The sequence below is a fragment of the Cheilinus undulatus genome, linkage group 8 (genome assembly GCF_018320785.1).
Source record: "Cheilinus undulatus linkage group 8, ASM1832078v1, whole genome shotgun sequence".
Classification (NCBI taxonomy): domain Eukaryota; kingdom Metazoa; phylum Chordata; class Actinopteri; order Labriformes; family Labridae; genus Cheilinus; species Cheilinus undulatus.
This window is the reverse complement of record NC_054872.1, coordinates 54,164,960-54,309,138: the sequence shown is the minus strand read 5'-3', so window position 1 is coordinate 54,309,138 and position 144,179 is coordinate 54,164,960. Positions and strand designations below refer to the sequence as shown.

Here is a 144,179-nt window from a genome sequence, read left to right as displayed (position 1 = left end):
TTCTGCTGCCTCAGGAAGAAACAATCACATCTCCACCTCCAGCCTCCATCACTCCTCCCTCCATTATCCCGTCTGCAGCTTGCCGTTCATCGAATTAGCCCCCCTCCCTCCCCACGTTGTCAGAGCTCGGCTGTGGTATCAGTAATGTACTCCAGAGGAGGAAGTTACGGATCTGATCCAGTAAAAATATCCTCCACCACTGCAGATCCAGTTACAGGATGTAGAGACGGAGAAGAGAAGGTTAGAGCTGTGGAGGTTAAATCTTAGTACAAGAATCATTATCTCTACGCTGAATGAACCCTGCTGAGAAGAGAAATGCCGTTCTAAAGTACATGGATTTGAATACAACCTGTTCAATTTGAATACTTGTCTATTTAGTGTATTTCACAAAAAACATCTGATTATGACTTCAGACAGCAGAGAACGTGACACAAAGAGGCACCAAAATGTTTGGTAGGCACAGAGATGTGTTTCATACTGTTTACAACGGCTCTGCAACAAATGTTGAGGCCAAACCCACCAGGTAAGAAGCCTCGAAATGTGAAAAAAGTCTGTAAATCAGCTGATCCTCCAGGAGAACAGGAAATAACATCTGCAACATCAGCCATGGTGGACCGATGTTGGATGGTGGAGTGATGTTGGATGGTGGAGTGATGTTGGATGGTGGAGTGATGTTGGACGGTGGAGTGATGTTGGACGGTGGAGTGATGTTGGATGGTGGAGTTAATGCGGATGGTGGAGTGATGTTGGATGGTGGAGTGATGTTGGATGATGGAGTGATGTTGGATGGTGGAGTGATGTTGGATGATGGAGTGATGTTGGATGGTGGAGTGATGTTGGATGGTGGAGTGATGTTGGACGGTGGAGTGATGTTGGACGTGGAGTGATGTTGGATGGTGGAGTTAATGCGGATGGTGGAGTGATGTTGGATGGTGGAGTGATGTTGGATGATGGAGTGATGTTGGATGGTGGAGTGATGTTGGATGATGGAGTGATGTTGGATGGTGGAGTGATGTTGGATGATGGAGTGATGTTGGATGGTGGAGTGATGTTGGATGCTGGAGTTATGTTGGATGGTGGACTGATGTTGGATGCTGGAGTTATGTTGGATGCTGGAGTGATGTTGGATGCTGGAGTGATGTTGGATGGTGGAGTGATGTTGGATGCTGGAGTGATGTTGGATGGTGGAGTGATGTTGGATGATGGAGTGATGTTGGACGGTGGAGTGATGTTGGATGATAGAGTGATGTTGGATGGTGGACTGATGTTGGATGATGGAGTTATGTTGGATGTAGGACTGATGTTGGATGATGGAGTGATGTAAGATGGTGGAGTGATGTTGGATACTGGAGTTATGTTGGACGGTGGAGTGATGTTGGACGGTTTAGTGATGTTGGACGGTGGAGTGATGTTGGACGGTGGAGTGATGTTGGACGGTGGAGTGATGTTGGACGGTGGAGTGATGTTGGACCGTGGAGTAATGGATGGTGGAGTGATGTTGGATGATGGAGTGATGTTGGATGGTGGAGTGATGTTGGATGATGGAGTGATGTTGGATGGTGGAGTGATGTTGGATGATGGAGTGATGTTGGATGGTGGAGTGATGTTGGATGATAGAGTAATGTTGGATGCTGGAGTTATGTTGGATGGGGGACTGATGTTGGATGCTGGAGTTATGTTGGATGCTGGAGTTATGTTGGATGCTGGAGTGATGTTGGATGGTGGAGTGATGTTGGATGCTGGAGTGATGTTGGATGGTGGAGTGATGTTGGATGATGGAGTGATGTTGGATGGTGGAGTGATGTTGGATGATGGAGTGATGTTGGATGGTGGACTGATGTTGGATGATGGAGTTATGTTGGATGTAGGACTGATGTTGGATGATGGAGTGATGTAAGATGGTGGAGTGATGTTGGATACTGGAGTTATGTTGGACGGTGGAGTGATGTTGGACGGTTTAGTGATGTTGGATGGTGGAGTGATGTTGGATGGTGGAGTGATGTTGGATGATGGAGTGATGTTGGATGGTGGAGTGATGTTGGATGATAGAGTGATGTTGGATGTTGGACTGATGTTGGATGCTGGAGTTATGTTGGATGCTGGAGTTATGTTGGATGGTGGAGTTATGTTGGATGGTGGAGTGATGTTGGATGGTGGAGTGATGTTGGATGGTGGAGTGATGTTGGATGATGGAGTGATGTTGGATGGTGGAGTGATGTTGGACGATGGAGTTATGTTGGACGGTGGAGTGATGTTGGACGGTGGAGTGATGTTGGACGATGGAGTTATGTTGGATGGTGGACTGATGTTGGATGGTGGACTGATGTTGGATGATGGAGTTATGTTCAACGGTGGAGTGATGTTGGATGATGGAGTTATGTTCAACGGTGGAGTGATGTTGGACGGTGGAGTGATGTTGGATGGTGGAGTGATGTTGGATGATGGAATGATGTTGGATGGTGGAGTGATGTTGGATGATAGAGTGATGTTGGATGGTGGACTGATGTTGGATGATGGAGTTATGTTGGATGGTGGACTGATGTTGGATGATGGAGTGATGTTGGATGGTGGAGTGATGTTGGATGGTGGAGTGATGTTGGATGGTGGAGTGATGTTGGATGCTGGAGTGATGTTGGATGATGGAGTGATGTTGGATGCTGGAGTGATGTTGGATGCTGGAGTGATGTTGGATGGTGGAGTGATGTTAGATGGTGGAGTGATGTTGGATGGTGGAGTGATGTTGGATGGTGGAGTGATGTTGGATGGTGGAGTTATGTTGGATGGTGGAGTGATGTCGGATGGTGGAGTGATGTCGGATGGTGGAGTGATGTCGGATGGTGGAGTGATGTTGGATGATAGAGTGATGTTGGATGATGGAGTGATGTTGGATGGTGGAGTGATGTTGGATGGTGGAGTGATGTTGGATGCTGGAGTGATGTTGGATGGTGGAGTGATGTTGGATGATAGAGTGATGTTGGATGATGGAGTGATGTTGGATGATGGAGTTATGTTGGATGGATGACTGATGTTGGATGGTGGACTAGCTGAGTCTAAAGAGCTGCACTGATGGTGGTTCCAGTCTTGAATCACTGACCTCCATGGTAAACAGCTGTGATAATCAAATGTTTGTTTTTGTGGTCCACATCTCTGGAGCTCTAAACCACCGACAGCTCAGAGACCTTTTAAAGAGTTGGAGATGGAGAGTAGAGTGGAACAAGCGCTAGAACATTCCCACCTTCCTGACGACATTTAAAATGAAAGAGAGGAACCACGATGAACTTCACTTTATGGTGTATATCAAAATAAGAATTTAAAATTCAATTTTAAGATAAGATTTTCATGTGAAAGATTGGACTAAGACTCACCAAAACTAGATCTGTGACCACTTAATCTGACTTAAAGTAGTTTAGTTTTCATCAAAATGACTAAAGTTTTTATGGACTAAAACTAGGACTGAACCAAACTGGACTGAACCAAACCAGACTGAACCAAACTGGACTGGACCAAACCAGTCTGAGCCAAACTGGACTGAATCGAACTGGACTGGATCCAACCAGACTGAACCAAACTGGGCTGAACCAAACCAGACTGAATCAAACTGGACTGAACCAAACTGGACTGGACCAAACCAGTCTGAGCCAAACTGGACTGAACCAAACTGGACTGATCCAAACCAGACTGGACCAAACTGGAGTGATCCGAATTGCACTGGACCAAATCATACTGAACCAAACCAGACTGAACCAAACTGGACTGAACCGAACCAGACTGAACCAAACTGGACAGAACCGAACTGGACTGAACCAAACTGGACTGAACCAAACCGGACTGAACCAAACCAGACTGAACCAAACTGGACTGAACCAAACTGGACTGAACCAAACCAGACTGGACCAAACTGGACGGATCCAAACCAGACTGGACCAAACTGGAGTGATCCGAATTGCACTGGACCAAACCATACTGAACCAAACCAGACTGAACCAAACTGGACTGAACCGAACCAGACTGAACCAAACTGGACAGAACCGAACTGGTCTGAACCAAACTGGACTGAACCAAACTGGACTGAACCAAACCAGACTGAATCAAACTGGACTGAACCAAACTGGACTGAACCAAACCAGACTGAACCGAACTGGACTGAACCGAACTGGACTGAACCAAACCAGTCTGAGCCAAACTGGACTGAACCAAACTGGACTGATCCAAACCAGACTGAACCAAACTGGACTGGACCAAACTGGAGTGATCCGAATTGCACTGGACCAAACCAGACTGAACCAAACCGGACTGAACCAAACTGGACTGAACCGAACTGGACTGGATCCAACCAGACTGAACCAAACTGGGCTGAACCAAACCAGACTGAATCAAACTGGACTGAACCAAACTGGACTGGACCAAACCAGTCTGAGCCAAACTGGACTGAACCAAACCGGACTGGACCAAACTGGACTGATCCAAACCAGACTGGACCAAACTGGACTGAACCGAACCAGACTGAACCAAACTGGACTGAACCGAACTGGACTGAACCAAACTGGACTGAACCGAACTGGACTGAACCAAACTGGACTGAACCAAACTGGACTGAACCAAACCAGACTGAATCAAACTGGACTGAACCAAACTGGACTGAACCGAACCAGACTGAACCAAACTGGACAGAACCGAACTGGACTGAACCAAACCAGACTGAACCAAACTGGACAGAACCGAACTGGACTTAACCAAACTGGACTGAACCAAACCAGACTGAACCAAACTGGACAGAACCGAACTGGACTTAACCAAACTGGACTGAACCAAACCAGACTGGACCAAACTGGACTGATCCAAACCAGACTGGACCAAACTGGAGTGATCCGAATTGCACTGGACCAAACCATACTGAACCAAACCAGACTGAACCAAACTGGACTGAACCGAACCAGACTGAACCAAACTGGACAGAACCGAACTGGTCTGAACCAAACTGGACTGAACCAAACTGGACTGAACCAAACTGGACTGAATCAAACTGGACTGAACCAAACTGGACTGAACCAAACCAGACTGAACCGAACTGGACTGAACCGAACTGGACTGAACCAAACCAGTCTGAGCCAAACTGGACTGAACCAAACTGGACTGATCCAAACCAGACTGAACCAAACTGGACTGGACCAAACTGGAGTGATCCGAATTGCACTGGACCAAACCAGACTGAACCAAACCGGACTGAACCAAACTGGACTGAACTGAACTGGACTGGATCCAACCAGACTGAACCAAACTGGGCTGAACCAAACCAGACTGAATCAAACTGGACTGAACCAAACTGGACTGGACCAAACCAGTCTGAGCCAAACTGGACTGAACCAAACTGGACTGGACCAAACTGGACTGATCCAAACCAGACTGGACCAAACTGGAGTGATCCGAATTGCACTGGACCAAACTATACTGAACCAAACCAGACTTAACCAAACTGGACTGAACCGAACCAGACTGAACCAAACTGGACTGAACCGAACTGGACTGAACCAAACTGGACTGAACCAAACTGGACTGAACCAAACCAGACTGAATCAAACTGGACTGAACCAAACTGGACTGAACCGAACCAGACTGAACCAAACTGGACAGAACCGAACTGGACTGAACCAAACCAGACTGAACCAAACTGGACTTAACCGAACTGGACTGAACCAAACCAGACTGAACCAAACCAGACTGAACCAAACCAGACTGAACCAAACTGGACAGAACCGAACTGGACTTAACCAAACTGGACTGAACCAAACTGGACTGGACCAAACCAGTCTGAGCCAAACTGGACTGAACCAAACTGGACTCGACCAAACCAGTCTGAGCCAAACTGGACTGAACCAAACTGGACTGGACTAACCTGGACTGAACCAAACTGAGCTGAACCAAACTGGACTGGACCAAACCAGACTGGACCAAACTGGGCTGAACCAAACCAGACTAAACCAAACCAGACTGGACCAAACCAGACTTGACCAAGCCGGGCTGAGTCAAACTGGACTGGTCCAAACCAGACCTGGTTGTTGTATTTTCACACTTTGAAGGTTGGGCATACACAGAAACCACTAGAACGTGGAGGTTTGGTCGAGTTTCCCTCTGCATAATCCTGACTTGCCCCCCAGGAGGAGGATGGAAGGTCATCTAGCGTGTGTCCTCACAGTTCGGCTGAATCGTGGAGTTTTTTAGGGGGTCTGGGTGCTGGGACACTGGAGTCCAGAAAGGCTGTTCTGCTGTAGCAGCAGTAAGAGCTGCAGACATGCTGCAGTCATAATGATGACTTTTACAGGAAGTGAGATTCCTTTTGCTCTGAAGTTCCTGTCCAGTCTTTGCTAGCCTGTGAGGAGGCCTGCTGGAGTGATTCTTGGCTGTGATTGGAGGAGTGAACTCAGCAGGTGGATGCTGGGAGGCCTGCTTGCAGCGTTTCACGGAGCTTCAGCAGCTTTCAGCGGCTCAGTCAAGCGGTAGATGAATCCTCGCAGCAGCTGAGGCTGGCTACACACTGACATCCAACAGCAGATTAAAGAGCTGCTCATGAAAATCACATCACACGGATCCCGTGCAGCTGCAGCTCTACAACAGAGTAAATAATTCATGTCATTCAGACGCTCCGCTCGCCGTCAGCGCTGGTTTCTGGGTAACGATGCCTGTTACTGCTCAGCAGCAGAACAAACAAAATGTTTGTGTAGAAACAACAACAGCAATCAGAATCCTGCTCTCTGAGGGGAGAGAGAGAGGAGAGGCTGTTCACGGGTTTATGGGGGATGAGAGCGGCGTTTAGCCACAAGGATCACACCAACAAAGGGTTCACGCTGTCACCATCTGACCCAAATCACCAAAAAACTTCACCTTCATTCACGTATCATTACATGGGGAGATGCGGGAAGAAAGAAGAAGGAAAAATCAAAAAGAGAGAAATGCAGAAAGGGAGAAACACTGAGACAATCCTGAACACTCAGGTTCTTAATCCGTGTCAAACTTATGAACTGGGGGTGCTGGTTCAGGTTGGAAGAAGCCCACAAACATGGACGTCCTGACACGCAAGCCTATGGAAGGTTCCAGCCTTGCCCTTGAAGATGAGGTTGTCCTTTAAAGCCTATGGAAGGTTCCTGCCTTGCCCTTGAAGACGAGGTTGTCCTTTAAAGCCTATGGAAGGTTCCAGCCTTGCCCTTGAAGACGAGGTTGTCCTTTCAAGCCTATGGAAGGTTCCAGCCTTGCCCTCGAAGATGATGTTGCCCCTTAAAGCCTATGGAAGGTTCCAGCCCTGCCCTTAAAAATGAGGTTGTCCTTTAGAGCCTATCGAAAGTTCCAGCCTTGCTCTTGAAGATGAGGTTGTCCTTTAAAGCTTATGGAAGGTTCCAGCCCTGCCCTTGAAGACGAGGTTGTCCTTTAAAGCCTATGGAAGGTTCCTGCCTTGCCCTTAAAGATGAGGTTGTCCTTTAAAGCCTTTGGAAAGTTCAAGCCTTACCCTTGAAGATGAGGTTGTCCTTTAAAGCCTATGGAAGGTTCCAGCCTTGCCCTTGAAGATGAGGTTGTCCTTTAAAGCCTATGGAAGGTTCCAGCCTTGCCCTTGAAGATGAGGTTGTCATTTAAAGCCTATGGAAGGTTCCAGCCTTGCCCTTGAAGACGAGGTTGTCCTTTAAAGCCTATGGAAGGTTCCAGCCTTGCCCTTGAAGACGAGGTTGTCCTTTAAAGCCTATGGAAGGTTCCAGCCCTGCCCTTAAAGATGAGGTTGTCCTTTAGAGCCTATAGAAGGTTCCAGCCTTACCCTTGAAGATTAGGTTGTCCTTTAAAGCCTATGGAAAGTTCCAGCCTTGCCCTTGAAGACGAGGTTGTCCTTTAAAGCCTATGGAAGGTTCCAGCCCTGCCCTTGAAGATGAGGTTGTCCTTTAAAGCCTATGAAAGGTTCCAGCCCTGCCCTTGAAGATGAGGTTGTCCTTTAAAGGATGATACATCCCTGGAGGTAGAGGATGGAATGTTCCATTAAAATTAAAAGTTGATATTATCTTCAAAAACAGACTATGGAATATATTGTGAGCTTTAAAAGATTAAAATATCTTCAGAGGCAGAGGTTTTCCCCATGACGACTGTAGACCTGAGACCATCATATAAATGAGACCTGGTCCCTGGCTGCTGCCGCTACAACACAAATTTACGGGGTAAAGATACAGCGGAGAGGACTTTAGACTCTGACTTTAAAGTTCATCTTCTTCCTTATCTCTACACAGCAGCTTCATTTCCAGTCAAAAAAGCCAACACTTGAAACTTCATTTAAGAGGCATGACTGGGGTTACCAGTGTCAGGGTGTTAATCTGAGTCAAGATCTGCAGGTTCATCTCTCCTTCATATTTTTATCTGGCTGTCACACACCAGTTTTTACATATCCTCGTCCTCCTGAGAGGTTTATTACTGAAATTCATCTCTTAAATTTTCTACTCAAACTCAGAAAACCAGTCAGACTCCAAGAGAACATGGACTACTCATCCAGGAGGTCCCAGAAGAACCCAGAACAACACCTACAGACCTGCAGGTCTCACTGACTCAGTTAAGGTCAGAGTTCATGATACAAGAAAGAGACTGGGCAACAATGGCATCATGGGAGAGTTCCAAGGCCAAAACCACTGCTGACATCATCGTCAAAGAAAGAGGACGGAATGTTTTATAAGCACTGATGACATCATCATCAAAGAAAGAGGATGGAATGTTTTATAAGCATTGATGACATCATCGTCAAAGAAAGAGGATGGAATGTTTTGTAAGCATTGATGACATCATCGTCAAAGAAAGAGGACGGAATGTTTTATAAGCACTGATGACATCATCGTCAAAGAAAGAGGATGGAATGTTTTATAAGCATTGATGACATCATCGTCAAAGAAAGAGGACGAAATGTTTTATAAGCATTGATGACATCATCGTCAAAGAAAGAGGACAAAATGTTTTATAAGCACTGATGACATCATCATCAAAGAAAGAGGATGGAATGTTTTATAAGCATTGATGACATCATTGTCAAGGAAAGAGGACAGAATGTTTTATAAGCACTGATGACATCATCGTCAAAGAAAGAGGACGGAATGTTTTATAAGCATTGATGACATCATCGTCAAGGAAAGAGGACAGAATGTTTTATAAGCATTGATGACATCATCATCAAGGAAAGAGGATGGAATGTTTTATAAGCATTGATGACATCATCATCAAGGAAAGAGGATGGAATGTTTTATAAGCATTGATGACATCATCGTCAAGGAAAGAGGATGGAATGTTTTATAAGCACTGATGACATCATCATCAAAGAAAGAGGATGGAATGTTTTATAAGCATTGATGACATCATCGTCAAAGAAAGAGGATGGAATGTTTTATAAGCACTGATGACATCATCATCAAAGAAAGAGGATGGAATGTTTTATAAGCATTGATGACATCATCGTCAAAGAAAGAGGATGGAATGTTTTGTAAGCATTGATGACATCATCGTCAAAGAAAGAGGACGGAATGTTTTATAAGCACTGATGACATCATCATCAAAGAAAGAGGATGGAATGTTTTATAAGCATTGATGACATCATCGTCAAAGAAAGAGGATGGAATGTTTTGTAAGCATTGATGACATCATCGTCAAAGAAAGAGGACGGAATGTTTTATAAGCACTGATGACATCATCGTCAAAGAAAGAGGATGGAATGTTTTATAAGCATTGATGACATCATCGTCAAAGAAAGAGGACGAAATGTTTTATAAGCATTGATGACATCATCGTCAAAGAAAGAGGACAAAATGTTTTATAAGCACTGATGACATCATCATCAAAGAAAGAGGATGGAATGTTTTATAAGCATTGATGACATCATTGTCAAGGAAAGAGGACAGAATGTTTTATAAGCACTGATGACATCATCGTCAAAGAAAGAGGACGGAATGTTTTATAAGCATTGATGACATCATCGTCAAGGAAAGAGGACAGAATGTTTTATAAGCATTGATGACATCATCATCAAGGAAAGAGGATGGAATGTTTTATAAGCATTGATGACATCATCATCAAGGAAAGAGGATGGAATGTTTTATAAGCATTGATGACATCATCGTCAAGGAAAGAGGATGGAATATTTTATAAGCTGTGATGACATCATCGTCAAGGAAAGAGGATGGAATGTTTTATAAGCACTGACGACATCATCATCAAAGAAAGAGGCCGGAATGTTTTATAAGCACTGACGACATCATCATCAAAGAAAGAGGACAGAATGTTTTATAAGCATTGATGACATCACCGTCAAGGAAAGAGGATGGAATGTTTTATAAGCATTGATGACCTCATCGTCAAAGAAAGAGGACGGAATGTTTTATAAGCATTGATGACCTCATCGTCAAGGAAAGAGGACGGAATGTTTTATAAGCATTGATGACATCACCGTCAAGGAAAGAGGATGGAATGTTTTATAAGCATTGATGACCTCATCGTCAAAGAAAGAGGATGGAATGTTTTATAAGCATTGATGACCTCATCGTCAAAGAAAGAGGATGGAATGTTTTATAAGCATTGATGACCTCATCGTCAAAGAAAGAGGATGGAATGTTTTATAAGCATTGATGACCTCATCGTCAAAGAAAGAGGATGGAATGTTTTATAAGCACTGATGACATCATCTTGAAAGGAAGAGGATGGAATGTTTCAGCGGTTGTCGCCTCATTGTTTAAAGAACCTTTTAACCAGGTGCAACTCTTCATATACACACTGTTCTAACACTCAAAGCTCTCTGCCATCCTCAGTCAAGAACAAAAGAAAACAGTTTAACTGCCTCATCCATACTCTGAAATGTTGTCGTGGTAGATGTACAGTGTTTAACAAATGTATTAGACCACCTGTCATCTCTGTCTCAGAGACCATTCAGCATCACAAAGTGCTTTAATGCAGACTCTTTCATTTTCAGTCAGCTCTCCATGTTTTACCATTTTGAACAGGAATGAGGAATTTCAAACTGAATTCACCCAAATCTGAGCCGGCTCACTGGGCTTCTCTGAGAAGTCAGAAATGAATCAAGCATAACATTCAACCACTAAAACTCATTTTTCTGTTCAGGAAGGACAGTAAATAACTATAATCTGACATATTAATCAATAAATATTAATATGCTTTACTATTTTTTCAGGGTTTTTTTGTAAGTCAGTAGATTTGAAAATTCATGGATAACAATAATAATTCTATTTTAGCATTAAAAACATCATTTGGGTTAAAGAGCTTCTACATATTGGTGTATTAACCATTGCAGAAACATCAAAATGATGTTGGTAATTACCAATGCTGTTAATTTAGGGCAGCTGTGGCAGAAACCTGACTGTGGTTAGGGTTAGGGTGGGCTAATACATTTGTTAAGCACTGGATATATATATATATCAACACACACATATAAATACAAATATATATATAAATATCTCAATATATCCCCCTGGTCATAGTATTGCAATATATTGATATCGGCACCACTGTGTCGGGATACGTATCGTATCGCCAGATTCTTGCCAATACACACCCCTAGTAACCTCTGGTCTAATCTCTTTATTGTCAAGTGTAGTGATGGTTCTGATGGGAACTGCAGCATTCAGCTCCATTTAGAGCTGGAAAGTTCTGACTTTCCTCGGTTCCTTGAGCACTTCCAAGAATAACAGTTAGGAATGATTGGGAACAGGAGAACGTTAGTACTTTCCAGCTCTAAATGGAGCTGAGTACTGCAGTTATCAGAGTCCCATCCCTACAGAGGACAATCAGCCAAAGTTTGTCCTTATAGAGGACACTAAAGAGGGTTCTTGATCAGATGTTGTCTATTCTGAGGCTGGGCTGTCCATCTTTGTCCACTTACAGAGCTCTCAGATAAAATCAGAGGGCATTTTAGAGACCATCTGTCAGACTTCATCCTCTCAGGTGGCACCAAATCAGACACGTTGTTGTCTTCATCTATAGCTGCATATAAGAGCGCACTTTTGCAATGGATTTCTAGCATAAGGGGACCAAGGAGGGAGGGGTCATCACCCCCTAAATTCCACTGGCACTAATAGACCTCTGTTTATTTCTGACAGTAAATATAGCTCTGTAGTTTACAGCCAGACTAAGGCCCTCTGCTGATATTACTGGTGTAAATCAGAGAGTGTTCCTGCAGAAGAACGAAGCTCCTAAACGTGGCATTATGTCCTCATAAAGTGACCTGAAAAGCAAATGATTATTGGTGGTGTTTGTTCACGTTATGACCTCCTGACACGTCAAGCATCATGGGAATTTGACCAGGAGCACAAACATCATCCAGCCTCTACAAAACATTACAAAACTAGAAAAGTGCTTGGAGAGCGCAGACCTCCACCACCAGCCCTATCTCCCAATAGTACAGAACCCTTTAAAAAAATTCCTGGATCCAGACGGTGATCCAGATCACTCCCATAATCTAATCAGTTCTTCCTTATGCCATTTCTGACTATCAGATCAGAATATCAGATGTTTGTCAACGTTGTCAGATGTTTGTCAACGTTGTCAGATGTTTGTCAACTCCGTCAGATGTTTGTCAACTCCGTCAGATGTTTGTCAACTCCGTCAGATGTTTGTCAACTCTGCCAGATGTTTGTCAACTCCGCCAGATGTTTGTCAACTCCGTCAGATGTTTGTCAACTCCGTCAGATGTTTGTCAACTCTGCCAGATGTTTGTCAACTCCGCCAGATGTTTGTCAACTCCGTCAGATGTTTGTCAACTCCGTCAGATGTTTGTCAACTCCGTCAGATGTTTGTCAACTCCGTCAGATGTTTGTCAACGTTGTCAGATGTTTGTCAACGTTGTCAGATGTTTGTCAACTCCGTCAGATGTTTGTCAACTCCGTCAGATGTTTGTCAACTCCGCCAGATGTTTGTCAACTCTGCCAGATGTTTGTCAACTCTGCCAGATGTTTGTCAACTCTGCCAGATTTTTGTCAACTCTGCCAGATTTTTGTCAACTCTGTCAGATTTTTGTCAACTCTGTCAGATTTTTGTCAACTCTGCCAGATGTTTGTCAACTCTGCCAGATGTTTGTCAACTCCGTCAGATGTTTGTCAACTCCGTCAGATTTTTGTCAACTCTGTCAGATTTTTGTCAACTCTGTCAGATTTTTGTCAACTCTGTCAGATTTTTGTCAACTCTGTCAGATTTTTGTCAACTCTGTCAGATGTTTGTTAACTCCGTCAGATATTTGTCAACTTGCTCCACTTTACACCAATTTTCCCAAATTTTAACCCATTTTCATTACTTTTTTCCAACCAGTTTTGGCAAATTTTTGCCACTCAAAACCCATTTTTGTCAAATTTTAAACCCTTTGACCACTGTCTTTCAGCCGTTTCTCATCACTTCTCAATTCTCATCACTCTCAGCCTATTGCTGGCTCTGTTGCCTCATTATTGTCATTTTTAACCTCTCTTTACCTATTTTATGCCCTTTTAACCAATTTTACTATTTGATATGACTGCTTTTGCCACTTTAACCCTTTTTTGCCATTTTTTGATGATTTTTTGCCATTTTTTACACTTCTAACCCATTTCTGCTTCTATTAAAATCCAATTTCACTACCTCATCTCCTATTTTTTGTTTGCCATCATTAACCCATTTTAATTATGTTTTTTAAAAAAAAGGGGATTTATATTTTTAAGAGGTCTACTCACTACATAAATGAATAGAAAAGGTATTTGTTTCTTTGAAAAGAGTAATTAGTGGGGATGCTGAGCATCCACACTATTGATATTCACATCGGCCATTTTCTTTTTTATTATTATTCCTCCACGCCGGCTATCTCCTCCTTCATTTTTTGTCGTATCGTCACGTTTAAACTTCAAAAAATTCAGTTTCTTCATCATCCGACTGCTATGACTTTTCTCATTCCTAACTTTTATATTTTTTTAAATATAGCTATTCTATGCTATTTTCAGCTATTTCTATGCTTTTTCAGCTACTTTTAGGCCAAAATCAACTATTTTTATGCTATTCTAAGACTACTTTCAGCTATTTTTATGCTATTTTTCAGCTATTTTTATGCTACTTTCAGCTATTTTTATGTTATTTTCAGCTATTTTAAGGCTACTTCCAGTGTTTTTTAGGCTATTTTCAGCTATTTTTGGGCTACTTTGAGCTATTTTTAGGCTATTTTGAGCTATTTTAAGAATGCTTTCAGCTATTTCTAGGCTATTTTTAGCTTTTTTAGGCTACTTTCAGTTATTTTTATCCTTTTTTGAGCTATTGAATGCCATTTTCAGCCACTTTTATGCCATTTTGTGCTATTTTTATGCTATTTTATGCTATTTTTGTGCTTTTGGGTATTTTCTGCAGTTCTTCCACAGTTCAGCTCTCAGCATCCACACATAATTTCAGCTGAAATTGCAATTTTGACCTAGTTATGATTCAGGTTGAATTAAAAAAATACAGATTCCACAGCTTAGCTTTGCTATGGACCATGATTTTGCTGACCCCCAGTTTGGTTGGGCCACAGAAAGCTCTCCCCTCTACCCTCCTTATGGGCGGCCCTGTCTGCACTGCACATGTGCATGGCTGTGTTCAGCCATCTTCAGGTACAGTGGGGGTCCCCGGTCCTTGGCCCTTTATTTTGGGGGTTGCAGGCTGAAATGTTGAGAAGCACTGCTCTAGAATCAGTGACATTTATGTGACATGCTCTCTCCTGATGTGAACTAAAGCTGACTTTAGAATTTGAAGGTAAAACTTCCCTTTCTAATGTTAAGTGGAGATTCTTTTGCTCAGTGAGACTTTAAAGAGCCAAGCGTTGATCTCAGTATAACAGCAGCAGGTAAAGGTTCAAACAGAAGCAGTGAGAGTGAAGGATGAAGGATGGAGGTTCTCCACGGCTCTGTTCAGCCTGCAGCTCAACACAAGTCCATCTAACCAGACACCAACAATCCAGGGACTAGAGGCAACGAGTCAAATATCTGCTGACTAGAAATCACTGACAGCAACAGAACAATGCTTCTTCTTATGAGCAGCAAACTCACCAACATTCAACCAGTCAGAATAATAGTCAAGGTAAAATTCATCATCATTCATAAAGCTGCACATCAGTCAGAGGAACACCCAGCCTGACAAGTTCAACAACCTATGATGGGATGGATGAAGCCGAAAACAAAGATCTGAATTGGCAGGAAAGCAAATCAAACAGAGGTGAAATAATCCTACATAGTCAGAAATAATCCCACAGTCAGAAATAATCCCACAGTCAGAAATAATCCCACAGTCAGAAATAATCCTACAGTCAGAAATAATCCTACATAGTCAGAAATAATCCCACAGTCAGAAATAATCCTACATAGTCAGAAATAATCCCACAGTCAGAAATAATCCTACATAGTCAGAAATAATCCCACAGTCAGAAATAATCCTACATAGTCAGAAATAATCCCACAGTCAGAAATAATCCCACAGTCAGAAATAATCCCACAGTCAGAAATAATCCTACAGTCAGAAATAATCCTACAGTCAGAAATAATCCTACATAGTCAGAAATAATCCCACAGTCAGAAATAATCCTACATAGTCAGAAATAATCCCACAGTCAGAAATAATCCTACATAGTCAGAAATAATCCCACAGTCAGAAATAATCCTACATAGTCAGAAATAATCCCACAGTCAGAAATAATCCTACATAGTCAGAAATAATCCCACAGTCAGAAATAATCCCACAGTCAGAAATAATCCTACAGTCAGAAATAATCCTACATAGTCAGAAATAACCCCACAGTCAGAAATAATCCTACAGTCAGAAATAATCCTACAGTCAGAAATAATCCTACATAGTCAGAAATAATCCCACAGTCAGAAATAATCCCACAGTCAGAAATAATCCTACAGTCAGAAATAATCCTACAGTCAGAAATAATCCTACATAGTCAGAAATAACCCCACAGTCAGAAATAATCCTACAGTCAGAAATAATCCTACAGTCAGAAATAATCCTACATAGTCAGAAATAACCCCACAGTCAGAAATAATCCCACAGTCAGAAATAATCCTACATAGTCAGAAATAATCCCACAGTCAGAAATAATCCCACAGTCAGAAATAATCCCACAGTCAGAAATAATTCCTCTGAAGTTCTTTTACCTGCTCACAGGTTCATGAAGAAGACCAGCGCTCTGAAAATCATCTGAAAGTTTCCAGTTTCAACTCAGATGCTCTGACCCGAGATCAGCTCCACTCAGCTTCATCGTCACAGCCATCATCATCATCATCCTTCTGTGGCTGCTGGAGAGACTCTACAGCTTCCAGCCGCTCCTCACACGCCTTTATAAGGAGGGGGAAGCCTTCACAGCAGGAGGAGGAGGAGGAGGAGAGAGCAGCAGAGAGGAGCGGACTGTGGCTCCTCCTGCAGGCTGAAGAGAGGAAGGACATCCAGGAGTGCCTGCAGCAGAAAGGTGGTGACATAATGACGATAATCTCACTAAAACCATGAAATATAATGATAATCCCACTGCCAAAGGGCTATAATAATGATAATCTCACTGCCAAAGGGCTATAATAATGATAATCTCAATGCCAAAGGGCTATAATAATGATAATCTCAATGCCAAAGGGCTATAATAATGATAATCTCACTGTCAAAGGGCTATAATAATGATAATCTCACTGCCAAAGGGCTATAATAATGATAATCTCACTGCCAAAGGGCTATAATAATGATAATCCCAATGCCAAAGGGCTATAATAATGATAATCTCACTGCCAAAGGGCTATAATAATGATAATCTCACTGCCAAAGGGCTATAATAATGATAATCCCACTGCCAAAGGGCTATAATAATGATAATCCCACTGCCAAAGGGCTATAATAATGATAATTCCACTGCCAAAGGGCTATAATAATGATAATCTCAATGCCAAAGGGCTATAATAATGATAATCTCACTGTCAAAGGGCTATAATAATGATAATCTCACTGCCAAAGGGCTATAATAATGATAATTCCACTGCCAAAGGGCTATAATAATGATAATCTCAATGCCAAAGGGCTATAATAATGATAATCTCACTGTCAAAGGGCTATAATAATGATAATCTCACTGTCAAAGGGCTATAATAATGATAATCCCACTGCCAAAGGGCTATAATAATGATAATCTCAATGCCAAAGGGCTATAATAATGATAATCTCAATGCCAAAGGGCTATAATAATCTCAATGCCAAAAGACTACAATAATGATAATCTCACTGCCAAAAGGCTATAATAATGATAATCTCACTGCCAAAAGGCTATAATAATGATAATCCCACTGTCAAAGGGCTATAATAATGATAATCTCACTGTCAAAGGGCTATAATAATGATAATCTCACTGTCAAAGGGCTATAATAATGATAATCTCACTGTCAAAGGGCTATAATAATGATAATCTCACTGTCAAAGGGCTACAATAATGATAATCTCACTGTCAAAGGGCTATCATAATGATAATCTCACTGTCAAAGGGCTATAATAATGATAATCTCACTGTCAAAGGGCTATAATAATGATAATCCCACTGCCAAAGGGCTATAATAATGATAATCCCACTGCCAAAGGGCTATAATAATGATAATCTCACTGCCAAAAGGCTATAATAATGATAATCCCACTGCCAAAGGGCTATAATAATAGCACAGAACAGACTCGTTCGTGAATGGCTGACATGAAAGAATCCTTTTGTAGAGCAGACTCGTTCATGAACGGCTCATCATTAAAGAGTCATTAAGTAGACCAGACTTGTTCATGAACAGCTCATCATTAAAGAGTCATTAAGTAGACCAGACTCATTCATGAACGGCTCATCATGAAAGAGTCGTTTAGTAGACCAGACTCGTTCATGAACGGCTCATCATGAAAGAGTCGTTTAGTAGACCAGACTCGTTCATGAACGGCTCATCATGAAAGAGTCATTAAGTAGACCAGACTCGTTCATGAACGGCTCATCATTAAAGAGTCATTAAGTAGACCAGACTTGTTCATGAACGGCTCATCATTAAAGAGTCATTAAGTAGACCAGACTTGTTCATGAACAGCTCATCATTAAAGAGTCATTAAGTAGACCAGACTTGTTCATGAACGGCTCATCATTAAAGAGTCATTAAGTAGACCAGACTTGTTCATGAACGGCTCATCATTAAAGAGTTGTTAAGTAGACCAGACTTGTTCATGAATGGCTGACATGAAAGAGTCATTTAATAGACCAGACTCGTTCATGAACGGCTCATCATTAAAGAGTCATTAAGTAGACCAGACTTGTTCATGAACAGCTCATCATTAAAGAGTCGTTAAGTAGACCAGACTTGTTCATGAACGGCTCATCATTAAAGAGTCATTAAGTAGACCAGACTTGTTCATGAACGGCTCATCATTAAAGAGTCATTAAGTAGACCAGACTTGTTCATGAACGGCTCATCATTAAAGAGTCATTAAGTAGACCAGACTTGTTCATGAACGGCTCATCATTAAAGAGTCATTAAGTAGACCAGACTTGTTCATGAACAGCTCATCATGAAAGAGTCGTTTAGTAGACCAGACTCGTTCATGAACGGCTCATCATTAAAGAGTCATTTTCTGTGTTTATTTTGCTGATAGAACATCTGTCAGGTATAGCAAAAACCTCAAAAGGAAGGACCCAAATGCAGAAAAACTCAAAAATTGTTCAATTAAACAGACAAAAGAACTTACTTCATGTAAATGAAGGGACACCAAAACTCAAAGTCCACAAAGCAAAGGAAATGCACTGGAGTCATGAGGAAAAACCTGAGGGGTAACACCAAGGAAGACGTGACAGTCTGACCAAGGACAGGGAGAAACACAGAACCTAAATCCACAGGGAGTGATTGCACAACCAGAGACAGGTGTGACTAACGAGCCCAGGTGAAACTAGTGAGGGTAATCAGAGAGGAGGGAAACTGAGGCAGGAAGAAAGCTGGAATCACACACCAGGGAAGGCAACTACAAAACAGGAAACATTGAACACTTCACAAGACTTTTCAGGTTGGAACTCTGTTTTACTGCAGGGCATTGCAGTGTGGAGACCACCCTGTGACAAAACAACCCTAGAGGACATATCTGAGGGAACCTACTGGTACAGGCACCAGGGTTTTGGTAGAGTCCCTTTAGAAGTTGAGTCTGGTTCCTTTTTGCCCTTTTTGGACCCCTGGTGTTCAGCATGGACGATTCAGGAGTGGTTACAATGTAGTCCGAGACCACTTTCAAGACTATTCCCAGGCCGTGGGATGTAGAGCTGGGATCGGGCCTCATTTTGGTCTCTGCCTGGGGCCCCGGGTTATTTAAACCACCCATGATCCTCTGCTCCCTCCACTGGCTCCCTGATGGTTTATGAAACCATTTTAAAGTTAAAATCCTGACTCTTTAGGAGCCGTCTCACATCCTGGCATTTACGTCATGTTGCTCTTTAAACTGTAGGCTAAAGAGTTATTTTGCTGCTCCTTCAGTCAATGATGTGAATAATATCATCAAAAAGATTATACCAGGAGTACATCAATGTAACACACAATAAAACATGCTGAGAGAGAGAGAGAGAGAGAGAGAGAGAGACAGAGAGAGAGACAGAGAGAGAGACGGAGTCAAGACAATTGACTTTAAAGACAACCAAACCGGAAGTACTTTTCAGAATAAAAGCCCATGAGGTCCAGGCATTTAGCTTTTCTATGGAGTAGTTCTGACATGACTTCTGGATTGTTTTCTAATGTTTAAAAATTGATAGTTTAAACTTTCATAGAAAAATATTTTTTAAAATGTGACATCATCATTAAAGGAGAAAATGTTTGATAAGCTTTGATGACATCATCATTAAAGGATGGAATGTTTCATTAGCTTTGATAACATCATCATTAAAGGATGGAATGTTTCATTAGCTTTGATAACATCATCATTAAAGGATGGAATGTTTCATTAGCTTTGATAACATCATCATTAAAGGATGGAATGTTTCATTAGCTTTGATAACATCATCATTAAAGGAGAAAATGTTTGATAAGCTTTGATGACATCATCATTAAAGGATGGAATGTTTCATTAGCTTTGATGACATCATCATTAAAGGATGGAATGTTTCATTAGCTTTGATAACATCATCATTAAAGGAGAAAATGTTTGATAAGCTTTGATGACATCATCATTAAAGGATGGAATGTTTCATTAGCTTTGATAACATCATCATTAAAGGATGGAATGTTTCATTAGCTTTGATAACATCATCATTAAAGGATGGAATGTTTCATTAGCTTTGATAACATCATCATTAAAGGATGGAATGTTTCATTAGCTTTGATAACATCATCATTAAAGGAGAAAATGTTTGATAAGCTTTGATGACATCATCATTAAAGGATGGAATGTTTCATTAGCTTTGATGACATCATCATTAAAGGATGGAATGTTTCATTAGCTTTGATAACATCATCATTAAAGGATGGAATGTTTCATTAGCTTTGATGACATCATCATTAAAGGATGGAATGTTTCATTAGCTTTGATAACATCATCATTAAAGGAGAAAATGTTTGATAAGCTTTGATGACATCATCATTAAAGGATGGAATGTTTCATTAGCTTTGATAACATCATCATTAAAGGATGGAATGTTTCATTAGCTTTGATAACATCATCATTAAAGGATGGAATGTTTCATTAGCTTTGATAACATCATCATTAAAGGATGGAATGTTTCATTAGCTTTGATAACATCATCATTAAAGGATGGAATGTTTCATTAGCTTTGATAACATCATCATTAAAGGATGGAATGTTTCATTAGCTTTGATAACATCATCATTAAAGGAGAAAATGTTTGATAAGCTTTGATGACATCATCATTAAAGGATGGAATGTTTCATTAGCTTTGATGACATCATCATTAAAGGATGGAATGTTTCATTAGCTTTGATGACATCATCATTAAAGGATGGAATGTTGCATTAGCTTTGATGACATCATCATTAAAGGATGGAATGTTTCATTAGCTTTGATGACATCATCATTAAAGGATGGAATGTTTCATTAGCTTTGATGACATCATCATTAAAGGATGGAATGTTTCATTAGCTTTGATGACATCATCATTAAAGGATGGAATGTTGCATTAGCTTTGATGACATCATCATTAAAGGATGGAATGTTGCATTAGCTTTGATGACATCATCATTAAAGGATGGAATGTTGCATTAGCTTTGATGACATCATCATTAAAGGATGGAATGTTGCATTAGCTTTGATGACATCATCATTAAAGGATGGAATGTTTCATTAGCTTTGATGACATCATCATTAAAGGATGGAATGTTGCATTAGCTTTGATGACATCATCATTAAAGGATGGAATGTTTCATTAGCTTTGATAACATCATCATTAAAGGATGGAATGTTGCATTAGCTTTGATGACATCATCATTAAAGGATGGAATGTTGCATTAGCTTTGATGACATCATCTTCAAACGACAGAATTAAAAAAAAAAACTTAATTTAATTTAAAAAAATTAATTTTCTTCTGTAAATTAATTAGTTTTTAAACTAAAAAATTAATATATTCAATTTTTAAATGTGTTGATATTCAATTGTGATTTTTAAAATGTATCTATATCCTTTTAAACTAATGATTTTTTTTAAATCTTGAATTTTTTAAATCATGACTCTGTTAATTTTTTTAACTTGAAAATGTATGATATCTTTTGTGAAGTAAATCTAAATTTAAAGATTATGCGTTATAATTTTCAAATTTTCAGATCCTTTCATTATTTTATAGAGGGCCCTAGGACAACTTCGTAGAAGAACTTGATGTGACACAATAAATAAAATAAAAACCATCTCTAATGCCGTTCAAAAGAAAAGCACAAAAAAAAGCTTTTATTTTGACGTGCCAAACCAGAAGTAGTTTCTCTTCCGTCTAACTTGACCAAAATAAGAGCCCTGAAGTAAATGCGGAAGTTATAAGTCAGTCTCTTAGCGGAAACAGAGCAGACGGATTGTTGAAGTTCGCAGCTGAAAACTTGATTTATCTGAGAATCTGAAGGAAACTGGAAGGTGAGTTTGATTTATGAAATCTTCACGTCTTATTTTACCGGAAACTTTACCCCCTTTTAGCGGGAACTTTGTCCGATTTTAGGCCACCGTATAGAGCCGATGACGAACCGAGCGTCAACGTTAGTCACCGAAGTCCGTTTAAAATCCAGTAAATTTAGACTTTTACCCTCCTATCTGAAAAACATTGAACTCTAACACCAATAAACACACTTATTCTCAACAGAAACCATCTGTCCTATAAATCGGCACTAATATCAGTCAGATAGAGGCTGGTTTAGGTGACTCCTGTCCGCCTGTAGTCTTGATCATCCTGGTTTTCCCCTCGGGGTCTGTCCTGTAACTGAGCTGCGTGTGAAGGCGTTCAGAGGTCTGATTGACTTTACTAAAACGGTATGGATGGTTAAACACCTGCCTGATAGAGTAAACTCACCTGAGCTGAGAGAACAGCTGCTGTAATTCTCTCTCACATTTCCATGTGAGAGGTAAACGCATAAATCTTTAAATCTGTGAACTTCACACGAAGTTTGGCTGGTAGAAATAAACTCCGTTAGTCCATTCTTAGTAGATCTGCTGATTTTCCGTCACTTTAATTTTCATTATGAATCATTCTTAACGTATTTGCACACCTACACGCTACCTGCGCATGCGTGCTTTCACTTTCAATTCAGGATGTTATCTGCAACCCTCAAATGAACTTGGAATGTTCCAGATAACAGGGAGAGAGCTATTCCTCCTCTGTTCAGCTCCACATCAGTCACATCTGTACGTTAAAGCAACTTCACAGAAAACTACTGAAGATCTTTAGTGGCTGTATCACTTTTTTATTTAACCAGGATTTATTTATTTATTATGTTAGTCTTATACGACAACTATAAACAGGAATCATTTGTTTCAGTGTCTCCCTGCCGCTGTGGATGCATGGGTGGATGCATGGATGGATGGATGCATGGATGGACTGATGGATGGATGGGTGGATGCATGGATGGATGGATGCATGCATGGATGGATGGATGGATGCATGGATGGATGGATGCATGGATGGATGGATGGATGGGTGGATGCATGGATGTATGGATGGATGGATGCATGGATGGATGGATGCATGGGTGGATGCATGGATGTATGGATGGATGGACGCATGGATGGATGGATGGATGCATGGATGGATGGATGGATGGATGCATGGATGGATGCATGGATGGATGGATACATGGATGGATGGATGCATGGATGGATGGATGGACGCATGGGTGGATGGATGGATGCATGGATGGGTGGATGCATGGATGGATGGATGGATGCATGGATGGATGCAGGGATGGATGGATGGATGCAGGGATGGATGGATGGATGGAGGAATGGATGCAGGGATGGATGCAGGGATGGATGGATGGATGGATGGATGCAGGGATGGATGGATGTATGGATGGATGCAGGGATGGCTGGATGCATGGATGATGGATGCATGGATGGATGCAGAGATGATGGATGGATGATGGATGGATGGATGGATGCATGGATGGATGCAGGGATGATGGATGGATGCATGCATGGATGGATGCAGGGATGGATGGATGGATGGATGGGTGATGAATGGATTGATGGATGGATGGATGGATGATGAATGGATGGATGATGATGAATGGATGGATGGATGATGAATGGATGGATGGATGGATGGATGGATGGATGGATGATGAATGGATGGATGGATGGATGATGAATGGATGGATGGATGGATGGTGGATGATGAATGGATGGATGGATGGATGATGAATGGATGGATGGATGGATGATGAATGGATGGACGGATGGATGAATGGATGGATGGATGATGATGAATGGATGGATGGATGATGAATGAATGGATGGATGGATGATGAATGGATGGATGGATGGATGGATGGATGGATGAGGGATGATGGATGGATGGATGGATGATGGATGGATGATGGATGGATGGATGGATGGATGGATGATGAATGGATGGATGGATGGATGGATGAGGGATGATGGATGGATGGACGGATGATGGATGGATGATGAATGGATGGATGGATGGATGGATGGATGATGAATGGATGGATGGATGGATGGATGGATGGATGATCAATGGATGGATGGATGGATGGATGGATGATGAATGGATGGATGGATGGATGGATGGATGGATGATGAATGGATGGATGATCAATGGATGGATGGATGGATGATGAATGGATGGATGGATGGATGGATGATGATTGGATGGATGGATGGATGGATGATGAATGGATGGATGGATGGATGACCCAGCCACAGTCATCAACATGTGTTTCTCTCTCTGCAGCTCCATCATGGCGACCTCTACGGTTTACGCTCCCACCACGGTCTCAGACCCTAAATCCTCGTGTTTCACGGTTCCCTCAGACCTGCTGGAAATGCCCCGCTTTATCATCAAAGTCTTACAAGTGGTGAGTTCAAGGACCCTCAGACTTTTCACTCTTCATAGAGCTCTGTGATGTCATCACAAGATTTCATTGTAAGGGTTAACCTACAGAGGGACAGGTGAAGCAGGAGGTGTTTTCATACTTCAGCTCACTAATGGAAGAATACTGATTTAAACATCAACGACAACAAAGGCTCAGGAAAACGCCTGGTTATGCAGGACCTGGTTTTACTTTTTCAATAATGGTTTAGCTGATTAACACTACTACTGAGTCTGACAGATTCAGTGAAGTCATAAAATCTTCTCACTGGAGCAAAGACAGACATGGACATGGACTTTATCAGCTGTAAATATCAGTCTATATCAGCTGTAAAATCCAGTCTATATCAGCTGTAAATATCAGTCTATATCAGCTGTAAATATCAGTCTATATCAGCTGTAAATATCAGTCTATATCAGCTGTAAAATCCAGTCTACATCAGCTGTAAATATCAGTCTATATCAGCTGTAAATATCAGTCTATATCAGCTGTAAAATCCAGTCTATATCAGCTGTAAATATCAGTCTATATCAGCTGTAAATACCAGTCTATATCAGCTGTAAATACCAGTCTATATCAGCTGTAAATATCAGTCTATATAAGCTGAAAATACCAGTCTATATCAGCTGTAAATATCAGTCTATATCAGCTGTAAAATCCAGTCTATATCAGCTGTAAATATCAGTCTATATCAGCTGTAAAATCCAGTCTATATCAGCTGTAAATATCAGTCTATATCAGCTGTAAATACCAGTCTATATCAGCTGTAAATACCAGTCTATATCAGCTGTAAATATCAGTCTATATCAGCTGTAAAATCCAGTCTACATCAGCTGTAAATATCAGTCTATATCAGCTGTAAATATCAGTCTATATCAGCTGTAAAATCCAGTCTATATCAGCTGTAAATATCAGTCTATATCAGCTGTAAATATCAGTCTATATCAGCTGTAAATATCAGTCTGTATCAGCTGTAAATATCAGTCTATATCAGCTGTAAAATCCAGTCTATATCAGCTGTAAATATCAGTCTATATCAGCTGTAAATATCAGTCTGTATCAGCTGTAAATATCAGTCTATATCAGCTGTAAATATCAGTCTGTATCAGCTGTAAATATCAGTCTATATCAGCTGTAAAATCCAGTCTATATCAGCTGTAAATATCAGTCTATATCAGCTGTAAATATCAGTCTGTATCAGCTGTAAATATCAGTCTATATCAGCTGTAAAATCCAGTCTATATCAGCTGTAAATATCAGTCTATATCAGCTGTAAATATCAGTCTGTATCAGCTGTAAATATCAGTCTATATCAGCTGTAAATACCAGTCTATATCAGCTGTAAATACCAGTCTATATCAGCTGTAAATATCAGTCTATATAAGCTGAAAATACCAGTCTATATCAGCTGTAAATATCAGTCTATATCAGCTGTAAAATCCAGTCTATATCAGCTGTAAATACCAGTCTATATCAGCTGTAAATACCAGTCTATATCAGCTGTAAATACCAGTCTATATCAGCTGTAAAATCCAGTCTATATCAGCTGTAAATATCAGTCTATATCAGCTGTAAATATCAGTCTATATCAGCTGTAAAATCCAGTCTACATCAGCTGTAAATATCAGTCTATATCAGCTGTAAATACCAGTCTATATCAGCTGTAAATACCAGTCTATATCAGCTGTAAATACCAGTCTATATCAGCTGTAAATACCAGTCTATATCAGCTGTAAAATCCAGTCTATATCAGCTGTAAATATCAGTCTATATCAGCTGTAAAATCCAGTCTACATCAGCTGTAAATATCAGTCTATATCAGCTGTAAATACCAGTCTATATCAGCTGTAAATACCAGTCTATATCAGCTGTAAATACCAGTCTATATCAGCTGTAAATACCAGTCTATATCAGCTGTAAAATCCAGTCTACATCAGCTGTAAATATCAGTCTATATCAGCTGTAAATACCAGTCTATATCAGCTGTAAATACCAGTCTATATCAGCTGTAAATACCAGTCTATATCAGTCTATATCAGCTGTAAATACCAGTCTATATCAGCTGTAAATACCAGTCTATATCAGCTGTAAATACCAGTCTATATCAGCTGTAAATACCAGTCTATATCAGTCTATATCAGCTGTAAATACCAGTCTATATCAGTCTATATCAGCTGTAAATACCAGTCTATATCAGCTGTAAATACCAGTCTATATCAGCTGTAAATACCAGTCTATATCAGCTGTAAATACCAGTCTATATCAGCTGTAAATACCAGTCTATATCAGCTGTAAATACCAGTCTATATCAGCTGTAAATACCAGTCTATATCAGTCTATATCAGCTGTAAATACCAGCCTATATCAGCCACTGAGACCCTCTTTGGTCTCCAACACTGTATGAATTTTGACGGTGGCATCAGAGCTGTAGCAGTTTGACTCTTTAAGTCTTAGAGAGGATCAGCAGCTTTTATTTGGAGTGTTGACGGTTGATCGTCTGCATGTCTCTGCATGAACAGAAACATGCCAAACAGGACTAGTCAGTCTGACCCCAGACACCTGCTTCATCTGCTGAACTCACTCAAACACAGCCACTGTGAGCTGCTAGCAGAGCTCCTACCGACCCCGCTCCCCCAGACTTTGATTAAATATCAGACTGTTAAGGATCCAGGAAGTCGGCCTCCATCCCACCCTGCTCTCAGCAGGAAACCCTCTCAGTGTGTGCTTAGAGCCCAGTCATTAGTTTTCTCAGAGGAAATGGTTATGAATAAATAAGATTTCACTGTGTCAGTCTCTGCTGAATGTTCCTGATCCAACTTCCCCAAAGCTGTGAGGTGAACGTTAACTGAAAATCCTCAGAGAAACCACAGCGTTTCCTTCTTTGCTTCCTTGGTGTGAATCCCTCTGCACATGCTCAGTAGTGTTTGTCCCTGCTGATAAAATGTAGACAATTTTAATTTCATGGTTCATCTTTTTAACATTTTTGATGTTTACTATTATATTTAGTTCCTTGTACATACCCAGGTCCAAAAACGTTGGGGTGTTCTGTGGCATGTAAAAAAATCTCATAAACCCATATTTTATTTTATTTTATTTGATGGCAGCAACATCTCAAAAAAGTAGGGACAGGGAAACAAAAGGCTGGAAAAGTAAGAGGTACTTATATATATATATATATATATATATGTATTATATATTCATCTGGTTTATATCTGTTTTTATATATATGTTATATTTATTTATCTGGTTTATATCTGTTATTATATATATTATATTTTAATTTATCAGGTTTATATCTATTATTATATATGTTATATATTTATTTATCTGGTTTATATCTATTATTATATATTTATTTATTTGGTATATATCTATTGTTATATATTTATTTATCTGGTTTATATTTATTATTATATATTTTATATATTTATTTATCTGGTTTATATTTATTATTATATATTTATTTATCTGGTTTATATTTATTATTATATATTTATTTATCTGGTTTATATTTAGTATTATATATTTATTTATCTGGTTTATATCTATTATTATATATTTATTTATTTGGTATATATCTATTGTTATATATTTATTTATCTGGTTTATATTTATTATTATATATTTATTTATCTGATTTATATTTATTATTATATATTTATTTATCTGGTTTCTGTGGCTGTAGTTAAACATTTGAAGCTTCTTGTCAGTCATCAGCAGTAACATCAGGACTACAGATGGAGTTTCATAATAAGACCCCTGACCCCCCCAGCCCCGCAGATCCTCTTTTTTGGCCACTGTCCCATCTGTCCATGTGTTCATGTTGCAACAGCGGCTCTGAGATTTGCTAACGCGGCTCTGCAGCACTTTCACTTCCACATCTGCTGCAGGAGGAAATGAAGGGGTCAAAAACACAAAAGCACATGTTCATTCATGACCACATCACCCACGCAGCTTCTTCAGATTCTCCCTAAAGGACCACAGAGGGCTGGGCTATTCAGACACCCACCCAGAGGCAGTCTCAGAGGGTCCCACCCCGACCAGAGTTCATGAGTCCACCATTAAACAACAAGAGGACAGCTATGTGTGCAAGCGTGATCCAGGGAGAGCTAGCTGACACTCTTCCTTCATTTTAGTGTCTGTGGCCGCCAATGAGTAGGGAACCTGGTGGTTCAAACCTAGACCATCTTCATGGGGTCTGGCTCAGACCTGGTGGTTCAAACGTAGACCGTCTTCATGGAGTCTGGCTCAGACCTGGTGGTTCAAACATAGACCGTCTTCACGGAGTCTGGCTCAGACCTGGTGGTTCAATCCTAGACCATCTTCATGGAGTCTGGCTCAGACCTGGTGGTTCAATCCTAGACCATCTTCATGGGGTCTGGCTCAGACCTGGTGGTTCAAACGTAGACCATCTTCATGGGGTCTGGCTCAGACCTGGTGGTTCAATCCTAGACCATCTTCATGGGGTCTGGCTCAGACCTGGTGGTTCAGCAGCTTGGTGTGTTCCTAAAAAGCAGAGAGGGTTTGAGCTGGCGTCTGGTTTTAGCTCTGTGGTTGGCCGTTGGTCTGAAGACTTTTTATAAGCGAACAGAGAATATTCCCGCTTTAAACCTCGCTGATGTCATGGAAACGCCGTCTGGTGGTTTACCACACGACTGAAATAGACAGCAGAGCAGGAGAGGGACCAGACTACAGTAAATGTTCTCCATCCTGCAGACTTTAGAGCTCCGTCTGTTTTATGGTGGTGATGGCCACCGTGAAAACCTCATCAGGGTTTTTCTGCAAACATTGCTGCACATTATTCTTTATTTTTGAGCTGCTTCTGCCCTTCCTCTGTCCGCTGGTTATCAACATTGTTTTTGACCGAGAGGCCAGATCTCATGCCACATAGTTTGACGACCTTCCCATTCATAACGATTCAAACTCTATAATAACAGACCAGATCAGGGGGTCCAAACTATGGCTTGCTGGCCCAACAGTGGCCAGTGGCAAATTCTAAAAATAAAAAAAAATATATGTTCCACTTCAACTTCAGATTTAGAGAGTATTTAAAACCAGTAATCTTTAAACACCAGCACTAAACATCTGCTACTTCTTCATTTTCACAGTTTTACTGTGATCTTAATTCTAAAAACTATATTTAGACAATAGAAAAGACAAAATATTTAAACAACTTAAAAGGTGAGGACATTAAAAAACTAAAACTGGACTGAAAGGATTTAAACTTCGACAGCTACACCTGCAGAATACAATCTGCATCATGCTGGAATCTATAGAAATGAACAATTCTGTAGTTATATCTCAACAAATCAGCTGTAAACATCAGATAATAGTTGGAAATATCAGCCTATATGTACTGTAAATATCACTCTATATCTCCTGTAAATATCAGCCTATATCTACTGTAAATATCAGCCTATATCTACTGTAAATATCAGCCTATATCTCCTGTAAATATCAGCCTATATCTACTGTAAATATCAGCCTATATTTACTGTAAATATCAGCCTATATCTCCTGTAAATATCAGCCTATATCTACTGTAAATATCAGCCTATATCTACTGTAAATATCAGCCTATATCTACTGTAAATATCAGCCTATATCTACTGTAAATATCAGCCTATATCTACTGTAAATATCAGCCTATATTTACTGTAAATATCAGCCTATATCTCCTGTAAATATCAGCCTATATCTACTGTAAATATCAGCCTATATCTACTGTAAATATCAGCCTATATCTACTGTAAATATCAGCCTATATCTACTGTAAATATCAGCCTATATCTACTGTAAATATCAGCCTATATCTCCTGTAAATATCAGCCTATATCTACTGTAAATATCAGCCTATATTTACTGTAAATATCAGCCTATATCTCCTGTAAATATCAGCCTATATCTACTGTAAATATCAGCCTATACCTACTGTAAATATCAGCCCATACCTACTGTAAATATCAGCCTATACCTACTGTAAATATCAGCCCATACCTACTGTAAATATCAGCCTATACCTACTGTAAATATCAGCCTATACCTACTGTACATATCAGCCTATATCTACTGTAAATATCAGCCCATACCTACTGTAAATATCAGCCTATATCTCCTGTAAATATCAGCCTATATCTACCGTAAATATCAGCCTATATCTACTGTAAATATCAGCCTATATCTACTGTAAATATCAGCCTATATTTACTGTAAATATCAGCCTATATCTACTGTAAATATCAGCTTATATCTACTGTAAATATCAGCCTATATCTACTGTAAATATCAGCCTATATCTCCTGTAAATATCAGCCTATATCTCCTGTAAGTATCAGCCTATATCTACTGTAAATATCAGCCTATATCTACTGTAAATATCAGCCTATATCTCCTGTAAATATCAGCCTATATCTACTGTAAATATCAGCCTATATCTCCTGTAAATATCAGCCTATATCTCCTGTAAGTATCAGCCTATATCTCCTGTAAATATCAGCCTATATCTCCTGTAAGTATCAGCCTATATCTCCTGTAAATATCAGCCTATATCTACTGTAAATATCAGCCTATACCTACTGTAAATATCAGCCCATACCTACTGTAAATATCAGCCTATACCTACTGTAAATATCAGCCCATACCTACTGTAAATATCAGCCTATACCTACTGTAAATATCAGCCTATACCTACTGTACATATCAGCCTATATCTACTGTAAATATCAGCCCATACCTACTGTAAATATCAGCCTATATCTCCTGTAAATATCAGCCTATATCTACCGTAAATATCAGCCTATATCTACTGTAAATATCAGCCTATATCTACTGTAAATATCAGCCTATATTTACTGTAAATATCAGCCTATATCTACTGTAAATATCAGCTTATATCTACTGTAAATATCAGCCTATATCTACTGTAAATATCAGCCTATATCTCCTGTAAATATCAGCCTATATCTCCTGTAAGTATCAGCCTATATCTACCGTAAATATCAGCCTATATCTACTGTAAATATCAGCCTATATCTACTGTAAATATCAGCCTATATCTACTGTAAATATCAGCCTATATCTACTGTAAATATCAGCCTATATCTCCTGTAAATATCAGCCTATATCTACTGTAAATATCAGCCTATATCTACTGTAAATATCAGCCTATATCTACCGTAAATATCAGCCTATACCTACTGTAAATATCAGCCTATACCTACTGTAAATATCAGCCTATATCTACTGTAAATATCAGCCTATATCTACTGTAAATATCAGCCTATACCTACTGTAAATATCAGCCTATACCTACTGTAAATATCAGCCTATATCTACTGTAAATATCAGCCTATATCTCCTGTAAATATCAGCCTATATCTACTGTAAATATCAGCCTATATTTACTGTAAATATCAGCCTATATCTACTGTAAATATCAGCCTATACCTACTGTAAATATCAGCCTATACCTACTGTAAATATCAGCCTATACCTACTGTAAATATCAGCCTATACCTACTGTAAATATCAGCCTATATCTACTGTAAATATCAGCCTATATCTACTGTAAATATCAGCCTATATTTACTGTAAATATCATCCTATACCTACTGTAAATATCAGCCTATATCTACTGTAAATATCAGCCCATACCTACAGTAAATATCAGCCTATATCTCCTGTAAATATCAGCCTATATCTACCGTAAATATCAGCCTATATCTACTGTAAATATCAGCCTATATCTACTGTAAATATCAGCCTAGATTTACTGTAAATATCAGCCTATATCTACTGTAAATATCAGCCTATATCTACCGTAAATATCCACCTATATCTACTGTAAATAGCCGCCTATATCTACTGTAAATATCAGTCTATATCTACTGTAAATATCAGCCTATATCTCCTGTAAGTATCAGCCTATATCTACCGTAAATATCAGCCTATATCTACTGTAAATATCAGCCTATATCTACTGTAAATATCAGCCTATACCTACTGTAAATATCAGCCTATATCTACTGTAAATATCAGCCTATATCTACTGTAAATATCAGCCTATACCTACTGTAAATATCAGCCTATATCTACTGTAAATATCAGCCTTTACCTGCTGTAAATATCAGCCTATATCTGCTGTAAATATCAGCCTATATCTACTGTAAATATCAGCCTATACCTACTGTAAATATCAGCCTATATCTCCTGTAAATATCAGCCTATATCTACTGTAAATATCAGCCTATATCTCCTGTAAATATCAGCCTATATCTACTGTAAATATCAGCCTATATCTACTGTAAATATCAGCCTATATTTACTGTAAATATCAGCCTATATCTACTGTAAATATCAGCCTATATCTACCGTAAATATCCGCCTATATCTACTGTAAATAGCCGCCTATATTGATTGTAAATATCAGTCTATATCTCCTGTAAATATCAGCCTATATCTACTGTAAATATCAGCCTATATCTCCTGTAAATATCAGCCTATATCTACTGTAAATATCAGCCTACATCTCCTGTATATCAGCCTATATCTACTGTAAATATCAGCCTACATCTCCTGTAAATATCAGCCTATATCTCCTGTAAATATCAGCCTATATCTCCTGTAAATATCAGCCTATATCCTGTAAATATCAGCCTACATCTCCTGTAAATATCAGCCTATATCTACTGTAAATATCAGCCTACATCTCCTGTAAATATCAGCCTATATCTACTGTAAATATCAGCCTATATCTACTGTAAATATCAGCCTATATTTACTGTAAATATCAGCCTATATCTACTGTAAATATCAGCCTACATCTCCTGTTAATATCAGCCTATATCTCCTGTAAATATCAGCCTACATCTCCTGTAAATATCAGCCTATATTTACTGTAAATAGCCGCCTATATCTACTGTAAATATCAGCCTATATCTACTGTAAATATCAGCCTATATCTACTGTAAATATCAGCCTATATTTACTTTAAATATCAGCCTATATTTACTGTAAATATCAGCCTATATCCACTGTAAATATCACTCTATATCTACTGTAAATATCAGCCTATATCTACTGTAAATATCCACCTATATCTACTGTAAATATCAGCCTATATTTACTGTAAATAGCCGCCTATATCGACTGTAAATATCAGCCTATATCGACTGTAAATATCAGTCTATATCTACTGTAAATATCAGCCTATATCTACTGAAAATATCCACCTATATCTACTGTAAATATCCGCCTATATTTACTGTAAATATCAGCCTATATCTACTGTAAATATCAGCCTATATCTCCTGTAAATATCAGCCTATATCTACTGTAAATATCAGCCTATATCCACTGTAAATATCTCTTATATCTGCTGTAAATATCAGCCTATATTTACTGTAAATAGCCGCCTATATTGACAATAAATATCAGTCTATATCTACTGTAAATATCAGCCTATATCTACTGTAAATATCAGCCTATATCCACTGTATCAGCCTATATCTACTGTAAGTATCAGCCTATATCTACCGTAAATATTAGCCTATTTTTCCTGTAAGTATCAGCCTATATCTACTGTAAATATCAGCCTATATCTACTGTAAATATCAGCCTATATCTTCTGTAAGTATCAGCCTATATTTACTGTAAATATCAGCCTATATCTACTGTAAATATCAGCCTATATTGACTGTAAATATCAGCCTATATCTACTGTAAGTATCAGCCTATATCTACTGTAATTATAAGCCTATATCTACTGTAAATATCAGCCTATATCTACTGTAAATATCAGCCTTTATCTCCTGTAAATATCAGCTTATATCTCCTGTAAATATCAGCCCATATCAGCTGTAAATATCTGCATATATCAGATGTAAATATCAGCCTATATCTACTGTAAATATTAGAATTTATCTACTGTACATATCAGTCTGTATCAGCCTTAAAACTGTAAATGTTTGCCCCCTTCAGCTCTAAATATTGGCCTATATTAGCTGTGAATAAAAGTCTTTATTGGCTCTAAATATTGTTATATCTTAGTTGTGAACATTGGCCTTCATTGATTGGATGTATTGTAAACATTGGCCTATAACTACTGTAAATATCAGTCTGTATCAGGCTAAACACAGTAAATATCTGCCCCCTTGAGCTCTAAATTTTGGCCTTTATTAGATGTGAATATTGGCCTTTCTTGGCTCTAAATTTTGTAATATCTTAGCTGTGAATATTGGCCTTTTTTGGTTGGAAGTATTTGTCTATATCAGCCGAATTATCAGCCTTAATCTTCTGTAAATACTTGCTGTATGTTTGAATAAGTTCTCAGTTTTGGTGAGGACCAGCAGACACGTGTTCGCTGAAGGCTTTTTTTTTTGGGGGGGTATCCTCATTCATTTTATTTTAAAGCTTTTTAAGACATTGGTAAAACATTTTTAAAAAGTTTTAAAGTGTAAAGGTTAGAAATGACTAATACGGGAAAAAAATCCTCTTAAAATTTAAAACATATGCCAAAATTCCCTCTCCTGCATGTCTCTCATCCTATCTGCAGCAGCCCTGCTACGAAGTTAGAGAAATGAATCCAGTGTTGAATCTCATTGGCTGACTCAGCTCTGCACATGCTCAGATCATCCTCACATTTACAGACAGACAGCAGACTGGAGTGTGACAGAGACTAGAGTAACTCAGTGCAGAGCTGCTCTCTGTCGCCCCCGTGTGGCTCCTTTATTTACTACTTAGAGCGGCTGGGCAGAGAAAAGAACTGTTAAAAACACCGATAAATAAAGTATTTAAGGCCTTAAAGGATGGAGTTAACAGGACGTACAGGACTGCTCTGGGTTTCAGGTCAGGAATACTTCCTGTCCTGCATCAGTTAAGAACAGGTAAAAAGAAATGAAGCTCTGATGTTTTAATGGTATTAATTTTAGCGTCAGCCTTTAACAGCAGCACAGAGTCCTCATCATGGACTATACCATTATTATAACAGTGTGGGGGGGTCGTCTCTCCAGCAGGATGGGGCTGAAGTCCTCCTTGCTCTTCCTGTTGACTCAGCTAGGCGCAGTAACAGCCAAACGCCCACGCAGAGAGAAACAGAGCGTTTGCGGTTGAAGCATTTTCACTACATTTTTAATCTGAAACGCATGTTTTTTACTGGTTTGTTTTATGCTTTTATGTTTTGGCTTTCCTCCTCTGGGGGATAAATGTCAGAGCTGTTCTGCAGAAATCATCAAATTTCACTAACAGCCTGTTAAACATGGTGTGATTAGATTTTTCATTGAAGGTATGAAGGTGCCTATTAAACATGAGAAAACACTTCTGATTTCTTGATTTTATTGATATTTCATATATTTGGTCTCACTGGCCACTAAACACTGTAGATATCAACTTATTTTAGCAGTAAATGTAGGCTTAAATCAGCATATATTTGCTGTAACTATCAGTCTGTCAGCTGTAAATATCAGCCTATATCTCTGCTGTATATCAGCTGTAAATGTTGGTTTTTATTGGCTGTAAATATTGGTTTTTATTGGCTGTAAATATTGGTTTTTATTGGCTGTAAATGTTGGTTTTTATTGGCTGTAAATATTGGTTTTTATTGGCTGTAAATGTTGGTTTTTATTGGCTGTAAATGTTGGTTTTTATTGGCTGTAAATATTGGTTTTAATTGGCTGTAAATATTGTTTTTTGTTGGCTGTAAAAATTGGCTTATATCAGTTGTAAATATTGGCTTATATCAGCTGTAAATATTGGCTTGTATCAGCTGTAAATATTGGCTTATATCGGCTGTAAATACTGGCTTTTATCAGCCGTAAATATTGGCTTTTATCAGCCGTAAATATTGGCTTTTATCAGCTGTAAATATTGGCTTTTATCAGCTGTAAATATTGGCTTTTATCAGCTGTAAATATTGGCTTTTATTGGCTGTAAATATTGGCTTTTATCAGCTGTAAATATTGGCTTTTATCAGCTGTAAATATTGGCTTTTATTGGCTGTAAATATTGGCTTATATCCGCTGTAAATATTGGCTTTTATCAGCTGTAAATATTGGCTTTTATTGGCTGTAAATATTTGCTTTTATCAGCTGTAAATATTGGCTTTTATTGGCTGTAAATGTTGGCTTATATCGGCTGTAAATATTGGCTTTTATCAGCTGTAAATATTGGCTATTATTGGCTGTAAATATTGCCTTATATCAGCTGTAAATATTGGCTTATATCAGCTGTAAATATTGGCTTATATCGGCTGTAAATATTGGCTAATATCAGCTGTAAATATTGGCTTATATCAGCTGTAAATATTGGCTTATATCAGCTGTAAATATTGGCTTATATCAGCTGTTAATATTGGCTTATATCAGCTGTAAATATTGTCTAATATCAGCTGTAAATATTGTCTAATATCAGCTGTAAATATTGGCTTATATCAGCTGTTAATATTGGCTTATATCAGCTGTAAATATTGGCTTATATCAGCTGTAAATATTGGCTTATATCAGCTGTAAATATTGGCTTATATCAGCTGTTAATATTGGCTTATATCAGCTGTTAATATTGGCTTATATCAGCTGTAAATATTGGCTTATATCAGCTGTAAATATTGGCTTATATCAGCTGTTAATATTGGCTTATATCAGCTGTTAATATTGGCTTATATCAGCTGTAAATATTGTCTAATATCAGCTGTAAATATTGGCTTATATCAGCTGTTAATATTGGCTTATATCAGCTGTAAATATTGTTTAATATCGGCTGTAAATATTGGCTTATATCGGCTGTAAATATTGGCTTATATCAGCTGTTAATATTGGCTTGTATCGGCTGTAAATATTGGCTTATATCAGCTGTTAATATTGGCTTATATCAGCTGTAAATATTGGCTTATATCAGCTGTTAATATTGGCTTATATCAGCTATAAATATTGGCTTATATCAGCTGTTAATATTGGCTTATATCAGCTGTAAATATTGGCTTATATCAGCTGTTAATATTGGCTTGTATCAGCTGTAAATATTGGCTTATATCAGCTGTAAATATTGGCTTATATCAGCTGTAAATATTGGCTTATATCAGCTGTAAATATTGGCTATTATCAGCTGTAAATATTGGCTTTTATTGGCTGTAAATATTGGCTTATATCAGCTATGAATATTGGCTTATATCGGCTGTAAATATTGGCTTTTATTGGCTGTAAATATTGGCTTATATCATCTGTAACTATTGGCTTTTATTGGCTGTAAATATTGGCTTATATCAGCTATGAATATTGGCTTATATCGGATGTAATTATTTGCTTTTATTGGCTGTAAATATTGGCTTTTATCAGCTGTAAATATTGGCTGCTATCACCTATAAATATTGGCTTATATCAGCTGTAAATATTGGCTTATATCAGCTGTTAATATTGGCTTATATCAGCTGTAAATATTGGCTTATATCAGCTGTTAATATTGTCTAATATCAGCTGTAAATATTGGCTGCTATCACCTATAAATATTGGCTTATATCAGCTGTAAATATTGGCTTATATCAGCTGTTAATATTGGCTTATATCAGCTGTAAATATTGGCTTATATCAGCTGTTAATATTGTCTAATATCAGCTGTAAATATTGGCTTATATCAGCTGTAAATATTGGCTTATATCAGCTGTTAATATTGGCTTATATCAGCTGTAAATATTGTCTAATATCAGCTGTAAATATTGGCTTATATCAGCTGTTAATATTGGCTTATATCAGCTGTAAATATTGTTTAATATCGGCTGTAAATATTGGCTTATATTGGCTGTAAATATTGGCTTATATCAGCTGTAAATATTGGCTTATATCAGCTGTTAATATTGGCTTATATCAGCTGTAAATATTGGCTATTATCAGCTGTAAATATTGGCTTATATCATCTGTAAATATTGGCTTTTATTGGCTGTAAATATTGGCTTATATCAGCTATGAATATTGGCTTATATCGGATGTAATTATTTGCTTTTATCACCTATAAATATTGGCTTATATCAGCTGTAAATATTGGCTTTTATTGGCTGTAAATATTGGTTATATCGGCTGTAAATATTGGCTTATATCAGCTGTAAATATTGGCTTATATCGGCTGTAAATATTGGCTTTTATTGGCTGTAAATATTGGCTTTTATTGGCTTTAAATATAGGCTTTTATTGGCTGTAAATATTGGCCTATAACGGCTGTAAATATTGGCTTTTATTGGCTGTGAATATTGGCTTATATCAGCTGTAAATATTGGCTTATATCAGCTGTACATATTGGCTTTTATTGGCTGTAAATATTGGCTTATATCGGCTGTAAATATTTGCTTTTATCAGCCGTAAAGATTGGCTTTTATTGGCTGTAAATGTTGGCTTATATTAGCTGTGAATATTGGCTTATATCAGCTGTAAGTATTGGCTTTTATTGGCTGTTAATATTGGCTTATATCAGCTGTAAATATTGGCTACTATCAGCTGTAAATATCGGCTTATATCAGCTGTAATTATTGGCTTTTATTGGCTGTAAATATTGGCTTATATCGGCTGTAAATATTGGCTTTTATTGGCTGTAAATATCGTCTTTTATCAGCTGTAAATATTGGCTTTTATTGGCTGTAAATATTGTCTTATATCAGCTATAAATATTTGCTTATATCAGCTGTAATTATTGGCTTTTATTGTCTGTAAATGTTGGCCTATATTGGCTGTAAATATTGGCTTATATAGGCTGTAAATAGTGGCTTATATCAGCTGTAAATATTGGCTTATATCAGCTGTTAATATTGGCTTTTATCAGCTGTAAATATTGGCTTTTATTGGCTGTACATATTGGCTTATATCAGCTGATCATATTGGCTTATATCAGCTGTACATATTGGCTTATATCAGCTGTAAATACTGGCTTTTATCAGCTGTAAATATTGGCTTATATCAGCTGTAAATATTGGCTTATATCGGCTGTAAATATTGGCTTATATCAGCTGTAAATATTGGCTTATATCGGCTGTAAATACTGGCTTTTATCAGCTGTAAATATTGGCTTATATCAGCTGTAAATATTGGCTTATATCGGCTGTAAATATTGGCTTATATCAGCTGTAAATATTGGCTTATATCGGCTGTAAATGTAGGCTTTTATTGGCTGTAAATATTGGCTTATATCAGCTGTACATTTTGGCTTATATCAGCTATGAATATTGGCTTATATCGGCTGTAAATATTTGCTTTTATTGGCTGTAAATGTTGGCTTATATTAGCTGTAAATATTGGCTTGTATCAGCTGTAAATATTGGCTTTTATTGGCTGTAAATATTGGCTTATATAGGCTGTAAATATTGGCTACTATCTGCTGTAAATATTGAATTATATCAGCTGTAAATATTGCCTTATATCGGCTGTAAATATTGGCTTTTATTGGCTGTAAATATTGGCTTGTATCGGATGTAAATATTTGCTTATATTGGCTGTAAATATTGGTTTATATCAGCTGTAATTATTGGCTTTTATTGGCTGGAAATATTGGCTTATATCAGCTGTTAATATTGGCTTATATCAGCTGTAAATATTGGCTTATATCAGCTGTATTTCCTTTTATTGGCTGTAAATATTGGCTTATATCAGCTCTAATTATTGGCTTTTATTGGCTGGAAATATTGGCTTATATCAGCTGTAAATATTGGCTTATATCAGCTGTAAATATTGGCTTATATCAGCTGTATTTCCTTTTATTGGCTGTAAATATTGGCTTATATCAGCTGTAAATATTGACTTATATCAGCTGTAAATATTGGCTTTTATTGGCTGTGAATATCAGCTATGAATATTGGCTTATATCAGCTGTAAATATTGCCTTATATCAGCTGTAAATATTGGCTTTTATTGGCTGTAAATATTGGCTTATATCAGCTGTAAATATTGGCTTTTATTGGCTGGAAGTATTGGCTTATATCAGCTGTTAATATTGCCTTATATCAGGTGTAAATATTGGCTTTTACTGGCTGTAAATATTGGCTTATATCAGCTGTAAACCATGGTTTTTATTGTCTTTAACTTCCTGTCCACATCTGCTTATTCGGGATTTAACATGTCAAATCTTTTGATTCTTCTGTCAGGTTCTGTCCTTCTTGGCGTTCATCCTGGAGGAGGTGGTGAATAGCTGCCTTAACTGCACGGCGCTCTACTTCTTTGAGTTCGTCAGCTGCACGGCCTTCCTCTTCACCCTGCTGCTGCTCGTCCTCCTCTCCACAAACCTGCACTCTCGGGTGGGCATCACCTGCTGGCCCAAACTGGTAAGAACCGCTCGCTTCCAGTACTACTGAATGATTTCATCCAGAATCACCTTCTGATATGTTTTTGGATATTTGTTTTAAAAAACAACAAAATTATGGTAACCTGAAAACACAAACTTTGTCAAATGGCTCCACCTCTGTTGTTGTCAAACAGCAGTGCTGGAGCCACAGAGTGGCTTTTATTTTAGCCCTTCTTATGCACATTTCATGAACTGAGCACTAGGGGGAGCTGTGACTCTTACTGTGAGTAGATCCAAGGCTCCAGGTGTTTACCAGCAGGTGTTTGAATAAATTATTAATCTAGTTTACTGATCTGGTGAGAACAAATGGAGCACTTTCTGTTTATCATGTTTCATGTGACTGAGGATGATCAAACTCAGACCAGCTTCTGATGTCTGCTGTCAGAGAGAGGCTGAGCCAATCAGAGCTGAGAGAGGAGGGGGCAGACAGTCTGGTAGTTTTAGGTTTGGGGCTTTATTCAGAATGTTCAGGACTCGGTGAGTCCTCTACAGTATCACACAATCCCCTATATCTGATGGTGCAGTAGACCTCTGTTTAAGGCAGATAGGATTTATACTACTGATATGTAAGTATACAAACACGCCCCGGCCCTGTTTCAGATCATCACTGAGACTGACTTGAATATTTACATCACAAGTTAGACTATCTCTGAATATGAACCATGTGTTCAGAAGATTCCTAAATCCTGAATTATTCCTTCATCCTCAGTCTCAGTCTGTCTGACAGTGCAGTCTCTTAGGTCTGAGGGTTTCTGATGGACCAGGGTCTGAGGGTTTCTGATGGACCAGGGTCTGAGGGTTTCTGATGGACCAGGGTCTGTGTTGTCTAAAGCTCTTACACTCCTCTTCATTTTTACGTGCTGTTTGGTGGTCTCAGTCATGGATTCTTGATCTTTTTGCTTCTCCTCGTCTTTGTCTCCAGTTCATCTGGAAACACAACAGAACAGTTAAAGCGTCACTCCTTCACCTCATTTACAGTCATACATTTTTTTCTTTGATCTCAGAATTCTTTCTTTGATCTCAGAATTCTTTCTTTGATCTCAGAATTCTTTCTTTGATCTCAGAATTCTTTCTTTGATCTCAGAACTCCATCTTTGATTTCAGAATTAGACAAAAGTTGAATCTTACAAAGCCCTTTTCCAACGTCCCTGATCCTCTTGGGTACATATGTGTTGGAACGGCGTGTTGGAGTCTCCACTGACCCGCAGCACCGCCCCCGTTGAGTCGGACGTGAAGGTGACGGCGCCCTCCAGTCCATACGTCACGTCTCCTTAAACAAAGCTCTTCTTCTTAAACTCCGTTAGTTCTGCAGCGTTCAGACGCAGAGGTGACGTCTCATTCCACTGCCTCTCTAAGTCTAGGCGAGGACTTCCACACACCAGAGTGTCCACCATGACAGCTCCATTTCACCTTCACCTGTGCGCCCGTTTGGAGCACCTGCGTCTGGTCGATGAGCTGCCCACACGTCTGACACCTCCTGAACAGCTCCATCAAGCTGCGGGTGTAGACGACGGCGCAGTCTTTGTCTACGTCCTCATCAGACTCGTCAGAGACCGAGTTCACCTCGGGTTCTGACTGCACGCCGTCATCCAGAGGATCAACAGACACCACAATGCTGAACGCCTGGTCTGGCGCTGAAGATGGAGGAGGAAGGTGCTGAGAGCCTGCTGCTGCTCCAGAATGTGTCACCTGTAGATGATATTTACCTGGGTTTAGATCATTAATAACCTTTATAATCACCTTTAGATGATATTTACCTGGGTTTAGATCATTAAATCTCCTTTATAATCACCTGTAGATGATATTTACCTGGGTTTAGATCATTAAATCTCCTTTATAATCACCTGTAGATGATATTTACCTGGGTTTAGATCATTAAATCTCCTTTATAATCACCTGTAGATGATATTTACCTGGGTTTAGATCATTAATAACCTTTATAATCACCTTTAGATGATATTTACCTGGGTTTAGATCATTAAATCTCCTTTATAATCACCTGTAGATGATATTTACCTGGGTTTAGATCATTAAATCTCCTTTATAATCACCTGTAGATGATATTTACCTGGGTTTAGATCATTAAATCTCCTTTATAATCACCTGTAGATGATATTTACCTGGGTTTAGATCATTAATAACCTTTATAATCACCTTTAGATGATATTTACCTGGGTTTAGATCATTAAATCTCCTTTATAATCACCTGTAGATGATATTTACCTGGGTTTAGATCATTAAATCTCCTTTATAATCACCTGTAGATGATATTTACCTGGGTTTAGATCATTAAATCTCCTTTATAATCACCTGTAGATGATATTTACCTGGGTTTAGATCATTAATAACCTTTATAATCACCTTTAGATGATATTTACCTGGGTTTAGATCATTAAATCTCCTTTATAATCACCTGTAGATGATATTTACCTGGGTTTAGATCATTAAATCTCCTTTATAATCACCTGTAGATGATATTTACCTGGGTTTAGATCATTAAATCTCCTTTATAATCACATGTAGATGATATTGACCTGGGTTTAGATCATTAATAACCTTTATAATCACCTTTAGATGATATTTACCTGGGTTTAGATCATTAAATCTCCTTTATAATCACCTGTAGATGATATTTACCTGGGTTTAGATCATTAAATCTCCTTTATAATCACCTGTAGATGATATTTACCTGGGTTTAGATCATTAATAACCTTTATAATCACCTTTAGATGATATTTACCTGGGTTTAGATCATTAAATCTCCTTTATAATCACCTGTAGATGATATTTACCTGGGTTTAGATCATTAAATCACCTTTATAATCACCTGTAGATGATATTTACCTGGGTTTAGATCATTAAATCTCCTTTATAATCACCTGTAGATGATATTTACCTGGGTTTAGATCATTAAATCTCCTTTATAATCACCTGTAGATGATATTTACCTGGGTTTAGATCATTAAATCACCTTTATAATTACCTGTAGATGATATTTACCTGGGTTTAGATCATTAAATCTCCTTTATAATCACCTGTAGATGATATTTACCTGGGTTTAGATCATTAAATCTCCTTTATTAACACCTGTAGATGATATTTACCTGGGTTTAGATCATTAAATCTCCTTTATAATCACCTGTAGATGATATTTACCTGGGTTTAGATCATCAAATCTCCTTTATAATCACCTGTAGATGATATTTACCTGGGTTTAGATCATTAAATCACCTTTATAATCACCTGTAGATGATATTTACCTGGGTTTAGATCATTAAATCTCCTTTATAATCACCTGTAGATGATATTTACCTGGGTTTAGATCATTAATAACCTTTATAATCACCTGTAGATGATATTTACCTGGGTTTAGATCATTAAATCACCTTTATAATCACCTGTAGATGATATTTACCTGGGTTTAGATCATTAAATCTCCTTTATTAACACCTTTAGATGATATTTACCTGGGTTTAGATCATTAAATCTCCTTTATAATCACCTGTAGATGATATTTACCTGGGTTTAGATCATTAAATCTCCTTTATAATCACCTGTAGATGATATTTACCTGGGTTTAGATCATTAAATCTCCTTTATAATCACCTGTAGATGATATTTACCTGGGTTTAGATCATTAAATCTCCTTTATAATCACCTGTAGATGATATTTACCTGGGTTTAGATCATTAAATCTCCTTTATAATCACCTGTAGATGATATTTACCTGGGTTTAGATCATTAAATCTCCTTTATTAACACCTTTAGATGATATTTACCTGGGTTTAGATCATTAAATCTCCTTTATTAACACCTTTAGATGATATTTACCTGGGTTTAGATCATTAAATCTCCTTTATAATCACCTGTAGATGATATTTACCTGGGTTTAGATCATTAAATCTCCTTTATTAACACCTTTAGATGATATTTACCTGGGTTTAGATCATTAAATCTCCTTTATAATCACCTGTAGATGATATTTACCTGGGTTTAGATCATTAAATCTCCTTTATAATCACCTGTAGATGATATTGACCTGGGTTTAGATCATTAATAACCTTTATAATCACCTTTAGATGATATTTACCTGGGTTTAGATCATTAAATCTCCTTTATAATCACCTGTAGATGATATTTACCTGGGTTTAGATCATTAAATCTCCTTTATAATCACCTGTAGATGATATTTACCTGGGTTTAGATCATTAAATCTCCTTTATAATCACCTGTAGATGATATTTACCTGGGTTTAGATCATTAAATCTCCTTTATAATCACCTGTAGATGATATTGACCTGGGTTTAGATCATTAATAACCTTTATAATCACCTTTAGATGATATTTACCTGGGTTTAGATCATTAAATCTCCTTTATAATCACCTGTAGATGATATTTACCTGGGTTTAGATCATTAAATCTCCTTTATAATCACCTGTAGATGATATTTACCTGGGTTTAGATCATTAATAACCTTTATAATCACCTGTAGATGATATTTACCTGGGTTTAGATCATTTAATCACCTTTATAATCACCTGTAGATGATATTTACCTGGGTTTAGATCATTAAATCTCCTTTATAATCACCTGTAGATGATATTTACCTGGGTTTAGATCATTAAATCACCTTTATAATCACCTGTAGATGATATTTACCTGGGTTTAGATCATTAAATCTCCTTTATAATCACCTGTAGATGATATTTACCTGGGTTTAGATCATTAAATCTCCTTTATAATCACCTGTAGATGATATTTACCTGGGTTTAGATCATTAAATCACCTTTATAATCACCTGTAGATGATATTTACCTGGGTTTAGATCATTAAATCTCCTTTATAATCACCTGTAGATGATATTTACCTGGGTTTAGATCATTAAATCTCCTTTATAATCACCTGTAGATGATATTTACCTGGGTTTAGATCATTAAATCTCCTTTATTAACACCTGTAGATGATATTTACCTGGGTTTAGATCATTAATAACCTTTATAATCACCTGTAGATGATATTTACCTGGGTTTAGATCATTAAATCTCCTTTATAATCACCTGTAGATGATATTTACCTGGGTTTAGATCATTAAATCTCCTTTATAATCACCTGTAGATGATATTTACCTGGGTTTAGATCATTAAATCTCCTTTATAATCACCTGTAGATGATATTTACCTGGGTTTAGATCATTAATAACCTTTATAATCACCTGTAGATGATATTTACCTGGGTTTAGATCATTAAATCTCCTTTATAATCACCTGTAGATGATATTTACCTGGGTTTAGATCATTAATAACCTTTATAATCACCTGTAGATGATATTTACCTGGGTTTAGATCATTAAATCACCTTTATAATCACCTGTAGATGATATTTACCTGGGTTTAGATCATTAAATCACCTTTATAATTACCTGTAGATGATATTTACCTGGGTTTAGATCATTAAATCTCCTTTATAATCACCTGTAGATGATATTTACCTGGGTTTAGATCATTAAATCTCCTTTATAATCACCTGTAGATGATATTTACCTGGGTTTAGATCATTAAATCTCCTTTATAATCACCTGTAGATGATATTTACCTGGGTTTAGATCATTAAATCTCCTTTATTAACACCTGTAGATGATATTTACCTGGGTTTAGATCATTAAATCTCCTTTATAATCACCTGTAGATGATATTTACCTGGGTTTAGATCATTAATAACCTTTATAATCACCTGTAGATGATATTTACCTGGGTTTAGATCATTAAATCTCCTTTATTAACACCTTTAGATGATATTTACCTGGGTTTAGATCATTAAATCTCCTTTATAATCACCTGTAGATGATATTTACCTGGGTTTAGATCATTAAATCTCCTTTATTAACACCTTTAGATGATATTTACCTGGGTTTAGATCATTAAATCTCCTTTATAATCACCTGTAGATGATATTTACCTGGGTTTAGATCATTAAATCTCCTTTATAATCACCTGTAGATGATATTTACCTGGGTTTAGATCATTAAATCTCCTTTATAATCACCTGTAGATGATATTTACCTGGGTTTAGATCATTAATAACCTTTATAATCACCTTTAGATGATATTTACCTGGGTTTAGATCATTAAATCTCCTTTATAATCACCTGTAGATGATATTTACCTGGGTTTAGATCATTAAATCTCCTTTATAATCACCTGTAGATGATATTTACCTGGGTTTAGATCATTAAATCTCCTTTATAATCACCTGTAGATGATATTTACCTGGGTTTAGATCATTAAATCTCCTTTATAATCACCTGTAGATGATATTTACCTGGGTTTAGATCATTAAATCTCCTTTATAATCACCTGTAGATGATATTTACCTGGGTTTAGATCATTAAATCTCCTTTATAATCACCTGTAGATGATATTTACCTGGGTTTAGATCATTAAATCTCCTTTATAATCACCTGTAGATGATATTGACCTGGGTTTAGATCATTAATAACCTTTATAATCACCTTTAGATGATATTTACCTGGGTTTAGATCATTAAATCTCCTTTATAATCACCTGTAGATGATATTTACCTGGGTTTAGATCATTAAATCTCCTTTATAATCACCTGTAGATGATATTTACCTGGGTTTAGATCATTAATAACCTTTATAATCACCTTTAGATGATATTTACCTGGGTTTAGATCATTAAATCTCCTTTATAATCACCTGTAGATGATATTTACCTGGGTTTAGATCATTAAATCACCTTTATAATCACCTGTAGATGATATTTACCTGGGTTTAGATCATTAAATCTCCTTTATAATCACCTGTAGATGATATTTACCTGGGTTTAGATCATTAAATCTCCTTTATAATCACCTGTAGATGATATTTACCTGGGTTTAGATCATTAAATCACCTTTATAATTACCTGTAGATGATATTTACCTGGGTTTAGATCATTAAATCTCCTTTATAATCACCTGTAGATGATATTTACCTGGGTTTAGATCATTAAATCTCCTTTATTAACACCTGTAGATGATATTTACCTGGGTTTAGATCATTACATCTCCTTTATAATCACCTGTAGATGATATTTACCTGGGTTTAGATCATCAAATCTCCTTTATAATCACCTGTAGATGATATTTACCTGGGTTTAGATCATTAAATCACCTTTATAATCACCTGTAGATGATATTTACCTGGGTTTAGATCATTAAATCTCCTTTATAATCACCTGTAGATGATATTTACCTGGGTTTAGATCATTAATAACCTTTATAATCACCTGTAGATGATATTTACCTGGGTTTAGATCATTAAATCACCTTTATAATCACCTGTAGATGATATTTACCTGGGTTTAGATCATTAAATCTCCTTTATTAACACCTTTAGATGATATTTACCTGGGTTTAGATCATTAAATCTCCTTTATAATCACCTGTAGATGATATTTACCTGGGTTTAGATCATTAAATCTCCTTTATAATCACCTGTAGATGATATTTACCTGGGTTTAGATCATTAAATCTCCTTTATAATCACCTGTAGATGATATTTACCTGGGTTTAGATCATTAAATCTCCTTTATTAACACCTTTAGATGATATTTACCTGGGTTTAGATCATTAAATCTCCTTTATTAACACCTTTAGATGATATTTACCTGGGTTTAGATCATTAAATCTCCTTTATAATCACCTGTAGATGATATTTACCTGGGTTTAGATCATTAAATCTCCTTTATAATCACCTGTAGATGATATTTACCTGGGTTTAGATCATTAAATCTCCTTTATAATCACCTGTAGATGATATTTACCTGGGTTTAGATCATTAAATCTCCTTTATAATCACCTGTAGATGATATTGACCTGGGTTTAGATCATTAATAACCTTTATAATCACCTTTAGATGATATTTACCTGGGTTTAGATCATTAAATCTCCTTTATAATCACCTGTAGATGATATTTACCTGGGTTTAGATCATTAAATCTCCTTTATAATCACCTGTAGATGATATTTACCTGGGTTTAGATCATTAAATCTCCTTTATAATCACCTGTAGATGATATTTACCTGGGTTTAGATCATTAAATCTCCTTTATAATCACCTGTAGATGATATTGACCTGGGTTTAGATCATTAATAACCTTTATAATCACCTTTAGATGATATTTACCTGGGTTTAGATCATTAAATCTCCTTTATAATCACCTGTAGATGATATTTACCTGGGTTTAGATCATTAAATCTCCTTTATAATCACCTGTAGATGATATTTACCTGGGTTTAGATCATTAATAACCTTTATAATCACCTGTAGATGATATTTACCTGGGTTTAGATCATTTAATCACCTTTATAATCACCTGTAGATGATATTTACCTGGGTTTAGATCATTAAATCTCCTTTATAATCACCTGTAGATGATATTTACCTGGGTTTAGATCATTAAATCACCTTTATAATCACCTGTAGATGATATTTACCTGGGTTTAGATCATTAAATCTCCTTTATAATCACCTGTAGATGATATTTACCTGGGTTTAGATCATTAAATCTCCTTTATAATCACCTGTAGATGATATTTACCTGGGTTTAGATCATTAAATCACCTTTATAATTACCTGTAGATGATATTTACCTGGGTTTAGATCATTAAATCTCCTTTATAATCACCTGTAGATGATATTTACCTGGGTTTAGATCATTAAATCTCCTTTATTAACACCTGTAGATGATATTTACCTGGGTTTAGATCATTAAATCTCCTTTATAATCACCTGTAGATGATATTTACCTGGGTTTAGATCATTAATAACCTTTATAATCACCTGTAGATGATATTTACCTGGGTTTAGATCATTAATAACCTTTATAATCACCTGTAGATGATATTTACCTGGGTTTAGATCATTAAATCTCCTTTATAATCACCTGTAGATGATATTTACCTGGGTTTAGATCATTAATAACCTTTATAATCACCTGTAGATGATATTTACCTGGGTTTAGATCATTAAATCTCCTTTATAATCACCTGTAGATGATATTTACCTGGGTTTAGATCATTAAATCTCCTTTATAATCACCTGTAGATGATATTTACCTGGGTTTAGATCATTAAATCTCCTTTATAATCACCTGTAGATGATATTTACCTGGGTTTAGATCATTAAATCTCCTTTATTAACACCTGTAGATGATATTTACCTGGGTTTAGATCATTAAATCTCCTTTATAATCACCTGTAGATGATATTTACCTGGGTTTAGATCATTAAATCTCCTTTATAATCACCTGTAGATGATATTTACCTGGGTTTAGATCATTAATAACCTTTATAATCACCTGTAGATGATATTTACCTGGGTTTAGATCATTAAATCTCCTTTATAATCACCTGTAGATGATATTTACCTGGGTTTAGATCATTAAATCTCCTTTATAATCACCTGTAGATGATATTTACCTGGGTTTAGATCATTAAATCTCCTTTATAATCACCTGTAGATGATATTTACCTGGGTTTAGATCATTAAATCTCCTTTATAATCACCTGTAGATGATATTTACCTGGGTTTAGATCATTAATAACCTTTATAATCACCTTTAGATGATATTTACCTGGGTTTAGATCATTAAATCTCCTTTATAATCACCTGTAGATGATATTTACCTGGGTTTAGATCATTAAATCACCTTTATAATCACCTGTAGATGATATTTACCTGGGTTTAGATCATTAAATCTCCTTTATAATCACCTGTAGATGATATTTACCTGGGTTTAGATCATTAAATCTCCTTTATAATCACCTGTAGATGATATTTACCTGGGTTTAGATCATTAAATCACCTTTATAATTACCTGTAGATGATATTTACCTGGGTTTAGATCATTAAATCTCCTTTATAATCACCTGTAGATGATATTTACCTGGGTTTAGATCATTAAATCTCCTTTATAATCACCTGTAGATGATATTTACCTGGGTTTAGATCATCAAATCTCCTTTATAATCACCTGTAGATGATATTTACCTGGGTTTAGATCATTAAATCACCTTTATAATCACCTGTAGATGATATTTACCTGGGTTTAGATCATTAAATCTCCTTTATAATCACCTGTAGATGATATTTACCTGGGTTTAGATCATTAATAACCTTTATAATCACCTGTAGATGATATTTACCTGGGTTTAGATCATTAAATCACCTTTATAATCACCTGTAGATGATATTTACCTGGGTTTAGATCATTAAATCTCCTTTATTAACACCTTTAGATGATATTTACCTGGGTTTAGATCATTAAATCTCCTTTATAATCACCTGTAGATGATATTTACCTGGGTTTAGATCATTAAATCTCCTTTATTAACACCTTTAGATGATATTTACCTGGGTTTAGATCATTAAATCTCCTTTATAATCACCTGTAGATGATATTTACCTGGGTTTAGATCATTAAATCTCCTTTATAATCACCTGTAGATGATATTTACCTGGGTTTAGATCATTAAATCTCCTTTATAATCACCTGTAGATGATATTTACCTGGGTTTAGATCATTAATAACCTTTATAATCACCTTTAGATGATATTTACCTGGGTTTAGATCATTAAATCTCCTTTATAATCACCTGTAGATGATATTTACCTGGGTTTAGATCATTAAATCTCCTTTATAATCACCTGTAGATGATATTTACCTGGGTTTAGATCATTAAATCTCCTTTATAATCACCTGTAGATGATATTTACCTGGGTTTAGATCATTAATAACCTTTATAATCACCTTTAGATGATATTTACCTGGGTTTAGATCATTAAATCTCCTTTATAATCACCTGTAGATGATATTTACCTGGGTTTAGATCATTAAATCTCCTTTATAATCACCTGTAGATGATATTTACCTGGGTTTAGATCATTAAATCTCCTTTATAATCATCTGTAGATGATATTGACCTGGGTTTAGATCATTAAATCTCCTTTATAATCACCTGTAGATGATATTTACCTGGGTTTAGATCATTAAATCTCCTTTATAATCAGCTGTAGATGATATTTATCTGGGTTTAGATCATTAAATCACCTTTATAATCACCTGTAGATGATATTTACCTGGGTTTAGATCATTAAATCTCCTTTATAATCACCTGTAGATGATATTTACCTGGGTTTAGATCATTAAATCTCCTTTATAATCACCTGTAGATGATATTTACCTGGGTTTAGATCATTAAATCACCTTTATAATTACCTGTAGATGATATTTACCTGGGTTTAGATCATTAAATCTCCTTTATAATCACCTGTAGATGATATTTACCTGGGTTTAGATCATTAAATCTCCTTTATTAACACCTGTAGATGATATTTACCTGGGTTTAGATCATTAAATCTCCTTTATAATCACCTGTAGATGATATTTACCTGGGTTTAGATCATCAAATCTCCTTTATAATCACCTGTAGATGATATTTACCTGGGTTTAGATCATTAAATCACCTTTATAATCACCTGTAGATGATATTTACCTGGGTTTAGATCATTAAATCTCCTTTATAATCACCTGTAGATGATATTTACCTGGGTTTAGATCATTAATAACCTTTATAATCACCTGTAGATGATATTTACCTGGGTTTAGATCATTAAATCACCTTTATAATCACCTGTAGATGATATTTACCTGGGTTTAGATCATTAAATCTCCTTTATTAACACCTTTAGATGATATTTACCTGGGTTTAGATCATTAAATCTCCTTTATAATCACCTGTAGATGATATTTACCTGGGTTTAGATCATTAAATCTCCTTTATAATCACCTGTAGATGATATTTACCTGGGTTTAGATCATTAAATCTCCTTTATAATCACCTGTAGATGATATTTACCTGGGTTTAGATCATTAAATCTCCTTTATAATCACCTGTAGATGATATTTACCTGGGTTTAGATCATTAAATCTCCTTTATAATCACCTGTAGATGATATTTACCTGGGTTTAGATCATTAAATCTCCTTTATTAACACCTTTAGATGATATTTACCTGGGGTTTGCTTCTCTTTGGAGCGGGGGGAGATGCTCCTCCACAGCCGGGCTCAGCGCGCCCTCTGCCGGGGAACACTGACGGTACAGCCCCGCTCTTCAGGCTCGGTTTCGGGGGGACGTTGAGTATCTTAGCCCTGAAATCTTCCTCGTAGTCTTCGGGTTTAAAGTGGAGGCTGCAGACCCTCACTCCGCTGTATTTAGTCGCCGGGGTGTCCTCGGTAAACCTCGGGTTCTGTATCGCTCGGAGCCACAGTCTGCACCGTGGAGGGTCTCTGGTCGGTAACCCGTGGAAGATCACCCCCATAGATTTAGCCTCATCATAGGCTTTACAGCCGGGGACACAGCACCTCCACGGCATTACTGAGCCCAGAAACCCCCGATGAACAAGTCTAATCCGTGAGTTATAAATTAAAGCGGTTTATTCGCGGGTACAGCGGGAAAAACGAATTCATTCGGGGTAAACACACAGCCGCTTCCGGTTCTATTCTTCTTCTACTGATATTAAAACGGCAGGCTGTTCGCTGAGATGGCTCGTGCTGCCACCTACAGGCTGGAGGGCCGTTCTGTGCTGTTAGACCGGTGATACTCAACCGAAGAGCCAAACTGTTCAAACGCACCTTTGCAAGAGCCACAATCTAAGAGGTGAAACGTGGCGAAAATGGGTTGACGTGGCACTAGACATAAGTTAAAGGTGGCAAATATGCTTAAAAAATGTGTGAGAAGAAGCAATTTATGCTTAAAATGGCAAAAACGGGGAAGAAAAAGTGACAATAAAGGGCAGAAAGTGACAAAATTGGATGAGAAGTGATGAAAAAAGAGCCACATTTGGCAAAAATGGTCCAAAAAAAGTTAAAAAGCAAATATCAGCAAAACGGTGGAAAAAATGGGCACAAAACAGCCAAGTGTGGCAAAATGGGGGGAAAACTGGCATTCAGTGGCAAAAGGCCAATAAAGTGGGAGAGCAGCAAAACAATGGCAGAAAAGGGGCAAAAATCACAAATAGCAAAAAGCAGGATTAAAGTGGCAAAAATGTGCTAAACACGGAAAAAGTAGTAAAAATGGGCAACACGTGGCAAAAAAAGGGGTAATAAATGGAAACAAGGGCAATGGGATATACAGGCAAAAAATAAAGTTACAACTAAGTTTGACAATTAAAGCTACTGTAGAAGAGTGGAAACAACCTGATTAATGAGACTTACAATGGCTGAGGTCAGACTCCCTTTTTTAAGGTTTCCTGGGGGAATAAAATTTCAGATTAAGACACAAACGAGCCACACATGGAGTATCACTGCTCTAGATGTTTACCAGACAAATACTGATGAAGAGTTCTCCTTTCTTTGGTTTTTATAAACCTCATTTTTGTACAGAATTAGATTAAGATTATGTTTATTCATTATTCATATCCTAACATTTATTCATGACATGCATACATATATCAAACTCTCTCACACACACACACACACACAGGTTATTCAGAAAGTATTCAGTCATCTGTCAGTATTTTCTATTTCTGTTATACTCCAGCCTGATGCTACACTTGACATTTACTTTCTTCTTTTAGACTGAAGACAACAGAAAGTTTGAAATGTTTGCAGATGTATTAAACCTGAATGAGCTGAAGTATTCAGACCCTTCATAAACGCTGTAACTGTAGCTGAGCCCCCTGGTTAAACCTGAATGAACTGAAGTATTCAGACCCTTCATAAACACTGTAACTGTAGCTGAGCCCCCTGGTTAAACCTGAATAAACTGAAGTATTCAGACCCTTCATAAACGCTGTAACTGTAGCTGAGCCCCCTGGTTAAACCTGAATGAACTGAAGTATTCAGACCCTTCATAAACACTGTAACTGTAGCTGAGCCCCCTGGTTAAACCTGAATAAACTGAAGTATTCAGACCCTTCATAAACACTGTAACTGTAGCTGAGCCCCCTGGTTCTCTGGATCTTTTGCTCAGATGTTTCCACGCCTTGATTTTTGACCGTCAGGTTCTGGTCACCGCCCTCACTTAGGCCCCTCCCCCCAGCTGTTCAGTTTAACCAAACAAAAATAATATTTCTTTCAGGGTCTTCCTTTTACTGGCTGATTCTGATTCTTCTTCTCCTCTTTTTCAGGACTTCGTGTACACCGCTCTCATCGCTCTGTTGTTCTTCATTGCCTCCATCGTGTTTGCAGCTGATAACGGAAACTCGACTGTAGAGCAGGTTGCTGTGGTGAGGAAACGTCCACGCTGACTCTTCTCTCCTGTTCTGCTGTCTTGTTCATCTTCGTCCCGTCCTCCTCTGTCCTCTGTTATTCTTCCTCTCTTAGCTCACGCTGAGGTCAGCCCTGACGTCTGTCTGAGTGGCTGTACGCTCAGAGCCGTTCATACAGAGTGGCGCTGTGGGCGGGGCTTAACTGAGTGTCCAAAATGGATGTTAATTAACCCTTAGAGCTCACAGCTATGTTTTTACCATCATGTCTCGTCTGGACTTTTTGTCTAAAAAAGCTCATGAAACATCAACCCTGCGGTGCTCAGTCAAGATCTATACATCCTTTTTTTCAGGACAGCCTGGGCTTTGAGAATATATCTACTAAAGTAATGCCACTGGAATTATGAAAAAGTTATAGGACTCTAAAGACAAAAGAAGAAACAAATCAGAATTTGCAACGCAAAGATTTTTACTGATAACACGCAGTAAACAGGGACTAAACATTTTCTCTGCACAGACCTGTTCTCCATCTCCTGGGACTAACAGTTGTCAAAATATCTACATAAATACAGAAAAGGTCCATGCAGTTAGATTCATTTGTGCCGTTCCTTTAAGCAGTAGAGAAGCAACTGGTCGACTACCACTCCCACAATGCATTGCATGTAAACATTGCCCTCAAGAAACATGGCGCTACCCACCGAAGAAAGCCAAAGTAAATGACCAAAAATGGATTAAAAATGGACAAAAAGACGCTTATTACCGGATCCCAGGCTGTGGATTTAATCTTTAAAGACCCTGAAAAGTCACCGAAGTTCTGGGCTCGCTAGAACGGCGTCCTTAAGGGCTACAGAGACATTGATGATACCAAACGAATAACAAAATGGTCAGCTCTCAGAGGGAAAAAGGATAAGTGTCTAAGACGTATGGTTCAAAAGTTATCAATGTTTTTAGAAACTGCGTCACTTGTTGTCTACGACAGCCCTGTCTTCAGAGACCCGGGAAATCAGCCAAGTCCTGGGCTCACTAGAAAATGTTCTGTAAGAGCTACGAATGCATGGAGAACATATTTAGAAAGGCACAACACAGAGCTTTCACAGGAAAAAACAAGTTAGTGTCTACGACTTACGCTTAAAAACTTACCAAGCGATTTACAGCGTGGTGTGCCTGAGGCGTGGATCCGTGCTGCTGGAGCTCTAAGGGTCAAAGGTGAGTCGGACTCTCCTGTTGCTAACTGTTTTCCCTCCCTTCCTCCAGGCGTTCGGTTTCCTGGCATCCATTGCATTCCTGGCTGACCTTGTCTTGTTCATGATGAACCGCGGGTTCCCCTTAAGCAAGGACACAAAGTCAGCGCCCAGCGATGGCGGTGCGGTGCCGGGCAACACTCCAGGAGAGACGGAGAAGCTGGCGCCGGCGGCCAACGGAAGAGAAGAAGTGTGATTTAAAGTTGAGCACGCTGAGGTCAGAGATAATTCTACGCAATATTCCTTTAACCTGACGACGGGAGGCGGGGCTTCTGTGCTGACCTGACTTCTGTTTATTAAATCCTGATTTTAGCCATCGCTTCTCACAGATAAGGACACGCCTGCCGTAGTTAACAATGCATAAAAGTACAACCAGTTCTCTGACAGTCTGGTCTACAGACCACAGGAACGTTCCAGCCTCGTTTTAAAGGAACAGTCTGGCATTTTTATCATAAACTTAAACCCTCCTTCTGAAACACATTTAAACTCTAACGTCACATTAAAGGATGAGATGAAGAATAGAGGCGTCAGGAGAAAAATCTATTCATAGCAAACGATATTCATTTCTAAGATTCTGTCCAAAAACCAACATTTTAGACTTTCTTCTGCCATCAGGATGAAGAGCCCCCCCCCACCCGTCTGCTCACCTTTGACCTTTCACTGCGATGGAGGGAAGCTGTTTGAGCTTGTGTTTGATATTAGGGCTGTCATTGGCTGAGGGGCGGGTTCACCCTTGACTGGTCACCAGCCAATCACAGGATGTGTAGCTCCACTAACACTCCAGCTTTTAATACTATTACTGACTAATACCAGCCTACTAGTACACAACCAGGCATTACTAATAGAGCCAAGAGCGGTACTACTGAGTCCAGAACCAGCATCAGGACTGGTAGAGCCAAGAGTGGTACTACTGAGTCCAGAACCAGCATCAGGACTGGTAGAGCTACACAGGGTTCTCTATCCCTGATATCAAATGAACGCTCAAACAGCTCTCCATAATTCTGTTGTAGACACGTTTACCTGCTTCTATCCACTCTTCTGCAGGAGAAATATCTAACCCTTTAAGTCATGTAGACTCCAACATATCTTTGAGGGAGACTCAGGATAAAAAAATCTCGACTTTTACTTTTGAAACGAAATCATAAAATGAAGGAGCATGACACTAAAATGACAAAACCACTAAAAACTCCCCCGTTTTTTTCTTTCTGAAGGATTAAATATGAATAAGAGCTGGTCATTTAAGGTCTATCACATTCAAAATAAAGGCCGTGTAATTCTCTTTATCTGAAATCTAAATGTGCCTTCATGTTTTAATGGATACCAACGTTGCCAAAACTTCTAAAAAGTCTGATTATCTTTGAGTCTTTTTATGTGAAGCAGCTTTATTTCAGCGTTTTTGTTTATTTCCCTTTTTCAGACATGATCGCTGCAGCCGTGTTTAAATATTGTTTTATACACTTGAAGTTTTGTTTCTGTTGTTGATTTCAGCGTTTTTCTGTTTTTGTCTGAACATTAAATCTCCCTGTTTGTTCCTCCTGACCCGCTGATGATGAAGGAAATGTTGGACCAGTTTTTAATCCCTGACCCAGTGAGGCCTGTGTCCATGAACCCTCAGCCATCACCAGGGACGGTCTGATCTTTCCTCTTCCTCTCCCACCATGTTGGCTGTGTTAGTGCATGTGGGCTCATTTTATGTAACAGAGTTCCTTTCTAGGAAAATTTTTCACTCAAATTTCAGTTGCTCTAAAAGGTCAGGGAAACACTGAAACAAATTTACTAGCTTTAAAGCCTTTAAGGACAAAAATGTCCACTTGCAAAAAACTGCTATAAAAACTTCACAGATTCATATTTTTCTGCTTTTTTTGCATAAATCTCTTAAACAACTTCAGCTGTGCTCAAAACTACCAAACATTCAATCATTTTGGGGATTTTAACCCTTTAGATGCCAGTTTGATTACTGAAAGTCAGTGTTGTTTTTATGAAAAAGGTGAAAAAAGTGAACTCTTCCTTTAACCAAATGTTGGATGTCTGGGGTGTTATTTCTAAATCCAGCTCGGACATGTCCATGATTAGACAACATATTGACTCTGATGCATTTTTAGTTTTTGTGTAGCATCAGATTTAAAATTTACCACCCTTTAGAGTCACTAAGGACAAAAACGTCCACTTCCAAAAATAACAATAAAAATAGAACACATTCATATTTTTTCTGCTTTTTTGATCAGATCTTTTGATCAACTTCAGTTCTGATCAATACAATCAAATATTGAATAATTTTCAGGATTTTAACCCTCTAAATGCCAGCTTGATTACAGGATGGTCATATTTTTCTAATAAAACACATAAAACAGTAAATATTTTCCAGATAACTAATGTTGGGGGGTGGGGGTGTTTTTTAATCAGTCCTGGGTTTGTCAAACATTAGCCCAGATATTGACTCTGATGCATCATTAGTTTTTGTGTAATATCTGATTTAAAATTTATCATCCTTTGGAGTCACTGAGGACAAAAACGTCCCATTGACTCCCATTCAAACCGCACTTTTTGATCTTTAAGTAATCAAAGTGGCATTTCAAGGGTTAAAATCCTCAAAATGATTTAATGCACAGCTGAAGTTGTTTAAGAGATTTATGCAAAAAAAAGAAGAAGAAAATATGAATCTGTGAAGTTTTTATAGCAGTGTTTTGGACGTGGACATTTTTGTCCTTAAGGGCTTTAAAGGTGGTAAATAAAAGTGATGCCTGAGGGTTGATGCCGTCTTAAAACAGAGAGAGTTAGGGCTGTGTTGGCCAGAATGTGGTGAAAGGATACGTACCCTGATACAGGGATGCATGCAGGCTGCAGAATAAATGGGCGAGCCCTCTATTCTCCAGATTCTCCCTGCGTCAGACTCGGCGCTCTCAGTAGAAAGAGGGTAGTCTGAAATCCCTGACTTAACTGCAGACAGAATAAAAATGGAGCCTAGACTCGCGTCTAGCTCCGCTATGAAAGGACGGCGTTGATGGATTCAGGACAGACAAAGGGAACGGTTGATTTTAGGAGTGATTCTGTTTTTAACTGTTAAAGTTATGATTATTGTTCTGATTGACGAGTTATTGGGGAGTTTAAAGTGTGCACATGCTCCGTTTTCTCCTCAGCCTCCAATAATGTCTATTTTTTATTTTGATTTTATTTTTGTGCTTTTGTTTTTATGCCCAGAAAATGAAGTGGACTGCAAGTTAAAAACATTGCCCTCCATAATTGTGCACATGAAATTATTTCTTTGTTCTGTGGTCTCATATTTCTCCTTTTTCTCTGATTCTGCTTCAATCCCAGAATTTGAGCTGGAAAATTCAACGTTAAATCCGATGGTTAAAATGGTGTGAAGTTCAGATTGTGACGCTGCTGTTTGATGATGAAATAATCAGAAACATGAAGTGGACCAATCAGAACAGTTTTAGTTACTGCTCATGGATGTTTAGTTTAGCTGTGACAGAATTAAAGGTCTGAGTCTGAATGTAGATTTCAAATAGACCGACTGTTAGAGGGTCGACTTATCAGGGCTGATATTCATATTTGTAATATTATCTGCATTTACTTTAAGTCTGTCCATAAAAAAGATGAATTAAAGTGATAACTGGAATGATAATCATAATTGATAATCAGTTGTTGTCATCCATCCCAGGGATAAAATTCCAGAAATCTAAATCCACATTAGTCCAGTTGAAATGTTGAGGACCAAGTTAAGTTGCTGTGCTTTTGTACTAAATCTATGTATTTTTTCACAATCCTCTTCTGTTCGGTGCCTTTCAAAATAAGAGCTTTCTCCACGTTTGTGTTGTAAAGCAGTCAGTGAAGATCTCTGAAGAATGATTTGATACCTGAAGTGATAATCTTATTGTTCTTGTTCATGTAATAAACAGATTTTCAAATAATGAAACGGGCCTGTTTGTCATTATTTGTTTTTTCCTTTTTGTGTTCTTTTTATTTATGTCTATATGTATTTATTTATTCATTGATTTATTCATTTTCTGTAAATATATTTATTAGTTGCACTAGTAGAACTGCACTACTAAGAGAGGATCCAGCTGATTCTCTGTGAAGTAATAAATAAAAACCATATTTAGAATTTAAAACCATCTCCAACATGTCTTCATGGATTTACGGGGAGTTTTGCTATTTGGCCAACAGGACAAAAAGATCAGACTGGAACCAAAGATTATGACGGTTGAATATAAAAACTGAAGAGGATTTTTGTTGAATTCTTTCTTCTTTTTCTAGTTAAAGTTCTTTTTTCAGCTTATGAAGAAAAATGTAAATACTCTGACTTTAATCTCAGGATTCTAAATGTAATCACAGAAATCTGAATTTAATCTAAAATTTCTGATTTTAATCACAAATTTCTGACCTTGATCTTCAGTATTCGTGTCCTTAATATCCACACTAGCTCATAAGTACATCCTTAACTTACTGTGATGGGATTGCTAATTTAGGCTAGCTTAGCATTCTTATATTACAGGCTAATCAAAGGAAAAAAGGACCAACAATTTAATTCAGTGTGTTTTAGTACAACTGAACAAACAAATCTGTTCCATATATTTCCAGTTCTTATTCAAGCTTTATTGGAGTGGATTTAACAGACACAACTGTCATCAAGCATCATTCATTATTACATAGATTCAAATGTACTTATCAAAAATAAAAACACATAATGTAACATTAATGATGTTTTAATATTGGAAAAAAACAAAAAATGAAGATTTTTTTATAAAAGAAATACAAAGAATTAAAGCTGCAAGCAGCATTGGACGGGTCCTCGCTCTGTCGCATGTCCCTCATGCCCATTTGACCTCCACTTTGAGGGTTTCATCCCTCTTTGACCCTTTGACCTGCTCAAAGTTAGACTGAGGTGTGTCCCTGCAGCTCTGTCAGGAGCCTCAGACTATAATGGGTGTGTATTACACATTCCATTTTCCCGCCTTCAGTGAGTCACATGACCAGCTGCACGGTAAGCTTATTGTAATGTTCAAAAAACCTGCATCTGTAAGACACACAAACACACACTCATGTGCGCTTCGCGCGCTAACACACACACAAATGCACCATCTCTCCCATTCACTTCATATGGGTTATATGTGTGGCTGTCTTTATGGGGGACTGTATGTGGATGAGAAGCCACCCACAGTCCCACCATCCTGTTACAGCATTGTTTAAATGGGCTGCTTTATTGGAACAGCTCCGTGTGTGCGTGATCAGAGCTCACTGAGGGCTGCATGGTTGCCATGGTAACTAATGCCTGCATTCCAGCTGCTTTGATCTGTCAATCAGTGAGTGACATCATCACCAACTGCTCTGTGTCAGGAGTCAAATTGACTGAAAATTTTTTTAATCTCACCTCACAGATGCCACAATTTGGACCAAATCTCTCTAAAAATAAGATATTTTTGTAGTAAATTTTGTCAGGAATCCATCCATGTCATTTTTAAAGCTGTAGGACCTTCGGTTTTTTTGTGTAGAGGCCCAACTGCTGCAGCTTATGTGGACCTGAATCCTCCTCACCCCATTCATTTGAATGGGAGCAGCAGGGAGGGCTTCTTTGGGGTTGACCAACTTTGAGGGCTTGTAATTCGGAAACCGTTGGAGAAACAACAAATTCTTTCAGAAATTTTGATCAGCATGGCCTAGTGTGTCTTCTCTGCCCGTTTCAAGCTGATACCATTTACAGCCTTGGCGTTTTTACGTTTTGTTTAGAGACCAATTTTCCTGGAAAATTTTATTTTGAAAGGCAAATTGCCAGCTTCCTGTTTGAGATAGGTTAGGGGTGTCAGTGCGTGATTTGTGGGTCTCGATGAGACGAGCGTTTCAACGTTGGTTTGATCTCTCTACGACATTCCTACTGGCCGTGAGGGCCGTTTTAGTGTGCCTAGGTGGCGCTAGAGAGCACATTTTGGCATTTTTGGGGTTAATTTTTTTCATTTTATCAAATTTTTCACCAAATCTGAGGTGTGTGCCAATTTTGGTGAGTTTTTGAGCGTGTTTAGGGGTCAAATTAAGGTTTAAAGAGGCGTGGGAATAAGAAGAAGAAGAAACGGAGCAGATGCATCAGGGTCCTCCGACTCCTAGCTCTTGCTAGACCCTGATAAAAAGCAAACTACAAAAGAAAAACCACTGAAACAATGAAGAGAAATGAATTTAACCATTTGTTGTAAGGAGGCTTGGCCAGCACTAGCTCGGTTTAACACATGGTTGTGGTTTCAGTTTCAAACCTACTAAAGATTAACAAAAATAAATGAAACACTCTTTTTTTGGTAGCCATGTCATTATGTTCTCACTGCTGTCTCCTCTGAAGGGGCCAAACAGCGCCCCCCCCCCCGGATATCACTCATGTTTGCCCGCTGCCTGTGTGGACAAAGGTGGTACTACACCTCAGGGCTCTCAAGTCTCACACATTCAGAGTGTGACACACGCATTTGAACCTTTTCACACTCTCACCCACACCTGGTATTTCTCACGCATGAAAATTTATTGTGTGACGTCCACCAAGTTACACCGCTATATGCAGTGGAACGAGTTCGGTCGCCACCCGTCCCCTAAAATACGGAATCGTCCCGTATTTGACAGTTAAATGCAGTGTCCCGTTTTGAGTCAATACGGGACGCCATTTGTTCCGTATTTCGTCCCTCACCTCCTACTCTGCCACTGATTGGTTAATACTTGTTACAGTTGTCGGTTGGATTGGTCAGCTAAAACAGAGAGCCAATCAGAGGCCGAGTAAGGCGGGTCTTCTCTTCGCGAAAAGTGGAGCCGGAGGGAGAGGTGACAGCTTCAAATACTCGCGGAGCATGAGCGTTTATACGTTCACGGAAGTTAGTGTGAGAATTAAACAACTGGTCGGACAGCAGCGGTGAAAGAGAGTAAAGTTCCTAATGCGGAGTGTGCTGGCTGTGTGTACAGCACCGTGGCCAGGCAGACATGAACCCATGCTTCCAGAGAACAGCACAGACACAGGGTCCAAAAGAGCCAAACTGTGGCGCAGTTCTTCATTCTTAAACATCTGTAGAGGCTGATAGAGTAAAAACAGCTTCTTAAGCCTGTTTCAGTGGGAGCTCCATTCATGGGACATCACAAACATGATCAACCTTATCAAATCATCAGCTGCCCTCAGCCTCAGAGCTCCTATCTGTTTCAGAGGAGAGCAACGCAGCAGCGGGGCGTGGCTTCAGACATGAGGGGTGTGGCTTCAGACATAAGGGGTGTGGCTTCAGACATGATGGGTGTGGCTTCAGACATGATGGGTGTGGCCTCAGAAATGATGGGTGTGGCTTCAGATATGAGGGGTGTGGCCTCAGAAATGATGGGTGTGGCTTCAGGCATGAGTGGTGTGGCCTCAGACATGAGGGGTGTGGCTTCAGGCATGAGGGGTGTGGCTTCAGAGATGAGGGGTGTGGCCTCAGACATGAGGGGTATGGCCTCAGACATAAGGGTTGTGGCTTCAGACATGAGGGGTGTGGCTTCAGAGATGAGGGGTGTAGCCTCAGACATGAGGGGTGTGGCCTCCGATATGAGGGGTGTGGCCTCAGACATGAGGGGTGTGGCTTCAGAGATGAGGGTTGTGGCTTCAGAGATGAGAGGTATGGCCTCAGACATGATGGGTGTGGCTTCAGACATGAGGGGTGTGGCCTCAGACATGAGGGGTGTGGCTTCAGATATGAGGGGTGTGTCCTCAGAAATGATGGGTGTGGCTTCAGACATAAGGGTTGTGGCTTCAGACTTGAGGGGTGTGGCCTCAGACATGAGGGGTGTGGCCTCAGACATAAGGGTTGTGGCTTCAGACATAAGGAGTGTGGCTTCAGACATGAGGGGTGTGGCTTCAGACATGAGGGGTGTGGCCTCAGACATGATGGGTGTGGCTTCAGACATGATGGGTGCGGCTTCAGACATGATGGGTGCGGCTTCATACATGATGGGTGTGGCCTCAGACATAAGGGTTCCCATGTAAAGGTGTGATAGAAGTTTAGCCAAGCTGACTTCTGCTGGATCAGATTGTCATCTATAATTTACTAATCCTCACCCAGATTAAAAGTGTCAGTAGATATTTCTCTGTATTTTCCATAATAATCTGAAAGTTTAATATATTCAAAGGATCGATATGGATCTCTACATTCAAAATTTTAAAAAATCCTTTTTTTTTTTCTTCGTGTATAAAAGGGACAGATGACAAATATTTTAATCTGAACTGTACTAAGGTAAAAGTGCAGTGTGTTTGAATTAAATTTACTCTAGCAGAGGTAAAATAACTGGTCTGTAAATCTACTCCAGTAAACTTGAAAACTAATTCATTTACAGCGTATTTAAAGGAGTTATACATAATTACTTATGATATTAGAGGGGTGGGCTTCAAATGTGAAATATTAGCCTATCTTCAAAAAAAAAAAAACAGACACAAAATAAACATCTTTTAAAACAGCCGTAGAATATGAGTCTCCAACCAGGTTGATAGCACACCTTTAAATCTAAACTGCAGCATAACTGCAAATTTCAAGGTCAGCCCAGTGATCTACTGACTATCTGGGGGCTTCAGAGGTCAAAGAGCTGTCCAGTGAAGTTTGGACCACCATTTCATAAAATGTAGTTTTTATTATTTGACTTAGTATCAGATGCTGTGTACTTTGACAAAGTGCAGTAATTCCCTCAGAAGTTCCCTGATTGAAATCTGTCATTTTAAACTCTCCAAAAAGTAAACAACGGCCCGCATGACAAAACTCAGAGTGGTGACGCGGTAGTCCCGGTACAGGCGCCCCAGCTCTCGGGCCGTGATGGCGGTGGCTCTGAGGATTGTGGGGCGTCCTTTATTTTTATGCACAAAAGGGGTCAACCCTGTTCACCACACACACCTACGAGGCTGAGGCTGGACCCAGACCGTTGAACACAGTCCTAAAGGCCATGGAGGTTCATTGTATAGCCTTGTCAGCTTGGTCCCTATGGTAGCCTGTAGACCACATGTTGAATGGAAATGTTTGGGCCCGTATTAATTTTGCACCCTGGGCCCACGATGTGAAAAAGAACATGGACAGTGGTCTGATAGTCTGATAGAACAGTTTTTTCAAACGGCCCTTTCTGGATCTTTTGATCCCAGATTTAATGTGAACGTCCTGAACGGTCTGAGGGAAAGCTGTCTCCATGTTCATGTTCTGTTTTTAACAGTAAGTAGGAAAGCGCTTGTCTCTTATTTAAAAATCTCAGGGCTGGTAACTTCTCTGGCCTCAAATGTCTCTGATGAGGATTGTTGATGGTCTGATCTTGTTTTTCTGGATGTCGGAGCTGAAACAGATAAGATGAAGTAAAGATTTGACCTCAGCAGACTGGATTACCAATAATTATTTAGATCATTTAAAGTCTGATTCACCTCTCTCAGACCTCTGCAGACGCTTTTCTCTGGAAACAAATCCTGAAAAGACAAACACAACAGAGAAATATGATTTCATTATGAACCACTGACACCATTTTAAACAGATTTTATAACCGTCACTGAAACCTGGCAACGCCAGATTCAGGCTTGTCCTGATTCCATGTCTGTCAGGAGGATCCAGCTCTTAAAGCTTTAATCTGATTGGCTAGTTCCTGGTCGGATACTGACCGGACCAATCAGCATCATCAGAGGAGAAAGAGGCGGTATCTGTGGGCGGGGTTTAGTTGAAGTCACTATAAACCTGTAAACCAGGGGTCATCCAGTTCATTGGCACAAGGACCAGTCTAGTATAGACAGAGACTGTGGGGCCGGACTTTAACATGTTACTGTATTTGTATCGTCAGGAAACGTTTAGACATTACCATCGGCACTTTTTAACCCCTTGTCACCGCTCCACTCGGCCGTTTTTTGAGCCATTTTTGATTTAAAACCAATTTTGCCACTCATTAACCCCTTTTTACTGCTTTGCCAGACTATTTCTGCTATTATTTTTCCCAATTTTAACCCATTTTGTTGACATTTGCTCCATTTTGCCTCTTTAACACAGTTTTTGCCGTGCTTTCACCCCTTTTAAACCACGTTTCCTGCATGTTTTATCCCCTTGTGCCACTCTTACATCCATTTTTGCTGCTTTTTAAACCCTTTTCATTACATTTTCTGCACAATTTTTGCCACTTCAACCCATTTTTGATACTCTTTGCCCTTTTTTCATCTTTTACCATTTTTCTGCAGCAGTTTAACCTCTGTTCACCACTTCCTTCCTGCTACTTCACAACTCATTTTGACACTTATCACCCCTTTCACCACTTATCTGGCCTTTTCAGCAACATTTCTGCCATTTAAAAATGCTACTCACTAAAAATGGTTGTGAAGTGAATTTCTGTAAAATCAGATCAGATGTTAAGTCATTTTTGAGCTATTTCAGTATTAATTAACTGTTTTAGGGAAAGATGCTCTTAAAACCACAACATCCTCTTTCTCTCCTTTTCTGACTTTAGTAATCCTCTGGGGGCCAGACAGGAAGCTTTGGGTGGCCTGATATGGCCCTCGGGCCACCAGTTTGGACGCAGCTTTGGCAGCAGTGTCACCAGAAATAGTCAACATATGGAGTCATTATAGCCACAGAAGTTAGAGTATGTGGTGATATCATGACGTACTGGTTTTCCTTTTGTCCTCTCAGCTCTTCTGCTCGTTTGTGAAACTGAAACTTTGCTGACTCTCTAGGGCCGGGCAGTAGACTGATTTTAGGGTTAAATCCTGATACGACCTAGGGTGGTTCTCAGAGAACGGGAACTCTTTAACCAAAGATCTGTCAGAATAAAACTCCTGTTCATCACTGACCTGCCCCACGCCGTCTGTCCTGGAATAGGACGATCAAATGATTCGATTGTTGAGAAATACATAAGACAAGGAAATTGAAAATAATTGCATATTAAATCATAATCTCAATAATGGGAATAAAAAAAGTTTGATTCATTCACAAATTGATCAGAAGCGACACACTGACAGATTCTGTTCAGTGACTCAGTCTCCGCCCGGCCTCGTCCCTCTAAACGCCGTCAGACGTGACGTTAGAGCGAGAGGCTGCTGGGTTAGCTGTTACTGTTTACTTACAGTGGATCATTTCTGAGGTCAAAGGTCCTTTTTAAGGTTTTCTAGGGGAATAATATTTTAAATAATATTCCCCTAGAAAACCTTCAAAAAGGAAACTTTTTTGCTCTTTTTCACCATTTTTTCCTCCCCAGTTTCACCCATTTAAGATCCCTGTTGCCATTAAATATCACTTTCTTCCTCGTTTTTGCCCATTTTAGCCACTTCTTTTTGGCAATTTTATACAATTTTTGCCCTTTTTCACCATTTATTTGCCACTTTTCGCCCATTCAAGCAACCTCTTGCCATTAAAGACCTCTTGTTTCCTATTTTTTGCCCATTTTTGCCACTTTTATCAAATTTTTGCACTTTTTTAAATCACCTTTTACCCATTTAAGCTACCTTTTTCCACTAACTACCACTTGTTTCCTATTTTTTGCCCATTTTTGCCACTCTTGACTGCTTTTAGTCATTTTTCACTCATGTTTTTGCCACATTTGGACCATTTTTTGCCAACTTAAACTCATTTTTTTGTCACTTCTCACCCGTGCTTTGCTACTTTCTGACCCCTTTTCCAGTTTTTCCTCCCCATTTTCACCCCTTGTCACCCATTTTTGTTGCTTTTTGACCATTTTTGCCTCCTCTAACTTATTATTGTTGCTACTTTTAGCTGTTTTTGCCACTTTTCACCTCTTGGATGGTGGCTTTTACAGAGGAATTTTTCAACAGTCGGCTCTTTGGTTGAGCGTCTCTGCTCTAGATAGTCCCAACATTCTCTCACACACACCATCTCAGTCCACTAGCCCTGAAACTCCGCCCCGAAACTCCACCCCAGCTCCTCCCACAGACTGGTCCAGGCTTTAGAAGTCGAGTAATTATTCAGATGTTTCTGCTGTCCACAGCTTTTTAACCATTCCTGTTCAAGTCTGATGATTTTTGGCACCATGAGTGTGTGTGTGACAGAATGTTGGGACTATGTTAATGAGATCTAGGGAGAACAGCATAGCAACAACAGGGAAAGCTAACCTGATTGGTCCATCCTCTACCGGTTTCCTATTGGCTGCTTTATTCAGACATCACTCAGTCACTTTAGTCTACTGATATCTACCAGTGAGGGATGGTACGGGACGTCCTGGGGGCGATAGAGTCTTTGTTATAATTATCTCACAGACAGGAAGAGGGAATGTTAGCATTAGCATTAGCTCAGTATTCACTCTTCATCCTGCAGAGAGGATGCACTCAGACCCAGACAGCAGACTGACTATGAGCAGCGTTACCGTCTGATGAGGACTGATGCCGCGGTGATGATGAGGAGCGTGTGCAGAGCGAAGAGAACCACACGGACCGTCAGCAGATGTCGTTCTGTTCCACCTATGAGGACAAGAAGAGGAACATGTGGGACAGAAGGCATCACAGACATCCAACAACCATCGTTAACATCCAGAGGAGGCGTGACTACAGCTCCCATGGTGCATTTCATCTGTCAGAGCTTCGCGAACCTTCTTCCCGCTCCTCTTTGGCCGCCACTTTGAGGCTCCACGGCTCAGACGCCGAAGCTTTTAGGGTTCTCAGAGCACATGTGTAGTTCCCAGAATCCTCAGCGGTCAGAGGGCCCAGCTGGAGGTCAGCGCCAGACTCTGAGAGGGCGTGGCCATCTCTGAACCAGTCGACCTTGAGCTGGTCAAACACACAGACACTCATACAGCGCAGAGTGACGGTTTCACCCTCTGTCACGGTTCTGTCCCCGCCGGAGCTCCTGATCCTCATCCCCGCCCCCCTGAAAGAGATCGATACACCATCAATAAACAGACACGCCCCCTTTTAGCCCATTAGTCACTCCGGATAGTCCTGTAAAATGTCCGGCCCTGGAGTCCGCCTCCATCCTGAACCGCAGCGTTGCCTGGTCCATGGCGTTCACATCAGTGATCTGCAGCGTGCAGTCTCCCTCTAGGTCGCCCAGGTATCTGTACCGGGGGTGCTTGGTGGCCACGGCGCGACTGTCGTACACGGACGGAGTCGAGCCTGACAGATCAGATGGTTCCAACACCAGCGGACTCTGATGATGCGGATCGGGATTTCAGCGCCATCCTGATCAGTGGTCTTCTTTTGTGTAAAGGTACAGGGGATGGTGGCGGTGGATCCGGGTACAGCACAGAAAGCAGGTGGATAGTTCACACTCTGACCCAGAGAACCTGGAGAACTCACTAGAACAGACAGACCCAGAGAACCTGGAGAACTCACTAGAACAGACAGACCCAGAGATCCTGGAGAACTCACTAGAACAGACAGACCCGGAGAACCTGGAGAACTCACTAGAACAGACAGACCCGGAGAACCTGGAGAACTCACTAGTACAGACAGACCCAGAGAACCTGGAGAACTCACTAGAACAGACAGACCCAGAGATCCTGGAGAACTCACTAGAACAGACAGACCCAGAGAACCTGGAGAACTCACTAGAACAGACAGACCCGGGGAACCTGGAGAACTCACTAGAACAGACAGACCCGGGGAACCTGGAGAACTCACTAGAACAGACAGACCCAGAGAACCTGGAGAACTCACTAGAACAGACAGACCCGGGGAACCTGGAGAACTCACTAGAACAGACAGACCCGGGGAACCTGGAGAACTCACTAGAACAGACAGACCCGGGGAACCTGGAGAACTCACTAGAACAGACAGACCCGGGGAACCTGGAGAACTCACTAGAACAGACAGACCCGGGGAACCTGGAGAACTCACTAGAACAGACAGACCCAGAGAACCTGGAGAACTCACTAGAACAGACAGACCCAGAGAACCTGGAGAACTCACTAGAACAGACAGACCCGGAGAACCTGGAGAACTCACTAGAACAGACAGACCCGGAGAACCTGGAGAACTCACTAGAACAGACAGACCCGGAGAACCTGGAGAACTCACTAGAACAGACAGACCCGGAGAACCTGGAGAACTCACTAGAACAGACAGACCCGGAGATCCTGGAGAACTCACTAGAACAGACAGACCCGGAGAACCTGGAGAACTCACTAGAACAGACAGACCCGGAGAACCTGGAGAACTCACTAGTACAGACAGACCCAGAGAACCTGGAGAACTCACTAGAACAGACAGACCCAGAGATCCTGGAGAACTCACTAGAACAGACAGACCCAGAGAACCTGGAGAACTCACTAGAACAGACAGACCCGGGGAACCTGGAGAACTCACTAGAACAGACAGACCCGGTGAACCTGGAGAACTCACTAGAACAGACAGACCCGGTGAACCTGGAGAACTCACTAGAACAGACAGACCCGGGGAACCTGGAGAACTCACTAGAACAGACAGACCCGGGAACCTGGAGAACTCACTAGAACAGACAGACCGGGAACCTGGAGAACTCACTAGAACAGACAGACCCAGAGAACCTGGAGAACTCACTAGAACAGACAGACCCAGAGAACCTGGAGAACTCACTAGAACAGACAGACCCAGAGAACCTGGAGAACTCACTAGAACAGACAGACCCGGAGAACCTGGAGAACTCACTAGAACAGACAGACCCAGAGAACCTGGAGAACTCACTAGAACAGACAGACCCAGAGAACCTGGAGAACTCACTAGAACAGACAGACCCAGAGAACCTGGAGAACTCACTAGAACAGACAGACCCAGAGAACCTGGAGAACTCACTAGAACAGACAGACCCAGAGAACCTGGAGAACTCACTAGAACAGACAGACCCGGGGAACCTGGAGAACTCACTAGAACAGACAGACCCAGAGAACCTGGAGAACTCACTAGAACAGACAGACCCAGAGAACCTGGAGAACTCACTAGAACAGACAGACCCAGAGAACCTGGAGAACTCACTAGAACAGACAGACCCAGAGAACCTGGAGAACTCACTAGAACAGACAGACCCGGGGAACCTGGAGAACTCACTAGAACAGACAGACCCGGAGAACCTGGAGAACTCACTAGAACAGACAGACCCAGAGAACCTGGAGAACTCACTAGAACAGACAGACCCGGGGAACCTGGAGAACTCACTAGAACAGACAGACCCGGAGAACCTGGAGAACTCACTAGAACAGACAGACCCGGAGAACCTGGAGAACTCACTAGAACAGACAGACCCGGAGAACCTGGAGAACTCACTAGAACAGACAGAGAGAGTTCTAATGATTTCTCTGAGATACATTTACGAGAACAACTCATTATACACTATATTGCCAAAAGTATTGAGTCACCCATCCTAATAATGTAAATCAGGTGTTCCAGTCACTTCCATGTCCACAGGTGTATAAAATCATCACCTAGGCATGCAGACTGTTTCTACAAACATTAGTGAAAGAATGGCTCGCTCTCAGGAGCTCAGTGAATTCCAGCGTGGTACTGTGATAGGATGCCACCTGGGCAACAAGTCCAGAGGTGAAATTTCCTGGCTCCTAAATATTCCACAGTCAACTGTCAGTGGTATTAGAACAAAGTGGAAGCCACTGGGAACCACAGCAACTCAGCCACCAAGTGGTAGGCCACGTAAAATGATGGAGCGGGGTCAGAGGATGCTGAGGTCATAGTGACCAGAGGACGCCAACTTTCTGCAGAGTCAATGGCTACAGACCTCCAAACTTCATGTGGCCTTCAGATTAGCTCAAGAACAGTGGTAGAGAGCTTCATGAATGGGTTTCCATGGTAACAGCTGCATCCAAGCCATACATCATCAAGGTCAATGCAAAGCATGGGATGCAGTGGTGTAAAGCACGCCGCCACTGGACTCTAGAGCAGTGGAGACGCCTTCTCTGGAGTGACCAATGGCGCTTCTCTGTCTGGCAGTCTGTTGGACCAGTCTGGGTTTGGTGGTTGCCAGGAGAACGGTACTTGTCTGACTGCATTGTGCCAAGTGTAAAGTTTGGTGGAGGGGGGATTATGGTGTGGGCTTGTTCTTCAGGAGCTGGGCTTGGCCCCTTAGTTCCAGTCAAAGGAACTCTGAATGCTTCAGCATACCAAGAGATTCTGGACAATTCCATGCTCCCAACTTTGTGGGAACAGTTTGGGGATGGCCCCTTCCTGTTCCAACATGACTGTGCACCAGTGCACAAAGCAAGGTCCATAAAGACACGGAGGAGAGAGTTTGGTGTGGATCAACTTGACTGGCCTGCACAGAGTCCTGACCTCAACCCCATAGAACACCTTTGGGATGAATTAGAGCGGAGACTGAGAGCCAGGCCTTCTGGTCCAACATCAGTGTGTGACCTCACAAATGTGCTTCAGGAAGAATGGTCAAAAATTCCCATAAACACACTCCTAAACCTTGTGGAAAGCCTTCCCAGAAGAGTTGAAGCTGTTATAGCTGCAAAGGGTGGACCCACGTCAGATTAAACCCTCTGGATTAAGAATGGGATGGCACTGAAGTTCATATGAGAGTGTATACACAGCTAGAGTGTGTCTCTGTTAAAACAGTGTATTAGTTTTGACATCAGGAACTTGTAAATGCCGTCTTTAGTGTTCTAAATTTAGAACAGGAAACGTCACTGAAACAGGTGTCTGACTTCAACTTCCTCTCTGATCTCAGCGACACTGAAAGTAAAAAAAAAAACTATTTTTTCTTGTAAACAAGAACTTTAAACTTTAGATATTTTAAAAATTCACGCTTCAGCATGGTCTGTATTTTACAGTGTCCCTAACACAGCACCATCAACCATAGATCATTTAGATCTTCAGTATTAACTGGCCCATTATGTTGGGATTCTCAGTAGAAGTAATAATAATGTATGTTTATTTTCCAGAGGGTACTGGGGGTTCGGCGTTTCTCAGATATGAGTAGTGGACCTGAGGACAGATGGTTGGGGACCACAGCTCTAGACGGTAAAACACAGACCTGGTCTGATTAAAGGGTTCATGTCTGACAGCCGTGGTCAGCCTGTTCATGAAGATTCAAATAAATTCAAGATAGATCTTACCAGTCAGGAGTACGATGATGCTGCAGAGGACCCTTTGCTCCATCCTCACCGAGAACCTCTCTGATTGGACCGTGTTCTTGATGAGCACGGCTCGGTTCAGACTCAGAACGCTCCGACGGTCTGTGCCCGACTTCCTCCTGTTCTTGTTTCTCAGAGGAAAAAAGAACAAACACTTCCTGTGTCTCAACAGCTGGCCTCACGCTCACCAAAGAGATAAAAAGAGCTGACCTTTGACCCAAGCATGGACCACTGTCAGGACTTCATCTCACGTCTGTTTTAGTTTACCTTTCAGACCTTTGAAACTTTTAACAGAGAAAGAATCACATTTGGTCCAGAGAACTTTATCATCAGTCATATGACAATTATTTTACAGCCATAAGAAGGTCCTGGTCCAGGTTTATCATCAGTCTATGACAATTCTGTTCCAGACCATGAAGAGGGTCCATGTGGTCCAGGTTTATCATCAGTCTATGACGATTCTGTTCCAGACCATGAAGAGGGTCCATGTGGTCCAGGTTTATCATCAGTCTATGACAATTCTGTTCCAGACCATGAAGAGGGTCCATGTGGTCCAGGTTTATCATCAGTCTATAATAATTCTGTTCCAGACCATGAAGAGGGTCCATGTGGTCCAGGTTTATCATCAGTCTATGACAATTCTGTTCCAGACCATGAAGAGGGTCCATGTGGTCCAGGTTTATCATCAGTCTATAATAATTCTGTTCCAGACCATGAGGAGGGTCCATGTGGTCCAGGTTTATCATCAGTCTATAATAATTCTGTTCCAGACCATGAGGAGGGTCCATGTGGTCCAGGTTTATCATCAGTCTATGACGATTCTGTTCCAGACCATGAAGAGGGTCCATGTGGTCCAGGTTTATCATCAGTCTATGACAATTCTGTTCCAGACCATGAAGAGGGTCCATGTGGTCCAGGTTTATCATCAGTCTATGACGATTCTGTTCCAGACCATGAAGAGGGTCCATGTGGTCCAGGTTTATCATCAGTCTATAATAATTCTGTTCCAGACCATGAAGAGGGTCCATGTGGTCCAGGTTTATCATCAGTCTATGACAATTCTGTTCCAGACCATGAAGAGGGTCCATGTGGTCCAGGTTTATCATCAGTCTATGACGATTCTGTTCCAGACCATGAAGAGGGTCCATTAGGTCCAGGTTTATCATCAGTCTATGACAATTCTGTTCCAGACCATGAGGAGGGTCCATGTGGTCCAGGTTTATCATCAGTCTATGACAATTCTGTTCCAGACCATGAGGAGGGTCCATGTGGTCCAGGTTTATCATCAGTCTATAATAATTCTGTTCCAGACCATGAGGAGGGTCCATGTGGTCCAGGTTTATCATCAGTCTATAATAATTCTGTTCCAGACCATGAGGAGGGTCCATGTGGTCCAGGTTTTGGTCTTGGCCTGCTGGACTTGGCTGAAGGCCAGCGTTCAGATGTTCCAGTAAGACGGACTCTCTGGGTCCAGGTGAGGTGTGTCAGAGTGCTGATGTGGACTAACACGGTGACCACTGAACCGGCTTACTTCTGTTTCAGAGATCCTTTCCTCCAATCAGAGGGCTTCGCGGCTCGCCGCCCGCCTCACGAGTCGTGGTCGAGGACTCGTGGTTCCAGCGTGGCGAGCAGATGAGGGCGGAGAAGAGGAGGAGGAGGGTTTTAGGTGCCGGACCTCGTCACGCTGACTCAGCAGGTCTGCAGGTTTATAAGCGGGTGGAGGTGCCGGGTCCGTCACCACGGGAACCATGGCCTGGCTGCTCTGCATCTGCTACGTCCTGGTCTGCTGCCCGCTGCTGCTGCAGGGCAAAGCTTCAGGTAAGAACACCTGGGCCTTCATCATCATCATCATCATCCTCTGCCTAATGCCTGGCCTGGACAGCCCAGCCTAAACCTGATACCAGGGTGACATCCTGGTTCTACTGAACTAAAACTCATCACACAGTTAGAGCAGGGCTGGGCAGTTATGGCAACTATCACAATCAGGACTGGTTGAACTTTGACCCTGGACGGATTAATGAGGGATTATCCCTGTAACTGTTCGTCTAATCCTAAAACAGGCGCTGATATTTGAAAGTTCAGCACTTTGAGGATGTTATGATGTGAATAATCTATGAAAACATCTCTTCAGTCCAGCGTTACTCAACCAAAGAGCCAGACTGTTCAGGAGCCACGCTCTAAGGGGTGAAAAGTGGCAAAAAAAAGCTTAAAGTGGCCATAAGAATAAGTTGATGGTGCCAGAAAATGGTCAAAAAGCAGCAAAATTGTGTGAAAATAGGGAGAAAAAGTGAAAAAAATGGTCAGAAAGAGGCAAAAATGGGTGAGAAATTACAAATAAAAGGGTTACAGGTGGCAAAATATTGAGTGAAAAGTGTCAAAAATGGGCAAAAAGCAGTGGAGAGTGGCAGAAATGGGCAAAAGAGGAAACAAGGGGAGTGGTTGTGTTTTCATTTTTAGGTCTTCATTTTGCTTCCCAAGATTATGAGGAAACTTAGGATTTTTAGTTTTTATTTCATATTTTGACCTTTTAAATTCATAATTTTGACCTTTTCTCTCATACTGTGACCTTGTTTTTCACATTTTTTAAATTTGAAATCATACCTTGACCTTTAAAACTCCCAACTTTGACTTTTAATCCCATATTTTCACTTTTTTAACTCCTGGTCAAGAATTTTATCTCATATTCTGCCCCTTAAGAGTTACAATTTACAATTTCATCTTCTATTTTGACCTTTTAAACGCTTGATTTTGTATTTTATCTCATATGTTGACCTTTAAACTCATGCTTTTAAGTCTTTATCTCGTATATTTGCCTTTAATAAAACTTATTTTGACTTTTGATTTTGTATTTTGACTCTTAGGACTTATAAAACTGACTTTTTATCGCAGATTTTGAGCCACTGATTTATTTTTATTTGTAAAGGTGGCAAAAAATGGTGAAACAGGGCAAAAACGGGAAAAAAGTGGCAATAAAAGAGGCAAAAATTTTGGAAAAAAGGAAACAAGTAGTATTTAATGCACAAAGGCAGCTTATTTGGACAAAAAGTGGCAACAAATGGTAAAAAAGAGCAAAAATTGGATAAAGTGTCAAAAAAAGTTGCAAAATGGCCAGAAAAAAAAAGGAATAAGTGGTATTTAATGGACAAAGGTAGTTCAAAGGGGTGAATGTGGCAAACATTGTAAAATAGCTAAAAAGTTTCCCTTTTTGAAGGTTTCTGGGGGAATAATATTGAGAATTAAGACATAAAAGAGCCCCAGGTGGAGTATCAGTGCTGTAGACAGTTTGATGCCGCTGTAGTCATTGACCTGTCTAAACTGTGTCATCACACACCCCCAGACTGAGTTCTGGCTGTGAACTACAGTCCTACATTAATATCATCGCCAGCTGGAATGAATTTGTAAAAATCGGCCTATCGGATGTTTGCACAAAGCCGCCATGGTGAATCCCTGTTTCCTGTTTCTGTGCAGAGTACCAGCTGGAGGCAGAGACCCGGAGCCAATGTGAGTTGCTAAGGGGCGTGGCTGTTGCCAACCAACAAGGCGACGCCCCTCACTGTACGGAGGATGGGAGGTTCAGGTGTGTACCTGCAGCATGTGTTACTACTTCCTGTGGCGATGGCGTTTAAACCACTGGGACTCCAGCTTTTGTGTTTTATGGGTCTAAATGAGATGAAAGCGTTCTGATGGGTTTAGATTTAAACACAGCTCAGATTTTAGCATCACTTCTGTCATGTGAACCCCATTAACCCATTAAAGCCTGAAAACTCTAATCTTTCGGAACTGAAATGTTGATTTCACTTTCTACTGAAATCCCAAAAAATCCAAATTTGCATAAATTTAGCATTTATATTTCTTGTATCTCATTTGATACATTAGGTGTTTTTGGTAACTGATAATCTACTTGAATGCATTTTTATCAGATCATATTCAGAAGTCTTTTTTTAGTGATTAATGATCATATTGATTAGATAGCGGTATCATAAAAGTATGTATCAGATATGAAACGACAGGCTTTAAGGGGTTAAACTGAATTCACGTCTCCAGGCCGGTCCAGTGCAGTCGTCGGGGTCAGGAGTGTTGGTGTGTGGACGCTGAAGGACAGGAGGTGGCCGGGACTCGAACCAACGGCTCCACTCCTCACTGTGAGAAAAACATGCTTAGCACATGACACGAATAATCAGATGTTACTGATGAGTGACCTCGGTGTCATTTTCACACTGAGAGTCAAATAAGAACTAAATATCAGTATTTCTGTCTCTGCCTCTGCAGGCGCGTCTCCCTGCCAGCTCCAGTCCGTCCTGCGTTGTTCTCCCTCCGGCCTCTTTGAGTCTGTTCAGTGTGACTCCAGCAGGGGGCAGTGTTGGTGCGTGGATCAGGACGGTATGGAGCTCTACGGGACGAGGCAGAGCGGGACACCTCAGCGCTGTACGGACAAATATTAGTCAAACTCCTACAGATACAGAGCTGTGAGAAAGGCTCTGCTCCTAATTCATTATTTTTATCCATAACGGTCACTCTCAGTGTTTCAGATCATCAGACTAATGTCAATATCAGACAGAGATAACCTGGGTAAATACTAAAGTCAGCGTTTAAATGATGATTTCAGATCATCAGACTAATGTTAATATCAGACAGAGATAACCTGGGTAAATACTAAAGTCAGCGTTTAAATGATGATTTCAGATCATCAGACTAATGTCAATATCAGACAGAGATAACCTGGGTAAATACTAAAGTCAGCGTTTAAATGATGATTTCAGATCATCAGACTAATGTTAATATCAGACAGAGATAACCTGGGTAAATACTAAAGTCAGCGTTTAAATGATGATTTCAGATCATCAGACTAATGTCAATATCAGACAGAGATAACCTGGGTAAATACTAAAGTCAGCGTTTAAATGATGATTTTGTCTGTTAAGGGAAACAGCCATCCAAACCTACCTGGTCCTCCTTAAATCAGGACTAAACTGTGATTAACCACATGTTCTGTGTGAGTTATCAATGTGATATTTATGGAAGTAAATCAGTGCCATCTGAGTTTGAAATTGAAATTTTTAACACTGATTTTTTTTCATTGTTGAATTTTTAAAAACTGATTTTTTTGAGATATTGAATTTTTTTTACACTGAATTTATTTTTGCATTGGATAAAAATTCAGTGGCAAAAAATGGTGATTATTTGATGGGTTTTCACATTCAAAATCCAATTTTGATGCTAAAAAATGAAGTTTTAGAAATTCAAATTCAAACTCAGATGGCACTGATTTACTTCCATAGATATTTACTTTAGTTTGATGATCTGAAACATTTTAGTGACAAACATTTAAAAAAGTGAGAAATCAGGATCCTTTCTCATGGCACTATAACTCTCTGCTGTCACTAAAATGTCCCAGATGGACAGGAACCTGAAAAAAATCATTCTCATAACCATGACTTCCCTGACCTTTGACCTTCAGGTCCAGGCAGCTGCCAGGTGAGCCCCGTTCAGTGTCAGTTCATCAACATGACAGACAGGAAACAGCTGGACCTGCTGCACGCCTTCAACAGGTAGGTCACCTGTCTGAGTCTGACCGCCATACAGGTGTGTTCACCTCTGTGACAGCCTCTGTATGTTTGTGTTTCAGGTTCCCAGAAGCCTTTGAGACTTTCAGCAGCTTCAGGAAGTTTTTCCCGATGGTGTCCTCCTACTGTTTCTGTTCCGACAGCCGTGGCCGAGAGATGGACAAGACCGGTACGAACACGTGGTCTTAGAAATGGTTTTATTGATGGAGAGGGACCAGGATGTTTGAGAAGTCTCAGCAGGTAGGGATGAAGACCTGAATCTGGAACAAACATGGCACCAGCCCCCACACGCCCAGAGACAAGGTCCCTGGTGATCCTGCTTTACACTCATTATTTATACTAGGTAGAGGTCTTTAATTTAAGGACTAAAGTCTTAATTATACTAGGTAGAGGTCTTTAATTTAAGGACTAAAGTCTTAATTATACTAGGTAGAGGTCTTTAATTTAAGGACTAAAGTCTTAATTATACTAGGTAGAGGTCTTTAAGGACTAAAGTCTTAATTATACTAGGTAGAGGTCTTTAATTTAAGGACTAAAGTCTTAATTATACTAGGTAGAGGTCTTTAATTTAAGGACTAAAGTCTTAATTATACTAGGTAGAGGTCTTTAATTTAAGGACTAAAGTCTTAATTATACTAGGTAGAGGTCTTTAATTTAAGGACTAAAGTCTTAATTATACTAGGTAGAGGTCTTTAATTTAAGGACTAAAGTCTTAATTATACTAGGTAGAGGTCTTTAATTTAAGGTCTAAAAGTCTTAATTATACTAGGTAGAGGTCTTTAATTTAAGGACTAAAGTCTTAATTATACTAGGTAGAGGTCTTTAATTTAAGGTCTAAAAGTCTTAATTATACTAGGTAGAGGTCTTTAATTTAAGGTCTAAAAGTCTTAATTATACTAGGTAGAGGTCTTTAATTTAAGGACTAAAGTCTTAATTATACTAGGTAGAGGTCTTTAATTTAAGGACTAAAGTCTTAATTATACTAGGTAGAGGTCTTTAATTTAAGGACTAAAGTCTTAATTATACTAGGTAGAGGTCTTTAATTTAAGGACTAAAGTCTTAATTATACTAGGTAGAGGTCTTTAATTTAAGGTCTAAAAGTCTTAATTATACTAGGTAGAGGTCTTTAATTTAAGGACTAAAGTCTTAAGTATACTAGGTAGAGGTCTTTAATTTAAGGACTAAAGTCTTAATTATACTAGGTAGAGGTCTTTAATTTAAGGACTAAAGTCTTAATTATACTAGGTAGAGGTCTTTAATTTAAGGACTAAAGTCTTAATTATACTAGGTAGAGGTCTTTAATTTAAGGACTAAAGTCTTAATTATACTAGGTAGAGGTCTTTAATTTAAGGTCTAAAAGTCTTAATTATACTAGGTAGAGGTCTTTAATTTAAGGACTAAAGTCTTAATTATACTAGGTAGAGGTCTTTAATTTAAGGTCTAAAAGTCTTAATTATACTAGGTAGAGGTCTTTAATTTAAGGACTAAAGTCTTAATTATACTAGGTAGAGGTCTTTAATTTAAGGTCTAAAGTCTTAATTATACTAGGTAGAGGTCTTTAATTTAAGGTCTAAAAGTCTTAATTATACTAGGTAGAGGTCTTTAATTTAAGGACTAAAGTCTTAATTATACTAGGTAGAGGTCTTTAATTTAAGGTCTAAAAGTCTTAATTATACTAGGTAGAGGTCTTTAATTTAAGGTCTAAAAGTCTTAATTATACTAGGTAGAGGTCTTTAATTTAAGGTCTAAAAGTCTTAATTATACTAGGTAGAGGTCTTTAATTTAAGGACTAAAGTCTTAATTATACTAGGTAGAGGTCTTTAATTTAAGGACTAAAGTCTTAATTATACTAGGTAGAGGTCTTTAATTTAAGGACTAAAGTCTTAATTATACTAGGTAGAGGTCTTTAATTTAAGGACTAAAGTCTTAATTATACTAGGTAGAGGTCTTTAATTTAAGGACTAAAGTCTTAATTATACTAGGTAGAGGTCTTTAATTTAAGGACTAAAGTCTTAATTATACTAGGTAGAGGTCTTTAATTTAAGGACTAAAGTCTTAATTATACTAGGTAGAGGTCTTTAATTTAAGGACTAAAGTCTTAATTATACTAGGTAGAGGTCTTTAATTTAAGGACTAAAGTCTTAATTATACTAGGTAGAGGTCTTTAATTTAAGGACTAAAGTCTTAATTATACTAGGTAGAGGTCTTTAATTTAAGGACTAAAGTCTTAATTATACTAGGTAGAGGTCTTTAATTTAAGGTCTAAAAGTCTTAATTATACTAGGTAGAGGTCTTTAATTTAAGGACTAAAGTCTTAATTATACTAGGTAGAGGTCTTTAATTTAAGGTCTAAAAGTCTTAATTATACTAGGTAGAGGTCTTTAATTTAAGGTCTAAAAGTCTTAATTATACTAGGTAGAGGTCTTTAATTTAAGGACTAAAGTCTTAATTATACTAGGTAGAGGTCTTTAATTTAAGGTCTAAAGTCTTAATTATACTAGGTAGAGGTCTTTAATTTAAGGACTAAAGTCTTAATTATACTAGGTAGAGGTCTTTAATTTAAGGACTAAAGTCTTAATTATACTAGGTAGAGGTCTTTAATTTAAGGACTAAAGTCTTAATTATACTAGGTAGAGGTCTTTAATTTAAGGACTAAAGTCTTAATTATACTAGGTAGAGGTCTTTAATTTAAGGACTAAAGTCTTAATTATACTAGGTAGAGGTCTTTAATTTAAGGACTAAAGTCTTAATTATACTAGGTAGAGGTCTTTAATTTAAGGACTAAAGTCTTAATTATACTAGGTAGAGGTCTTTAATTTAAGGTCTAAAAGTCTTAATTATACTAGGTAGAGGTCTTTAATTTAAGGACTAAAGTCTTAATTATACTAGGTAGAGGTCTTTAATTTAAGGACTAAAGTCTTAATTATACTAGGTAGAGGTCTTTAATTTAAGGACTAAAGTCTTAATTATACTAGGTAGAGGTCTTTAATTTAAGGTCTAAAAGTCTTAATTATACTAGGTAGAGGTCTTTAATTTAAGGTCTAAAAGTCTTAATTATACTAGGTAGAGGTCTTTAATTTAAGGTCTAAAAGTCTTAATTATACTAGGTAGAGGTCTTTAATTTAAGGTCTAAAAGTCTTAATTATACTAGGTAATGGTCTTTAATTTAAGGACTAAAGTCTTAATTATACTAGGTAGAGGTCTTTAATTTAAGGACTAAAGTCTTAATTATACTAGGTAGAGGTCTTTAATTTAAGGTCTAAAAGTCTTAATTATACTAGGTAGAGGTCTTTAATTTAAGGTCTAAAAGTCTTAATTATACTAGGTAGAGGTCTTTAATTTAAGGTCTAAAGTCTTAATTATACTAGGTAGAGGTCTTTAATTTAAGGTCTAAAAGTCTTAATTATACTAGGTAGAGGTCTTTAATTTAAGGTCTAAAGTCTTAATTATACTAGGTAGAGGTCTTTAATTTAAGGTCTAAAAGTCTTAATTATACTAGGTAGAGGTCTTTAATTTAAGGTCTAAAGTCTTAATTATACTAGGTAGAGGTCTTTAATTTAAGGTCTAAAAGTCTTAATTATACTAGGTAGAGGTCTTTAATTTAAGGTCTAAAAGTCTTAATTATACTAGGTAGAGGTCTTTAATTTAAGGTCTAAAAGTCTTAATTATACTAGGTAGAGGTCTTTAATTTAAGGACTAAAGTCTTAATTATACTAGGTAGAGGTCTTTAATTTAAGGTCTAAAAGTCTTAATTATACTAGGTAGAGGTCTTTAATTTAAGGTCTAAAAGTCTTAATTATACTAGGTAGAGGTCTTTAATTTAAGGTCTAAAAGTCTTAATTATACTAGGTAGAGGTCTTTAATTTAAGGACTAAAGTCTGAATTATACTAGGTAGAGGTCTTTAATTTAAGGTCTAAAAGTCTTAATTATACTAGGTAATGGTCTTTAATTTAAGGTCTAAAAGTCTTAATTATACTAGGTAGAGGTCTTTAATTTAAGGTCTAAACGTCTTAATTATACTAGGTAGAGGTCTTTAATTTAAGGTCTAAAAGTCTTAATTATACCAGGTAGAGGTCTTTAATTTAAGGTCTAAAGTCTTATTTATACTAGTGAGCGGTCCCAGTCTTCTTTTTTCAGTCTTTGTTTCCTAGATCTTTTCTTACATATATTTTAGTCCATGATGATCACCATGGTGACTGTAGAGATGATGATGACAGTGGTGATAACCATAGGTGGTGCCTTCCTGTCCAGGTGTGGAGCTCCTCCTCTCTGAGGTGTATGACTCAGCGTTCTCTGGTCTGCGCTCCGGTCGCTCTGTCTCTCAGACGAACATCTACAGAGTCCTGCAGAGGAGGATGCTGGGAGTCCGCCTGGCCCTCACTGGACACTTCAGATGTAAGCTCACCTACACTCATTTAGAACGGGTCAAACTGGTATTACACGCTGGAGGATTCAAATAGGTTTACACTGTGAAACAATCCTCCTCTGCACTGGTCAGCCTGGTTTTACACTGGTTTAATGGTTTACACTTGATTAGCTGGTTCACAGTGGTAATAAAAGTTTGAACTGGTTTAAGTGATTAACTCTTGGAAGACTGGTTAAAATCAGTTTAAAAATCAAATAACTTCTTTGTAGGGATCAAACTGGTTTAAACTGGTTCAATCGATTAACATTAGATTAACTTCCTCAAATACATTTAAACTAGCTTAAACTGGTTTAAATGATTTACACTGGGTTAACTGGATTAAATGAGGAGGGCATAGGCACGAATGGATGGATGAGGAGCAGGCAGGCAAATGGATGGATGGGAGGAGGCTGGATGGATGGATGGGAGGGTAGGCACGGCGGATGGACAAGGTGGACCCAGGCCAGGCACAGATGGATGCGCAGGTGGGCCCAGATGCACAGGCGCGGATGGACGGATGAGGAGGAGGAGGCGTAGGAATGGAATGGATGGATGAGGAGGGCCTTCAGGCACGTGGACGAATGGATGGATGAGGGAGGCCTAGGCGCACGGCACGGATACGGATAGGACGAATGGACGGATGAGGAGGGCCTAGGCAAGGCACGAATGGATGGATGAGGAGGGCCTAGGCACGGCACGAATGGATGGATGAGGAGGGCCTAGGCACGGCACGAATGGATGGATGAGGAGGGCCTAGGCACGGCACGAATGGATGGATGAGGAGGGCCTAGGCACGGCACGAATGGATGGACGAGGTGGGCCTAGGCACGGCACGGATGGACAAGGTGGGCCCAGGCACGGCACAGATGGACGAGGTGGGCCTAGGCACGGCACGGATGGACGGATGAGGAGGGCCTAGGCAAGGCACGAATGGATGGATGAGGAGGGCCTAGGCACGGCATGGATGGATGGATGAGGAGGGCCTAGGCACGGCACGGATGGATGGATGAGGTGGGCCTAGGCACGGCACGGATGGATGGATGAGGAGGGCCTAGGCACGGCACGGATGGATGGATGAGGAGGGCCTAGGCACGGCACGGATGGATGGATGAGGAGGGCCTAGGCACGGCACGGATGGATGCATGAGGAGGGCCTAGGCACGGCACGGATGGATGGATGAGGAGGGCCTAGGCACGGCACGGATGGATGGATGAGGAGGGCCTAGGCACGGACGGATGGGTGAGGTTGGCCTAGGCACGGCACGGACGGACGAGGTGGGCCTAGGCACGGCAGGGATGCAAATGAAGGAGCACAAGTGCAGGAATGTGACGTAGCGTGAAGTAACAACAAAAGGACCTGCCTCAGAGAGCCCATCAGGCAGCAGCTGCATGCTAGAGACAGCAGGATCCCAGTCTAGACCACATTTCTGACCAGTTTCTGGCAAAGTCAGGCTTTGATGACAGTGAGAGGTTTTTGGTTTGTTTTAGTCACAAACAGCAGCTGACAGGATAACAATCACCTTTCATCCTCTGTGCGTAAACAAGAGTGCCAAATACGTGGACAGGTGTGAGCCGGGGTTAATCACATGGCTGATTTAACCTCTCTGATTATAAAATTATAATGCCAAACTATCATCCACTGAAATAACTTACCTCTAATTCTATTTCATGTCACCAAGAAGTGAAACTGTGATCTTGATCGCTGACGTTTGAATGGAGCATCGTTTATTAATCCTGAGGCGTTTTCACCTCCAGCTCTCATCAGGTGGTTAAAATCGCTCTCGTCACGGTAAAAAAAAAACAACTTTTAGCTGAACATTTAATCCTGCTCTGGACACATGAGAGCTTGTCCGGTGCATCAGGCATCCAGGATTACGCTGAGAAAAGGTACAGCTCGTGGCACATAAAGCTAAACTCTCCGCTATGAAGCGCTGTTTCTCCCTCTCTCCTCACCGTCTCTGTGTAGGTCATGTAGCTGATTCCAGGTCAGGGGAAACCTTTCTGGTGTCAGATCAGATATCCTAGAAATCTAGAACTATTTTACAGCCTAAAAAACAACACTGATGCATACTGAGTCATCAACAGAGGACGCTTCGTGTGATGACGTCAGCGCGTGACGTATCCATGCTCTGGCCTGGATGCGTTGAGCAGTGTGAGTGCAGGCCAAAGCGGGGACAGGGGAGGGGGTCAGATGGGCTTCAGCGACGTTAGAATGGGCACAGTACAGGTGGCCTTAAACTATCTTAAACTGGTTTAAATGATTTACACTGGGTTGACTGGGTTAAATAGATTAAACTATCTTAAACTGGTTTTAATGATTTACACTGGGTTAAATAGATTTAAACTATTTTAAACTGGTTTAAATGATTTACACTGGGTTAACTGGGTTAAAAAGATTTAAACTATCTTAAACTGGTTTTAATGATTTACACTGGGTTAAATAGATTTAAACTATTTTAAACTGGTTTAAATGATTTACACTGGGTTAACTGGGTTAAAAAGATTTAAACTATCTTAAACTGGTTTTAATGATTTACACTGGGTTAAATAGATTTAAACTATTTTAAACTGGTTTAAATGATTTACACTGGGTTAACTGGGTTAAAAAGATTTAAACTATCTTAAACTGGTTTTAATGATTTACACTGGGTTAAATAGATTTAAACTATTTTAAACTGGTTTAAATGATTTACACTGGGTTAACTGGGTTAAAAAGATTTAAACTATCGTAAACTGGTTTTAATGATTTACACTGGGTTAAATAGATTAAACTTTCTTAAACTGGTTTTAATGATTTACACTGGGTTGACTGGGTTAAATACATTTAAACTATCTTAAACTGGTTTTAATGATTTACACTGGGTTGACTGGGTTAAATACATTTAAACTATCTTAAACTGGTTTTAATGATTTACACTGGGTTGACTGGGTTAAATAGATTAAACTATCTTAAACTGGTTTTAATGATTTACACTGGGTTAACTGGGTTAAAAAGATTTAAACTATCTTAAACTGGTTTTAATGATTTACACTGGGTTAAATAGATTTAAACTATTTTAAACTGGTTTAAATGATTTACACTGGGTTAACTGGGTTAAAAAGATTTAAACTATCTTAAACTGGTTTAAATGATTTACACTGGGTTAAATAGATTAAACTATCTTAAACTGGTTTTAATGATTTACACTGGGTTGACTGGGTTAAATACATTTAAACTATCTTAAACTGGTTTTAATGATTTACACTGGGTTGACTGGGTTAAATAGATTAAACTATCTTAAACTGGTTTTAATGATTTACACTGGGTTGACTGGGTTAAATAGATTAAACTATCTTAAACTGGTTTTAATGATTTACACTGGGTTAAACAGATTAAACTATCTTAAACTGGTTTAAATGATTTACACTGGGTTAAATAGATTAAACTATCTTAAACTGGTTTTAATGATTTACACTGGGTTACAAAGATTAAACTATCTTAAACTGGTTTAAATGATTTACACTGGGTTGACTGGGTTAAATAGATTAAACTATCTTAAACTGGTTTTAATGATTTACACTGGGTTAAACAGATTAAACTATCTTAAACTGGTTTAAATGATTTACACTGGGTTAAATAGATTAAACTATCTTAAACTGGTTTAAATGATTTACACTGGGTTAAATAGATTAAACTATCTTAAACTGGTTTAAATGATTTACACTGGGTTAAATAGATTAAACTATCTTAAACTGGTTTAAATGATTTACACTGGGTTACAAAGATTTAACTATCTTAAACTGGTTTTAATGATTTACACTGGGTTAAATAGATTTAAACTATCTTAAACTGGTTTTAATGATTTACACTGGGTTGACTGGTTCACATAGATTGATCCATCAAACACTCCTCCCTGGTACAGGTAAACCAGTTTGATTTTTACTGGAAGAACTGGCTCAAACTAAAAAAAAAACTCCTTCTGTACACACTCAAACTTTTTCAGACTGGTTTAAACTGGATTAGCATCTTTTCTACCACTATGTCCTCTCTCTCTCCTTCTTAGGCCCCTCCCCCTGTGAAGAGGAGCGGCGAGCAGCGATGGAGGCGTCCAGCGTTTGGGTGCCGTCCTGTGAGGAAGGCGGAGCCTTCAGCTCCAAACAGTGTCATCAGGGAGGGCAGTGCTGGTGTGTCGACCCCACAGGGAGGGGGGTTCCTGGGACCCGGCAGCTGGGGGACTCCCTGGTCTGCAGTGAGTGTCCCAGAGAGGACAGAGGACGGAGACGTGTCTCTAGGACACTCTCTGACCTTTGACCTTTTCATCTAAGGCTATAAAGTCCTGAAAAGGCGAATCCAGAGAGAGACTTACATGTTAGAAGGCTCCTCCTACAAAGTTTATTTTGACTTTAAATAGAAACATTATTCAGAAATTTATGCTGGAGTCACTGTTTACTATCTTTAACAGATTTTTAATCATTCCTGTTAAAGTTTGATGATTTTTGGCTCTCAGACTTTTACTGTGTGTGTGTGTGTGTGTGTGTGTGGGGGGGGTGACAGAATGTTGGGACTGTCTCAGTGAGATAAAGTTTCGAGCACTGCCAGGTCTGAACGGAGGAATCAGAGCCCAAAATCTCTACATCATGCTCTCAAAAATGTGCTTTTGAGTTTTGTAGCAGTAATGACTCCATAGTCCTGGTCTTTCTTCCCCTCCACTGTCTCCTTAAAACATGGAATTTGACTCTGATGTCAAAAATGCAGCTTTACAAATTGAAAAATGTGTCCGAACCTGTCTCTGCAGGTTCATCTCCCTCTGACTGCCCGTCTCAGCGCCGCCTGGCTTTGTCCCGCCTTCTCTCTGGTCCCGCTGATACTCCTCTCAGTGCCTCCTCTGTCAGCGATCCGTCCTCCTGCCTCCCTCTCCTCCGTCCTCTCAGAGATCTCCTCCCAGTGGAGGCAGATCTGAACAACTTCTTGTCTCAGCTGGTCCAGGTCCTCCACGGTCTCTTCCCCTCGGTGGGCGGAGCTCTGCAGGCTCTGGCTCGCTCCTCGCCTCGCCGCTTCCAGGAGAATCTGTTTGGAGGGAAGTTCCTGAAGAGCGCTGCCTCCTTTAACTTCAGCGGGGCAGTGGGAGCTCAGGGAGCGCTCGGTCTGGGCCACCTGTCCTCTCCCGGCGTCTCCTTCAGCCTCCGGAGGAACCGCCAGCTGGTGGAGTCTGTGAGCAGGGCTCTGGAGGACCCAGCCTTTCTCTCTGCTCTACAGCAGACCCTGAGGGGGCGGAGCCTCTCAGCATCACTAGACCAGGTCCTGTGGGTTCCTTTTACTCTAACAGCAGTGATTTTAAAATCACAGATGTTTACCAAAGAGCCGCAGAGGGAGTCAGAATAGAAACTAGATAAAAATGCAATTTCAGCTGAAATTGTGTGGCGATGCTTAAAATAGCTGAAAAAGCAAAAAAAAAAAAGCAAAAAATAGCATAAAAAATCCCTGAAAATAGCACAACATAGTTTAATAACATAAAATAGTTGAAACTAGCGTATTTATTTATTTATTTAAGGTTTATTTAATAGGGAGAGATGCAATAAACATAGACAACTGAGAACAGGCATCCCATGCAGGTATCATAGTGTTTGTAGAGAATGCTAATTTGCAACACCCGTCCCTAGAAGGGCTTTTGTGAGAATAAAAAGCTAAAACAGTTGATTAAAAAGGAAAAAATGACTGGGTACAATAGAGACAGTAAAAAACACATTAAACAGTGACGATGTTACAGAAAATCAAACATGAGAGCAGCTCTGTTGTTAAAATAACCAAGATTTGGTAGCTCTCTTCTTAATATAAATAGTACAAGTAGCTAAAAGGTATAAAAATAGCTAAAAAGCATAAAAATGGTTGAAAATTGCATAAAAGCTGAAGAGTGAAAAATGTAAAAAAAAAATAAATAAATAATAATAATTAAAAAAACATATAAAAAGAGATCCATTTAGAACTTTGTCTCCAGATTTACTCTTCAGCACATTGTTTTATAATATTGTTCAGATGAGAGCTTTAAAACCATAAATCAAAGCCACTTGTATGTGACAGTTTAAGAGAGTGTTGATGTGTGCCTGGAAGACTGCCAGGTTGCTATGGTGATCAAAGCCTGTATGACATCATAGCTAATCAGTCACACTGAGATCAAAGCTAATTAGTCACACCTGTGAAAGCTTCTGTAAAAACAGCTCAGAAAACTGAGTTGAGTGGCCAGAACATGCACTCAAACAAAGTCCATTTAAGCTGTAGTTGTGAAAGCTAGCGGAAAACCAAAGGTATCGTGAGAATCAGCAGAAGTTGCTGCACGCGGTGATATATTTTTTATGTGTGGGAGGTGAAAAATCACGCTTCAAGAGTGAGTTAAAAAAGTGGTTCAGAGAGCTCACACTCAGGAATCTATGTTTGACAATTGTATTGATGCAGATGGGGAGCTGAAGGGATGCCGGTCACGCTTTGAAGCTGATTGTGTCAGAACTGTTGATCCTTTTGATGTCAAATCTTTTTTGTGACCAAGAGGAGATGTGTGGCTACGTTTTGCTGTTTATATTATTACTGTGGACCAAATATGTTTATTCAGGAGAGCAGTTTGTTTGGAAGTTCTGTCTCTTCTCACAACTCTTCTCCTGCACTCTAGCGATGATGTCATCACTCTAAGCCTCTCCATGTACTCCATTTTAAAACATCTGACGGCAAAATCTTTTAAAGTTTGATCAGCAAAAAACAAAATAGTTGAAAAAGCATGAATAGTATAGAAAATAGTAAAAATAGCTGAAAAGGGGGCGCGCCGGTAGTCGAGTGGCCAAGGCGCGCACCATGTACGCAGGCGACCCAGGTTCGAATCCGGCCCGTGGCATCATTTCCTGCATGTCTCTCCCCGCTCTCTTCCCTGTTTGCGACTCTATCCACTGTCCTCTCTATAATTAAGGTGCGAAAAAGCCCAAAAATAAATCTTAAAAAAAAAAAAAAAAAAAAAAAAAGCTGAAAAGAGCACAAGAAGCAGAGGAGTACGATAGTAGAATAGTGAAAATAGCCCAAGAAACGCCAAGGTTATGAGGAGTTGAAGAGAGTGCAGATTTGTGAAATTTTGCCATCTGTTTAACATTGTTAAAGATAAATATTTTAAAAATTATAAAAAGTAGAAATGAGAAAAGATACAGCAGTCGAATGACGAAGAAACTGAATTTTTTAAAGTTCAAGATACAACAAAGTATGAAGGAGGAGATAGCCAGCGCGGAATAACAATAATAATAATAAAAAACAAAATGGCTGACGCGAACATCAATAGTGTGGATGCTTACTCAGCATCCCTACTAATAAAAACACTGTTGGTAGGGGTGTACAGTAACTCAGACTGATATCAGACTGTATTTCTCTGTGGGTTCATGTCCGGTTCACGTGGTTCTCCAGGTTCTGGTTCCTCTTCTGCGCTCCTGCTCTGGAGGCGAGAAGGTCGACTTCATCCCCAGCTGCTCGCCCAGCGGGGGTTTCCAGGAGGTCCAGTGTCAGGGGGCGGAGTGCTGGTGCGTGGACTCTCAGGGTCAGGAGGTGGAGGGGTCTCGTACTACGGGGCGTCGCCCTCGATGTCCGTCCCGCTGTGAACGAGAGCGAGCGACGGCGGTGAAGGTGAAAGCAAACATGGCCGCCGGTGCTGAAATCCACATCCCGGCGTGCTCCGAGGACGGAGACTTCCTGCCGCTGCAGTGTGTCGGAGCACGCTGTTTCTGTGTGGACGCCGAGGGGAAAACCATGGCTGCTGGGCCAACAGGGGGCGCTGTTTCCTGTGAGCTATGACTCAGTGATTGATCCGTCTTACTGGCGTAGGAGCTGATGGAGAATCATTTAGTCTGTTTTTATTTTATTTTCAGGTCCAGAGAGAAAAACGCCGCCGCTTCAGTCGTCTTCAGGTAAAACTAACTCAGCAGCAGCTTCAGTCACTCGTCGGTCTAAACCTCTCTATCCACCTGACACTAAAACACAGGTGACCTCTGGATGTTTGGGCTCCAGATGTTTCCCAGTGTGACCGGTCAGCACGGTCATAAACGACACTGACCTCTGACATTAATGGTCGCTCTTCTCTGTGCAGAATTCACCTCCATCCCTCGTCTGGGGTTCTGTACTGAACCACTCATTGGTGCTGAATGCTAACCTACTAGCAGCGCTAACAGTTTGATGCTAACTTACAGGTTTGTGCTCTCGAGCGTTAGCCGACGTCGCCGCCTTCAGACAGGAAGTGAAGAGCGTGATTGCTTTCTCTAACTCCACCCATCTCCCCCTTGGATATGGATTCTTATTGGCTGAAAGTCTGCGTCTGACCCCAGAGGAGCTCCAGATCAGCCAATCAGAGGAGGAGCTGCAGATCTCTGATAGGCTGCTGAGCCGCTCCAAAGCTGCTCTGCGATTGGCTGTTTTCTCCAGTGAGTCAGGCTCTGATTGGTGACGATATTTATCATCAGTGCGAGTTAGACGAGTCACATTTGACACCAGTTATATAGACACGTCTAAAATTACAGTCTCTAATAAATCATGGTGGTGGTTCTGATGTTCTGTTGCTTTTGTTCTCCAGCTCTCCAGACGTTCCTGCCTCCTCAGCGCCGTTCATACGAGCCGTTTACTCCACAGTGCGATGCTGACGGACTCTGGCTGCACACGCAGTGTTACCGCAGCACAGGTAACCATAGTTACACTGAAAACGCTGTCAGACTGACCTCTGACGGACGCACGCTGACACCCTCTGATATCACCATACAGCAGTGGTTCTCAACCTTGGGGTCGGGACCCCCTTGGGGGTCCTGAGAACCTGATAGGGGGTCACCAGATGGCCTAGAAAAACTAATATTTTTTAGATAACACTGTTGCCACTTTACACCAATTTGACCAAATGTTGACCCTTTTTCATCACTTATTAACATCAATTTTAGCACATTTTTGCTACTTAAAACCCTTTTTTGTCCATTTTTAACCCTCTCATCACTTCCTTTTGCCTGTTGTTGCCACTTCAAAACCAATTCTTCGCACTTCTGCCTATTTTGCCTCTGTTGACCCATTATTGCCTCTATCAACCACTTCCTTTTGCCCATTTTAACCACAGTTGACCCATTTTTGCCTGTTTATACCAATTTTTCATCCCATTCCATTTCATTCCTACTTTGTTTTGTGCTTTATACCTATTTCAGCTACTTTTTAATCCCGTTTACCACATTTTGGGCCCATTTTTGCCACTTTAACCCATTTATGTTCTTTTTGTTTCAAATTTCACCACCTTTTCACCATTTTTAGCCAGTATCAACCAATATTAGGAATTTTTAACCCATTTAAATAATGTTTTAACAAAAGTTTTTTCATCCAAAGAAGGCCAAATGAATAAATAAAGATGTTTGTTTCACTGAGAAGAGCGGTTATTATTCAGGGCAAATATAAAATAAGGTTTTCACAGCTTAACTTTACTATGGACCAGGATTTTGCTGACCCCTGTTTGGCTGGGTCCTAGAAACCTCCCCCCTTATCCCTCCTTACGGACGGCCTCGTCTCCACATGACTGTTCGACCACCTTCAGGTCCAGTGGTGGTCCACGGTCTCTGGCACCTTTATTTGGGGGTCCACGGTCTCTGGCACCTTTAATTGGGGGTCCACGGTCTCTGGCACCTTTAATTGGGGGTCCACGGTCTCTGGCACCTTTAATTGGGGGTCCACGGTCTCTGGCACCTTTATTTGGGGGTCGATGGTCTCTGGCACCTTTATTTGGTGGTCCCCGGTCTCTGGCACCTTTATTTGGTGGTCCACGGTCTCTGGCACCTTTATTTGGGGGTCCATGGTCTCTGGCACCTTTATTTGGGGGTCCATGGTCTCTGGCACCTTTAATTGGGGGTCCACGGTCTCTGGCACCTTTAATTGGGGGTCCACGGTCTCTGGCACTTTTATTTGGGGGTCCACGGTCTCTGGCACTTTTATTTGGGGGTCCACAGTCTCTGGAACCTTTATTTGGGGGTCCACAGTCTCTGGAACCTTTATTTGGGGGTCCACGGTCTCTGGCACCTTTATTTGGGGGTCCACGGTCTCTGGCACCTTTATTTGGGGGTCCACGGTCTCTGGCACCTTTAATTGGGGGTCCACGGTCTCTGGCACCTTTAATTGGGGGTCCACGGTCTCTGGCACCTTTAATTGGGGGTCCACGGTCTCTGGCACCTTTATTTGGGGGTCGATGGTCTCTGGCACCTTTATTTGGTGGTCCCCGGTCTCTGGCACCTTTATTTGGTGGTCCACGGTCTCTGGCACCTTTATTTGGGGGTCCATGGTCTCTGGCACCTTTAATTGGGGGTCCACGGTCTCTGGCACCTTTATTTGGGGGTCCATGGTCTCTGGCACCTTTAATTGGGGGTCCATGGTCTCTGGCACCTTTAATTGGGGGTCCACGGTCTCTGGCACCTTTATTTGGGGGTCCATGGTCTCTGGCACCTTTAATTGGGGGTCCATGGTCTCTGGCACCTTTAATTGGGGGTCCACGGTCTCTGGCACTTTTATTTGGGGGTCCACGGTCTCTGGCACTTTTATTTGGGGGTCCACAGTCTCTGGAACCTTTATTTGGGGGTCCACAGTCTCTGGAACCTTTATTTGGGGGTCCACGGTCTCTGGCACCTTTATTTGGGGGTCCACGGTCTCTGGCACCTTTATTTGGGGGTCCACGGTCTCTGGCACCTTTATTTGGGGGTCCACGGTCTCTGGCACCTTTAATTGGGGGTCCACGGTCTCTGGCACCTTTAATTGGGGGTCCACGGTCTCTGGCACCTTTATTTGGGGGTCGATGGTCTCTGGCACCTTTATTTGGTGGTCCCCGGTCTCTGGCACCTTTATTTGGTGGTCCACGGTCTCTGGCACCTTTATTTGAGGGTCCATGGTCTCTGGCACCTTTAATTGGGGGTCCACGGTCTCTGGCACCTTTATTTGGGGGTCCATGGTCTCTGGCACCTTTAATTGGGGGTCCACGGTCTCTGGCACCTTTAATTGGGGGTCCACGGTCTCTGGCACTTTTATTTGGGGGTCCACGGTCTCTGGCACTTTTATTTGGGGGTCCACAGTCTCTGGAACCTTTATTTGGGGGTCCACAGTCTCTGGAACCTTTATTTAGGGGTCCACGGTCTCTGGCACCTTTATTTGGGGGTCCACAGTCTCTGGAACCTTTATTTAGGGGTCCACGGTCTCTGGCACCTTTAATTGGGGGTCCACGGTCTCTGGCACCTTGATTTGGGGGTCCACAGTCTCTGGAACCTTTATTTGGGGGTCCACAGTCTCTGGCACCTTGATTTGGGGGTCCACAGTCTCTGGAACCTTTATTTGGGGGTCCACAGTCTCTGGCACCTTTATTTGGGGGTCCACAGTCTCTGGCACCTTTATTTGGGGGTCCACAGTCTCTGGCACCTTTGATTTGGGGGTCCACAGTCTCTGGAACCTTTATTTGGGGGTCCACAGTCTCTGGCACCTTGATTTGGGGGTCCACAGTCTCTGGAACCTTTATTTGGGGGTCCACAGTCTCTGGCACCTTTATTTGGGGGTCCACAGTCTCTGGAACCTTTATTTAGGGGTCCACGGTCTCTGGCACCTTTATTTGGGGGTCCACGGTCTCTGGCACCTTTATTTGGGGGTCCACAGTCTCTGGAACCTTTATTTAGGGGTCCACGGTCTCTGGCACCTTTATTTGGGGGTCCACAGTCTCTGGCACCTTTATTTAGGGGTCCACGGTCTCTGGCACCTTTATTTGGGGGTCCACAGTCTCTGGAACCTTTATTTAGGGGTCCACGGTCTCTGGCACCTTTATTTGGGGGTCCACAGTCTCTGGAACCTTTATTTAGGGGTCCACGGTCTCTGGCACCTTTAATTGGGGGTCCACGGTCTCTGGCACCTTTAATTGGGGGTCCACGGTCTCTGGCACCTTTATTTGGGGGTCGATGGTCTCTGGCACCTTTATTTGGTGGTCCCCGGTCTCTGGCACCTTTATTTGGTGGTCCACGGTCTCTGGCACCTTTATTTGAGGGTCCATGGTCTCTGGCACCTTTAATTGGGGGTCCACGGTCTCTGGCACCTTTATTTGGGGGTCCATGGTCTCTGGCACCTTTAATTGGGGGTCCACGGTCTCTGGCACCTTTAATTGGGGGTCCACGGTCTCTGGCACTTTTATTTGGGGGTCCACGGTCTCTGGCACTTTTATTTGGGGGTCCACAGTCTCTGGAACCTTTATTTGGGGGTCCACAGTCTCTGGAACCTTTATTTAGGGGTCCACGGTCTCTGGCACCTTTATTTGGGGGTCCACAGTCTCTGGAACCTTTATTTAGGGGTCCACGGTCTCTGGCACCTTTAATTGGGGGTCCACGGTCTCTGGCACCTTGATTTGGGGGTCCACAGTCTCTGGAACCTTTATTTGGGGGTCCACAGTCTCTGGCACCTTGATTTGTGGGTCCACAGTCTCTGGAACCTTTATTTGGGGGTCCACAGTCTCTGGCACCTTTATTTGGGGGTCCACAGTCTCTGGCACCTTTATTTGGGGGTCCACAGTCTCTGGCACCTTTGATTTGGGGGTCCACAGTCTCTGGAACCTTTATTTGGGGGTCCACAGTCTCTGGCACCTTGATTTGGGGGTCCACAGTCTCTGGAACCTTTATTTGGGGGTCCACAGTCTCTGGCACCTTTATTTGGGGGTCCACAGTCTCTGGAACCTTTATTTAGGGGTCCACGGTCTCTGGCACCTTTATTTGGGGGTCCACGGTCTCTGGCACCTTTATTTGGGGGTCCACAGTCTCTGGAACCTTTATTTAGGGGTCCACGGTCTCTGGCACCTTTATTTGGGGGTCCACAGTCTCTGGAACCTTTATTTAGGGGTCCACGGTCTCTGGCACCTTTATTTGGGGGTCCACAGTCTCTGGCACCTTTATTTAGGGGTCCACGGTCTCTGGCACCTTTATTTGGGGGTCCACAGTCTCTGGCACCTTTATTTAGGGGTCCACGGTCTCTGGCACCTTTATTTGGGGGTCCACAGTCTCTGGAACCTTTATTTGGGGGTCCACAGTCTCTGGCACCTTTATTTGGGGGTCCACAGTCTCTGGAACCTTTATTTAGGGGTCCACGGTCTCTGGCACCTTTATTTGGGGGTCCACGGTCTCTGGCACCTTTATTTGGGGGTCCACAGTCTCTGGCACCTTTATTTGGGGGTCCACAGTCTCTGGAACCTTTATTTAGGGGTCCACGGTCTCTGGCACCTTTAATTGGGGGTCCACGGTCTCTGGCACCTTGATTTGGGGGGTCCCGGGCTGAAAAGGTTGAGAACCACTGATCTGAAGGGAGCATCACGGATCAGTGCAACAGACAATGTCTGATGAACAGAAGCAAATATTTCCCAGTATTGGCCACATTGCATGGGAAAGTAATGTTAGACTTCATAACAACGCCACGGTGTGCACGAACGTCTGAAAGCCAGAAAATAAAGTAGAAAAAACGGAGAGAACTTGGCTCTTCTACTAGCTTCAAAAATGCATGAAAAATGCAAAAACTGGTCAAAAGTAGTGGGCTCAATGGACGGGGGAAAGCGGTGAAAAGTGCTTAAAAGGGGCAAAAAGATCCATTCCATTCAGACACAAAGTGGATAGAAATGGTAGATATGCAAAAAAAACGGTAAAAGGGGGTAGAAATGGGTTAAATTCTGCCAAGAAGCAGAAATTAGAAGAAGCAGCAACCACTGAGGTACCATGGAGGTTTAAAAATCTGAGACACAGCAACAACAACCCTCTTCCTCCTCAGAGGACCACATGGATGATGGTTTTGGTAGAAACAGGAGACCTCTAGAGTCGACTCTAGCAGACAGGATCCCGTCCTCTGGTACGTTCCGGTCTCCGTCCTCCCCTCTCTGAGCCTGAGCTCCTTTCTCTGTGTTCAGGTCAGTGCTGGTGTGTCCATGAGGATGGAGAGTACATCCCTGACTCTCTGAGGAGCCGCTCGCTGCAGCTGCCTAAATGTGAGAGGACCAATCAACCCCAGCTCATCAGAAACGGCCTCAGCCTCTCTCTGCTAGCATAAAAACCATCTCCGTCTTTCCTCTCGCAGGTCAGACCGGCTGCCAGCGCGCCCAGGCTCACACGCTGCTCTCTGGTTGGATGAGAGGATCTGACATCACAGCGGATTCACCGTACAGCCCGCGGTGTGAGGAGGTAGGAGACACCCCGACACACTCTCCCTACCCACCACCCCTCCGTTGGCGCGTCCTCGCGGAGGGTTCGCCATATTAAGTCCGTCCCAAACCAGTTAGCGGGGAGTGGTAGTGGGCCATAAAACCCTCCACCAGAGTCTGCACCGGTGCCCACCCACCGACACGTGCGTCGCTCATTGTGTCCGGTGGTGATCGTGGAAGAAGCAACCTTCAAATGTAAGTTCCCAGCAGTGCCTGCAGAACCCCGTTAACTGAGATAAAAACGGTCAAACGGACGTTTGCAGCCTCAAATGTTCATGAGCACCACATAAGGGCCTACCCTACCCCCCATTAGTCCAGAAAACGGCTGATGGGTTTATTTTATGAAGTGGTTTTATTTACAGGGACTGTTTTATTGTTTTTGATGTGTGTGAAATTTCAATACAAACATAAGTTACAAGAAAAAAGAAGCTTTTTGCTGCTCTGACATTCAAAGATATTATCCTTGTTTTTGCATTCATTTCTATGATTAAATCACAATAAACTGACTTAACATTAAATTATACATTAAATGATTATTTATCAGTTTAAACTAATAAAATTTACTACAGAAGAAGAAAATTAATATCATACAGATTTTTACAGAATGCATGAGCTACAAAAAAACCCTCAAGCCTCAGACACCTAGGCCTCCTGTACGATCTGATCCGCTCAGTTTCTTACTGCTGCTGGATCAACGCAGTAACAGCCACAGACCTCTGTAAGGATGGCCTTTACTATAGATATCTGTATAGATATGTACGATAACAGCCGCTCCCGCAGTACGCGGCTGCAGAGCCACAGTTCCTGTTTCCGGCTGACAGAGGGAAGTTTGTCCCCAAGCTTGCTGCTGTAGTTGTACCCTACACCTTGATGAAGGGGACTTCACTCAGCTGCGGCTGTGACTTCTGACGGAGTGCACTCCATGACGGGGGGGTTGGTTTGAAAAACACCCTGAGTGTTGCTGTCAGAATGGAGAAAAACGTAGAAAAACAATGATTTACTGTAGAAATTCAGGTGCTAGATGAAACATTTAATCTCCTGACAGCCACAGTTTTCTTACACTCCGTCTGACATTTTTATTTTTAAAGAATTTGATGTTTGAAGATTTAAAGGAATGTCCTTTTTGTGTTTTAGGACGGTCGTTTTTCAGTGCTGCAGACAGAGGGCGCTGCAGGCTGGTGTGTAAACCCTCAGACTGGACAGACGATGCAGGCGGCAACACCTGGACCAAACGGACAGTTGACCTGTACGTACTCAAACGCACCCTCACCAGGAACGATGCATTCACTGTCTCTCCTCAGTCTGTAAACATGTAAACTTCTCATGATGTGTTCACTGTCTCTGTACAGTCTGTAAACATGTAAACTTCTCATGGTGCGTTCACTGTCCCTCTTCAGTCAGTAAACGTGTTAACTTCTCATGGTGCGTTCACTGTCTCTGTACAGTCTGTAAACATGTAAAGTGCTTGTGCTGCGTTCACTGTCTCTCTTCAGTCTGTAAATAAGTAAACATCTCGTGGTGCGTTCAGGTCCCAGCTGGTGTGAGCTGAAAGGTTCCCAGTGTCGCCCCGATGGCTCCTTCATCCCTCTGCAGTGTGATGTCACTTCCTGTTGGTGCGTCTCTGAAGATGGACAGGAAGTGGGCGGGACCAGGACACTTCGGCAGACAGGAAGTTTGCCTTCTTGTGACCGTAAGTGGGCGTTTTATTTTAAAAATCTCTCCTACAGAGGAGTTCGACTTGATGGGCTTTCATTCTCATCGCCAGGTCCTCTCTGTCCCAACTCCATTACCCATGGTGCACTGGTGTGCCGCCCTGCTGTCGATGGTCGTCAGAGCTGTGACCTGGTCTGTCACCATGGTTACCAGAGCTCTCTTCCTGTCAGCAGCTTCCAGTGTGAGACTGAGAGTGGGCGATGGATGGGAGACAACGGGCCGCTGAGAGGAGCCTGTCAGAGTAAGACTGAGAAAATTAAAGGAACATTACACACTTTTAAACACCTCACTGCTGTTTCATATCTCTGTTCTTTATAATGAGCAGGACGACATAAACAACCTGCTTCAGAGCAGAGAAGACTTGATTGATTTGCATCATTACTGATGTTTTTATATAGGTGCATCTCAAAAAATTATACCATAAAAAAGATTTTTCTTTGAAAAGTTACCTTCCATATATTCTGGATACATCCCATACAAAATTAAACAATTCAAGATATTTTTTGGTTTAATATTGAGGGTTAGGGCTTACAAATATAATACAAATATAACAATTCACCTTATGAGCTCATTTACAGATAAAAACACTCTCCCCTCATTCTCTCCCCATAGCTGCAGTAGAGTGGTGTCTGATACAGGCTCTGCAGCTAAACAGACAGGGAACAGTCTGCTGTTTCTTTACCTCTATGATGCATACGGTAGTTGAACTCCTCTTTTACCTATAATACGGTAGTTGAACTCCTCTTTTACCTATAATACGGTAGTTGAACTCCTCTATTAGCTATAACACGGTAGTTGAACTCCTCTATTAGTTATAATACGGTAGTTGAACTCCTCTATTAGCTATGATACGGTAGTTGAACTCCTCTATTAGCTATAACATGGTAGTTGAACTCCTCTATTAGCTATAACACGGTAGTTGAACTCCTCTATTAGCTATAACACGGTAGTTGAACTCCTCTATTAGCTATAACACGGTAGTTGAACTCCTCTATTAGCTATAACACGGTAGTTGAACTCCTCTATTAGCTATAAAACGGTAGTTGAACTCCTCTATTAGCTATGATACAGTAGTTGAACTCCTCTATTAGCTTTAATACGGTAGTTGAACTCCTCTATTAGCTATAACACGGTAGTTGAACTCCTCTATTAGCTATGATACAGTAGTTGAACTCCTCTATTAGCTTTAATACGGTAGTTGAACTCCTCTATTAGCTATGATACAGTAGTTGAACTCCTCTATTAGCTTTAATACGGTAGTTGAACTCCTCTTTTAGCTATAATACGGTAGTTGAACTCCTCTATTAGCTATAATACGGTAGTTGAACTCCTCTATTAGCTATGATACAGTAGTTGAACTCCTCTATTAGCTTTAATACGGTAGTTGAACTCCTCTATTAGCTATAATACGGTAGTTGAACTCCTCTATTAGCTATAACACGGTAGTTGAACTCCTCTATTAGCTATAACACGGTAGTTGAACTCCTCTATTAGCTATAACACGGTAGTTGAACTCCTCTATTAGCTATAACACGGTAGTTGAACTCCTCTATTAGCTATAACACGGTAGTTGAACTCCTCTATTAGCTATAAAACGGTAGTTGAACTCCTCTATTAGCTATGATACAGTAGTTGAACTCCTCTATTAGCTTTAATACGGTAGTTGAACTCCTCTATTAGCTATAACACGGTAGTTGAACTCCTCTATTAGCTATAACACGGTAGTTGAACTCCTCTATTAGCTATAACACGGTAGTTGAACTCCTCTATTAGCTATAACACGGTAGTTGAACTCCTCTATTAGCTATAAAACGGTAGTTGAACTCCTCTATTAGCTATGATACAGTAGTTGAACTCCTCTATTAGCTTTAATACGGTAGTTGAACTCCTCTATTAGCTATAATACGGTAGTTGAACTCCTCTATTAGCTATAACACGGTAGTTGAACTCCTCTATTAGCTATAACACGGTAGTTGAACTCCTCTATTAGCTATAACACGGTAGTTGAACTCCTCTATTAGCTATAACACGGTAGTTGAACTCCTCTATTAGCTATAAAACGGTAGTTGAACTCCTCTATTAGCTATGATACAGTAGTTGAACTCCTCTATTAGCTTTAATACGGTAGTTGAACTCCTCTATTAGCTATAACACGGTAGTTGAACTCCTCTATTAGCTATAACACGGTAGTTGAACTCCTCTATTAGCTATAACACGGTAGTTGAACTCCTCTATTAGCTATAACACGGTAGTTGAACTCCTCTATTAGCTATGACACGGTAGTTGAACTCCTCTATTAGCTATAAAACGGTAGTTGAACTCCTCTATTAGCTATGATACAGTAGTTGAACTCCTCTATTAGCTTTAATACGGTAGTTGAACTCCTCTTTTAGCTATAATACGGTAGTTGAACTCCTCTATTAGCTATAACACGGTAGTTGAACTCCTCTATTAGCTAAAATACGGTAGTTGATCTCCTCTATTAGCTATAAAACGGTAGTTGAACTCCTCTATTAGCTATGATACAGTAGTTGAACTCCTCTATTAGCTTTAATACGGTAGTTGAACTCCTCTTTTAGCTATAATACGGTAGTTGAACTCCTCTATTAGCTATAATACGGTAGTTGAACTCCTCTATTAGCTATGATACAGTAGTTGAACTCCTCTATTAGCTTTAATACGGTAGTTGAACTCCTCTATTAGCTATAATACGGTAGTTGAACTCCTCTATTAGCTATGATACAGTAGTTGAACTCCTCTATTAGCTTTAATACGGTAGTTGAACTCCTCTATTAGCTATAAAACGGTAGTTGAACTCCTCTATTAGCTATGATACAGTAGTTGAACTCCTCTATTAGCTTTAATACGGTAGTTGAACTCCTCTATTAGCTATAATACGGTAGTTGAACTCCTCTCCTATTGTCACATTTTGCTAGATACAATGAAAATCTGCCTTTTTCTGTTTAAGATGTATTTTTTGAGTTATTTGTCACTCTGACGTTTTTGTGTTTCAGTCCCTCAGCCTCTGCAGTCGGTGGCGTCCTCTCAGCTGTGGTTGTTGTCGTCGTCTTGCTCTCAGGTCAGCGATGTACAGACGCTGCTGTTAAACAGCATGAGGAGCACGGGGATCAGCTCTCTACAGGTAGATCTTTATAGCACCAGAGACTTTAAACTTCACTGTAAGCTGACCCAGAATGCCTCTAAACTACACAGTAGCTCTAAACAGAAAAGCTACTTTTAACAGCTTTTCCCCCTCTTTGTTGTTTAGTAAATTTGCCACGCTGTGACAAGAACCACAATTCCAAAATGAAGGAATTCATTGGCTGTGAAACCTGCTGGAAATATTAAAGGAATAAAAATATAGGCACAGAGTAGTTATCCTTGAAGTAATTAAGACTTCTTCATGCTAAGGTCGGCGCAGGATGTGAGGGAGACTGTTCTGTTTTTACTGAACAGTTATCCTGAAATGATGGGCCTGCTGCAGCTTTAGAGCCAACCAGATCCTCTCTGAAATAAAGCCTTCAGTCGTGTCTGTGTCATTGTTCAGCTCCCATCAGGCCGCTCCGTGTCGGTGGGGGACGCCTCCTCGCTCAGTCTGCAGTGTGACGGCGATGACACGCTGAGGCTGACCATCACCTTTAAGGCGGACCTGTCTGATCTTCCGACCTCAGAGCTCCCTGACCTCCATGATGTCAGTGAGTAGAAGCCAACGCCATCACTGAAACTCGCCACCAAACGCCATCAACAACAGAATTTAAAACCAGATATCAGATAGAGCTGCACAGTCATGACAGAAATTAAAGTGAGTGTGTGGGGTTAGTTCAGGAGTCAGGCGCGGCTCTGACCTATCAGTGTCGTTTTTGTTTTTTTAGGTCTGTTCCTGAATGAGACCAAACTCCTGGAGGGAGTGCAGGGAGTTATGGGTAATATTCGCTCCATGCTGACATCAGAGCCCAAACTGGTTTCAGGGAAGACACCAACGTTTGGCTGTTCTCGTGGTTTCCGCCTGGCTGAGGGCGGTGACGGCTGTCGTAAGTCGGTTTATGTCCATCGCGATGTTAACGCGGCGTCCGTTCCCGGCAGGCCAATAAAAACACTGATGGCGTCCTCTTGTGTCTGTTTCTACAGTCGTCTGTCCTGCTGGAACATTCTCCAGGGAGGGGGCGTGTCTTCTGTGTCCCCAGGGAACCTATCAGGATGAAGAGGGGCGGGACTTCTGCAACAAGTGTCCCGCAGGCTCTTCCCCTGTTGGAGCATCATCTGTCAATCAATGTGAGTCCTTTAAAGAGAAACTAAAGTCCAGAGCTCCGCCCAGTTCATCTGCTGTGGGACGTTAGAGAAATACCTTTATGATATCACGGGTCTATTAATGTATTTATGATGTCATCAAGAGTAGGGGGGGTAAGACACGCCCACTGCCTCCTTCCTACTGTCCCTCATCAGCCACAACATCCTTCAGTCTGCACTGCTTTCCACATTATTATGCAAATGACATTTTCCTCTTATTTTCCTAAATATTAATGTAAATAACAGTATTTTTCAAGTCATCAGCCGTTAGAGCATAACTCAGATGTTTCTGAACAAACTTCATAATGATAACCATTATTTTATAAGAGTAAAAACCTCTAAATGTACTGTTCCACATTATTAAGCACAACAGAGTTTTTAAATATTTTATAGGTTGTACAGAAGTGAAAATGTTCATTATTGAATCTGCAGCATCAGGAGGTCATATTTACTGAAATCAAAGCTATTTCAGTCAAAAACATCTGAACAGGCCACGTTCATGTTAACATAGGAGCCCTTCTCTGATATCTCCTTCACTATTCTTCATCCATTGAACTTGTGAGTTTTTGGAGAGTTTCTGCTTGAATTTCTTTGCAGGATGTCAGAATATCCTCCCAGAGCTGCTGTTCTGATGTGAACTGCCTCCCACCCTCATAGATCTTTAGCTTGAGGATGCTCCAAAGGTTCTCAGTAGGGTTAAAGGTCAGGGGAGGATGGGGGCCACACCATGAGTTTCTCTCCTTTTATGCCCATAGCAGCCAATGACACAGAGGGATTCTCTGCAGCATGAGATGGAGCATTGTCATGAAGATCATTTTGCTACAGAAGGCACGGTTCTTCTTTTTGTACCATTGAAGAAAGTGGTCAGTCAGAAACTCTAGATACTTTGCCGAGGTCATTTTCTCACCTTCAGGGACCCTAAAGGGGCCTATCAGCTCTCTCCTCATGAATCCGGCCCAGAACATGACTCCGCCCCCTCCTTGCTGATGTCACGGCCTTGTTGGGACATGGTGGCCATCCACCAACCATCCACTACTCCTCCATCTGGACCATCCAGGGTTGCACGGCCCTCATCAGTCAACCAGACTGTTTGAAAATGAGTCTTCATGTATTTCTGGGCCCACTGCAACCGTTTCTGCTTGTGAGCATTGGTTAGGGGGGGCTGAATAGTAGGTTTATACACGACTGCAAGCCTCTGGAGGATCCTACACCTTGAGGTTGGTGGGACTCCAGAGGCACCAGCAGCTTCAAATACCTGTTTGCTTTGTAATGGTATTTTAGCATCTGCTCTCTTAACCTGATGAATCAGTCTGTCAGAAACCTTCCTCATTATGTCTTTATCTGCAGGAACCCGTCTGTGCTCTGAGTCAGACACTAATGTCTTCACAGTACGATGATCACAATTAATTTTCCCTGAAATATCTCATGTTTTCATTCCTTGTCCAAGGCATTACACTATCTGAGTCTTTTCAGCAGCAGAGATCCTTTTTCTTTCCCAGATTGCTGAAACCTGTGGCCTGCTTAATAATGTGGAACAGTGACTTTAAGGTTTTTATGTAAAAAAAATAATGGTTATCATTATGAAGTTTGTTCAGAATCATTTGAATCATGCTCTAACGGCTGATGACTTAAAAGTTCTGACTGTCATTTGCGTTGATATCGAGGAAAATAAGAGAAAAATGTCACTGGCTTAATAATGTGGAAAGCGGTGTATGCTGCTCTTTAGATTTAGTTATTAGCCAAAATGTCACGACTACTGACGGTAGACTCACGAGGAGCTAGCAGAGGAGAGACCAGGACAGATGTGCATGGAGACTATTTCTCATGGAATCAGCCTCATTTTAACAAAAGCATGGTTTATTTATGATCTTGGTCAACAGCACTTCATTACCCACAATCCTCTGGTATCACAGTGACCTCCCTGATTGGAGCAGCAGTGAATTTCAGCTGTGGGCTGCTAGTGAAGTTAACAGATATGAAAAAAGTGGGCAGCACATTTATAACACAAAACAATGAATTTAAATCCTGTGTTTATTTGCCTCCTTTTTTGCTGAGTCAGTGTTTTTTTTATAAAATGTAAATTTTCATACGCATAGAGAAATTAAAAGTTGGTGTGTATTTTGTTAATTTTAAAAACTCTAAGTCTGTTCAGGTCAGAAATGTTCTCTGAGCTTGAGGGTAAAACAGATCTTCAGCCGAGGAGGAGCGTGTGTTAACCGTGTTTCTGCGGCGTGTATCAGGTGTGACCGAGTGTCAGAGGCGGGGTCTGCGCTGTTCAGAGGAAGGCCGCTTCCTGCCAGCACAGCCTGACTTCCTATCCGGCAGGTGGTTGTGTGTTAGCAGCAAGGGGGCGCGGATTGAGTGGACGAGCAGTGAGAAACCTCTGACGGATGCAGAATGCTCAGGTAAGTCCCAGCAGCCAATCACAGAGCAGATGTTGACCACGTCAGAGGCTGGGGCGTGTGCTGACCTTGTGGTGCGTTTGTGTTCCAGTTCTCAGCAGGTTTGAGGCGGTTCCTGGGTCAGATGTTTCTGTTGGAGCAGAGGACGCTGACGTGCTGCAGACCATGACCTCTGACCTCACTTCCTGTGTCAAAGGTAATACTGTCATGGATCTTATTGTTTTAATTGATTAAATTGATGTTGAAATCCAGATGGACTGTGCCTTAGACCCCTCCAAGTGGACTTGGACTTGGTGTCAGAGTATGCTTGTGTTGTCTCTGACTTAATGACCTGGATGTTTAGTTCAGGTGTACTCAGATCCAGAGAATATGAAACGACCCTTAGACTCAGGTAAAAATGTCCTCCACAGGTAGATGTGGCGTCACTGATCTGTGTTTCTCTCTCTCAGCGTGTGCAGCAGAGCTGTCCTGCCACCATGTGGCGCTCTCCAACAGACAGACTCAGTGTGAGCTGTATAGCACCCACACCCTCAACACACAGTGCAACACCTCTGTGCAGGTAAACACCAAACTTAGAAACACACACCACACATTAGCTGAGCTCATAGTCTACAGTGGAACGCCTTCTTCATGCTCCATGCATCAGTGCTGCTGTGTCAGACGTGGTGGAAAAACTCAAGGCACGCCCCTCTGCAGGGGCCGGGGCAACATTTCACCTGGCTGCACACATCTCCAAGATGTTTTCAATGTATTAGGAGCTCTGATGACATCATCATTCTAAAGGCTTTAGAGGGTGACATCATCAAAGGTAGAGGATGGAATGTTTTATAAAAATGAGGTCATCTTTCTAAAGGCACACAGGATGACATTATCAGAGGTAGAGGATGGAATGTTTTATTAGAATGAGGTCATCTTTCTAAAGGCACACAGGATGACATCATCAGAGGTAGAGGATGGAATGTTTTATTAGAATGAGGTCATCTTTCTAAAGGCACACAGGATGACATCATCAGAGGTAGAGGATGGAATGTTTTATTAGAATGAGGTCATCTTTCTAAAGGCACACAGGATGACATCATCAGAGGTAGAGGATGGAATGTTTTATTAGAATGAGGTCATCTTTCTAAAGGCACACAGGATGACATCATCAGAGGTAGAGGATGGAATGTTTTATTAGAATGAGGTCATCTTTCTAAAGGCACACAGGATGACATCATCAGAGGTAGAGGATGGAATGTTTTATTAGAATGAGGTCATCTTTCTAAAGGCACACAGGATGACATCATCAGAGGTAGAGAATGGGATGTTTTATTAAGAATGAGGTCATCTTTCTAACGGCACATAGGATGACATCATCAGAGGTAGAGGATGGAATGTTTTATTAAGAATGAGCTTATCTTTCTAAAGTCTTAGAGGATGACATAATCAAAGGTAGAGGATGGAATGTTTTATTAAGAATGAGGTCATCTTTCTAAAGGCACACAGGATGACATCATCAGAGGTAGAGGATGGAATGTTTTATTAGAATGAGGTCATCTTTCTAAAGGCACACAGGATGACATCATCAGAGGTAGAGGATGGAATGTTTTATTAGAATGAGGTCATCTTTCTAAAGGCACACAGGATGACATCATCAGAGGTAGAGGATGGAATGTTTTATTAGAATGAGGTCATCTTTCTAAAGGCACACAGGATGACATCATCAGAGGTAGAGGATGGAATGTTTTATTAAGAATGAGGTCACCTTTCTAAAGGCTTACACAGGATGACATCATCAGAGGTAGAGGATGGAATGTTTTATTAAGAATGAGGTCATCTTTCTAAAGGCACACAGGATGACATCATCAGAGGTAGAGGATGGAATGTTTTATTAGAATGAGGTCATCTTTCTAAAGGCACACAGGATGACATCATCAGAGGTAGAGGATGGAATGTTTTATTAGAATGAGGTCATCTTTCTAAAGGCACACAGGATGACATCATCAGAGGTAGAGGATGGAATGTTTTATTAGAATGAGGTCATCTTTCTAAAGGCACACAGGATGACATCATCAGAGGTAGAGGATGGAATGTTTTATTAGAATGAGGTCATCTTTCTAACGGCACATAGGATGACATCATCAGAGGTAGAGGATGGAATGTTTTATTAAGAATGAGCTTATCTTTCTAAAGTCTTAGAGGATGACATAATCAAAGGTAGAGGATGGAATGTTTTATTAAGAATGAGGTCATCTTTCTAAAGGCACACAGGATGACATCATCAAAGGTAGAGGATGAAATGTTTTATTAAGAATGAGCTTATCTTTCTAAAGTCTTAGAGGATGACATCATCATAGGTAGAGGATGAAATGTTTTATTAAGAATGAGGTCATCTTTCTAGAGTCTTAGAAAATGACATCATCAAATGTTGAGGATGGAATGTTTTATTAAGAATGAGGTCATCTTTCTAAAGTCTTAGAGGAAGACATCATCAAAGGTAGAGGATGGAATGTTTTATTAAGAATGAGGTCATCTTTCTAAAGTCTTAGAGGAAGACATCATCAAAGGTAGAGGATGGAATGTTTTCTTAAGAATGAGGTCATCTTTCTAAAGGCACACAGGATGACATCATCAGAGGTAGAGGATGGAATGTTTTATTAAGAATGAGGTCATCTTTCTAAAGGCACTCAGGATGACATCATCAGAGGTAGAGGATGGAATGTTTTATTAAGAATGAGGTCATCTTTCTAAAGGCACACAGGATGACATCATCAAAGGTAGAGGATGGAATGTTTTATTAAGAATTTGGTCATCTTTCTAAAGGCACACAGGATGACATCATCAGAGGTAGAGGATGGAATGTTTTATTAAGAATGAGGTCATCTTTCTAAAGGCACACAGGATGACATCATCAGAGGTAGAGGATGGAATGTTTTATTAGAATGAGGTCATCTTTCTAAAGGCACACAGGATGACATCATCAGAGGTAGAGGATGGAATGTTTTATTAGAATGAGGTCATCTTTCTAAAGGCACACAGGATGACATCATCAGAGGTAGAGGATGGAATGTTTTATTAAGAATGAGCTTATCTTTCTAAAGGCACACAGGATGACATCATCAGAGGTAGAGGATGGAATGTTTTATTAAGAATGAGGTCATCTTTCTAAAGTCTTTGAGGATGACATCATCAGAGGTAGAGGATGGAATGTTTTGTTGATGAAGCTTGGGATGTTGGGTCTTTATCTCTCCGTTTTTGCCAAAGGCCATAGTTGACTACGTTTAGAAAGCGAGTGGATCTGGCAAAGAGAGGGGTTCCCTCACTCCTTACCAGCTCCGCCCTCTTTTCCTAAAGTGGCCAATAAAGGACAGTTATGATAATAAACATGCTTTTATCGATATCACCGATATTTTTCAATATTTGTTCTTTCAGTGGCTCATCCCAAAAGAACTAAATTTCTGATTTCACCTGAATTTTCTTTCTCAGACCAGTGGGTTTCTGGGTAATCCCCAGGCAGAGCTGTTTGATTGGATGAGCTGCTCTGTGAGAATAAGGGGCGGAGCTTCAGATGTACAGGTCATCAGGAAGAAAGGTACAGTAATTGTGGCATCTGGATGACTTACTGTAGATAAAATAAAAGCAAACTTTGATTTAGCCATCAGCTTGTTCTGGAGTGTTAAACTAAGCATGTGTTTGTGTCTGAAGGGGCGGAGTTTTCCTTACGTCAGCAGCAGCAGAGTTTCGTGAGGATGTCGGTGAAGAAGGCAGACTCAGGCGTGTTCAGGACTCAGGTGTTCTCCTCTCTGCTCTGTGGTTGGCTGAGAGCTCCGTCAGTCTTGATGTGCGAGGACCAGGACTGGGATGTGACCGGGCAGGGAAAAGCCAATCGTATCTGTGGGGCGGGGCTTACGTACAACGAGCAGCAGAAGAGCTTTGTGTTTGACTTCGGAGGACAAAAGTTCACCATCAGTAAGAAACTACACTCTGAAGTTAAACTAGCATCAGTAGGAGCGGGTCCTCATTGGTCGGTTTGTTTCAGCTGATTCTGCTCTGCCCGGCGACAGCAAGAACAAGAAGGACTACCAGGCCTCCATCGTCACCTTCCAGGCCGTCTACCTGAGCACAGGTAACAACAAGCAGCGGTTTAACACCTCTGTCTCTGCAGTCACACAAATCTGAGAGAAAGACTCACAGTTACGGACCAGACAGCCGAGTAAACATCGTTTTTAAGCTCTAGTGGTTCCTGACTGCTTTGTTTGTTTGTTTGTTTGTTTGTTTGTTTGTTTACAGATAGAGCAGCTGTTGGTTCTTCTTCCTGCTCAGCAGCAGAGCTCAGTCCTCCCCTGGATGGTTCGTATTAAAAACATTTCCACACGTTCATCAGTTTAAACTCCCTGTAAAGCCGCGGTGTTATCGCTGCTGTGACTCTGGACGTCACAGAGGTGTGAACGGGGGTTAAGGGATCCGCTCTGCTGTCTTCAGAGGTAGAACAGGGTCAGTGCTGCCAGCAGAGAGATGCAGCGCTCTGTGAGCTTTATTATGGCGCCGTTGATAATATCAGGACAGAAGTCAGAGAGCAGAGATTGACTGGATCAATTTAAGAGTGACTAAAATCACTCGTTAATAATAATAATCAGTTAAACAGCACTCTAATCTTAAACTCATTATTTTAGACTCGTTATTAAGGATAAAATCTAACGTTAAGTCTTTGTGTCTGGTCAGCTTCGGTTCAGCAGAAGTTTGAGTCTCTATCAGAAGACGACGTTCTGGTGGATCCTCAGAGGAACCTCTCCGTCCTCTCCTTCCTGCTCAACAAGAATAACTACAACTCCCAGCAGGCTTTGCTCTGGTGCCTCACACGTACGTCTGACAGCCCTCAGAGATCTTTGAATATCTTATTTGTCCTGTTTTTATTCACACAGTGCTAATTGTGTGTGTTTGGGTCTCAGGCTGTGATTCAGAGCCGCTATGCTCCATCGCTGACCTCAGAGACTCGGACTCACCTGGATTTTTCAGGTGCTCTCTGACGCCAGACAGCAGAGTGTGCGGCGCTTACGACAAACCTCTGAGACGCCCCTGTCCCCTCCTGCTGGACCGAACACCTAAAAACACCTACAGCAAGAAAGGTAAGGAGCCTGGCTGCTGATACCAGGCTGTCAGGATGAACCGGTCTGGGTTTCTGCTTCGTATGGGACGCCTGCTCCACAGAGAACTGGGATTAACCGCAGGAACATACAAGACGGGGGGTGGAGACGTGAACGCTTCAGTCTGTCTCCTCTTCTTTTCTAATTCTCCCTGACTCGCTTGTTCTCAGAGGCTGTATCAGAGATATTTAAGGAGGGTAAGCCACAGAAGGTCAAAGGTGAAAGGTCAGGCTGTTCTCAGAGGCTGTATCAGAGATGTTTAAGGAGGGTAAGCCACAGAAGGTCAAAGGTGAAAGGTCAGGCTGTTCTCAGAGGCTGTATCAGAGATGTTTAAGGAGGGTAAGCCACAGAAGGTCAAAGGTGAAAGGTCAGGCTGTTCTCAGAGGCTGTATCAGAGATGTTTAAGGAGGGTAAGCCACAGAAGGTCAAAGGTGAAAGGTCAGGCTGTTCTCAGAGGCTGTATCAGAGATGTTTAAGGAGGGTAAGCCACAGAAGGTCGCTGCTGAAGGTCAGGCTGTAGGGCAGAGAGGGATCTTAAAATAATTTAGGAAAACTCCTGCACACTTTCTAGATCCCACAGATCCTGAAGTCCAGCAGCAGAGCTCCACCAGTGAGACCAGGTCTCTGTGTTAACCCTTTAATTGTGTTTTCAGTGGATCTTTCCGGAGCTGTGAAGAGTTTCTATGAGAGGGTTTCCTTCCAGAAGATGGTTTCTTATTCTGTACGCAGCCGAGTCAGCGTGGCGGGAAACACTCCGCTGTCTGACGGGTAAAACACTCTAACGCTCTCTAAAGCAGCAGAAGTTTGTGACTGACTGATGCTGTTAGTCCCTCTGAGTGTAAAATTCCTGAAAATGCATCAATATAACAGGACAGGTGTGTAGAGAGGAGGGAATCATCAGAAATGGTTAAAGTGGAGTTTTCCTGTGATTGTTCATAATCAAAATCAATGAATTACCAACACAGACACATCATATCAGCATTATTTCATTTCTATCTGCTTTTCTATGAGTTTCTTTAATCTTGACATGTTGAAGTGGAGTATTTGACCTTTGACCCCTGCGTGCGTTCAGGTTCAGGGAGTGTGAGCGGCGCTGTGACGAGGATCCTTGCTGCCGTGGAATCGGCTTCATCAGAGATGCCCAATCACCAGGTAGCGCTGACGCCGCTTCATCAACACCAAAATAAACAATTACTATGAAAAATATCCTGCAGAAAATAAAGCTTTAAAACTCACATCTAACTGTAGTTTATTTAGAACTGTAACCCCATCCCATCAGAGATGCAGGCTTTAGACCTGAGCCAGGAGAACCAGCTGGATGCTCCAGATCCTCTTTAGTCCACAGGACACGGCGTCTGATTTCCTCTGACCACAGAACAGTTTTCCATCTTTCCGCTGACCACAGAACAGTTTTCCATCTTTCCTCTGACCACAGAACAGTTTTCCATCTTTCCGCTGACCACAGAACAGTTTTCCATCTTTCCTCTGACCACAGAACAGTTTTCCATCTTTCCTCTGACCACAGAACAGTTTTCCATGTTTCCTCTGACCACAGAACAGTTTTCCATCTTTCCTCTGACCACAGAACAGTTTTCCATCTTTCCTCTGACCACAGAACAGTTTTCCATCTTTCCTCTGACCACAGAGCAGTTTTCCATCTTTCCTCTGACAACAGAGCAGTTTTCCATCTTTCCTCTGACCACAGAACAGTTTTCCATCTTTCCTCTGACCACAGAACAGTTTTCCATCTTTCCTCTGACCACAGAGCAGTTTTCCATCTTTCCTCTGACCACAGAACAGTTTTCCATCTTTCCGCTGACCACAGAACAGTTTTCCATCTTTCCTCTGACCACAGAACAGTTTTCCATGTTTCCTCTGACCACAGAACAGTTTTCCATCTTTCCTCTGACCACAGAACAGTTTTCCATCTTTCCTCTGACCACAGAACAGTTTTCCATCTTTCCTCTGACCACAGAACAGTTTTCCATGTTTCCTCTGACCACAGAACAGTTTTCCATCTTTCCTCTGACCACAGAACAGTTTTCCATCTTTCCTCTGACCACAGAACAGTTTTCCATCTTTCCTCTGACCACAGAACAGTTTTCCATCTTTCCTCTGACCACAGAACAGTTTTCCATCTTTCCTCTGGTTCCATCTTTCCTACTTCCAGCTGTTTTTGCCACTTTTTACCTCTTAGATTGTGGCTCTTGCAACAGTATTTTCATGTGGCTCTTTGGTTGAGTAACCCTGCTCTGTAGCATAGTCCCTATGATGCTGATGATGATGTATTATCATACATTATTATCATACATACATGATCATATTTACATACATACATACTTATCATACAGTATTTATCCCAAATAAGTGGGAGAAACTGAAAATGCTTTCCTAACAAAGGCTCAGGTCTCAGGAGGTTAAAGGTGCAATGTGTAGAATTTGGCTGCATTTCGCCAAACAGAAACGGTGTAAATGGGATATAATGTTTATATATTTATGTGAAGTATGTTAAAATCAGTGCACAATCATCCCCTTTAAACCTTCGTTTTCTTTTTACAAAATTAGAAAAAAGCTTTTTAATGTTAAATTACCGTGGGTCGCCCTCGCCCTCTGCCCGCCAGTCCTGAAAGCTACCTGAAAGGCAGGTGGAGAAGAAGACTGACCTATAATCTATAAAAATAACGGTTACAAACATGAATGAATAAAGCCTCACCTCGTCGCTGATGTAAATGACGTCCGGCTCACCATCCTTTCTGGTCTTCACAGGCTCTCGTCGCTTAGTGACGTGACGTTTTGGTAACAGATCGGCTCATTCTGAAATCTGAACGCTAGATGTCGCTAAAATGCCAAATTCTACACACTGCACCTTTAATTTGCATTTGTGGGTGGATGGCACGGCCAACTGTGTTGACAGACGATGATTTCTGGCATGTTCCTGAGCCCATGCAGGGATTTCACTACAGAATCATGCCTGTTTTTAATGCCGTGGCCCCTGAGGGCCCCTGAGGGCCCTCTCAGCCTTGTCCCTTGCTCTCAGAGATTTCTCCAGAATCTCTGAATCTTTGATGAGATTTTGGACTGTAGATGGAGGAGATTCAGAGTCTTAGCTGTTTTACATTGAGGAACATTTTTCTGAAATTGTTCCAGTTTTTAGACTCGCTTTTTCTCAGATTGGTGGACCTCTGCCCATCTTTACTTCTGAGAGACTCTGCCTCTCTAAAATGCTCCTTTTATACCCAGTCATGTTTCAGACCTGTTAATAATCTCAATAGCTGTAAAATTTTCCTCCAGCTGTTTTTATTAGGACCTCTTTCCCATTCTTTCGTTTCCCCGTCCCAACTTTTCTGAGACGTGTTGCTGCCATCAAATCCAAAATGAGCTCATATTTTCCTGAAATGTTAAAACGTCTCAGTTTAACCTCTGATTATGCCTTTTCTCTCTATTGTGAATAACTGACTTCTGTTTTAATTTCATTTTACCCAGCGCTCCAGCTTTTTTGGAATTAGGTCATTTTTAGGGTCTTGAGGGGTAACCTGGTATGATGGGACATCCAGCTTTGTTATCTCAGTCAAAGGAGATCCAGCAGTTGAACTCATGAGGACTTAAACATCCTGTTATGATGGGAAAATAAATAAATAAATGTCTGGATGTCAGACTTTTACCAGTTATCTCCCTGTCTCCCACTAAAACCAGCTCCACCACCCAGTCCTGGTCCTGACCAACCAGTGAACCCCAGTTAACGTCAAACCAACAGCAGTGTATGTTAAAGAGGAGAGAGCATAGGAGGGTTCAGGCTCTGGGTCTGCAGCTGTGAATTACTGTAGTTTAAAGTCACAGCCTCTCTCCTCTGTCAGCATGTTCCAACTCTCCTGTTTCCATGGTAACCATGTTTTTCCTGTTGGGTTTTTCATGCACATGCTTGCTTCAGGTGGTCCAGACGTGGTCTGCCTGTCTCTGATCAGTCTGGGCGTTCAGACCTGTGGTGAAGATGACGCCACCATGTGGAGGAGCCAGGACTGTGCACCGTCTGCCGTGAAGACCTCACCAGACCCCTTCGGATGGTACCAGAAACCCGGTACTGAGGACTCGTTCAGTAAACAGAGACATATCCACCGTATTTTTAAAATACAGTGCATATTCCAACATTTTATTCTGTATTTATTTATTTAATTTTATAATTATTCATTTATGGATCTATTGCTAGAAGATGAATTTATATTTACGGTTTAAAAAACAAGGAAAAATTGCATTTATAATAATCTACAGGTTCCTCTGTCCTGATGAGATGAATCCAGGTTTTTAAATATATATCATCATTAAATATTGACATTATTTTGAATATTAAAATCAAACTACAAAAAGTCTAAATCAGCCTTTCCTTTAAATAACATCAGCAGTGCGACATTAAAAACGAATGCTATCAGGCTGGGCTCATCATGTATGTATAGAAACGGTTCATTTTAACCCTTTAAAGCCTGAAAACACTAATTATAGCCAGAAAATTCTAATTTTTTGGGAATTGAGATGTTTATTTTACTTTCTGATGAAATCCCCTAAAAATCCAAATTTACATAAAATTTAACGTATTTTTTTATCTCATTTTTGGTACATCAGGTGTTTCTGGTAACTGATAATCCACTTGACATTTTTATCATTTATCACAGTGATACTCAACATGTGGCTCTTTTATGTCTTAATTTGAAATATTCCTCAGAAAACCTCAGAAAAGGGAAACCTTTTGCCCTTTTTCACCATTTTTCACCATTTTTCATCCATTAAATTTACTTTTAGCCATTAAATACCACTTTTTTATCCACTTTTTGGCCCATTTTTGCCCCTTTTTAAGTTTTACCCATTTTTTGCCACTTTAATCCCATTTTTGCCCTTTTTCACAATTTTTTCTTCCCCATTTTCATCCTTTTAAGCTGCCTTTTGTCATTTGGTACCACTTGTTTCCTCTTTTTTTACCTGTTTTTGCCTCTTCTTTTTGCCACTTTTATCACATTTTTGCCTTTTTTTGTTGCTTTTTGAACATTTTTGCCTCCTTTAACTTTTAGTTGATGCGACTTCAAGCTGTTTTTGCCACTTTCCACCTCTTAGATTGTGGCTCTTGCAGAGGTATTTTTCAACTATTTGGCTCTTTGGTTGAGTAACACTGATTTATCAGATTGTATGTATTTATATTTATCAGATTTTTATGATCATAAAAGTATTTATCTAATATGATACAACAGGCTTTAAAGGGTTAAATTAGCATTAAACAGACTGGCCTGTTTTAAGCCGCTTTGCTGGAAGCTCCTACCTGTCCATCTAAGCTCTCACCTGGTCCCACTAGGTCCTCTAGGCTTTAGTAGATCAGGCTCCTACCTGTTCATCTAAGCTCTCACCTGGTCCCACTAGGTCCTCTAGGCTTAAGTAGATCAGGCTCCTACCTGTCCATCTAAGCTCTCACCTGGTCCCACTAGGTCCTCTAGGCTTTAGTAGATCAGGCTCCTACCTGTCCATCTAAGCTCTCACCTGGTCCCACTAGGTCCTCTAGGCTTTAGTAGATCAGGCTCCTACCTGTTCATCTAAGCTCTCACCTGGTCCCACTAGGTCCTCTAGGCTTTAGTAGATCAGGCTCCTACCTGTTCATCTAAGCTCTCACCTGGTCCCACTAGGTCCTCTAGGCTTTAGTAGATCAGGCTCCTACCTGTTCATCTAAGCTCTCACCTGGTCCCACTAGGTCCTCTAGGCTTTAGTAGATCAGGCTCCTACCTGTCCATCTAAGCTCTCACCTGGTCCCACTAGGTCCTCTAGGCTTTAGTAGATCAGGCTCCTACCTGTCCATCTAAGCTCTCACCTGGTCCCACTAGGTCCTCTAGGCTTTAGAAGATCAGGCTCCTACCTGTCCATCTAAGCTCTCACCTGGTCCCACTAGGTCCTCTAGGCTTTAGAAGATCAGGCAGGTGCATTATGAGACAGCAGGTAGGTCAGACTGAAACACTAAATGTCCCTGTCCTTCTGTTTTGTCCTGACCTGCACGCTGACATAACCCTCTACACAGAAGCACAGAGTGTAATGTTGTGTGTTTGTGTGTTCAGTGAATCAGTGGACTTCCTCTCCGGCTCTCTGTCCTCCGTTCAAGCTGCCGCCACTGAAGAACAAGGGTAAGTCTGCAACTACAGCTGTTAGCGTTAGCATTAGCATTAGGGGTCTGATTCTAAATCTAGGATCATGATTCAGTCAGAACCGTTTTTAGTTCAAACTCACAACATTCCCTATTTTTAACAGAACGGAGCTAAACGAGGATGTAGGGGAGACTGGGGGCAGTTGTAACCCCTGACCTCTTTGATTGAACTGACCAGAACAGTCATGCCTTTATGTATTAAAATACAGCAATAGCTTTATTAACTAGTGCAAAAATAGATGTTTCTGATTTTTCAAAATGGCGTGTGTTCCCGGTAATCTGTGAGTTATAAAGGAAAATGTGAAAACTGTTACAACTGCCCCCAGTCTCCCCTACTGCTGTCTGCTGGTCATAAATGATCTGTGAGTCATTTTTCTAAAACCTGAAAAAGATCATACAGCCGTGGGGGTTTTATCAGATCAGGACTGGACTCCTCTGGACTCTTAGATCAGGACTAGACTCCTCTAGACTCTTAGATCAGGACTAGACTCCTCTGGACTCTTAGATCAGGACTAGACTCCTCTAGACTCTTAGATCAGGACTAGACTCCTCTAGACTCTTAGATCAGGACTAGACTCCTCTGGACTCTTAGATCAGGACTAGACTCCTCTGGACTCTTAGATCAGGACTAGACTCCTCTGGACTCTTAGATCAGGACTAGACTCCTCTAGACTCTTAGATCAGGACTAGACTCCTCTGGACACTTAGATCAGGACTAGACTCCTCTAGACTCTTAGATCAGGACTAGACTCCTCTAGACTCTTAGATCAGGACTAGACTCCTCTAGACTCTTAGATCAGGACTGGACCCCTCTAGACTCTGGTCTATCTTCATCTGGATCGACCACACTAGGAGGTCTACAGGACTGGGTATTTCCTCTTTTCTATTGGCTGTCCTCACTTCCTGACCCCCAGCAGACCCTCTGGATCACATGACTGCAACCAGCCAATCCCAGTGTCTTTACGTCCTCAGTGTCTCTGGATCAGTGGCGTCTCCTCTCTGAGTCTTCGGTCCTCATCGACCCGTCCGTCTCTACCTATGATGTCATTCACGTGAGCCAAGACGTCGCCACAGACCAGGACAAGACCAGGGACTGGTGTCTCCATGGTAATGTCTCCCAGAAACACTGTTAATGCTCTAGAACGTATTCAAATAAAGTTTGAACAGAATGTGGCGATGTGTGACTGAAACGCCTCCTCTTCCTGGTTAAGCCTGCCAGGAGGCGGAGTCTTGTGTGGCCACCTCTCTCAGTGAGGTGGAGTCTAACACTCGCTGCATCCTCTACCCCGACACCACGGCCTGTGGACTAAGCTCCGCCCCCTCCTCAAACAGCCCCTCCTCCTCTTGCAGACTGGTCATTAGAGAGCCCGCCCCCCTGGTGTACCTGAGAACAGGTAAGCCAATCAGGGCGTATAGAATAGCGAGGAGTGTTTAAATCTGCTCAAATCTGTGACGTTTCTCCTCTTCAGAGCGGTTGCCGTCGGTTACCTTCATCTCCATCCCAGGCCACGGCACGCTGCAGGGTGTTGCCGTGGAAACAACGCTTGGCTCAGACAGGAAGTCAGTGGTTCAGTTCCTGGGAGTTCCGTACGCCCGTCCACCAATCGGATCGCTCCGCTTTGAAGCAGCTCAGCCGCCTGATTGGACAGGAGCCTGGGACGCCACCAAGCCCCGGTAAACGCCGTCTGTTGACTAAAACATCGTTTGAGCTCAGCCTCAAAAGTGGAAACATGAGCCAACTTTTATTTTGAAATGAGAAATACAAAATAAAGTAACAAGCTGTTTCCTGTTGACCGCCAAAGTAAAACCTGGAAAACAGCTCTGCCCCGGTTCATTCAGTCTGATATTCAAGACAAAAACCCACCGCTGCAGAAAGACTCCAAACCAGCGACACTCAGCCCTCGCCATAGCCTCAGTGCTGGAAAATACCTCGCCATAGCCTCAGTATTGGAAAATACCGCGCCATAGCCTCAGTGCTGGAAAATACCTCGCCATAGCCTCAGTGCTGGAAAATACCTCGCCATAGCCTCAGTGCTGGAAAATACCTCGCCATAGCCTCAGTGCTGGAAAATACCGCGCCATAGCCTCAGTGCTGGAAAATACCGCGCCATAGCCTCAGTGCTGGAAAATACCTCGCCATAGCCTCAGTGCTGGAAAATACCTCGCCATAGCCTCAGTGCTGGAAAATACCTCGCCATAGCCTCAGTATTGGAAAATACCGCGCCATAGCCTCAGTGCTGGAAAATACCGCGCCATTCATGGCAAAAGGTAGCTTTAATAGGTGAAAAGTGGCAAAAATGGTGAAAAATGCCAAAAATGGGATAAAAATGGCAAAAATGGGGGAAATGGGGGCAAAAGAAGTGGCAAAATATAAGGAAACAAGTGGTTTTTCATGGCAAAAGGTAGATTAAAAGGGCAAGAAGGGGCAAAAATGTGATTAAAGCAGCAAAGTTGATCAGAAGTGGCAAAAGAAAAAAGGGGCAAAAAAATACAAATAAGGGCAATGGAAATACAAGGACAATAAAATAAAGTTTGGCAATCAAAGCCTCCTGTACAAGTGTGAGAAACCTACAGATTAATGGGACTTATTACTGAGGTCCAGGTTTTCCTGTTTTTGAGGCCCTCTGGTGGATAATAGTTATTTATTAAATGAAGACATGAAAGAGCCACATGTTGGGATTTAAAAACCCTGACCAGAGTCCTGTCGAAGAATGTAATCGATCCAGAAATGGTTTAAAAAGAGAGATGAGACCAGAAACACTACCGGTTATCTGTTGCCTGTTTCCTGATCCTCAGTTTTATCAAACTGCCATGAGGGCAGCTTGTTCCGTCTTTTTAAACCGTCTTCAGAAAACAGACCTGTGTCTTGGTTTTGGCTGTAGAATAAACGGTGGGATCCTGTGAATGTGTCTGCGTTTCAGTCCCAGCTGTATTCAGCCCGGTGACGTGGAGTCTGAAGCCTCCAGCGAGGATTGTCTCTACCTCAACATCTTCACACCTGCCACCCAGGTGAGTCCACATCCTGCTCTGAGCAGAGTCCATTCTGTCAGCTACAACTCTAGAAAACAGACGTGGTCCTAGTTCCACCAGTCCCCATGAGGAGAGAGAGCGGGTGCCTGTGGCACAGTTCTACCCGGCCCACCAGATCATGTTTTTATTCTAACTGGCCCACCAGTATGAGGTCTGCAGATTTCCTCCAGTATAACAATGTAAACCTAACCTGGACGAGTAAATATCCTTGTTGAGTCATGAAATGAGAAAGAATAAAGAGTTAAAAAAAAAGATAAAAAGTCAGGACTGTGTTTCCATTTCTATTTTCTGATTTGCATCTCACAATTATGACTTAAAGTTATGGTTTTGACTTTTTAGATCATATTTTGACCTTTTAAATTCACCATTTAAATTAATATTTTAACATTTTTAATCCATGAATTTGAATTTGAATCCCAAATATTAACCTTTTGGATTTAAAATCTTTTTCCTTTTTTTCTCATCTTTGGACCTTTAACTCAACATTTTTAATTTTATCTAATTTTTAGAATTTTATGAATTTGATCTTATATTTTGACCTTTTAAACGTATGAATTTGAATTTTATCTCATAGTTCACCTTCAAAACTCTTGATTTAGAATTTTTTTCTCGCATCTTTATCTTTTCAACCCTTTAATATAACTTTGATTCCCAGTTATTGGCCTTTTTGATTCAAAAATGTAACTTCATGTTTTGAATTTTACCTAATATTTTGCATTTAAAACACATAATTTGGAATTTTATCTCATATTCTGACCTTTTTAACTCATGATTTTGAATTATATTTGGTGCTTTAACTGTTAAAAATCCTGATGTTTAGTTTTGACTCCATTATCTCAGAATTATAAATCATTAATGTGGTGAATTCTGACCCAGTTAGGCCCTCAGATTAGACTCAGATTGTGAACTTGGCCCCTGCTGTAGAGTCCAGACTAGCTGTGTTTGGATGCCTCAGCATAGAAAACAGCTCTTTAAAACCCACAGTAAAATCAGACTCCTTTTTGTTAGATTTGCTGAGTTTTAGAAAAACAAACTAAAACATAACTCCTCTTAAATGACTGTAAATGGAGTTATTAATAATATTTATGACTGATGACTTTCTGTGTTTTTGTTCTGCTGTGATAAACAGAGGGTGCGTCTCCCAGTCCTGGTCTTCTTCTTTAACCCTTCAGCCAATCAGAGCCCTGGACTCTTGGATGGCTCCACCCTCGCTGCGGTGGGTAATGTTGTCGTGGTGACAGCCAGTTACAGAGCTGCAGCGCTGGGATTCCTCAGTGCAGGTACATCTACGGGCGTTTCTATGGGGTCAGACTGTCCCGGTTCTCGTTGTTCAGCGGTCCAGAGTAGATTTCGTGGCTCTGGGATCCAGAGTGGCTGTCCTACTCTCTCTATCAGGACTCATCGTCTACAGTTGTGCTAGGGCCAGTTTTTTACTAAACAGGCACTTTGGGGGCCGAACTTTCCCGTAAACTGAAGAAATTTTCATGATAGTCCAGTTCATGTTTTTGTGTAGGTATTTTTATTTTCGTTTGGCTCGATCGGTGAGATGGGTGTGTTTGTCTCAGCCAGACTTACATATTTGACAAAGATATTTCTGTGGCTGTCAGGCTGTTTGATGCTGATTTGCTGTGTAGCCATGAGAGAAAAACCCAAGCAGGAAAACTGCACTCCAAAAACACCTTAGGCTGAAAGTTTCCATAGAAAACAGCAGTTTTTAAAATCAAGAATCAACTGAAAAATACAAATTTTACATTTTTATTCCCATAATTATATTTGTATTCTTTCGTCCCATTTCTGAATTTTTATTCTTTTTTCCCAGTTTTATATTTTTATTCTTTTCTCCCATTTTAATATTTTTATTTTTATGCTCTTTTTTTATATTTTTAATCTTTTTTTTCAATTTTATATTTCTATTGTTTGCTCCCATTTTAATGTTTTTATTCTTTAATTTAATTTTCATATTTTTATTCCCTTTTTCCATCTCTATAATGCTATATTTTTGTGCCTTACTCCAATTTTAATGTTTCATTTTTTGACTCAAATTATTATTTTTATTCTTCATTCATGTTTTAATGTTTTTTATTTTTGATTCCCATTTTATTACATTTCTTTTTTTCCCCTCTCTTAGTTTGTTAGCAACATAACTCAAAAAGTCATGAACAGATTTTCATGAAATTTTCAGGAAATGTCAGAAATGCCATAAGGAAGAATTGATTAGATTTTGGGAGTGATCCGGATCACCGTCTGGAACCAGGAATGTTTTTAAAGGGTTCTTCAGAGAGAGAAGGGAGGTAGGGCTGATGGCGGAGGTCTGCGCTCTCTGAGAGCTTTTTTAGTTCCCAATATTATCCTTTTTTTATCTTTTATATTTTTATTCTTATCAAGAATCTACTGATAGAGACCTGTTTAACACAAGACCAGGACCAGGCACTGTAGACCAGGACCAGGCACTGTAGACCAGGACCAGGCACTGTAGACCAGGACCAGGCACTGTAGACCAGGACCAGGCACTGAAGACCAGGACCAGGCACTGTAGACCAGGACCAGGCACTGAAGACCAGGACCAGGCACTGTAGACCAGGACCAGGCACTGAAGACCAGGACCAGGCACTGTAGACCAGGACCAGGCACTGAAGACCAGGACCAGGCACTGTAGACCAGGACCAGGCACTGTAGACCAGGACCAGGCACTGAAGACCAGCTCAGGGTCTACAGCACTCAGTCCTGGTTTTAAAGGGGGTACCAGTGTGATCCAGAATCCAGGTTCTATAGACTAACGTCTGACCCCTCCTCCCTCCCAGCAGGTTCCTCTGGTCTGAAGGGAGATTACGGACTGTCAGACCAGGAGGCGGTGCTTCGCTGGGTTAACGCCCACATCTCTCTGGTTGGTGGAGACAGCGGTAGAGTGACTGTGGGGGCGGAGCGACGTGGAGCGGACATCGCCAGCCTTCATCTCCTCTCCTCCTCTTCCTCCTCTCCTCTGTTTCAGAGGATGATGCTGATGGTGAGAGAACATTTCCACCCTCCTCTTCGTCGCTGGGACGTCATCTGTGCTGTGATTGGCTGACCATTTTGCCAGGAAACGCAGGGTTTGCAGTTGTAAATATTAGTCTTTATTATCAGTGCTAGCAGAGTAGCCCTGGTAAGTCAGAAACAGGATGAAGGAGGAGCTGGGGTGGGGGAGGATTCCTAAAAGCAGCTTGCAGAGGGAGCCGCCTTGATATGGTAGCATGGGTGTCATTAGCCAATAGCACGCTTAGAAGTGAATCAGCCGGCCGTCAGCTGGTGAGGGCTAACTCCAGCTGTGATATGGCAGCGCTGGATTCTGTGGTCGGTCTGAACTAACGCTTTTGTTCCTCCCGCAGGGTGGATCCGCGTTTTCCCCGTCACTGATTCAGACTGCGTCCGCCGCCAGACGCCAGGCACTTGAACTAGCCAAAGAGCTGGACTGTGACATCACCAGCGATGATAAGATTGCTGCCTGCCTTAGAGCGACACCTGTGCACACGCTGAACGCCGCTCAGACCAAGGTAGAGACTCAAACAGGAAGTGCTTAATCTGAAAATGAAGTCCTGGGTCACACACACCTCACCTGTGCAGTGTGAGAGTGACTTAAACTGGTTGAAGTGTTTCAAAGATAACAGTAACTAAATCTTTCAATAACAAGCAGTGATAAAAATACACCCATCACTGATGTAGTAATCTGTATCACAGATTATCTGGTAACCTATTAAAGGTCTCATATTTAACCCTTTAACCCTGGATTTCTCTGATTCTTGGGGGGCTGTGGACAGAGGCACATGTTGGTATTTTGCATGAATGTGGGCTTATAGCCATCCAACTCTCCCTGTGATAACTGTCAGCGAGTCTTCCTCACCAGTGTGGAGGAATATTGGACATTTATAAGTTTTGATGACATCATCTTTCTAAAGCGTATGAATGGTTCTGATGGATGACATCATCAAAGGGAATGACATCATCAAAGGGAGAGGATGAAATGTTCATGGACCAAGCAGTTTTTCCCTTCCTTTAATGGGAATTTTCCCTCCATTTTTCAGCCTTTTTTCTTCATCGTTGAGCTTTCTCCCTCCATATTTGACCCTTTTTCCTTTATTTTTCAGCCTTTTCCTCCACTTTTGTGTCTTTTCCCTCCATTTTTCAGCCTTTTCCTCCACTTTTGTGTCTTTTTGCCTCCGTTTTTCAGCCTTTTCCTCCACTTTTGTGTCTTTTCCCTCTGTTTTTCAGCCTTTTCCTCCACTTTTGTATCTTTTCCCTCTGTTTTTCAGCCTTTTCCTCCACTTTTGTGTCTTTTCCCTCCGTTTTTCAGCCTTTTCCTCCACTTTTGTGTCTTTTCCCTCCGTTTTTCAGCCTTTTCCTCCACTTTTGTGTCTTTTCCCTCCATTTTCAGCCTTTTCCTCCACTTTTGTGTCTTTTCCCTCCGTTTTTCAGCCTTTTCCTCCACTTTTGTGTCTTTTCCCTCCGTTTTTCAGCCTTTTCCTCCACTTTTGTGTCTTTTCCCTCCGTTTTTCAGCCTTTTCCTCCACTTTTGTGTCTTTTCCCTCCATTTTCAGCCTTTTCCTCCACTTTTGTATCTTTTCCCTCCGTTTTTCAGCCTTTTCCTCCACTTTTATGTCTTTTCCCTCCATTTTCAGCCTTTTCCTCCACTTTTGTGTCTTTTTGCCTCCGTTTTTCAGCCTTTTCCTCCACTTTTGTGTCTTTTACCTCCGTTTTTCAGCCTTTTCCTCCACTTTTGTGTCTTTTCCCTCCATTTTTCAGCCTTTTCCTCTACTTTTGTGTCTTTTCCCTCCGTTTTTCAGCCTTTTCCTCCACTTTTGTATCTTTTCCCTCCGTTTTTCAGCCTTTTCCTCCACTTTTGTGTCTTTTCCCTCCGTTTTTCAGCCTTTTCCTCCACTTTTGTCTCTTTTCCCTCCGTTTTTCAGCCTTTTCCTCCACTTTTGTGTCTTTTCCCTCCATTTTTCAGCCTTTTCCTCTACTTTTGTGTCTTTTCCCTCCGTTTTTCAGCCTTTTCCTCTACTTTTGTGTCTTTTCCCTCCATTTTCAGCCTTTTCCTCCACTTTTGTGTCTTTTCCCTCCATTTTCAGCCTTTTCCTCCACTTTTGTGTCTTTTCCCTCCGTTTTTCAGCCTTTTCCTCCACTTTTGTGTCTTTTCCCTCCGTTTTTCAGCCTTTTCCTCCACTTTTGTGTCTTTTCCCTCCATTTTCAGCCTTTTCCTCTACTTTTGTGTCTTTTCCCTCCGTTTTTCAGCCTTTTCCTCTACTTTTGTGTCTTTTCCCTCCATTTTCAGCCTTTTCCTCCACTTTTGTGTCTTTTCCCTCCATTTTCAGCCTTTTCCTCCACTTTTGTGTCTTTTCCCTCCGTTTTTCAGCCTTTTCCTCCACTTTTGTGTCTTTTCCCTCCGTTTTTCAGCCTTTTCCTCCACTTTTGTATCTTTTCCCTCCGTTTTTCAGCCTTTTCCTCCACTTTTGTATCTTTTCCCTCCGTTTTTCAGCCTTTTCCTCCACTTTTGTATCTTTTCCCTCCGTTTTTCAGCCTTTTCCTCCACTTTTGTGTCTTTTCCCTCCGTTTTTCAGCCTTTTCCTCCACTTTTGTGTCTTTTCCCTCCATTTTTCAGCCTTTTCCTCCACTTTTGTGTCTTTTCCCTCCGTTTTTCAGCCTTTTCCTCTACTTTTGTGTCTTTTCCCTCCATTTTCAGCCTTTTCCTCCACTTTTGTGTCTTTTCCCTCTGTTTTTCGAGCTGTTTTTCGAGCTGTTTTTCTCCATTATTATCCAGTGTGCCATGGTTGGCAGTTTTTTTGAAAAATCTTGGTGAAACTGAACTGAGCTTAATAAAAATGTTGTTAATCACAGTTAACCCTTGATCTAATGGGGGCGGGGCTTTCAGACCGAGGGTCCGGATGGTGTGGATGGCTTTGTCCTTTAAACCATCATTTAAAAAGAGACACTTTTGTTTACTCAGGTTATCTTTATATCCAACATTTATGGTTTAACACCAGCTTCATACGTTATTCTCTGATTGCTGCAGCTGTTGGCGGTCAGCGGTCCGTTCCAGGCCTGGTCCCCGGTCCGTCAGTCGCTCTCTCAGTCGTCCTTCCACAGAGTCGACCTGCTGCTGGGAACGTCAGAGCTGGACGGTCTGATCAGCCGAGCTCGCCGGATTAAGGTCGGATACGTGGTCCACGTGTTTGTGTTTACGGATCCGTCTGAAATATCCTCACCCATAGAGCCGGTCTTTACCTCTGTAAGGGTCTTTGTGTTAATCTGCTCTCACGTCGCCATCTCTCTTGGTTCAGGACTTTGAGGCTCTGCAGGGCCGAGCCGACGGTAAAACGGCGTTCTACGAGGCTCTGACTCGCTCGCTGGGTGGAGCCACAGGAAGTGACATGCTGAAGGAGGCGGCGTCCTGGTTCTACTCTCTGGATCACAGCCCGTCAGCCGCTGGATACAGCCTGTTCTCCAGGGCGCTCAACAACGCCACCAGGTGAGACAGGAAGATACTGAGGTTTAAATCAGTGACCTCTCATCAGGAGGTCACTGATTTAAACCTCACCCTACAACAGGAAGTATAACCCTGATCATTCCACAGGCTCCGCCCTTCATTCACCACTAGATCTGACTGAGTCTGAAGCTTAAAGCGTGTTTGTACGTTTGTGTTTCAGAGATCTGTTCATCGTCTGCCCCAGTCTGCAGATGGCTAACCACTGGGCTAGCAGCAACGCTAACGTCTTCCTGTACCACCAGCCAGCCTCAGACCACAGGTACGCAGTAGGAGTCATCATTTAAGATGGTTTACTCCGCCATGGAGCCAGAACCTCTGTGCTCTTGTTTCACCTGTGGTGTTAGGGTGGGTATGTAGACAGCCTGGGTTAAGCCCCGCCCTCTGCGCCTTTATCCTGTGATTCCCGCTCTCTCATCTCTGGTTCAGACCCCGTCCTCCTCTATCAGAGAAAGGTCATTCTCCCCTAAACAGACGTTAACCAGCACCAACATGTTTCTGATCAGACGTATTGATCCGTGATTGTTCTCTGCAGGGCTGATGTTTCCGTTCCCATGGATGTTCAGTTGGTGTTCGGGACTCCTCATCATCCAATGAGCTCTCAGCGATTCACCTCGTCTGACCGACGCCTCTCTCTGGCCATGATGAGCTACGTCTCCAGCTTCATCCGCACCGGGTCAGACGCACAAACACGCCTTAAATCCAAATTAACCAATCAACACTGTGATTTAGTTAAAGCCACGCCTTAAATCAAAATTAACCAATAAACACTCTGTGATTTAGTTAAAGCCACGCCTTAAATCCAAATTAACCAATAAACACTCTGTGATTTAATTAAAGCCACGCCTTAAATCCAAATTAACCAATAAACACTCTGTGATTTAGTTAAAGCCACGCCTTAAATCCAAATTAACCAATCAACACTCTGTGATTTAGTTAAAGCCACGCCTTAAATCCAAATTAACCAATAAACACTCTGTGATTTAGTTAAAGCCACGCCTTAAATCCAAATTAACCAATCAACACTGTGATTTAGTTAAAGCCACGCCTTAAATCCAAATTAACCAATCAACACTGTGATTTAGTTAAAGCCACGCCTTAAATCCAAATTAACCAATCAACACTCTGTGATTTAGTTAAAGCCACGCCTTAAATCCAAATTAACCAATCAACACTCTGTGATTTAGTTAAAGCCACGCCTTAAATCCAAATTAACCAATCAACACTCTGTGATTTAGTTAAAGCCACGCCTGTCTGACTCAGGAGATGACATGTACGTTCTTTTATCTCAGGAACCCAAATCCATCACCAGTGTGGGCGGAGTCAGCTCTCCCCCGCTGGCGGCAGCTCCTTTCCTCTGAGGCGACGCCCACCTACCTGCAGCTAAGCCCCGCCCTCCGGCATCAGCAGGGTCTGAGACAGAGCGCCTGCTCGTTCTGGAACGGTCTGGGGAGAAGACTGAGCGCTTTGAGCGGTGAGAAGAGGCGGAGCGTGGTCTTTCCTGAAGTCTGATTTGTCCTCATATTTACGTGACGCGATAAACCAGCGAGACTCAGCGCGTGGAGGAGCCAGTCAGCTTCACCCTCAGAGATGATCGTTGCGAGTCACATTAATCAGTTTGTTTCCCCCTCTTGGACAGTTGGCTTAAATGATCAAACTTTATTTTTTGTTTGTATTATTCCATTGCCCTTATTTGCAATTTTCCCCTCTTTTTAGCCACTTTTATTCTATTTGTCCAGCTTTTTAGGCCGTTCACTACTTCTTTTGCCCCTTTTCACCAGTCTTTTTGGTCCTGCTTTTTGCTGTTTTCAGTTTTCCCCCCTTTGTTCCATGTTTTGCACCTTCTCATCCATTTAAGCTGTCTTTTTCCATTGACTGCCACTTTTTCCCCATTTCTGTCACCTTTGTCCATTTAAGTTTTTTTTCATCTATTTTTTGCCACATTTTTACAGTTGGTGGGCCATTTTTGCCACCTGTTACTCATTTTTTAATCAATTTGCCACTTTTTCTCCACATTTTTGCCAGTTTTCACCCATTTCTTGCCACTTCTTTGCCAGTTTTTGACCATTTGGCCAATTCTGTCAGTTTTTTTTTCGTTTTTGCTACATTTTTACCATTTTTGACCAATTTTGCCACATGTACCTCATTTTTTTGGTCAATTCAATTTATTTTTGCCATTTGTAAGCAGTTTTGCCTCGCATAGCTTACTTTTGTTATTTTTGCCACATTTTACTGTTTTTTGGCCATTTTTGCCACCTGTAACTTATTTTTTCATCAATTTTTACCAAATTCCACCCCAACTTTAACTTTTATCTCATTTTTTACCTTGAAACTCTTGATTTTTAATTTTATCTCAGTTTTTTGACCTTTTAAATTCATGGTTTTAACTTTTATCTCACAATTTATTTTTGCCATTTCTAACCAGTTTTTGCCTCTCTTATCTCGCTTTTGTTATTTTCAAAAAAATTTCCCCCTTTTTGCCATTTTTGATTCTTCTTGCACGTTTAAGCTGCCTTCTTTTCATTGAATGCCACTTTTGGCCATTTTAGTAACTTGTATTTGCCACATTTTCCTGTTTTTTGGCCATTTTTGCTGCCTGTAACTTATTTTTTCATAAATTTCTGCCACTTTCCCCTTTTTGTCACTTTTGCCCATGTAAGTCTATTTTCACTCAGTTTTTGCTACATTTTTACTGGTTTTTGGACAAATTTGTCGCCTGTAACTCATTTTTTGTTATCGATTTTTGACATTTTTTTACCAGTGTTTCCTTTTTTTGTTCTGCTTTTTGCTATTTGCATTTTTTCCCCACTTTTTTGCCATGTCTTGCCCCTTCCCACCCATTTAAGCTGCCTTTTTCCATTGAATGCCACTTATGTCTGTTTTAGTTTTTTGTTGTTTAAATTTGTTAAATTTTATCGGCCATTTTTGCCACCTGTAACGTATTTTTTCATCAATTTTTGACACTTTTTCTCCCTATTTTTGCCAACTTCCACCCATTTTTTGCCACTTCTTTGTTGCTTTTTGACCATTTCACCACTTTGACCATTTCATCGCCATGCTTCACCTCTTAGATTGTGGCTCTTGCAAAGGTATTTTTAACAGTTTGGCTCCTTGCTTGAGCAGGGTTGAGTTTCACTGTGATAACACACGTTTAAAGGTGGCAGATGTAGAAATGTGACGTTAACATCGGCGTGATCCTGTCTCTCATCCATCAGTGCTGAGTTTCGTCCTCCTCTGTCTGAATCTCACCGATGTTCTCCTCTGTCTCTCATCATGAGACCCATCTTCATCTCTTTTTTACACATACTCTGTATTCCACTCAGGTGATTTGGGGGCGGAGTCCGTCCAGCCCACATTGCCCCTTGTGCCCCCCGTGGCCGCCCCATCTAGCCAATCACAGACGGAGAAGGACGCCTACAGCTGAACTGATGACATCATCACCTTCCTGTCTTCATCTTCATCTTGATCATTTCTAAACTTCTGTGCTCAATCATCAATAAAGACGTGAAGCTCTCTGCAGTCTGTGTGGTGTCAGCATGAGGTCCTCCACTAGAGGGAGCTCTTGTTCATCTATCACTGGGCTGAGGGTCAGAACCTCACATAGAACCATTCTACACCTTATTCTGGCTGATTTCTCTTGTTTTATAACAGCAACACGCGTTAAAGGTGGTAAAGCACGTCAGAACTCTAATTCAGTTTAAAGTCAGAGCAGAAAATATTTGACACAAAACCACAGAAACAGAAAATATTCACCCGCCTGGATGTTCGACTCTTTCATTGATTTTATAAATCAGTCATGATCAATATCATTTGGATTTTGGACCAAAAAAAACTCTTGGATATAAAGGTGAAAGCAGATCTGTGCACAATAGTCTCACTGAAATAAAAACCAGTAATATAAACCAGTGAGTGCATAAATATGAAGCCCTTAAAGCGACTGAGCTGATCCACAGTTGGTGCTGGTAGGCTCACAGTTAGAGAGATGAGGATCAGCTGAGGTCAGAGAATGCCTCTCAGTGATTGGAGGATAAAGACACCTGAGTCTGGAAGGTCCAGTCACTGGTTCATCAGTATTCATGGCTACCATTACACCATGAAGTCAAAAGAACACTCAGAGAAAAGGTTATTGAAAGACAGGGTTTTATTTTTTTATTTATTTTCCAAAAAAGCCAAAATATTTTGACCAGGATTGATTTATAAAAACATTCAAAGCATAGATGTCAAAGTCAAACCCGGCCCACCAGATCCTATGATATTTTTGTTAGAACTGGTCCACCAGTCCGAGGTCTGCAGATTTCCTCCAGTATAAAAATAAATGTAACCTTGATGATTTATAACATCCTTGTTGAGTCATAAATATTAGAAAAAGGAAACAGTAGAAATACTTTGATAAAAAGTCAGGAACGTAGGGAAGAAATTAGTGTTTTCTCTATATTTTCAATTTTGCATCTCAATATGACTAAAATTCATGGTTTTGACTTTTTAGCTCATATTTTTAGCTTTTAGATTCATAATTTTACATTTTAAATCCTATTTAGATCTTTTAAAATCATGATTTTGACTTTAATCTCACATTTTGACCTTTTCAACTCCTAACTTTAGATTTTATTTTATTTTTTTTACCTTAAAAACTCAGGATTTTTAATTTTATTTCATATTTTGACATCTGAAACTCATAATTTTGATGTTTACCTCATATTTTGCCTGTTAAAAATGATGATTTTAAGTTTTATCTCAGTTTTTGACTTTTAAAATTCATGGTTTCTGTTTTCTATCTCATATTTTGCCTTTTGAAAACATGATTTTGACTTTAAATGTCATGTTTAAACTTATAAGTTTGACTTTTTAACTTATCATGTTCACCTTTTAATCACAAAATCATTTATCATCAGTGTCAAGTTTTTACCCCCATAATTCATTTCTGGTTGACCTTTTATGGTTAAATGTGGACCCTGGTAGTCCCTCAGGGTCTGGACCCAGGTTCAGAATCCGGCCCCCATTGTGGTTGAGTCTGACACCCTGAATTAAAAGGTGAAACACCCAAGAAGGTGAATACTTTTTATAGTCACTGTATATCAGTTAATTAAAATAATCTTAAATTAATTAATTAATTTGATAAATAGATAATAAATTTGAATGATGAACAATTATTATTTAATAATAAATACTTTTATAATAAACAATTTTATTAATATGTAATTATTGATCAAACTAATAGTAATTACTGATAGATTAATATGTTTGATTAATAAATCAATAATATTTATTTCTTTGGTGCTGATTCATAACCAGAGTTATCGGGGCTGGTCTAGACCAAACCCTCATGAATTATTATAAAGACCCAAATTCAACCTCATTTTTGACTTTTAAAACTTCTAAGTTTTTTTTTTTTATTCCCAACTGATCCTGCGTTTGTTCTTCTATTGTCCCTAAGAGGCTGCCGTATGTAGCAGGTAGCCTTCATTCATAGCATCTGTAATAGTTCACACTGATGATGATGAGGATGAAGAATATGTGGGAGGATTTAACAGGCAGGTTAATGTGAGCTAAAATACCGCGGTGTTGCTGGAGTCTGGAGTATTTAAGGAAGAACGCCGTCTGATCAGCCGCCAGGAATAAAACCAGATTCACTCACAGCTGTTTAGAAACTCAGTGACACTTTTTGATCCAGTTACACAGAAAGAAAGTGAATTAAACTTTCTTCAACTAATTTAAAATATAAATATGAAGAATTTTTGATTAAGTTTGAACATAAATATGAAGAATTTATTTATAATCAGTCATTGAAGGCCAAAAAAAACCTTCTTAAAACTTAAATGTGATTTCTTTTTAATGAAAACTTTATTAAAACACCTGAGCAGAGACAGTACAACAGATGAAATGTAAATATATATAATATTAAAGTCAGGGGACAGATACAGGTTTGTGTTTTATATAAAATACATCAGCAGCGCCATCCTGTGGTCGCGCACAAATACACAAAAATATAAAATAACAAAAAGAGATGAAATAGAAATACAGAAATAATCAGAGAGAAAACTAGACAGAGATTAACTTTGGTAAAAGAATAAAAATATAAAACACTGACGTATAAAAACATTTTCAGGAGTAAATAAATGTAAGTAAATTAAAGTAGATTAAAGTCATAAAGGACTTTATTTATTTATCTAGAAAAGAATTTGAATATAATAACCCGTAGTTACTCATTTAATCCCTGTTTTTATACAGCAGATGAGCCTTTGTCGCTCTTTGATCTTTAGTGAATTAACATTTTAAATCATAATGTTGAACACAACATTATTACAACTTCAAATGTTAGCGCATGTTAGCACGTATTCACTCCTCACCACGACATGGCGGCGTTATTCTCATCTACAGTCAGACCGCTGCTGCTAGACGTTTCCATGGTTACAGGAGAGCCATCGCTTACATAGCTTGGTGAGCTTAGCTTTAGCCTATGTTAGCTAAAACTAACTTAACTATGCTTTAGCTATGTAGCTTCCTTCACTTGGAAGCTCTGTAGTCTGTAACTGAGTTAGCTTTAGCAAATGTAGCTAAAGCTAACTTAGCTAGGTGGATAACATAGATACTTAGCTTTTGGAGCTGCTTCATGAGCATAGCATTAGCTATGTAGCTTCCTTCACTTCAAAGCTCTGTTTTGTGTTGTTAAGTCTGCTTTAGCAAACATAGCTAAAGCTAACTTAGCTAGGTTTATAACATAGATACTTAGCTTTTGTATCTGCTTCATGAGCATAGCTTTAGCTATGTTAGCTATGTAGCTATGTTAGCTATGTAGCTATGTAAGCTATGTTAGCCATGTTAGCTATGTAGCTATGTAGCTATGTTAGCTATGTTAGCTATGTAGCTATGTTAGCAATGTTAGCTATGTAACTATGTAGCTATGTAAGCTATGTAAGCTATGTAGCTATGTTAGCCATGTTAGCTATGTAGCTATGTTAGCTATGTAGCTATGTCGCTATGTTAGCCATGTTAGCTATATAGCTATGCAGCTATGTTAGCTACGTTAGCTATGTTAGCTATATAGCTATGTTAGCCATGTTAGCTATGTAACTATGTAGTTATGTAAGCTATGTTAGCTATGTAGCTATGTTAGCTATGTAGCTATGTTAGCCATGTTAGCTATGTAGCTATGTTAGCTACGTTAGCCATGTTAGCTATGTAGCGATGTTAGCTATGTTAGCCATGTTAGCTATGTAGCTATGTTAGCCATGTTAGCTATGTAGCTATGTTAGCTATGTTAACTATGTTAGCCATGTTAGCTATGTAGCTATGTTAGCTATGTTAGCTATGTTAGCCATGTTAGCTATGTAGCTATGTTAGCTATGTTAGCCATGTTAGCTATGTTAGCTACGTTAGCTATGTTAGCTACGTTAGCTACGTTAGCTATGTTAGCTACGTTAGCTATGTTAGCTACGTTAACTACATTAGCTATGTTAGCTACGTTAGCTATGTTAGCTATGTTAGCTATGTAGCTATGTAGCTATGTTAGCTGCGTTAGCTACATTAGCTATGTTAGCTATGTTAGCTACGTTAGCTATGTTAGCTACGTTAGCTATGTTAGCTACGTTAACTACATTAGCTATGTTAGCTACGTTAGCTATGCTAGCATGTTCTCCTGGAGGGCGAGTGTTTATCCTGTTAGCGGATTGGTTCGTGGGCTCTATAAATGTTCTAATGGCGTTTTTAACTTCTAACTTTTGGAATCCTGCTACCACCCTGACCTCTAAGAGGTTTAATCTGGTTGAAGTTGGAAAGTTTAGCGTGTTTGTCCATCCTGAGGTTAACGATCTGCTGCCAGACGATCTTTAGATTTAGAAGAACAAACTTTGTAAAAATGAAACAGTTTTCAGAAGACGGTCTTTCTTAAACTGTGAATAATCATGGGAATGTATGTAAATTGTATTTTTATTAATAGAACAATTCTTTTATTTATACTTGGGGAGGGTCTCCTCCATGGAGCCGCCATCTTGGATTTTTGCCTGTCGCATGTTTCTACAGGACTAAAAAACTGAAATTTCCCCGGCTGCCTCTGTGACCACCAGAGGTGAGTAGATCAGTCTAGAATAGGATGTTTTTGGCCCTCCAGCACATCTGTTAGATTTCACTGATATTATCATGAGTCAGCGATCGGCTGCTGCAGCGCCACCTGCTGACGCGTGAAAATAACCCGCTCACCTCTGGTTCCACGGTAGAACCGGATCATAGAAGCAGCGCTATCTACGCAGCGCCGCCACCTGCTGCATCCAGCAGTGAACACACTGGACCAACTCACGGAGACTGTCGAAGTTCCAGGACAGCGAGGGGGTGGAGACGAGGGCGGGGCATTCTGTAGAGTCATTTTGTGGTCCCTCCTGAAACACAGAGGATTTGATTAGTCACCATGATGACATCACCACCGTGATGTCATAACCATCATGATTATTTATGTTTGTTTTTAATGGATTTTATTTTGAAAGAACGCCAAAATAAAATAAATGCTGTTTTTGTTTTTAGTTCCTAATTTTTCCACAAAAAAATAACATTAACACAACTTTCATCTGGTTTTCTTGTGTTCAGATCAAAAGAAGGAGACCAAAGCATGGAGCTCTGTTGATGTAACATTCTTTTCTCACACACGTGTGACCCTCTGAAGGTGTTGAGGAAAAGAATGTTACATCTCCAGAGTTCTGTTCTTTCACCTTTGTTTTTAGATGGGAACATAAAAAAGTTCGTCCTCCTCCTTCATGAATATGAGCGGCCCACACTGGTCCAGCCTTTACTGAACCGCAGGCCAATGGTATCAGAGGGCCTGCTTTGAATCGACCAATCAGAGAGCGTTAGAGACTCACCAGGTGCTGCAGCAGGTCGTTGTTGAGTCTGATGATGTCACACAGCTCTCTGCTGCCTGTCGACATCGACACCTGCCGCTTCGCACATTTACCATAGTGAGAGAGCTGACTGGCCACTGCAGAGACCTGCACCGGACCAGGACCAGGACCAGAACCAGAACCAGAACCAGAAAAAAGACCAATTAGAGAATACAATAAGAAAGCATAAATCAGAAACCCGTTTAAATCCTAAAGCCCCATGTTTTACCGTCTCTGTGTGTAGTTTAACCCTCAGACCCCCTTTAAAAACATCCCACTCTCCCTCTTAAAGCCCTTTCAGGACATTGGATATATTTAGAAATATCAAAGACAAACCTTTTTCTAATGTTTGGTCCTTAACTCCAGCCCTCATCATGTTCAGCAGAGGTGAATTCATTTTCATAATTCAAATTTGTCTCCAGACTCTGACATCCACAGAAAACAGCCACAGTAGTTTCAGTGTAAATACCTAATCCCTCTGGCCTACAGTCACTGATAGATCCTATCAGCTCAAACAAGGTCATTATCTCCCACAATGCCTCTCTGCAAACAGTGAAATCTGGCTGCATTTTCTGGTGTGCTAATATTTTTACCTCTGAATGACTGAATTACAGAGGAATGAACAGGATTTCTTATTTGTGTGTTGCAGTGGCAGTAGAATGAAATTCAGTGGTTTTAATGGGAGTCAATGAGGCCTAAAAGGGTCCAGGAGGGTCTGAGGGTTAAAGATCTTTACTGGCTCACCTGTTCCAGGGGAGCAGCCGTCGGTGTGCAGGGCAGGGTGAGCAGCGCTGGGATGGGCATGATCTACACAGAAAAATAGAAATCATGAAAACCTGCAGATTTAAATCAGGATTTGTTCACAGACTCCAGTTTTTAGATAAAATAACATTCTAGCTTCTTCAGTAAATCTAGCAGTAAAATCACAGCTCTGTTTGTCTAACAGGGAAAAATCAAATAACATTTTTCATTTACAGAGAAGGAAAAATAAAACTTTATCAGCTATTCTGCTGATCAGGTTGTAAAGGCCATCCTGATAAAACAGCTTATGGAGCCATTATTACTACAAAACTCAGGAGAACATTTTAACATCCTGAGATCACCACGTTGACCTTTCCTCTAACTTTCCGCTCCTTTCTCCTCTAAAACGCGTCCCATCCTCAGATTCCTCTCTGACTGATCTCTGGTCTTTACTTCGTTTGTGAAATCTCAGATTTTTTACTTCTGTGTTAAAAACTTTCTCTTTGGGCTCTTTACATATTTCTGTTTTTGATTTGTCGATGAACCAGCCAATAGGAGACAGGTAGAGGATGAACCAATCACATTAACTCTGCCTGTTGTTGCTATGCTATTCTCATGTGTCGTTGTTCTCCTAATAATGATTAATAACTGATAATAGTAATAATAATAGTAATAATAATAATAATAACAAAATAATAATGATTAAAAACTGATGATGATGATGATGATGATAATAATAATAATAATAATAAGTGATAATAATAATAATAATAATAATACAATAATAATAATAATAAATGATAATAATAATAATAATAATAATAATAATAATAATAATTATACAGATAATAATAACCAGCCAATAGGAACCAGGTAGAGGATGGACCAATCAGGTTAGCGCTGCCTGTTGTTGCTATGCTGTTCTCCTTGATCTCACTGAGAGAGTCCCAACATTCTGTCACACACACACTCCTGGTAAAAGTCTGAGAGCCAAAAATCATCAAACTTTACCAGGAATGATTAAAATATGTCAAAAACAGCAGGAAAATGTGAGTCCAGCATTGATATCTGATTTTAGGATGTTTTTGCATCAGGACTACAAGGATTTAGCAGTGACTCTTCCAGGCCACCGTACTAACAGATATGTGCTTTTAGAATGGAACATTCTTTTCCTCACCTTCTTCAGGTCATTGTGGTAGACCTTTAGCGCCTCCTGCAGGCTCTGGACGATACTCTGCATGTCGGGGTCAGCTGTCAGCTGTGGGACAGCTCTTTCTTCTGTTAGCCCGACCAACAGCGCCACCAGCAGGAGGACTACATACCCACAATGCACTGTGGCAGGAGGAGGACAGGGATTTGATCAGACACAAGGGTAAAAATGAGGGTCACATAGCTAACAACACAGGAATGCTGGGTGCAGTACAGCGGCCATCTTGGAGAGGGGTAGCTGCAGCTCCTAATGAATGTGGTTTATAGCAGCGCAGTTCGCCATGATTCAAACAGTTCTAAGTCACTGAAATATGAATCTCTTTGTTGTAATTCAAAGATCAGACCTTTATTTATGATCCAGGACATTTAGTGAGTTTAAAACTGACTCTCTCAGTGTCCCTCTGTTATCACTGATGTCCCTCTGCTGCTTTTAGGAACCTCCTCCACCCCAGCTCCTCTTTTATTCTGTTTCTGACTCTCTCAGTGTCCCTCTGTTATCGCTGATGTCCCTCTGCTCTCCTGCTCCTCTCCCTCCTTCAGGAATCCTTCTAAGCTCAGGAAAGACAGGAACGTGAGCTGTTCCTGCTCTAAGCTTTGGTAGAGGAGCCGAGCCAGAACAGCCACACATAAATGACAGCAATGATCAAAAACTAAAAATAATAATGATTAATAATAGTGATTAATAACTAATAATAATAATAATAATAATAATAATAACTGATAATCGTGATAATGTTTAATAATTGCGAATTATAATAACAATAAATAACTGATAATAATAATAATAATAATAATAATAATAATAATAATAATATAATAAAACAATATAATAACAATAATTAATACCTTATTGTTATTATTATTATTATTATTAACTGATTATAACAATAATAATTTAAAGCCTGATAATAATAATAATTATTATAATTAATGATGAATAAAAATCATAATTATAATTAATAACGGATAATAATTATAATTAAAAATGGATAATAAAGATAATAATAATAATTATTATCAATATTATTATTAAGTAAAAATACTATAACTGCCAGTCCTGTGTGACTCTAGGAGAACTATTTTTTATTGATGATAATCTTCCTTTCCTGTAAGGAAAGCATTGAGCAGGAGTAGCACATGTTCCTGCCTTTCCTGTAAGGAACGGATGGAGCAGGAGAAGCACATGTTCCTGCCTTTCCTGTAAAGAACGCATGGAACAGGAGCAGTGCACGCTCCTGCTTTTTCTGTAAGGAAAGCATGGAGCAGGAGCAGCACACATTCCTGCCTTTCCTGTAAGGAACGGATGGAGCAGGAGAAGCACATGTTCCTGCCTTTCATGTAAGGAGAGAATGGAGCAGGAGCAGCACACATTCCTGCCTTTCCTGTAAGGAACGGATGGAGCAGGAGCAGCAAATGTTCCTGCCTGTCCTGTAAGGAAAGGATGAAGCAGGAGCAGCACACGTTCCTGCCTGTCCTGTAAGGAAAGGACAGAGCATGGGCAGCACATGTTCCTGCCTTTCCTGTAAGGAAACCATGGAGCAGGAGTAGCACACATTCCTGCCTGTCCTGTAAGAAAAACATGGAGCAGGAACAGTACACGTTCCTGCCTTTCCTGGAAGGGAAGCTTTTGGCACGAGCAGCACATGTTCCTGCCTTTCCTGTGAGGATATGATAGAGCAGGAACAGCACATGTTCCTGCCTTTCCTGTGAGGATATGATAGAGCAGGAACAGCACATGTTCCTGCCTTTCCGGTAAGGATAGTTTGTAGCAGGAGCAGCACACCTTCCTGCCTTTCCTGTAAAGAAAGGATGGAGTAGGAGCAGCACATGTTCCTGCATTTCCTGTAAGGAAAGCATGTAGCAGATGCAGCACACGTTTCTGCCTTTCCTGTAAAGACAGGATGTAGCAGAAGCAGCACACGTTCCTGCCATTCCAGGAAGGAAAGCATGGAGCAGGAGCAGCACACGTTCCTGCCTTAACTGTAAGGAACAGATGGAGCAAGGAAGGCACATGTTCCTGCCTTTCATTTAAGGAGAGAATGGAGCAGGAGCAGCACACGTTCCCTGCCCTTCCTGTAAGGAAAGGACGGAGCATAGGCAGCACATGTTCCTACCTTTCCTGTAAGGGAAGCATGGAGCAGGAGCAGCACACATTTCCTGCCTTTCCTGTAAGGAAAGGATGGAGCAGGAGCAGCACATATTCCTACCTGTCCTGTAAGGACAACATGGAGCAGGAGCAGCACACGTTCCTGCCTTAACTGTAAGGAAAGGATGGAGACAGAGATGCACATGTTCCTGCCTTTCCTGTGAGGAAAGGATGGAGCAGGAGCAGGTCACATTCCTGCCTATCATGTAAGGAAAGGATGGAGCAGAGGGGAGCAGAGCATCAATGACAACAGTCAATCAATCAATCTTTATTTATTTAGCACTTTTCATACAATGCCATGTAGCACAAAGAGCTTTACACACGACATAAAAATGAAAGAAAATACACCCCCCACCCCACCACCATCCCACCCAGTACCCCCACCCTCTGTCCCACTCTGTGGTCCATCCCTTGGCAAGTGTGTCATACATAATGGATTCCTTACACACAGGAACGTGCACACTGAGGAAACGCTATCATAAAGTTCAGAATGAGGAAACACTGGAGGTTAGGTTAAAATCTTAAAGAACGTGACAGTGAATGAGATAAAAGAAGAATAAGAACAATAAAACTGTTTAAAGGATAAACTACTGAAAGGCAGCCCTAAAAGTTAAGATATGAGATAAAACCTAAAAGAGACAACCTTAAGATGATAAACTAAAATTTTACTCAACAGCTAGGCTAAAAAGGTTGGTCCTGAGTTTGCTTTTAAAAGCAGTAACATTTGGTGCAGCCCTCAGGTCTTCAGATAAGCTGTTCCACAGACGGGGGCCGTAGTAATAAAAAGATGCCTCACCATAAATTTTAGTTCTGGTTTTGGGTACTGTTAATAGAGAACTTCCTGAAGACCTGAGGGCTCTACTGGGCTCGTAGGGTATAAGCAAATCTGAGAAATAAGAAGGGGCAAGACCATTAAGACCTTTAAAACCCAATAGAAGAATCTTGAAATCTACTCTAAAACAGACGGGTAGCCGATGAGAGACTTGAAAATCGGTGTAATGTGCCACCGATTCAGTTAGAACCAGGATAAAGGAGCAGCTGGGGGGAGGAGGGTTGCTTACGGCAGACAGAGCAGCAAAGAGAACCAGGACTCAAACCGGGAACCTTTGCTGTGAGGAGGCAGTGCTAGCCTCATCTCCACCGTGCAGCCTTCTTCACAGATCCAGCAGTTAGACGAGTTTTTCTTCATGACAGGAGTGTAAAGTTTTAGTTTTAACAGCAGTGAGCTGTTTCACCAGAATACCAGATTACTGACAGGACTTCAACCCTCAGCCATCACCATGTGTTAGTGCATATGGGCTCATTTTTAACAAAGTTCATTTCTAGGCACATTTTTGAATTCAATCTTCAGTTGCTCTAAAAGCTCTAAAAAGAGGAACACTGGAAAAAAAAGTTTACTACCCTTTAAAGACGTCAAGGACAAAAATGTCCACTTCCAAAAACGTTATTAGAACAGTACATTCATATTTTTTCTGCTTTTTTTTTTTTGGTCAAATATTTTGATCAACTTCAGTTCTGATCAAAATAATCGATTTTTGAATAATTTTCAGGATTTTAACCCTTTAAATGCCAGTTTGATTACAGGATGGTCATATTTTTTGTAAAAAAAAAAACAAAAAAACCCACATAAAACAGTAAATATTTTCCTATGCCTAATAAGCTCAGTAACACAAGCACAACAACAAACAGGGTTTTTATGCTTAGGCCTATAATGGGGACATGGCTGATTTTAGTGATGAACATTAAAAATGACAAATTTGACCATTTTTCTCAAAAATGAAACCATAACATTACAGAACGCATGATTATATCACGAAATGGCTCCGAGATCAAAAATGTGGTTTGAATGGGAGTCAAAGGGACGTCTTTGTGACTCCAAGGGTAGTAAATTTTAAATCTGATGCTACACATGAACTAATATTTCATCAGAGTCAATATGTTGTCTAATCATGGACATGTCCGAGCTGGATTTAGAAATAACACCCCAGACATCCAACATTTGGTTAAAGGAAGAGTTCACATTTTTTCACCTTTTTCATAAAAACAACACTGACTTTCAGTAATCAGTAATAAAATCTTCAAAATGATTGAATGTTTGGTAGTTTTGAGCACAGCTGCAGTTGTTTAAGAGATTTATGCAAAAAGAAGCAGAAAAATATGAATCTGTGAAGTTTTTATAGCAGTTTTTTGGAAGTGGACGTTTTTGTCCTTAATGGCTTTAAAGGCAGTAAATTAAAGAGATGCCTGAGGGTTAAACAAACTCACATCATTGACTTTTTATTCTGCTGATGATTTCATGTTAACTCTGATTTATTTTTATTCACTTTCATTATTTGAACTCCTGTCACTGACTAAAAAAGATCATTTCATTAACATTAACTCTGTTTCCTCTCCAAACTTCTCTAAAGATCCTGAGGAGGAGGAGGAGGAAACAGGAGGAAGGAGGAATAAAGAGTGTACTCACTGGTTCTCTCTGGTCTCAGCCTCGATCCAGCTCCGATGTGAAGGGATGTGGTTTTTGGTCCTGATGAGAGCCTCTGCAGGTTTTTATGCTCTCCACCATCATGAATCAAAGTTCTAAGAAAACACTCTGGTTTTCCTTTCTAAGAAGGTTTGGAGATGATCAGCTGACTCAGACTGAAGGTGTGTCCTTAACCTTCATCATCCAGCTGCACGTTTCATCATCATCATCATCATCACCTTTCGCAATTCTGAGGAAGTACTCTACTCACTGTTTCATCATCACTGACTCTGGAATAAACATAGAAATGTGTGTGTAGAACTGAGCATGAGTCAGTAAATCAGAGTTTGATCCATGATTTCTCTGCTTATTATCAATGAAACTAAACTCTGGTGAAGTTTATTTCCTCTTTAAAACAGCAACGCTGGTCAGGATCAGGCTTTTATGGGATGAGCAGCAGAGCTGAGGATGTGGATTATTCTAACATTCACTCCTGTTTGATGATCAGTAATTTAACCCTTTCATCATCTAACAAACAGGAAGAACCAGACAGAGCCACAGAGTCACCAGTCTGGCTCCTCCCCCTCATGCTGGTCACCAGTCTGGCTCCTCCCCCTCATGTTGGTCACCAGTCTGGCTCCTCCCCCTCATGTTGGTCACCAGTCTGGCTCCTCCCCCTCATGTTGGTCACCAGTCTGGCTCCTCCCCCTCATATTGGTCACCAGCCTGGTCACACCGCTGTGGGATGGCATCCCACTCTTCCACCAGCGTTAAGGCCTATTTATACAAAATGTGTACGTCCTTTTCAAACCATGTTACCGTCACTGCCCTCATACTTCCATGCTTCCTGTACGTTGGCTTGGATGTTAACCAATACATCCAGGTTCCAGAATCTGGACTCTGAACAGAACCTTCCTCCAACATCCAGGTTCCAGAATCTGGACTCTGAACAGAACCTTCCTCCAACATTCAGGTTCCAGAATCTGGATTCTGTAACAGAACCTTCCTCCACAGGTTCAGGCTCCAGAATCTGGATTCTCTAACAGAACCTTCCCCCACAGGTTCAGGTTCCAGACTCTGGACTCTCTAACAGAACCTTCCTCCACAGGTTCAGGTTCCAGAATCTGGACTCTCTAACAGAACCTTCCTCCACAGGTTCAGGTTCCAGAATCTGGACTCTCTAACAGAACCTTCCTCCACACATTCGGGTTCCAGACTCTGGACTCTCTAACAGAACCTTCCTCCACAGGTTCAGGTTCCAGAATCTGGATTCTCTAACAGAACCTTCCTCCACAGGTTCAGGTTCCAGAATCTGGACTCTCTAACAGAACCTTCCTCCACAGGTTCAGGTTCCAGAATCTGGATTCTCTAACAGAACCTTCCTCCACAGGTTCAGGTTCCAGAATCTGGATTCTCTAACAGAACCTTCCTCCACAGGTTCGGGTTCCAGAATCTGGACTCTCTAACAGAACCTTCCTCCACACATTCGGGTTCCAGAATCTGGACTCTCTAACAGAACCTTCCTCCACAGGTTCAGGTTCCAGAATCTGTACTCTCTACCTGAACCTTCCTCCACAGGTTCAGGTTCCAGAATCTGGATTCTCTAACAGAACCTTCCTCCACAGGTTCAGGTTCCAGAATCTGGACTCTCTAACAGAACCTTCCTCCACACATTCGGGTTCCAGAATCTGGACTCTCTAACAGAACCTTCCTCCACAGCTTCAGGTTCCAGAATCTGGATTCTCTAACAGAACCTTCCTCCACAGGTTCAGGTTCCAGAATCTGGATTCTCTAACAGAACCTTCCTCCACAGGTTCAGGTTCCAGAATCTGGATTCTCTAACAGAACCTTCCTCCACAGCTTCCGGTTCCAGAATCTGGATTCTCTAACAGAACCTTCCTCCACAGGTTCAGGTTCCAGAATCTGGATTCTCTAACAGA

The 144,179-nt window shown here is 40.6% G+C and overlaps 5 protein-coding genes across 5 annotated transcripts in view; 2 read left to right on the top strand and 3 right to left on the bottom strand.

Moving 5' to 3' along the window:
- cpne4a (copine IVa) overlaps window positions 1–18,837 on the bottom strand; it is a 128,544-nt gene extending 109,707 nt beyond the window's left edge. Inside the window, exons 1-2 of the mRNA XM_041794477.1 lie at window positions 18,739–18,837; window positions 16,155–16,452 (exon numbers count right to left, since the gene is read on the bottom strand). The gene's annotated coding sequence lies outside the window, so the exon portion shown is untranslated. The remainder of the gene's footprint in view (window positions 1–16,154; window positions 16,453–18,738) is intronic.
- Window positions 482–3,249, bottom strand: LOC121514215 (mucin-2-like). The gene is made up of 3 exons (XM_041794316.1): window positions 3,236–3,249; window positions 1,348–3,109; window positions 482–1,261 (listed from the first exon to the last, which is right to left on the bottom strand). Exons 1-3 carry the CDS (start codon window positions 3,247–3,249, stop codon window positions 482–484), a joined length of 2,556 nt encoding a protein of 851 aa, XP_041650250.1.
- A 3,134-nt stretch (window positions 18,838–21,971) lies between the features above and the next one.
- On the top strand, window positions 21,972–58,241 carry cmtm6 (CKLF-like MARVEL transmembrane domain containing 6). The gene is made up of 5 exons (XM_041794044.1): window positions 21,972–22,099; window positions 24,429–24,552; window positions 40,679–40,855; window positions 55,067–55,165; window positions 56,399–58,241. The coding sequence occupies exons 2-5, from the start codon at window positions 24,436–24,438 to the stop codon at window positions 56,579–56,581; spliced, it is 576 nt and encodes a 191-aa protein (XP_041649978.1). The 5' UTR covers window positions 21,972–22,099; window positions 24,429–24,435; the 3' UTR covers window positions 56,582–58,241.
- Window positions 41,371–53,724, bottom strand: LOC121513991 (THAP domain-containing protein 7-like). The gene is made up of 3 exons (XM_041794043.1): window positions 52,952–53,724; window positions 42,004–42,564; window positions 41,371–41,802 (listed from the first exon to the last, which is right to left on the bottom strand). The coding sequence occupies exons 1-2, from the start codon at window positions 53,309–53,311 to the stop codon at window positions 42,211–42,213; spliced, it is 714 nt and encodes a 237-aa protein (XP_041649977.1). The 5' UTR covers window positions 53,312–53,724; the 3' UTR covers window positions 41,371–41,802; window positions 42,004–42,210.
- Window positions 58,242–75,140: 16,899 nt separating the features above from the next.
- Window positions 75,141–130,305, top strand: tg (thyroglobulin). The gene is made up of 48 exons (XM_041794315.1): window positions 75,141–75,210; window positions 76,861–76,969; window positions 77,437–77,534; window positions 77,662–77,817; window positions 78,851–78,941; window positions 79,019–79,125; window positions 83,209–83,352; window positions 87,405–87,590; window positions 88,137–88,639; window positions 90,776–91,148; window positions 91,234–91,272; window positions 91,552–91,782; window positions 91,932–92,036; window positions 97,287–97,364; window positions 97,454–97,557; window positions 98,712–98,823; window positions 99,106–99,267; window positions 99,343–99,531; window positions 102,305–102,432; window positions 102,838–102,985; window positions 103,163–103,321; window positions 103,419–103,562; window positions 105,818–105,982; window positions 106,071–106,175; window positions 106,429–106,538; window positions 109,445–109,550; window positions 109,664–109,927; window positions 109,998–110,084; window positions 110,249–110,308; window positions 110,681–110,818; window positions 110,908–111,084; window positions 111,756–111,870; window positions 112,175–112,254; window positions 115,031–115,177; window positions 117,186–117,251; window positions 118,244–118,378; window positions 118,483–118,665; window positions 118,741–118,945; window positions 120,193–120,280; window positions 121,431–121,581; window positions 123,103–123,305; window positions 123,667–123,831; window positions 126,345–126,482; window positions 126,613–126,800; window positions 126,979–127,077; window positions 127,351–127,491; window positions 128,108–128,289; window positions 130,139–130,305. The coding sequence occupies exons 1-48, from the start codon at window positions 75,141–75,143 to the stop codon at window positions 130,237–130,239; spliced, it is 7,035 nt and encodes a 2,344-aa protein (XP_041650249.1). The 3' UTR covers window positions 130,240–130,305.
- Window positions 130,306–144,179: the final 13,874 nt, after the last annotated feature.

Bases quoted from the DNA above. Each gene is read 5' to 3' on its own strand.
- LOC121513991 (XM_041794043.1), bottom strand. From the start codon at position 53,311: ATGCCGTGGAGGTGCTGTGTCCCCGGCTGTAAAGCCTATGATGAGGCT. The intron at 42,565-52,951 runs GTAAATATCATC...TATCATCTACAG, and splicing joins CAAAGAGAAGCAAACCCCAG to GTGACACATTCTGGAGCAGC.
- tg (XM_041794315.1), top strand. From the start codon at position 75,141: ATGGCCTGGCTGCTCTGCATCTGCTACGTCCTGGTCTGCTGCCCGCTG. The intron at 115,178-117,185 runs GTACTGAGGACT...TTGTGTGTTCAG, and splicing joins CGGATGGTACCAGAAACCCG to TGAATCAGTGGACTTCCTCT. The intron at 120,281-121,430 runs GTGAGTCCACAT...TGTGATAAACAG, and splicing joins TCTTCACACCTGCCACCCAG to AGGGTGCGTCTCCCAGTCCT.
- LOC121514215 (XM_041794316.1), bottom strand. The intron at 1,262-1,347 runs GTATCCAACATC...ATCCAACATCAG, and splicing joins CACCGTCCAACATAACTCCA to TCCACCATCCAACATCACTC.
- cmtm6 (XM_041794044.1), top strand. From the start codon at position 24,436: ATGGCGACCTCTACGGTTTACGCTCCCACCACGGTCTCAGACCCTAAA. The intron at 40,856-55,066 runs GTAAGAACCGCT...CCTCTTTTTCAG, and splicing joins TCACCTGCTGGCCCAAACTG to GACTTCGTGTACACCGCTCT. The intron at 55,166-56,398 runs GTGAGGAAACGT...CCCTTCCTCCAG, and splicing joins CTGTAGAGCAGGTTGCTGTG to GCGTTCGGTTTCCTGGCATC.